The sequence below is a fragment of the Leucopleurus acutus genome (genome assembly GCF_964270905.1).
Source record: "Leucopleurus acutus genome assembly, chromosome: 1".
Classification (NCBI taxonomy): Eukaryota; Metazoa; Chordata; class Mammalia; order Artiodactyla; family Delphinidae; genus Leucopleurus; species Leucopleurus acutus.
The window spans coordinates 85,398,090-85,542,268 of NC_139142.1; the positions used below are offsets into that span (position 1 = coordinate 85,398,090).

The following is a 144,179-nucleotide window of genomic DNA, read 5'->3' on the forward strand; positions in this document are numbered from 1 at the left end:
AAATGAGAGTTCATTTAGCCAGTTTCACCCCCTTGGATTTTGCTGGCTTGCCCCTTCCTATGCAAAGACATTGATTCCTGATCTGCTTGCTGCCTATCTTAGGTAATTTCTTATCATATATCTTCTTATAAATATTTTATCATGTTACTTTCTTTTGCAAGACAAGATCAACACTGATTTTTTTAAATAGACAGTACAGGGACACACATGTATCAGATTTAGGAGGAAGATCTTACACCTTTCACAGAGATGCAGCCCAGCTCCTATCTGCTGAGTTTACTGGCTGACTTACTCTTCCCTGGGGGGGCTTTAGTGCTGGCCGAGTGGTGGTGGAGGCTGCTGGATCCTTTCAGGCCATTCTTACTGGGTTTGCAGTGCTCCTGTTGGCAGGACCTCCTGGACGAGGAAGATCCTGAGTGGCTGGGAGGTGACTTGCTTCTCCCCAGATGCGGGGATGAACTCCTCTGGTCATGATGGGGCCGTCCAGCCCTAGATGGTGAGGAACTGGATGTGCGAGGCAAGGAAGAGCTTCGAGGAGAGGCACTGGGACTCCTGCGAGGGACAACTGGACTCTTGGGTGGTGTTTTTGGGTTGTGAGGGGATCCTGGACTCTTGCACTGAGTAGTGCTCCGGGGTTTCTGAGATCCATTTTGAAGAATTTGGGCCAGGCGGGAGAAAAGGTCTGAGTCGGAACTGCTACTCCCTAGGACTCTATATCTGCGGAGCCTGAAAGAAAACAGAGAATAATTACTTTCATTTTAATTCACTTTAAGTGTGCCTAGAAAGTCACAATGTCCCAAATCATAATATGTATGATGTGAGTCAAAATCAGGAAACAGAGGATGTGGAGTTACTCTTTCATATACCAGCTGTATAACCCTGGACAAATTATTTAACCTCTTCCAGCTTTGAAGGGGAATATTATCTATCTCACAGGGTTACTGAGCAGTCAAGTGCAGTAAAGTACTTAATTGGATGTCTGCCATCCAGAAGCACTTACATGTTGTTAAGCCCCTTCCTCCTATAGCATGTTTGCTCTTCCCATTTTAGAATTAACTTAATTAAATGTCTCTAGCATGTTAGCACATGAGGGAGAGTAAACAATTTTGTTTAAGGCTTTTAGGACAGGAATTCTATATATACTTAGGCAAACATTAAACTCCACAATGTAAGTCTTCAACAGTACTCACCAACAGCAGGAACTACAGATAAAAATATATTTCAACCTCATTTAATAATTTCCAAAAGAAAAGAGTAGTCACTGGTTTCTCTGGGCCTCAGTTTCTGCCCCTGACGATACCCTGAGATTCAGGAGAGCCGATGCCTCTCTTACTGGCAACCAAGCCATCTAGAAAGCATTCATATAAATAGCAATGTCTCCTCTGCTCTACATGTCTTTCTGTCTTGGCCTAAAATCCATTCAGTTTAAGAATTTAAACCTCAAACTGCTGACATGCCACTCCTTACAGAAGGAAATGGGAGAAGAACTTCCAAGTTGTACTGGCACTTGCAGGATGCAGGGGACATATACAGCCACCATCACCATCATGGATCAGCAACAATTTACTGATTTTTTCTCTAAATTTTCTCTCTTCTTCCTTCCCCACCATCTACTTATACTGACAAATGACATAAAACTCATTTTGGTTAAGCCTAATTTCATGGATCTTATTGTAAAAATTGAAGAAAGGAATAAGATAATTCCTCTGTGCCAGGACCTATGTGGGAAAGTTGAGCTCCCACTGAATTCCCAGATGAGTTTCAGGCTGGTCAGCCCTGTAATATCTGGCACAATGCCACACATCTGGCTTTGTTATCAAGTTACCAAGTTCTACTTTGAGGGGACATGTAAAGTTGTAAATAGTAAATAGTAATTAAGATTTGTTTGTTGCAGTCCAACGCAGCTCAAGCCACAGCTATACTATCTCTATTAAGCACAGATGCCAAGCAAAAGGGGGGACGGGTGAATATTGTCCATGGAATCATCTTTTTAAAATGTCTCAGCTAAATGACTGCTGTTCACTCATCACCATTTTTCCCGTTGAAGTCTAGTTCCATGGTCATTTCAAATCCAGTGTTTAGTTACCTTTGAACCTGAAAGAAACCCTAGGGCAAGTCAAAACTAAACTTAACTTTAGGTAAGGGTAGCAAGTTCTGCTGGGTAATGATGCAGATAGAACCTCACTTTAATATACTTCAGAAATCCTTATAACAGGTGGAGGCCTATTATCTAGAACAAGCTATAATTTTCAGGTAAATTTATTTTGATGTCCACTTTGTTTTTGTTAAAAGACTATCCTTTTGCTTCTTCTCCAAGGGTTTAGACCATTCTACTCTGAAAAGTGAGTAATGGCTCCAAGGAAAGCACTCTTAATTGGTTCATTACTTCCCAATATTTTCCTCTCTTCAAAATATAATCACTCCATGGTCAACTACACATAAGAATATTTCAATAAACAAGCATACCACACAGTAAATATTAAGGCAATATCTTTATTATGTATGGTCCTGTATATCATCAGATGTAGGGAAACTCCCTAAAGGATTTTTTTGTTTGTCTAATTCATTATAATCAGATAAATTGAACTGTTACTAGGGTCCATTCATCATATTACAGACACAGTATCTTTCCCCAGAATTTGACATCATAATGACATCTGTTATAACGGGATTCTGACTGGACAAAACTAGAAAATTACCGAGTATCTAGTTAAAATGGACTGGGAAAGAGACATAACCTTTGTTGCATGCTAAAAAGCACTAAACAAAGCTCTAGACATATTCTACCTGATTTCCTCTTCCCAAAACCATGAGGCAATGTTTTACCCATATTATAGATAAGGAAATTGAGGTTCACACTGCTAGAAAGTGCGAGAGCTAAGAATTAACCTGGATCAAACTGACCCTTTCAACTACACTATGCTATAAGGCTTGGGAAAGGCAGGGAAGGAAGTAGATGATCAGAAGCAGGCAACAAAAAATTGAAACCAATGACATAATCAAGCAGACACAGAAATAATGCTACACACTTAACATAGGGAGAAGAGCACACAGCATTACCTGGCTTCTACTCCAGGCCTCATGGGTGGCTTTCCTGGTGGTGGCCGAGGCAAGAACTGAGATGAAGTTGAGCTGTTGATTTGATCTGTGTTGATCCATGAAACTGGCCTTGGAATTTTGCTCTTTCTGGACTGGGAGATGATGGGTGTCAGAAAGCTGTCTTCGGCTGACCTGCTCAGGTGTGAGTCTACAGCCAGTCTTGAAAAGGGAGTGAAGACTTCCTCCTCAGAAAAAGGAGCAGGAATAGTGGATAATCTCTCCTCTAGCAATTTATCAGAGGCACTTGAGAGGTCCCCAAGGAAAGACTTGAGTTGCCTTTTTTCCACCAGAAGCTTGACTAGATCTGGCTGATAAGCTTTCTTTTGGAGGAGCTTCTCTTTTGCAGAGACTGGACAGGATGATTCAAAAGTTGACTCTATCTCTTGTGCTAAAACAGGGATTCGGCTGTGTCTAGTTACAAAGGATGACCTAACCACATCCTTCCGAGATGGAGGACAATGTTCACTCTCTGAAACAGAATGAAATAGTTCTCCATTTCTAGGGGCAATTTTCTCTCTCTTACCCTCTTGGTGCAAAAAAGTAGAGAGGTCTCCTTGATGACTCAGCAAGTCTTCACTCTTGATGTCATCCTCCTTAGATATCTTACCTTTTTGCATTGCTGCCACCTGGCCTATCTGTCCTTCAACATGTTGGTCAATAACTCGTGGAGATATCGCTGAAGTTCCAACTGCCAAAAGCTTCACTATCTCGTGAGTTTTGTCTTGATTTGGCACCACACTAAAAGTCTGTGTCTTTGTCACATCAAGAGGTTCAGTAGTAGCTGAGTGATCCCTTTCCACTGTCACCAAGTCTCCTGGGAGAGGGGAGATCTCAATATAAGGCTGCCCTTTACTCAACTTCTCATCTTCATTATCTGACCCCACAAGCATGCTTTTCTCTTCCGTTTCCCTAGGGAGACCCTCAAATTCTCTCACAGCCAGTCTGTTATGGTCTGGAAGGTCTTTTGGTCCCAGGTCTTGGGAGCTGTCACACTCTCTAATGCTGGGTAACATGTCATGACCAATATGATCTATCTGAAGCCCAAAGTCTGTTCTGTTTCCTCCACTAGGAGGTTCGCGCTCTGTCACAACCAAGCCAGAGAAGCTCTCCCTTGGAGAGTAAAGTTCCACAGTGGGCTCCATGGGATGAAGGTCTTTCTTTTCTGGCAGCTGACCATAATGAAAGCTACCTGAAGTCGACTGTGTAGATGCCACAGAACGTCTAGGAATTGTAATCTGGAGAGAGAAGAGAAAAAAAGTTAAATGCAATAATGTGGAATTATAAAATGAAGATGTATGAGTTGAGAGTTAACACCTCAAATTCTAATTTATAAGAGGAACGCAGATCCCAACCAGCTTTGCCCAACTCATACTTAAAATGAACAATTCTGAATAAAAATGCATGATACTCAAGCTCCCCTACTCAGAAACTGTACAGAACAGTCCCCCTCTAGGTTCATCCCTGCCTTTTCTTTAGCTTGCTCTGTACTCTGGAAGACTGATTTCTACTGACTGCACTATCCAGGCTCCCTTGCCTTCTGATTTCTGGTTGTGTTTGCCCAATGGGCAGCACCAACAGAGAATCAGGGAGTTGGAGGCGAAAAAGATCTGGGTATTACTTCTCTCTGCTTCCTCCCGAGGGACTGCAGCTTTGGCGGTACACTCTACCACTCCTGGCCACAGCTTCTGTCACATGGCCCCCTCTCCTATAGATATGACTCTTACCAGGTTCTGCTAACTGCCCCTCTTCCTTCTCTTTCAGGACTCAGAATAGGAATAGCTCCCTCTATTTCTGTTCCTGTTGGCTCTCTTAAACCCTACCCACACGTCTGTAAAAAGTTCCCTTCATTAGATTTTCTCCAAGTCCCTGTGAGTGTGCCAGTTATTTCCTGCCAGAATCCAGATACAGAATCTTAGGGAAAAATTGTCGGTAAATTATTCTAAGTTGAAAAACTCCAAATTTACACGCATTTGTTGTTTCCCATAAATTCTGTAAATCAATGTTATTAATATTTTCCTATAAGCAAACACAAAGATGTTTACTAATGTTTTATATCTTCTTTAATTTTTTAAGGTCCAGCCTATTATAAATGAAATTCTACCATCCTTTCACAGAGGTCATTTCAATTCTATGTGAATAAGATTCAATGTTTAATAAGAATGTCCTTTCTTTAAGACACCTACAGGACTTCCCTGGTGGCACAGTGGTTAAGAATCTGCCTGCCAATGCAGGGGACACGGGTTCGATCCCTGGTCCGGGTAGATCCCACATGCCACGGAGCAACTAAGACCAATGTGCCACAACTACTGAGCCCGCACACCACAACTACTGAAGCCTGCATGCTCTAGGGCCCATGCTCTGCAACAAGAGAAGCCACTGAAATGAGAAGCCCGCACACCACAATGAAGAGTAGCTGCCACTCGCCGCAACTAGAGAAAGCCTGTGCGCAGCAACAAAGACCCAACACAGTGAAAAACAAATAAAATTAAATTTAAAAAATACATTAAAGACACCTACATCTTCTCATCTGTTAAGTGACATGTAAGGAGGCAGAAAATGTCAACCACATAAACTGGTAAGGAAAAAAGCCTTTTTGAGAAATTAAATAACTCGAAATCATTTAATGAAGCCCATTAAGCTCTAATAAAACTATGGAAATTGGTCTGAATTCGAAGCCAAATGAATTTGGAGCTGTCATGGGAGATTTCACTTAGACCCCATCTCTAGTCCAATGACACCAAGAAAACCATTTGGTTCTAGAGTCAGATAAGTTGCTTAAATCTGTTTCTCTGTGTGTCAGGAGAACAATTAGGTTTAAGAACACGCAAAGCTTACCCTAAGCCCAGCCCAGGGAGAAAACACCTAACTAATGTCCTGGAATAGCTCCTGAATGGAATCAGTGTACTGAGGCTCTGTTAATCCAAGACAGGCTAGGTTCAGACATGAATTCTCACAATAAGCCCAGACCTACAATGACCTTGGGGAAAAGGCAGTAAGTTCTACTGGTGCTGTCACCCTTCAGGAAGTCACCTCATACCTGTACCTCTCTTTCATTATACTAAATATAGGCAGATGGCAATTTTCTAGTATTTGTAAAAATGATATTGAAACTTAAAATTTATAGTTATTTACTCTTCAGAATTTACTTTTTAAGACCTGAGAGTGATGGTGATAAGAAAAGCAGTTATGAAATTATATTAAATACCAAATAACTAGGGAGATGACTATATTTACATTCAAAATAAACCAACAGTCATTTCATCATTATACGTAATTCCAAGTACATCAGCCAAAATGAAATCAGCATTATTTACAAAAATAACACTCCACTGGTCTTCTGAGATTGAAGCTAGAGAATCAATGCACTTCTGAGCCTAACTCATCTGGATTCAGGATATAAATGTCTGTGTATGTATGGTATGAAAAAAGAGATGATAATCTTGTATATAGAAAAGATATATGAACCACTGGAGAGAAGAATTAATTTTCTTGAAAAGATTCTGAGCAATTATGAGAAACTGCATAAATTACTGTAATATCTATATAGCACTTTAATTTATAAAATATTCCTAAAATCATTTTTACTGATTCCATTTCATACCTACCCGGTATTTTAATTGAGTACTTTTATTAACACAAATTTCACAAATGAAGAAAAACACAGTCAAAAAAAGTTAGGGACAGGATTCTAGGATTTTGAGATTCCCTCACAGCAAAGCCTACTTACTGACATGTACTACACACTCTCAAATGAAGTCTGGGAAACTGAGTCTGCAAAAAAAAAATTAAAAAAAAAAAAAACATTATCTATCAAGGTGAACAAAACCAAAGATCAATAGCTGCATACAGAGAAAAGAAAGCTAATTCTAAGTGTAGCTAAAAACAGCTTCCTTAACATTAGACTATAAAGACACAAAAGCAATTCCCATACTTGGGACACTCTATAGACTGAATTAATGATCTGCCAGTAAGCCATATACATCCCTTTATATGTTTAATTTCTCTAATTCACAAACATTTCATCAAGGCATGAATTCAATCATTTCCTTTCTTCTGTTCTCTAATTGTATCAGGTACACCTTTCTATAGAATTAGAAAATCACCTCAATGTCTTCCATTTCTTTCAAATTTTCTTACTTTTTTTCTAGTACTGAATTTGACTAACATCAGTCTCATTACTTTTTAGTTCAGATAAAGCAGCCTCATTATTTTATAGTTACCCCATGTTCAGAACTGGCCACACAGGCAAGAGACAATAAACTGCAAACCAACTATTCACATTTTAACTTACAAATTATCCTTTCACTTTCCTCTCATTCAAAGATAGTAATGCTATTAAGATAATAAAAACCTTGGTAAATTCAACATTCATACCAAATAGTCTCTCTTCCAAATGAAAGGAATATGGTATATGAAATATCTATATTTCATTTTGTTTTTCTGGCAAACAATTTAGAAGAGATATAGGTAGTAGAATAATTTATTGGTTCCTACTATAGCCAAGAGTAACTGAGTTATTCTTGGCCTAATTCCAGGCCTATTAAAAAAATTAAATTTTAACCATTCAAACTTCTTTGGGCTATTTAAATTCCACTGCAGACTTTTGTTTAAAGCATCTTTATAGTGTCGAAAACTATGAATGAAACTAAGCTACTATTATTGAACCATGTTTTTATGTACCAAATTTTTATTTCTATAAAGACAGTACACAGTTGCGGTAACATGTACATATTAAGAGGCCATACATCCTAAAAGAATGTCTCACTCTTTACCCCTGTCGCTTACCCTGACCTCATTTATGTTGGTTACTTTTGCCGAAGATATTGTTATTTTGTGGTTTGGCTTATGTGGATAGATATGAGGGCTGATGCGGTGGTAAGGAATGGAGAGGGCAGAAGTCTTTGTTTACAGAGGTGGGTAAAACGGAAAACCTGAAGCCTCAAGACCTAAGTAAATGAGAAGTAAAAGTTGTTTTTTCCCTTCCCCTGTTATCCCACTCCTCAGAGACAGTCACTCATTATTAATAGTTGAATGTATATTTAAGGGAATCTGAAGTTATAAAAATTTTGTAGAGGTACTAGGAATCATAAATAAGTCACAACTCACACCCAAAGAATAGAAGTCCCAGAAAAGACAGATTGAAATAATATTTCTTGGCTGGTCTGTAATTATATATCACATACATGGCTACAGGATTTAATAGTCACTTTTCAAGCCCCTTCATACAATCTTGGAAGACACTTTGGGGATAAATCTAGTCCAACTATCCCCAACTTCCACAACCTATAGATTTCTATCACAGCATCTACAGCACTTAAATAGTGAGGAGAGTCACTGGGCTTTGATGCCTAGCACAGTACCTGACATACAGTAGACGCTCAATAAATGTTGAACATATGAGTAAATCAACCATTGGACACTTGGGTTCCTTCTATGAAGCCTCTCCCAAGTGACAGTCCAGTCTTTTATTTGAACACTTCACAAATGAGCTTTTTTTTTTACTTCCCAAGTCGGTCCATCCAGTCTCTCATCCTTTCTGACCGTTCATGGATTGAATTATACCATCATATGTAATTCCAGAGATGTAATCTCATCTATAGATACAAAACTTTTCTATAATTATAATGACCCAAATTTCCAGATCAAAAATAGAAATCCATGGGGCTTCCCTGGTGGCACAGTGGTTGAGAGTCTGCCTGCTGATGCAGGGGACATGGGTTCGTGCCCCGGTCAGGGAAGATCCCACATGCCGCGGAGCGGCTGGGCCTGTGAGCCATGGCCGCTGAGCCTGCACATCCGGAGCCTGTGCTCCGCAATGGGAGAGGCCACAACAGTGAGAGGCCCGCATACCGAAAAAAAAAAACAACAGAAATCCATGGTCAGACAGAGGACATTTAGCCACTCCCTAGTCAATGTACATGCATTCAACTCTCCTACAAAATCCATTTCAAGAAGTTAACCACAGTAGCAATCAATCCAAAAAGTCCTTACCTTTCCATACTATTAAAACACTCATCTGTTAATTACATGGATCATTCATTTTTCAATAGAGACTCTGAGAGACTCTGAGCTTTCATATAGTCACTCCAGGTGTACAAGGGCTCCAAATATTCAGTGGGACACTGGAAAAGTCACACGAAGCTACTATTTCAGGTAAGCTGCACTACTGAAATGCCTCAAGTCTTCATTGAGATTTTCATGATTCACAGTTCAAGCCCTCATATTTGCTTGAACTAATGCCAAAGCTTCCTCACTGGCTGCTGCCCCAGCCATTCTCCCTCCATGGCTCCCAAAGAGTACATTACTCCCCACCCTCAACCCTGGCAGTTTCTTGTCCTCCATCCCATATACCTCAGCATGGCAGGTCAAGGCCTTTATCACCTCACTTGTGCAGCTCATTTTCAGCCTCCTTCCTTCACCCTAACATTCTGGATTACTTATTTAAATACTCTGAATTTTGGTGTTTCAAGCCTCTCTGCCTTCATACATGCTGTGGTTTTTGCTTGACACCCCTGCATCTCCTTCCAGCAAACTTATTCATCCTTCAAAGTCCTCTTATTTTTGAAAGTAATATATCTTCACCATGGTAAGTAAAATTAGAAAATAAGAGTTGAGAAAATTAAAACACCCAACATTGCACTCCCCTGTCCTAGGCAGATTTATCTGTATTCTCATTTGTGTACACAGCTCAACCACAAAAATCACTTCATGTGGTTTAAGGTAAATGTTTAGACATAGGCCTTCAATGTCAACCTAACAGGTTGGTGCCAACTGTTTATCCCTGAGGTACAGCAGAAAGCCTGGAACTTAGCAGACACCTCACGGAACTGAAGGGCTGAAAGAACAGAATTAAGGCAATGCAATCAACTGCTGATCTGACTCTCATAGTACTGGTATTAGTAATTCCTGTAAATACAGCCAGAGGAATCCCCTTAATAGATGCTGACAGATTACAAAAAAAGTACATGTGACTCTCTTTTTGTCCTGCTCTTTCTCTGTGCATTACTTTACACCCCCCACTCCTGCTTTTCTTCTTCTCAATGTCTGAAAAACAAGTCAATGAGGAAAGTCTTTCAGTATGTTGACAATCCGCTGGTATGAGGAAGGCTGCTCTGTGTGACCAATAGAATATGGCAGAAATGATGATATGCCCCTTTTGAGATCAGGTTATAAAAGACAGTGTGGCTTCCACCTTGGTGGAGGGTGTTCTCTCCACCACCACCCCCGCCCCCTTCTCTGTCTTTCTCTCCTCACTCCCTGAAAAAGCCAGCTGCCATGTCAAGTATGGAGAGCCTACGTGGTGAGGAACTGAAGCCTCTGGCCAACATCCAGTGAAGAACTGAGGCCTGCCAACAACCATGTGAGTGGGCTTGGAAGTGGATCTTCCCATCCAGTCCAATCCTATGATGATTTCCCTGGCCTACAGCTTGGGAGCAACCTCATGAGAAACCCTGAGCCAGAACGATCAGACTAACCCACTCCTGCATTCCTAACCCTTAGAAAAAGTGTGAAATAATAACTGTTGTTTAAAGCTGTTAAGTTTGGGGTAATTTGTTGCACAGCAAAAGGTAACATATAGGTGGTATTATTATTCTCCAGTCACATTTATAGTGTTTCCAAAGGTGATACTAAAATGAAGCACTGCCTTTCTAAAGGACTGTCTAGAACCAAGAGATCATGTGGTACAATCTGCCACAATATCTGTAAGGAATAACCAGTCCGACCTTCTCCCTACCAACAGTGATTACTCAACACCACACAAAACTGGTCACATTCTTTCCTACAGTTACTGTCATTCTGGACCAATAGTTAGACCTGTTTCAGAAGCAGTTCAAGTTACTTTAGTTTCCTTCTCTATCCTTGTTCGTTTATGCCAGCTTAATTTTGCCTCTCCATTTGCTAATCAAAACATAATTTAATATCTCCCCTATAAGCCAAAGTTTAGTCTTATTTTGCTCCCTATAAATCTATGTTGTTCAGCCTCTTTTTAGAAATGATTAGTAGTGGGCTAACTTCATAACTGTTTACCCCATGGGAAAAAAAAATCTAATTTCCAAAAATAACCCCAATTTCTTTTGAATCTAGCAAATTTATCCATCTTTCAAAATATATCATCTAAAAAATTTATACATGCTATTTGATAACCAGTGGTTTCATGTATATGGATAAGGAAAGCCCTAAACAAAGTTCACAAATCTATGCTAAGAAATAAAGAGAATTAATGCTGAAGTTCTCATCAGTTGATTTAATATGCCAACTATACCTGTAATACAGATAAACTTTTGCTTTGCCTATTTTTATAGTTCTTACATATTTTAAGGTACCAGGACAATTTCTTTCATATCATCATAAAGAGGAAACAAGCCTGAATGCAAAAGATATAAACTAACAAACTGTTTCTCATCAGAATATATATGTCCTAATTTAAAATATTCAGATAGAATGGTAATATGTTTTATCATACTGTCTAAGCTAGAGCACGTGCTCAGAGCTGCAAGAGACCTAAAGAGACTATTTGGTGGTACTCCCTACTTAATGTGTCTGTAGTTAAGTTAGGGAAGTAACAACATCTGCTTGCAAAAGTAAACTCTGAATGTAGGCCTCAAGAAGAGGCCTACAAAAGAGATATATTTTTATCCCAAGCTCCCCAAAATGAAGGAGATGGTAAGTTCAATACCTTAGACACAAGTGCACAAGTGATGAGGCTGCTATTTAAGAGACCTTCAGTTAAGAAAAAGATTTTTTATTTAATGATACCTGAAAATAAGGTCAAACTTATAATATCAAATATAATATACAAGTCTTTCAAAAATTTGATAGAGAAAATGTTGCAGATAGTGTAAGAGAACCATGAGAACAATTTTTGTGGACAGGACAGTATTGATGGGAGAGAGTAAAAAATACCAGGAGAAATGGAGCCGAGGGTTTAGAACCCTTTATGCAGGGAAGCACACCAGAATGCTGTTGGAAAACTGCATGAGCCAACAGTGAGTATACAGCATACTAGAGTCAAAGAAAAGAAGAAACTGAATATGGGAAGGTGGAAAGAGGGAATGAATGGAAAGAGGAAGGTGAGGTGGAAAAAGAAATGCAGACAAGGGAGGGAGGCATTAGGATCTGCCTCTAGCCCACAGGGGACCTCTGTACAGTTTGGAAAAGGATGCCCCTCAAAGAGGAAACAGCCCTACACAAAGATGCACAGTTTGGCTAGCAAAGTTTGGGTTAGATTTCAACCCCAACTTGTTCCCTTGGCTAGGTCTCTTTATTCAGTGAATGACTTGTATAACTACACAAAACAGTCCTAGGAAAGAAGGAAAGACCAACTAACTATGATGAAGAAAGAGGCAAGCATTTATTTCTCTATTTCGAAGTGCAGGTAAATTCCTACAGAGCTGTCCACAAAATCAAATTTTGTTACCTTTTCTTACTGTTTTACACCTGTGTGTGCAATTCTGTTCTAATTGAAAACATTTCAGCTCGCGGAACAATGCTGTTACTGGTGAGCTGGAAAAGACGGCCTCTAGCTGATGATGGCATTTAGGGAAACCTGGTACTCCCACGCATGTAAGGACAGATGGACCTGCTCGCGCCTGAGACGTTGCCTTCATATCTGGCTTTTGTGAAACTCTCACAGTCACAGAGGGCACCAATGCTTACTGATAAGAACAGGGTAACAGGTGTCTCCAGCTAAATGCCCAAACTGAGAATAAAGAGTGAGTTTCCTCAAAATGTTCCTTTGCAGAAGGCCTGTATCACAATTGCCTTCAGCTGCTTGTTAAAATGCGGATTCCTGGGCTCTCACTCTCCCAAACCTACTGAAGCAGAAGTTCTGGAAGTGAGACTGGGACTCTAATTTATAAACAACAGACATTAAGCTTGGAAAACTACTATCAAAATAAAAATTAAATGCGAAAAAAATAGTTGGAAAACTACTGTTTAAAAGGAACATAAAATATGACAAATTTCTGGGTGAAGGTTATGAAGGAGAAAGGAAACAAAAAGAATGATACTAGCAATGGTGTACAGTATAAAGTACAAACCATGAATGGTTAAATACATGCCATCCTCACTGTATTTATAATGTAGAGTTCAAAAATCTCTAGAATTACAAATTTTTAAAAATATTATATATACACACGCAGATAGATAGCTCTTGTGGTCTAATTATAAATGTTATTATGAAATTAGGTCATAATGACATTTCATGTATTAGGTTGCTATCCTGATAAAAAATCTCACTTCTTGAGAAATTTCACATTGGAAGACGGACTATAGAACTTAGTCCAGACATCATTCCCTACACACATGTGCCAAACTTAGGCCTCTGCAGAAGAATCTTAGTTGATCAACTATTAGTCCTTTCTTAATAGCACCTTGAGTGGATGACAGAAAAATGACAGGAGCAAATCACTTACTGCTGTAAGGGGTCCTTCTGCTTGTGCCTCCATTGGACTTGTGGGTGTCACTGCAATAAATTGACTAGCAGCTCCAGCCTGGAGTTCCAGCCTATCTGCATATTGTTCTGAAGCAGCAGTGCCAGGGCACTTCCCAGAAACTGCTAAGATCACACCTGAGGTTTCCTTCTTTAAATGATCATTTTCTGCCCAAGGACCCAATCGGAGCTTTTCATCTTGAGGCGATTCCTCTAGGACTTGAAGGACTTCGGGTTCCTCATCGGAAGGGCTTCCAGTTGTTTTATGGCCTAAAGCCTCATTTGTCCTAAAATCCCGAAGGTCCTGTTCCTTATCCACAATCACCCATTCTTTGGAGTCAACCTCCTGCTTGCAGGAGCTCAGGTTAACGGCTACAAATCCATTGCTGCCACCACCATCTGCCTGCTCAGGGGTGTTGGCAGAGGCAGGCTTGGAAGCATCTGGAAGATACTCTTCATCATAGTGCCAGATGTGGTCAGTACGGGACACAGCAGGAACACAAGGCTTATGAAGCAGAGCAGGGAGAACAGATTCCTTTCCTTCACTGGAATCTTTCTGCATTTTCTCCAAGCTTAAGAAAATGAACACAAGTTACTTAATTGTCCTAGGGAGAATACTTATTATATAGCCTATAAGTTCTATACAGAACTAATATTTACCCACAGATGAGAAAAAAACAATATGGATAAAGCATAAGGAACATTTCACAGGTGGATAACGCTCTGCTCCACCTGTCGTAATCCTGTTTTGGAAGACGGAGCCCGTAGGAGGAAGATGTCTCTCCTGCTGCTGGGCAGGAAAGAAGCCTAACCAGGTTAACCAGGGTGACTTGTGTGATCCAGTTCACCTTTGCTTTGCCAATTCAATCACACTGCCCTCTGCTCTCTGCTCTGAGGGACTGAGGGACAACTTACCCAAGGGGCTTTTGCCTCAGCAGAGGCCCTACAAAAGGAAATAAGGAAGCTAATACACATCAGGCAAATACTTTCTGCATTTGTTTTGTCTTCAGAGAGGTATATAAATGTATACTCATTCAAGTAAACTCCAAAGACAGGGCTAAGCAATAGTGTGACTGGTGGTATTTGGCTGCACTGGCTTCTGAGAACTGCTCTCACCTGCAGGGAAGCAGTTTAAGCAATACACTTGTTCCTCTCCTTAAGTTTGTAATTAGGTGCTTCACTTCCTTCAACTGTTCCCTATTCATTCTAGGCTCTGGCTTGAGTTCATTTTCTTGGAGTACTTCTGTTCTCTGTCTTATCTCTCAGCTCTTCCCTCAGCATGGACTCTCCTTCTAGTTACGTTCTTTTGTTAGACTAATTTTTTCCCAAACTAAGCTTTTATCCCTATCACACTTTTATTTTTATTCACAATCTCATGCACAACTGAAAATGTTTAAACACTGCCCCAGTCCATCCTTTTGATCATATCAACGTGTAGACACAAGCTTACATCACATAGCTGTGAGACTGAATGAAGAATATGAAGAATACACAGCTATGAAGTACTGTTTAAAATGGAAGCTAGATTGGACAAGGCCAGAAGTGGCTGAATTATCTTCAGACACAGTAACTATTATGTTAGTTAAATACATGGTCCTTCTAACTTCGTATTTCTTTGCCAATAGTAGCCACTGGGAATGTACAATTGAAGGATGTGACTATTATTAAAGACCCTCAGGTCTTAATATTACTAAAGCCTTCTATAATTCATAAATATATCCCAAGTTCTTTTTAAAGTTTCAGTCTTTTGTTATCAAAATTGGAGATAAGGGGCCTTAGAACTGTGAACTACAAACAGTCGTTACCTATCTATAGCTCTCTAAAGTTCCACCTTTCCTTCTTTCTAGGTAGAATGATAAATATTCATGTCTCTTTTTCCTACAGCATTTACTCATAGAAAGCCTTCATTAAATTGAATTCAACTGCCTATCACTTGTATATAAATTACTTTTTCCCCTACTTCATGTACTCTTCCTTCTTCTTGCCTAATACCATATTTTTCATGCCCTCTCTTACAATGCATCTTCTCCATTCCAATAAAAGAGATCATCTTCCAAACAAAATCACTTCAAAATGTTCATTTAATTCATACCTAGTCTTATGAAGTTTCCAGCTCCCACAGCCAAAGGCTATATGTTATAGAACTTGTAATAATATCAGAAGGCAAGTCACATTAAGAATGAGGATGTTAACTAAAAACATGGATAAAGATGATGACAACTTAATCAAATCAGTGCTACAAAAATGCAAAAACTCCTTATCTGAAAAACTTTACATAATAGAAAGTAATAATATCAATAGTGTTTTAGTTGCTTTAAAAAAAAAAAAAGAAAAAGAAAAAGTATTTTATACCAAGTCTCAAGAAACTTGTCAGTATCTGGCTTTGGCTCCAGCACCAAACGTTTTTCCAGCTCAAAGCTGTGGATGGAACGTAACTTTCGCACCAATGGAACATCTCTGTCTGGCTGAGTAATCTCTGAGCGGACACGAATTGGTGAACCGAGGCTTGGAGCATTCAGAATACCATTTGCTTGACCATGGCTGTTCTCCTCTTCAGTAGCAGCCTAGCAAAACATAAAAGGAAACCATGAAAAACATTCTAGTCACTATAAACGATAGGAATCATTGAAGTCTTTCAAAATAATATAAGCAAATGATTGGGATTTTGTTTCAGAAGATTAGGATATTTTGGCTAGTGTAATTCATTACATACTTGTCTATTAACCCTTTATTAAATAAGTTTTCTAAATTTATTCTCAGTTTCAGTATTTTTAGTGTTTTATATTTTGGTGCAAAGATAAACAGACTGAAAACGTTTAACAACCTTGGCTTTTTGTATTATGTCTAACTAAATGCTTGCAGGACCTTATTCCACTAAACCAAAATTAAACCTGGAGAGGACATTCTCTTTGAGACATAAGTGGTCTCACAAGAGGTAGGAGAGGTCGCCAAGCCTGAATACTCCCTGTCTCAGTTCCTCTCTAAAAACCAACCAAACAACAACAACAAGAAAACTAGAGCTAGAACAATAAGCAGCTGGGTAGAGCAGAAGGAGGCTGAGAATGAGGCAGCCCAGAGGGGTGGAGGTGCCTAAGGACAGAGAATACAGTAGCACGATTACCAGGGAAATTAAGCTTTACACCAGCAGTAGGGAGAGAGAGGAAGTCTGAATGTCTATTCCGATTAAAGACCCTCAAGAATGCCCAGTTGGTCTTAAACTGGGGGTGCTCTCTGGCTACCAGGAGAAGCAGAAGACAATCTTCTCTGAAGAAAGGTTTCCCCAACCCCCAAGTTAGGCCTACAGGACTCCCACGAATTATTAATTAATGAGTAAAACACTAAAGGTAGTCAAACATATAAGAAGGCATGCCACCATGACCAAGAGTCAGCAGAAATGATAATAATAATTTAAAAAAATGTTTGTAACTCCCAAAGACTTCAGGTATCAAACTTGTTCAGATACAGCATATAGAACAGCTATGCATAAAATGTTTAAATATATAAAGGTCAACAAAGGATTACTTGGAATTAACTGATGAATTTAATATAACTATTCAATTAAGTTGTTAAACAGCAAATTAGCCATAAAAGGCCAAAGTTATTAATTCATGAATAAGAAGACATGGCAAAAGAAATTACCTAGAATGAAGCACAGCAAGATAAGAAGAAAAATATAAAAAATGATATTAAGAGATGACAGAATAAAAAGATCTAATATATGTTTACTTAACTGGTGTCCCTGAGAGAACAGAAAGAATGAAGAGGTGACAATATTTAGGTAGAGAACAGCTGTGCATTTCCCAGAACTGATTAAAAAAAGAGATATGTGTATGCCTAGACATGTCATAATTAAAGTGCAGAACACCAAAGACAAGGAGAAAAGCTAAAAAGTAGCTGGGGGAATGGTCATCTACCAAAAGAAAGAAAGAAAAAACAGTAGACTTCTGAACACTAATAACTGAAGACAGAAGAAAAATAACTGTCAATCAAAAACTTTGAAGGCAGCAGAAACTATTTTTAAAGAATAAGGCTGGGGGCTTCCCTGGTGGCGCAGTGGTTGAGAGTCCTCCTGCCGATGCAGGGGACACGGGTTCGTGCCCCGGTCTGGGAAGATCCCACATGCCGCGGAGCAGCTGGGCCTGTGAGCCATGGCCACTGAGCCTGCGCGTCCGGAGCCTGTGCTCCGTAACGGGAGAGGCCACAACAGTGAGAGGCCCGCGTACCGCAAAAAAAAAAAAAAAAGAATAAGGCTGAAATAAATACATTTACAGCTAGGTAAAAATTGAAAGAGTCCTCTATCAGAAGACCTCAACCAAAGAAACTTCTAAAGGGAATATTTCAGGAAGAAAAACGATTGAGTCGGGGACTTCCAAAATTGCAAGGAAATGGTAAACATCTATGAAAATTCCATATAAACATTACTTGTATAAAAGAATACCACTAATAATCTAATTAACATAATTTTTTAAAAGGAAGAAATTAAAAAATAGAAAAGAATTAAATGTAGATTAAATAATGATAACGTGAAAGAAAACTAAAGTAATTAAGACCTATGTCAAGTGCCACTTCACTCTGTCACATACACAAACACCCATATGGGCTGACAACTGAGAATGTCACTAGAGAATTTTTACTAAGAACAGTTTGCTCCTGGTGTTTACTATAAAGGCAGCCAGAGGTGACATTACAAAAATCTGACACTGACTTCCTGACTACTTTTCACTACTTATTCCTGATTACTACTAGTCCAGATAGTGCTAACCAACAACCAGACCACAGGGCAGCATATCACATCTATGCAGAGAATGTTCCTGCAAATGACTCCCATTACTGAAAGTATATACTGTTAATTTTTAAAAATTATATAGTTTAAAAATATAGTATATATTGTCCAAAGATAGGCCAAGCTCCTCAGACGTTGTCACAGAAGATTCTTTTCAAGATACATTTCCCATTCACAAAGCAGGACTAGCCAAGTTTCTACCAATCATGTTAACACATATGAGCCGGGAGTCTCATTTGACACCTATACATTTAACCTCCTTCCCAACTAAATAATTATAAAAACACAGGAAGTACCAAAAACTAACTGATTTGTAATTCATTGCCCCTCCATCCCATTAATCATCATCTTCCATGAAAATGGAAATGACAGGAAACAGTAAGATCAAGGAGAAATTTGGGGATAATCTACCCAAAGACTAATGAAATCATTTAATTCAGAAGTCTGTATTTCTCCCCATACTTACAAGTGGACCTGTTTACAATCCTAATGAAGAAAAAATCATGTTATTCAACATCCACTTTGTCAGCTCATGACCAGTTTGATGCTTTCCACTTCTAACCCTCGTTTCCCTGCCTCCATTTGAGATAGTTTTCAGAATGAACACTCAGCTCCATTGGTCTACACTATGGAAGGAAGGTCCTTCTACTTGGAAGGACCATTAACTTCTGTTCTATAGATGTCTCTTCTTTTAGACTCCGTGTCTGATTATTTTTTTAAAACTACCTTCATCTTTTCCACAAAATACAAGATGAAGATTAATTTTTGGTGTCCATACCTGAGCATTACGAGCAAAATTAGACAAAAATATTGCAATTACAAATATATAAATAACTAGCGATACAATGTTCTACTTCTCATTCAAAATTGAGAATCATGATACTTTGCTACACCAGTAGGAGAAAAATAATAAGACATTGAGAGATATCACTTCCTATGCAAGAAATACACACCTTACAAATCCCAAGCTTTATCTTATTCCTGTTGGTATCCATCTCTTCCCAGACATCCTTCTCCTGGGGACGAGGGTGTCCCAGAGATCCAGGCAATTTATCTGGCGACACACCAACAGGGATGCCATTCTCTCCATCACTAAGCTGTTCATCTGGAAACACCTCATCTGTATTTTCTCGAAGCAAGTCTCCTGGGATGGGAGTGGCATTGGCAATTCTGAAAATGAGGAATGAAAATAAGGCAGAACTTAAAAACACCAGAATCAAAAATTACTACGGGGGCTTCCCTGGTGGCACAGTGGTTGAGAGTCCGCCTGCTAATGCAGGGTACACGGGTTCGTGCCCCAGTCCAGGAAGATCCCACATGCTGCGGAGCGGCTCGGCCCATGAGCCATGGCCGCTAAGCCTGTGCGTCTGGAGCCTGTGCTCCGCAACGGGGAGAGGCCACAACAGCGGGAGGCCCGCGTATCGCAAAAAAACAAACAAACAAACAAATTACTATGGGACTATCCTACATTTTGTTTCTGGATTTAAATGATGAAGTCTATACATAATTAAGAAAGTAAAACAAAACAAAAAACCTCAGAAACTTAGGGCATGCCAATTCTACAAACTAAAAATGCATTTTTTGGGGGCCGCACTGTGTGGCATGCGGGATCTTAGTTCCCCAGCCTGGGACTGAACCCGTGCCCCCTGCACTGGGAGCACAGTCTTAACCACTAGACCACCAGGGAAGTCCCTAAAACTGCATTTTTGTTTTGTTTTTTATTTTATTTTTTTAACATCTTTATTGGAGTATAATTGCTTTACAATGGTGTGTTAGTTTCTGCTTTATAACAAGGTGAATCAGTTATACATATACATATATCCCCATATCTCCTCTCTCTTGCGTCTCCCTCCCACCCTCCCTATCCCACCTCTCTAGGTGGTCACAAAGCACCGAGCTGATCTCTCTGTGCTATGTGGCTGCTTCCCACTAGCTATCTAGTTTTAAAACTGCATTTTGATCAACAGAATTTTCAAGCTGATTTAAAAATACAAATTCTGATATAACTCCCTAATTTAACAATCACTTTAAAAGTTAGAAACCTTTCATTTATTTTGCAAGGATTCTTTGTGAATTTTAATATTTTCTATTCTTTACCCATTTTTCTTAGAGAATAACAAAAACTATAAACAGAAAAATGTTAAGTGTCATAATGATATAAGCAGGTATCAGATCAATCAGTTTTATTTTTTAACTAGTGTGCAATATGCATTTGCTTTTTCATTTACAGACTTTTTACTAAGTACCTACTACATGTAAGGCCCTAGGGACATAAAAAGAAGAAAGGAAATTCTTGCCCTCTAGGGGAAACTAGAAATTCTGCAGTTATACAGTTCATATGGTCCTGTATGAACTGATTATCAACAAATAGAAAATATTAATTGGCACTTGTCTATATGTTCTTTCAAAGCAATTTCATGTCCTATTTACATAGTTGGTCACCTCTCCCTTAGACTTCTGGCCCATGAGGGGCTTTTCTAGTTCTCAGCTATCGCTCACTAAGTGATCAGGCCCCTGCTGGCTCTAATGTTCTGTAACTAGTATGTTCTACTCTACATACTAGTTGTTGGTATTTTTTAAAAAAATATTGCTGACTGAACACAACATTCAGCACACAGTGAAACCTTTTCTTAGTGTTATCTGCACTGTCTAAAAGCAGAAAAAAACGCCTTCAGTAGATTATACTGACACATACAATTATTATGAGTGGGAAAATAGACAACTTCTCAGTGTACCACTCTAAGGGCAATGGTTACACCCTGGCCCAGGTGTCATAAATATGTCATGATTTAGAACCTGCTGCATAAAAAAATTAAATTTAATTAAATTTAAAAAAAAAAGAACATGATTTTTCAGGGACTTGTTCTACCTGATGTGATGACCTTCACTACCACCACTCTCAATGTTAAACTGGAAAAGCACTGATAATGGCTCCCAGGGAAAAACCGTACAGCCTTGTAAAGTACTCCCTGTAGTTCTGACACTGGGATACAGTGGAAAGGTAGTTTGACCCAAAATAGTTCAAATGAAAGGATTTATTATAAAAGTAATTAAAGTTCAGAAATAGACTACTTAAAAGATATATTTTTCAGATATAAGTTCAATATAATTTGTTTATTGACATAAGGAATTATAATGGACACTAACCTACATGTGCTATGTGGTAATCCAAATGTTTACTGAAAGAATTCCCTCTATTCCTGAGAAAAGGGAATGGCAAAGGAGGAATATTTGAATTCAGGAAGCTCAACCTACTAGCTCCACATTTTTTCCCCCATTTTAATCACTCAATGTTCTTCCAAATCCTTTTTTCCCTAGCCTAGCTACAATTCTGCTTCTTTCCAACTACCCCAATTCCTTGGCATTTCCTCCTTCCACCTCTCAGGAAACAAACCACACCTCCACCTATGAAACTGCCTCTATTTTTACTCTATCCTAGTTTTCCCCTTATATCGTGTGCTTCAGTGTAAGAGCACACACTTCAAGGAATGTTTCCATCTTCTCCACACAGGCTACCTCCCACATGACTCAGGTTCCTCTCAGCATTTATTCCACCAGTTTTATTCCTTGCTTAATTATTATTTTCTTCCTTCTCCTGTAACTCTGATCCAAATCTGGAGTTTGAGATATGGAAAGAAAGCATTCTTGCCCAAGACAATTATATTATGTTCAGGAATAAGTATGATAAGAAAGATATATGTGAGAGTATTATTAGCACATGGCCTGTGTTTGTAGGCAAGGTATAAATTACAGAAGCAGACTAAGGGAAAAAATTAAAAGATATATGGAAGAACTGGACAGATGTCAAGAGAAGTAATAAGATTGGACACCCTTTTCATATGCCCGTCCCCATAATCTAAGGTAGGGGTCAGCAAGTTAGGGCCTGTGAGCCAAATCTGGCCTGTTCACCTATTTTTGTAAATACTGTGTATGACACACAGGCATGCTCATTCATTTACATACTGCCTATGTCTGCTTTAGCACTACAGTGGCAGCAGTAGTGGTGACAGACAGCAGAGCCCACAAATATTTATCTGGCTCTTAGTGAACGATAAGGCTTGCTGACTCCCGATCTAAAGCATCCTCTTACCTTTTCCTGAACTTACTTTCTCCCTCTATTAAGAACTAAGAGTTGTAGGACATAAATTATCATTTTTTCTCTTTAACACTGATTCTCTAGGGCTTTCCAGGTATTCTACCATATCATCTGCAAAAAGAGATAACTCAGAGGTCGGCAAACTTTTTCTAAAGGCTCAGATAGTAAATGGTAGGCTTGTGGGCCTAATACTTTGCAGGCAAGATGGATGCTAAAATTAGTAGGCAAATGTATGAAAAAACAAGTTCATTCGAATAGTCTCAAAGTATCTTCTCACAAGATAATTATTACTTACAAAGGGAAAAATAGTAACTTTATATAAAGTGGAAAACCTAACACCACCTTAACCAGATTACCAACATTAATATAATCGGTAATAAGACATCTTGACATTATATATCTCCTTATTCAATGCCATCGATTTTCCTCTTATCTTGGCTTTAAATGTATACCACAGATTCTTTTTTTTTTTTAAGAACTTTTTAAAATAATTAATTATTTATTTTTGGCTGTGTTGGGTGTTCGTTGCTGTGCGTGGTGCAATGGGGGTTACTAGTTGTGGCGAGTGGGGGCTACTCTTTGTAGCAGTGCACGGGCTTCTCACTGCGGTGGCTTCTTTTGTTGCTGAGCACCGGCTCTAGGTGCATGGGCTTCAGTAGTTGTGGCACATGGGCTCAGTAGTTGTGGCTCGCGGGCTCTAGAGTGCAGGCTCGGGAGTTGCGGCGCACGGGCTTAGTTGCTCCGTGACATGTGGGATCTACCCGGACCAGGGATCAAGCCCATATCCCCTGCAATGGCAGGTGGATTCTTAACCACTGCGCCACCAGGGAAGTCCCTATACCACAGATTCTGATATGTAGTGTTTTAATTATCATTATTTTTCCTATAGCTTCACTTTGTATTTTCCCTTTCACCCAAGAGTAGTTTAATTGGAGGTTTCCAGGTGGAAGGGCCTTTGACATTTTTGTTTTTGTTAGCAATTTCTAGTTCTATTACAGTGTGATCAGACAGTGTAATATTTCTGCTTTACGAAACAACTTATATGTTTTCTTGGTGACCTGATAACTGATCAATTTTTGTGAATGTCCCAGGGGTACTTGAGCAGAAGGTGTAACCTCTATCATCAGGGTGTAGATATTGAAAAATATGCCTAAGATCTACCTTATTGATTGTGTTGTTTGTCTTCTATTTCTTATTCTTTGTTCACTTGAATTCAGTCTTGAACTGAGTTGTATATTAAAATCTCCAATTACTAGTGTGTTTCTTTGTCTCCTTTAATCTCTCATAGTTGTTGCTTCCTAAAGATGACTGTTGTGATTCTGGTGACTAAATATTAATAAATACTATGTCCCACTTGTGAACTGTGACACTTAACATTAAAAAGTACCCTTCCACCTCTATAACTTTTAAAGCTTTATTTTGGCTTGAATTCTACCTTGTCTGATATCAGGATTGTTATTCTCTTCTGACTGTTTCCATTTTTCTGGTTTATCTTTCTGGTCCATCCCTTTCTGAAACATGTTTTTTTAGGTATATCTCTTGTATACAGCATATGTATACAGCTATATAAACCAAACTAAAAATCTTTTTCTTTTAATAGATGTCCCCATTCATATTTATTGCTATGACTGATATGTTTGGTATTAACTCTGTCATAGTATAATTATGGGTATTTTGTCATATTTGCTACATTTCTTTCTCTACAAGATGAGTATTCTTTGTACTTTAATTTATAAACTTTTAAGAATATATATTTTAGAAGGTTTGCCTTTTTGTTCTAATGGTCACCTTTGGGCATTTACCTTTTTAAATGCTCTTAGTCCCCTGTTTCCTTATTTAACCTTTTGCTATTGAGTTTCTCAGTTTTAATTGGTATTGTTTTGTTTTTCTTCTTCAGGGACTCTAACAATATGAATGCTATTCCTTCTCGGCCTTCCATTGGCACTACTTTCTCTCTAGCCCTTTTAAATGATTTCTTTATTTTCATTCTCTTGGGGCTTTTTTCCCCCTGACCTTATTTAATGCCCTTTATTAAACTTTCATTTGCGTCTACTGTCCTTTGCGCACCTTGTGATTTATTCAATTGTGAGATATCTTTTTCTTCCATTTCTTTCCTGAGTTCAACGAACTATCATTTCATTGTTTCCTCCATCTTTTCCTTTTCTTTCTTCTCTCCCTCCCCACACCACACTCACTCTATTTCTTAGTTTTCAAATTTCTGATCCAAGGTGGTTATCCATATCTTCAATGCATGAACATATTCAGTTCCATTTGGGGTTCTGTCTTATAATTTTCTTCTTCATAGTTGTTTATTCCTGACAGGAAATTTCCTTAGTAAATATGTATTAGATTTTCTTGAGTTTTTGAAATAACACTTTATGGATATTTAAAATATTTTTCTTGTTCATTTTTGTGGCATTGGAATGTTTTACAGGATTCACAGATTAACTGGTGCCCTCCTCTGTCAGTATAGCAAAGTCCAAACACTTTAGTGGATTTTTATTTGGTCAGAGGAGATATTGTGCATCTTCTGATTTTATAGTTCTCTTTTCTTATAGGTAATTAAATTTTATTTCTCCTTTTTCCCTTCTGTAATTATTCATTTATTGCCTTTCAGCTCCAAATTCATCCTTATTGCCTATTCTGTGAAAGTGGATCTGTGCCCTTTAACTCTTTTCCTTTGCCAGCTGGCATGGGAGTTTTGTCAGTAGAGGGCACTGGAGAGACCCTGCGGGAGGAAAGGGGTTTGCTTTGGGTTCCACTGTGCAGCTTGTCAAGCTTCTCCAGCATGTGTGGCTTTCCCCGTGCCTGTCTCCTGCAGTACACAGACAGCAGCAACCAATATCTTCCCAGAGCAATGCCTACTACCCATAAGTTTTGTAGCAGAGTGTCTCTAGTAAGACACTTCCAGTAAATCGTTTTCTTTGGCACTCCGGAGGGCAGATTTCCATCAGGTTCCAGAGGGCAGATATTTCAGCAAATTCTACCAGTATGGCATTAGAGCAACTTCCCTGCCATCCAATGAGTAAGGACATACACTCACCAACAAGGTCAGTACTCAGCCCTGGGGTGGGGACTGAGGGAGCTTTTCCTTGGATGCTTAATTCAGCCCTAGGAGTAGGAGCTGCACTTTATATTTGCTATTCTTGTATTCTTTACAGTTCTCTCTACTTTTTCAATCCCACATTATTCCAATTTTGTGTTATAGGTAATAATTCTTTGTATCATCTTTCCCTGTTCAAATTACTATGTAGTTTCTCTCTCCTGATTGGACCCAAACAGATATGTGCTTTTTTCCTTCACCATTCAACTGACAAAGGGTATTTCTCCCTTTTTGTCTTTTTTCTTCCTCAGAAGCTACATGTTTTGAATCATGAATATTTTTATCTCCCTGTAGTTTATTATCTGATCTACCTGGATACTTTTTAGTATTTTCATTCTTCGGATGGATTTAGTCTTTCTGATGTTCGTTTTAAATCAACCTTAAGTCCCAGGGCTAACTTTCCTCTTCCCACAGTTTTTATTGATCTGCCTTCAGTAAGCTTCGTGGCAGGGCTGGGTGAGGCAGGAGCATAAGAGATATTACATAAGGCCTTGGGGTTTTGTTTTTTTCTCTTTTTACTTACAGTTAGTTTGATTGGGGCATCCTTTGTCTTCAAATTATGCTGAGGACATAGCTTTTATGTAGTTTTATTTTTCCTTTCTTATTATTCTATCTTATTTTAGGAAAAAACTTTGGGATATGGGAACTTAAAATCTATTCATTGACTTCAGCTACCCTGAAGTGCTATCACCTGGATTTTTGCAAATGTGAGATTTATTTCTAACAACAATCAAAGGAGAAGGAGGACAAAAGCATTTAAGCAAGAATCAAAATTTCTACATAGGCTCCAGCTCTGTCACTAATCTTTATCTAAAGTTGGATGATTCACTCAGAGTTAGAATTATTTCCTCATTTGTAAAATGGGGTGGCTGGAATAGTGCAGCGAGTCCCAAACTAAGATAAGCACGAGAAACATCTGATGCATATGGACTTCTGTGCCATACCCCTAGACATTCTGATTCAGTAGGTCTGGGGTGAGTCCTACAAATGGGTATTTTAAACAAACATCTGTGGTGATTCTACTATAGCTAGTCAAGGTCTCACATTTAAGAATTCTTAGACTAACTAATCAGGGATATCATCTCCAGTTATATGAGTCCATGTAAGCTTTTCTGATTCAATAAGCTCTAGTGATCTCATCTCAATGTAAAAACAAAGCAATGGATTAGTGGTAAAGTGTTCCAATTAGCTCATTGTATGATGATTTTTCCCTATTTACTTTTTCTTTTAAACCAACCAGAGCAGGTAAAAAAAGGGGGGGGGTCAGAAAAAAAGACAACACCCCCCGAAATAGAAAAACAACAAAAAAAAAGCAACTGTATTTAATGTATATACAGGAAAAAAAAAATCAAAAAACAAACAAAAAACCCCCCAAGAAGATGGAAATACACTAACCTCTTCCTAATACACCTCGAAAATTAATCACTTTCATAAGAGGAGTAGCTACACGTTTTGTTCCCACTAAACTTAAGCACAGTGTAGTGAGAAATAATTGTGGCTTGTTCTTGTTCCGGGGTCCCATCTATTCTTTACTAGTAAATGCAACAAATGCCCCTTCTCATTTTGGAGAAAATCTACTGTACATCTGACATTAACGAGTAACACAAGCTCTAAGCTGCCATTTCACAGTATAATCTTTAAGTGCTTTCTAAGAAAAGTAAATCCAAACAAAGGCATATATAAGAGCAATGTTAATTCAAGGAAACCCATAGGCATCCCTATGTCTTAGCATTTGGTCATCTGAGGGAACCTGGATGGCATAAAAGACATTTCTGCTAATATTGATACAACACATCTAGGAAAGACACTGATGAACCACCTGTTTAGGACATACCCGATTGCCGCAGGGGTCAAGCGGGTGTGCAGCTGAGGAGTGGTAGAAGTAGTGGTGGTGGTGAGGGAGCCATCAGTTCCAGTCTTCTCCCAGTCGAAAGGGTCACTCTCAATTACTCCAAAGGTCTTGATGCTGTTGTCAAACACGGATGCAAGAAGCTAAACCACGAAAGGAAAAAACTAGAGTAAGCCAACAGTAAACATAATCACTTATTCTATAAGAGACAGCACCTCAGACTCTTAAATTAGTTTAGTAGTATGACTTTTTTAAAAAGCCTGATGATACAAATAGGGGAATTTGAATAAGGATTATATATGGATGATGATATTCAATTAATATTGATTTTTCTCAGTTGAGATACTGGTTTTTAGTTATGTAGGATAATGTATTTTTTCTTGGAATATAAATAATGAAGCGTCATACTTAAAACCTACTTTCTGATGGTCTGGCAAAAGGAAATGTGTATTGTATGTGTATGTGTGCATTCAGTTTCAACCATGTGATCACTTTTTTGTGTGTGTCAAAAAGGGGCATATATGGTTCAACTTAAATAAGTGACCGGGTTAACAGGTGGTATATCTAGGTTAAGAGGCATATAAAAGTTCATTGTGCTGCCTTAGAATTTTTTTGTGGGTTTGAAAAATTCTTAAACTGTGTGTGTGTGTGCACATGAATTATCAAAAAGAAATCTGCTCTATTATTTTATTTATATTATATATTATTCCATTTTTGTCTTTAAATTCCAAAAGTCTAATGTAATATTGAGAAAAATCTCATAAAGACCTTCCTTTATGTTTGACAGTATGCAACATTTTCAATTTTATGATTAAAATTGGATTAATATCTCATCATTTCTCTTACTCTGTTAGTATCCTATCCTCAGAGATTCATCTTGTACATTTCCTGCCCCAGACCTGAAATCAGCACTTCTTTACTGGAGGATTTTTTACAAAGGTCTGTTTTAAGCTTTAAAGAGATTACTCTGGCTAAGAAGTGGAGAACAGATGCCATAAATAGGAGGGGGATGAGGGTGCTAGGAAGAGATGACCATTTAGCAGGCTACTGTCAACTGAGCCAGCATGGTAACAGTGGAGGTGATAAGAAGTGGTAGGATTTGGACATAATTTGTAGAGCCAACAGAACTTACTGAGAGATTAGATGAAAGCTGTGAAAGTAAAGAAAGAATAAAAGAGTAATTTATATTTCTGTCCCAAGCCACTGGGTAAATGGTGGTGCCATTTACTGAGATGGAAAGCAGTGAATGTGAGGATTGGGATATTGAAAGTTTTATGGTGTTTAGGGAGGAATAGCGAATATAGATACAAATTTGAGAGTCATCAGCATATTGATATTAATGGGTATTATTTAAAGCCATATGACTAGATGATATCATCTAAGGAGAGTGGGTAACAAGGGCTAAGGCTTAGGGCACTCCAACATTTAGATGGAAAGGAGAGATGGACTCAGCAGAAAAACAAAACAAAACAAGGAGTGGCCAGTGAGGTAGGAAACAGGTGTGTGGTGTTCTAGATACCAAGTGAAGAAACCACCTCAACAAGGAGATGGTCAAATGCTATCAATTATAAACTTATAGTTATTTTTGATTATTTGATTTCACCCAGACTGTAAGCTCCACGAGGCTGGTATGTGTCTGATCTTGCTCATCACTGTATCTAACCAATGCCTTATGTCTAAGAATGCCATATTGTGATTTATATGAAATAAATATTTGGTCATTTAGAGGATCAGAAATACATTTCTCATATATATTTGGTCTTTGTCCACAGTTCCTGACTCACAGCTCCCAAAACCCTTTAAATTTTCTGAGAGATAAGAGCAGTGGGAGCATTTTTTGTTATAGTATTTGATCTCTACTCCTCCGTTCCTGAAATCACTTCAGAGCCATAAAGGTGAAATGGGTGTCTTGTTATTCATAACATTCATATTCATTCAAACCCCTTTCTACCACAACTGGGTTTATGTTAATAAGGTGACTTTTGGAAAGCACCTAAGGATGGAGGCTGGTCACCAGAGGAACCAACCATGTGATTAGAGGGTTGGAACTTTCAGTCCCACACCCCTGGCCTCCAGGGGAGGGAAGAGGGGTTGGAGGTTGAATCAATTACCAGTGGTCAATGATTTAATCAATCATTCCTATATAATGAAGCCTCCATAAAAACCCAAAAGGATGGGCTTCAGAGACCTTCCAGGTTAGTGAACATGTGGAGGTACTGAGAGTGGTGTCCTTGGAGAGGGCATGGAAGCTCCACACCCTTTCCTCATACCTTGTTACATGCAGTTCTTCCATCTGGCTGCTTGAGTTATATCCTTTGTAATTAACTGGTAATCTAGGGGGAAAACTGGCTTCCCAAGGCCTATGAGCCACTCTAGCAAGTTAATCAAACCCAAGGACGGGGTCATGGCAACCTCCAATTTATAGCCAGTCAGTCAGAAGTACACATGACAACTAGGACTTGTAATTGGTATCTAAAGTGGAAGGTAGTCTTGTGGGAATGAGTCCTTAACCTGTGAAATCTGATGCTATTTATCTCTGGGTAGATGGTGTCAGAATTGAGTTAAATTTTAGGAATCCAGCTGGCGTCAGAGAACTGCTTGGTGGTGTGGGAAAAAAATATTGGAATTGTGGGTGCAGAACCCTTAAATAGTACTCTAAAAAGTTCGAGAATAAATGTTTATTTGTACTAATACTTGCTGAAAGATTCACATGAACCTACCTTTTGTTTAAGCTCCCCCCCCCAAAAAAAATAATAGATGTAGAAAAGGAAACTAAAAAGCTGAAAGGAATTGGGAAAGGCATAGTTATAAAACCTTGGAATTTTTATTTTGGTCCTATTTTTGTTGACATAAGTTATCGATGTTACAGCTTAGATCTTCCCAAATTGTCAGAGGTAGCGGGCTTTAGAAAACACAAAGGATGAAAGGAAGATGGACTGAAACCCTGCACATGAGGATTGAAACCCTGCACCTGAGAACTGAAACAGCAGAACTTGGACCTCTTTCTAACTCTGGAAATTGAGGTTCTCATAGGTTCCCACAGAGTGACATGTTTCTTTCCTGAAAGGTGGAGTCCCTATCCACGAGGCAGCATCTGCTCTGTTGTGTGAGTACTCAGACAGCTACTGCTAAATGCTCTGCCTGTACTGCGTGGCAATAGGCATGGTCCTAAACAGTTTTTATTGTCAGATGATGGAATTCTTTTCTTACATTTATCGTACTATTGTATGTCTTAGAAAATGTAGCATATGCCATTGGTCCAAAAATAAGAAACAGTTTGTTACTATGATGCTGATAACTTGAGACCAGCAGCAGGAGGCAGAAGGATGGAGGGCACATAACAAAAGAAATAGAAGGAAAGCTTAAAGCACTGAAGCACTGAAGGCACCCTACTGGGAACAAATGGTCAGATGATTAGAGCTCTGCAGATACCTTAAAGAGCAAAACATTTCTAATGTAGCAGAATAATTTTCTAATTCAGGACCACGGTTGCTCTAAATCCTAAACTTCAACAGACTGGGATAGCAGAAATAAGACAACTCAAGGCCTTTTTTTTTTGGTAACTGAATTCATCATATCGCATTTGGCTAAAATAAATAATAAGACCGGAAAACTCAATTCAGTTACTCATTCAAATTGATTTCAGAATATAAATCATTAACCTTATAAATCAAATATACATATACACATATATGTATGTATGTGTAAATAAATAAATAAAACTTGTGGTCCTCATCCTTTTTTATAGCCCAATACTACTGAGGATTAAAACACTTTCACTTTCCAATCAGAACAGGAGCTCACTGTGCAGTAATTCTCAAACTGAAAAGGAAGCAGAGCAAAATCTGAAAAAAGCTTCCAGATGATTCTGACACTTCCCTCTAGGAAGACATGATCCATATCTCTCCACTGAGAATCACTGGAAATCTAGTATATATATGACTCCTTTAATTCTTCTATTTAATAATGTATTCTTAGAAAATACAAACTTATCTAAAGAGTCCAGGTTTCTCAAATTAGGGTAACGTGCACCCTCAGGGGATGCAGCCATATGCCAGAGAAAGTTTAAAGTCATTTGATAAATGTGGCACAGCTTCCTGGAGAATTTTACTCAGAGTTAGACATTTAATATAATATTTTATAATACAATGAACACAAAGAAGTTAGAAAGCAAAATTCACAGGAACCTTTACGATAAATCAAGAGAATACAAAGAAATTGGGGACTTATGGCTGACACTTTAAGACTGTTCCCAGACCTCTTGAGAACATGCTCATATTTTGCTGCAATAGGAGAAATTGCTGAAATAGTGTGAGAAACACTAGAAGCATAACATCATCAGGAAGGTGAATCTTCCTTGAACGGAAGTAGAGAAAGGGAGGAGGTTGGGGGAAGGAGACTGGTGGGGGGGATGTCGCGGGGGGCGGGGGGGAAGAAAAGAGGAGGGAGGACCTGAGGAAGATCTGGACAGATAACAATGCAATATTACTTTTTATGTGGCTACTGTTGTTGATTATTTGTGTCAATTTCCCTTCTGATTGCACTTACGAATAAGAGGTAGTTGTTTTTCTTAATCTTAATTCTAATGGGATATATAATAAAATGCTTTTTCTAAAACATTCAAGACACAAAAACGTACATAAAAATCAGGTACTATGTCTGGGTAATGAGATTCTGAATTATTCAGACTTTCTATTTTCTGTAATTTCCAAACTTGTATTATGATATGTATTACTTTTAATAACAAGAAAAAAATTAACAAAAATGCGTTATCTAAAATAAATTAATTGTATACATAAGCATGTGTAGTCCCAAAAATGTGTGATGCAATAATCCCACCACCTGGAACATCCTTATTCTTTTTTTTAAAAATACATCTTTATTAGAGTACAATTGCTTCACAATGCTGTTAGTTTGTTGTACAACAAAGCGAATCAGCTACATGCATACATATATCCCCATATCCCCTCCCTCGAGCCTCCCTCCCACCCTCCCTATCCCACCCCTCTAGGTCATTGCAAAGCCCCAAGCTGATCTCCCTGTGCTATGCGGCTGCTTCCCACTAGCTATCTATTTTACATTTGGTAGTGTATATATGTCAATGCTACTCTCACTTCACCCCAGCTTCCCCCTCACCCCTGTGTCCTCAAGTCCATTCTCTATGTCTACACCTTTATTCCTGCTCTGCCACTGGGTTCATTAGTACCTTTTTTTTTTTTAGATTCCATGCATATGCGTTAGCATACGGTATTTTTTTTTCTTTTTCTGACTCACCTCACTCTGTATGACAGGTCCATCCACACCACTACAAATAGCTCAATTTTGTTTCTTTTTATGGCTGAGTAATACTCCATTGTATATATGTGCCACATCTTCTTTATCCATTCATCTGTCAATGGGACATTTAGGTTGCTTCCATGTCCTGGTTATTGTAAACAGTGCCACAATGAACACTGTGGTACACATCTCTTTTTGAATTATGGTTTTCTCAGGGTATATGCCCAGTAGTGGGATTGCTGGGTCATATGGTAGTTCTATTTTTAGTTTTTTAAGGAACCTCCATACTGTTCTCCATAGTGGTTGTATCAATTTACATTCCCACCAACAGTGCAGGAGGGTTCCCTTTTCACCACATCCTCTCCAGCATTTATCGTTTCTAGATTTTTTGATAATGGCCATTCTGACCGGTGTGAGGTGATATCTCATTGTAGTTTTGATTTGTATTTCTCTAATAATTAGTGATGTTGAGCATCTTTTCATGTGCCTCTTGGCCATCTGTATGTCTTCTTTGGTGAAATGTCTATTTAGGTCTTCCGCCCATTTTTTTTTTTTTTTTTTTTTTGATACTGCTCTCCTACACTGACTGGGCTTGGCCATGTGACCTACTTTGGCCAACGCCGCCCATATTTTAATAGTTTGTTTTTTTGATATTGAGCTCTATGAGCTGTTCGTATATTTTGGAGATTAATTCTTTGTCCCTTGATTTGTTTGCAAATATTTTCTCCAATTCTGAGGGTTGTCTTTTCGTCTTGTTTATGGTTCCCTTTGCTGTGCAAAAGCTTTTAAATTTAATTAGGTCCATCTGTTTATTTTTGTTTTTAGTTTTATTACTCTAGGAGGTGGATCAAAAAAGATCTTGCTGTGGTTTATGTCAAAGAGTGTTTTTCCTGTGTTTTCCTCTAAGAGTTTTATAGTGTCTGGTCTTACATTTAGGTCTTTAGTCCATTTGGAGTTTATTTTTGTGTATGGTGTTAGGTAGTGTTCTAAGTTCATTCTTCTACAGGTAGCTGTCCAGTTTTCCCAGAACCACTTATTGAAGAGGCTGTCTTTTCTCCACTGTATGTTCGTGCCTCCTTTGTTATAGATTAGTTGACCATAGGTGTGTGGGTTTATCTCTGGGCTTTCTATCCTGTACCATTGATCTATATTTCTGTTTTTGTGCCAGTACCATACTGTCTTGATTACTGTAGCTTTGCAGTATAGTTTGAATTTGGGAGCCTGATTACTCCAGCTCTGTTTTTCTTTCTCAAGATTGCTTTGGCTATTTGGGGGCTTTTGTGTTTCCATACGAATTGTAAAACTTTTTGTTCTTGTTCTGTGAAGAATGCCATTCATAGTTTGATAGAGGTTGCACTGAATCTGTAGATTGCTTTGGGTAGCATAGTCATTTTCACAGTATTGATTCTTCCAATCCAAGAACATGGTCTGTTTCTCCATCTGTTTATGTCATCTTTGATTTCTTTCATCAGTGTTTTATAGTTTTCTGAGTACAAGTCTTCACCTCCTTAGGTAGGTTTATTCCTAGGTATTTTATTCTTTTTGTTGCAATGGTAAATGGGATTGTTTCCTTAATTTCTCTTTCTGATCTTTCATTATTAGTGTATAGAAATGCCACAGATTTCCATGTATTAATTTTGTATCCTTACCAAATTCATTGATTTGGTTCTACTAGTTTTAGTAGTTCTAGGAGTTTTCTGGTGGCATCTTTAGGATTTTCTATGTATAGTATCATGTCATCTGCAAACAGTGACAGTTTTACTTCTTCTTTTCTAATTTGTATTCCTTTTATTTCTTTTTCTTCTCTGATTGCCATGGCTAAGACTTCCAAAACTGTGTTAAGTAAGAGTGGCAAGAGTGGACATCCTTGTCCTGTTCCTGATCTTAGTGGAAATACTTTCAGTTTTTCACCATGTAGTATGATGTTTGATGTGGGTTTGTCATATATGGCCTTTATTATGTTGAGGTAGGTTCCCTCTATGCCCACTTTCTGGAGAGTTTTTATCATAAATCAGCGTTGAATTTTGTTAAAAGCTTTTTCTGCATCTTTGAGATGATCATATGGTTTCTATTCCTTAATCTGTTAATATGGTGTATCACATTAATAATTTGTGTATATTGAAGAATCTGTGCCATCCCTGGGATAAATCCCACTTGGTCATGGTGTATGATCCTTTTATTATGTTTTTTGCTAGTATTTTGTTCAGGATTTTTGCATCTATGTTCATTGGTGATATTGGTCTATAATTTTCTTTTTTTGTGATATCTTTTTCTGATTTTGGTACCAGGGTGATGGTGCACTCGTAGAATGAATTTGGGAGTGGTCCTCCCTTTGCAATTTTTTGTAAGAGTCTGAAAAGGATTGGTTTTAGCTCTTCTCTAAATATTTGATAGAATTCGCCTGTGAAGCCATCTGGTCCTGGACTTTTGTTTGTTGGAAGATTTCTAACTACAGTTTCAATTTCATTACTTGTGATAGGTCTGTTTATATTTTCTAATTCTTCCTGGTTCAGTCTTAGAAAATTGCACCTTTCCCAAATTTGTCCATATTTTCCAGGTTGTCCATTTTATTGGCATCGAGTTGCTTGTAGTAGTCTCCTAGGATATTTTGTATTTCTGCAGTGTCTGTTGTAACTTCTCCTTTTTCATTTCTAATTCTACTGACTTGAGTCCTCTCCCTCTTTTTCTTGATAAGTCTGGCTAATGGTTTATCAATTTTGTTTATCTTCTCAAAGAACCAGCTTTAGTTTTATTGATATTTACTATTGTTTTCTTTGTTTCTATTTCATTTATTTCTGCTCTGATCTTTATGATTTCTTTCCTTCTACTGACTCTGGGTTTTCTTTGTTCTTCTTTCTCTAGTTGCTTTAGGTGTAGGGTTAGATTGTTTATTTGAGATTTTTCTTGTTTCTTGAGGTGAGATTGAATTGCTATAAACTTCCTGCTTAGAACTGCTTTTGCTGCATCCCATAGGTTTTGGGTCATTGTGTTTTCATTGTCATTTGTTTCTATGTATTTTTTAATTTCTTCTTTGATTTCTTCAGTGATTTCTTGGTTATTCAGTAGTGCACTGTTTAGCCTCCATGTATTCAGGTCTTTTACAGTTTTTTTCCTGTAATTGATTTCCAATCTCATAGTGTTGTGGTCAGAAAAGATGCTTGATACAATTTCAGTTTTCTTAAATGTTCCAAGGCTTGATTTGTGACCCAAGATGTGATCTATCCTGGAGAATGATCCGTGTGCACTTGAGAAGAAACTGTATTCTGCCACTTTCGGGTAGAATGTTCTATAAATATCAATTAAATCTATCTGGTCTGTTGTGTCATTTAAAGCTTTGTTTCCTTATTTATTTTCTGTTTGGATGATCTGTCCATTGGTTTAAGTGGGGTGTTAAAAGTCCCCTACTATTATTGTGCTACTGTCGATTTCCCCTTTCATGGTTGTTAGCATTTGCCTTATGTACTGAAGTGCTCCTATGTTGGATGCATAAACATTTATAATTGTTATATCTTCTTATTGGATTGATCCCTTGATCATTATGTAGTGTCCTTCCTTATCTCTTATAACAGTCTTTATTTTAAAGTTTATTTTATCTGATATGAGTATTGCTACTCCAGCTTTCTTTTGATTTCCATTTGCATGCAGTATCTTTTTCCATCCCTTCACTTTCAGTCTGTATGTGTCCCTAGGTTTGAAGTGGGTCTCCTGTAGACTGCATATATATGGGTCTTGTTTTTGTATCCATTCAGCCAGTCTGTGTGTTTTGGTTGGGGCATTTAATCCATTTACATTCAAGGTTATTATCAATACGTATGCTCCTTTACCATTTTCTTAATTGTTTTGGTGTGTTTCTGTGGGTCTTTTTCTTCCCTTGTGTTTCCTGCCTAGAGAAGTTTCTTTAGCATTTGCTGTAAAGCTCGTTTGGTGGTGGTGAATTCTCTTAGCTTTTGCTTGTATGAAAAGCTTTTGATCTCTCTGTCGAATCTGAATGAGATCCTTTCTGGGTAGAGTAATCTTTTTTTTTTTGCGGTACGCGGGCCTCTCACTGTTGTGGCCTCTCCCGTTGCAGAGCACAGGCTCCGGATGTGCAGGCTCAGCGGCCATGGCTCATAGGCCCAGCCGCTCCATGGCATTTGGGATCTTCCCGGACCGGGGCACGAACCCATGTCCCCTGCATCGGCAGGCAGACTCTCAACAACTGTGCCACTACGGAAGCCCCTAGAGTAATCTTGATTGTAGGTTTTTCTCTTTCATGATTTTAAGTATATCCTGCCACTCCCTCCTGGCCTGCAGAGTTTCTGCTGAAAAATCAGCTGATAACCTTACGGGGATTCCTTTATATGTTACTTTTTATTTTTCCCTTTGCTGCTTTTAATATTTTTTCTTTGAATTTAATTTTTGTTATTTTGATTAATATCTATCTTGGTGTGTTTCTCCTGGGGTTTATTCTCTGTGTTTCCTGGACTTGGGTGACTATTTCCTTTCCCATGTTAGGGAAATTTTCCACTATAATCTCTTCAAACATTTTCTCAGACCCTTTCTTTTTCTGTTCTTCTGGGACCCCTATAATTTGACTGTTGGTGTGTTTTAGTGTTCTCCCAGAGGTCTCTGTGATTGTCTTCAATTCTTTTCATTCTTTTTTCTTTATTCTGTTCCTCAGCAGTTATTTCCACCACTTTGTCTTCCAGCTCACTTATTCTTTCTTCTGCCACAGTTATTCTGTTATTGACTCCTTCTAGTGTATTTTTCATCTCAAGTTATTGTGCTGTTCATCACTGTTTGTTTGTTCTTTAGTTCTTCTAGATCTTTGTTAAGCATTTCTTGTATTTTCTCAGTCCATGCCTCCATTCTATTTCCAAGATTCTGGATCATCTTTACTATCATTACTCCGAATTGTTTTTCAGGTAGATTGCCTATTTCCTCTTCATTTATTTGGTCTTGTAGGTTTTTACCTGCTCCTTCATCTGTGATATGTTTTTTTGCTGTCTTTTTTTTTTTTTTTTTTTTTTGATGGTTGGGATTGTGTTCCTCTCCTACTGGTTGTTTGGCCTGAGGCTTCCAACAGTGGAGTTTGTAGGCTGTTGGGTAGACCTGGGTCTCGGTGCCGAAATGAGGACCACCAGGAGACCTCCGATGAACAGTCCTCGGGGTTTGAGGTTCTCTGTTAGTCCAGTGGTTTGGACTTGGAGCTCCCACCACAGGAGCTTTGGCTTGATGGCCCCCAGCTCATGAACCAAGATCCCACAAGCCACATGGGGTGGCAAAAAAAAAAAAAAAAAAAAAAAAAAACAGAGTAAAAAGTAAAATTAGACTAGGAAACTAACAGATATGTTAGAAAGACTATAAAAAAATAAAAATATAGATGAAACAACAACCGGAAGGTAAAACAGAACCACAATAACTTAAAAAAAAAGGTGGAAAAAGCCTTAGCTGTGGTGGGCAGGGCCTAGGGAGGGGTGGGGTTTGGTCAGTGGGTGGGGCCTATGCTTAGGACCCACAGGGCTGGAAAAGGCCCTGGGGGGTGTGGGGCTTAGGCTCAATGGAACAGAAGGGGTCCAGGCGTGCCTCTGGTCTCAGAGGGTGTGAGACCTGGCCTGGGAGCCCAGCAGGCTTTGTGGGCCCTAGTGGGCGAGGCAAACACCCTCTGCTCCTCTCCCACTCCTGCTCCTCCGGTCCTGGAGGGCCCTTCCCGGCTGCCTCTCCTGTTCTCCCCCAGGAGGGCCTCCCTCCTATGCCCCCAGGACCCACGTGGCCTGGAGGGTTCTTTGGAGGGCAGGGGACCTGACCTGGGAGCTCAGCAGGTTTCCCAGGCTTGAGTGGGCAGGGCAATACCCTTATTCTTTATAGCAACCATTCATCTGACATAGACATAATGCCTTAGGGAAGCACCCCTCCTCTTATCCTTAGCACAAATGCAATCAATAGCTTTATCATATTTATCTCCACATGAAATCCCAGTTTGCCCTTTCAAAGAAAATGCAGGCAAAGTCCAGTCTTTGAAAAACAAGAACTATTTGCAATGTGATATTGAGGACTGAGAAGCCTGATTCCTTCTCAGTTAATAAATGGTAAATTAATGGATCAATAAAGCACTTAACCAGCAGAGCACAATGACAATGCTGGCTTTGCTGATCCAAAGATAGACTATTTACAGCAAAAGAAACTGCCTCACTTCAGTGATAAGTAGATGCAATAGAGGAAAAGAAATGCACAGGCTCTAGATTTCTCTCCCCTTCTGGGGGTTTTTTAGCAGCATTGGTAGAGGGAAAAAAAAATTACATTGCACGCATCCTTTGGAGAACAGAACCAAAAAAAGAAAGATCAAATAAAGAGAATCAGTTGAAGAAACTTCAGAGTTTTAGGCTGTTTTCACCACTTATAAGATACTAGGATGACTCAGGAGTGCCCCTTGGTCGGCTACCCCAGGGGACCTGAGGCAGCGTGAGGCAGCATGGTTGCTCAGCCACTGTGCTGCCTGATACCAATGTCATTTCTTCCAGGTGCTCATCAGCCCACAAGGTAAACTGGCAATGTCTAAGCTTCTCGATGCCTCCTAAAAAGCTCAATGAAAAAGGTAAGCAACATTTCCTTTTTGCCATAACAGGACAAAGCATCATAAAGGAAACAGAAGTTCTATTAACATAGAAGTAACGCTGAGTACAATACAAGAATGAAGAAAAATGCGATAATTATAAGCAAACGCAGTGTGTCACTGAGGTACATGTAAAACCACTTTCATTTACATGATGCTTTACAATTTACAAAACATTCTCACAATTACCTCATTAAAATCTTAACAACACTGTGGGGTAGGCATTTTCACCATTTCACAGAAAAGAAAACAGGTTTAGAAAGGCCATACAAATGGTGTGTAGCAAAGCACCAACTGAAACAGCTCTTTTAAGTGCCATTTCCACCATGTTAGAGTTACAGCCAGTCAGCAGGTGTTGAGCTGCACCCCACAGGCCTGCAAGCCCTGTATTTGCCAAGCCTCAAGACTGAAGAAAGAGCCAAGAGACAGTGACAGAGACATCAGTGGTTTATTGGAAAGGGAACCTTACATGTCCGCAGCAAAAGGGTCCTGGAGCAACACCCACCGGTGCATGGCAGACAGCAGGCAGGTCATGGCAGCAATCTTCACTACTAGGGGAAGAAGGAGGCTACCACTGATAGGGGAAATTGATGTCAGCTTGGCTCATCAGTTACCAGAGAAACCAGCAAATGGGGCACGTCCCTCACAGCCCCTCAGATTAATGACCATCACAAGGGCTGATGTTTGCCTTTAATAAACTAGCAGGTGGAGCTGTTCTGGCCTAAGAACTAGAATCACAAGCTGGGCCAGGGGGCAAGGCCATCCATGTGAGCAGGGTGTAGATGAAGCAGGGACTGGTCGAGCAGGGGATGTACAGAGAGCAAGAGAACAGCCATCTTGAGTGGTCTGACCATATACCAGGCAAGGCAAAAACAGTATAAAGTTGAAATTATCCTTGAAAGCTTCTTAAGATGCCCATAAATAAAGTACAGGATAGTAGTTGTACTAGATGCAAAATAGCTAGATTTTTTTCTCCAGCATTGGGAGAGACTTCTATTTCTTCAGATTAATGTGAATGAAGCTACCTACATTTAGGGGTTATATTGTACCCCCAAAATTACTGTCCTTTTAAACATTAGAATCATAGTCAGTGCAGCCTGATTGCTGTGAATGAGAAAAAGACTGAGGGAACAACAGATTCACAAAGGCACACAGGGCATGGCTGAGCCAAAGGGCAAGCAGAATCACAGACACATTAAAATTGTTCCATCTCCTGCATATGCAGTTGAATTTAAGTGAGTCAAGTAAACATGGATGTTCTGTGACTCTACTGTATTCTATATAGTTATATCAAATACCCATTCATTGACTCAGACATACACTGAATGCCTACTACGCTGAGTGCTAGGAGTGCAAGAGTGAACAAAACAGTTTTGTCTTCAGAGAGTTTGCATTTAACAGAAGCAATAATCAGATTAAGCAGATTTCATTCAATTTGGCAAACTTTTATTAAATGCCTATCATTGTGCTAACTTCTTGAGAAAACTGAGATAAATGTGCAAGGTACTGGCTCTAATGGAATTTATCTAGTAAAGAGAGAAAACAAAGTACCGCTATAAAAGTTTAGCATAAGAAATCACTCCTGTCTGAAAGGAATCAGAGGAGACTGTGGCATCTGAGTCGGGCCTTCAATTTCATAAGACAAGCAGCGTTATGAAACACAGGCATACCAGGCAGGACAAGCTGGAAGAAGTGCTAGGAGTCCAATTTGACTGCACTGAGGGGTACTTATGGAACACATAAGTACAACTGAGAATGAAAGGAGATAATTAAAAGAGGGGAAGCAAGAATTCATCCACTTCTCTCCATCTCCACTGCTTATATCCAAGTCAAGACGATCATCATTCCTTGCCTAGGAAGATGCTATCTCCCAGCCTCCCTTGCAGTTAGAATTGAGCCAATGTGAATGGGTTCTGGTCACAGGGGTATATGCCCAAGTGTTTAGATCACTTCCAGGCCTGGTCTGAAACCCCTAAACCATCATCCATACTTGCTCTTCCCTTTCCTGATGACTGTAAAGGCCATGGATTAAAGACAGCAGTGTCAGAATATGGGTGGAGCCTAGATGTTCAAGATACCACTTGAGAGTTGCCCAGGAGAGAGCCCAACTTAACTACACTGTTTTGTGAGCAAAAAATAAACCTTTGTGGTGTTAAGACACTGGTTTTTAAAACATTTCTCTCTTTCTAAGGCATAGCTCAGCCTCTCTCAATACCTTCCTAAGTAGTCTCTAATTCTCTGCCTCATCTGAACACACACAACTACAAAAGCAATCCTCTTCAAACACAAATTGGATCACCATGCTCCTGTTTATTAGACTCCAAGGCTTCCTGTTGCACTAGAATAAAATCAAACTCCTTAACAAGGCTGACAAGGCCCTGTATCACCTTGGCCTCTGCCTTACTTTCCAATCTTGTCTCAAACCACTTTCTCCCCTCATTTGCTACATTCTAGCCACTTGTCTTCTTTCCGTTCCTTTCTCACATCAGAGCCTATGCTCATGTTCTTCCTTTTGCTTGTAACCTTCTTTCTCTTGTCTTTGCTCTCCACATGGCCAATACAGTCCCATTTTTTAGGGCTCAGCTGAAAGGGCAGCTTAAGCGAGAGAGACCTTCCCTCACATTTTATTTTATGGGATGTTCCCCCTTGTTACTCTAGCTCAACCTCTTGTTTGTTTGCTTCACAAGCAGCCCATCTGTGCCTTCCGAAAATTTTAACTTTGTCATTATTAGAGTCAGGGGATCCTAAAACGGCTCTAAGTCCCCCAAAGCAAGAGGCAAGCCTGCTAAATTTTGATGTAATCTCTGTATAAATAGTCCCATTCCTAAACCTGGAAAGTATATTAACAAGATTAATGACATTTAGTTGGCTTTGGATTTCCTCACTCATATCCTGTGATTTTAGCAATGCTGTGTCAGTGTGTGAACTGGCTGATATACACATTTTAGTTTCAGGCTCACCAATGGTGTGTATATTTATGGGTTTCATTAGTCTTCTCAATTTGCTAAATGATGCTTAACATAATCTGACACTCTAATAAAGATATCTTTTTTTGTTCTTATGTCAGGATCATGTGATCCTATTAGTTACTGACAATAATTTCTGATAATTTTTCATATAACTTTTTAGTTCTTTCCCTGAAATTTTATTAGCCACTCATGTTAGTATTTACTTAACAGTGCCTGCTGTGTTTGTGGCCACCTCTCTAAGGAAGCATGTTGGTAAACTAGAAAGAGCTTGGGCCTTTTTGAATGAGTCAGAAATGGGTTCAGATACCTCCTCTAGCACCACTAGTTTTCCCAGGCAACATGTCTAAATTAAGTTTTTGTAAGAGAGGGATAATACTACTACTCAGGTGTTATTGTGACAACGCTGTGTATCATTACTGTGATAATAATGTGTAAAGGTACCAAGGGTTCTTCTTTATCTAATCTGATGCTGCTATCTTAGTTTCCCATTAACTAGTAACAGTGTCACCTACAGGAGGAGTCCTGTGGTGGAATTCAAGGTTGATAAGATTTTCCTAGGCACCCCTCAGAAATATCTCCCTTTCTCAAAACACTTTAAGAGGATTTATTTAAATTATAAGGTGGCAACAATAAGATCGAATGTTTTAATCACTATCTACATTTCTGAAAATGTTGACCCAGCACTTTTTTAAACTTTTAATTTGAAATAATTATAGATTCATAGGAAGTTGTAAAAATAGTGCAAAGAAGTCTCCTTTACCTAGTTTGCCTCAACAGTAACATCTTAAATAACTAGAGTACAATGTCAAAAACAGGAAAATGACCTTGCTACAACCCAGACAGTTTATCAAATTTCACCAGTTTTACATGTACTTGTGTGTGTATAGTTCTATACAATTTTATCACCAGAGAAGATTCATGGCCCAGCACTCGTCTCTTATAGTTGATATACTCTTTCAAAATTTAATAACAAAAACAATCCACAGGTTCTATATCTGAGGATTCAACCAACTAGATCAAAAATATTAAAAAATCCAGGAAGTTCCAAAAAGCAAAACTTACCAGCAACTATTTACATAGCATTTACACTATATTAGGTATTATAAGTAATGTAGAGATTACTTAAAGTATGCGAGAGAATGTGCATAAGTTATATACAAATATTATGTCATTTTATATAAGGGACTTGAGAACCCATGGTCCCCAGGGGTCCTGGAACCAATCCCCTGCAGATATTGAGGGCTGACTGTATTCATAATAAGATATCTGCTTTAATCTTGACTATAATTCTAACATCTTCACCTTTAGTTTAACAGACAGAATTTATGCACTCATGAGAGCTGATTTTTCTTATATTTCCTGAGTAGGAGATTATTAGGCAAAGTAAGATGCAATTCAATCTTCCTAACATTTGTTGAAAATTTAGGTGCCAGGCACAGTGCCAGGGTAGTATGGAATAAAAAAAACAAAGTAAGACATGTCTGTACCCCCAGGATTTAAAAGCCAGTAGGTAAGACAGACATACATAAATACTAAGTATAAACTTGGATGTAATTTCCCAAAACACCATAAAGCTTTCCAAAAGCAAGTGTCAGCCTTTATTCAACCTGAGACATGCATAAAAGATTCCCGGTAGAGAGCAAACAGCTCTCCTCTCTAGGTCTGCACATGCTGTCAGAGTGAGCACTAGCAGGTTACTGGTAATGTGCTGGCCATATGCAACTTGTTAAGATAATGTTCTCTGGCAAGAAACTATGATGTTTAAGGATTCACAAACACAGACATTCACAGTGAAAGCGGCTTTGGAAAACAGCATCATTTAACACTTTGATTATAAAATATATTTACTTTGGTCTTGCCTCAGAATATATAAAGTTGGAGACATACTGTTATTTGACCTTTGACAACACTAGGGAAGCAGTCACACTAAGTACTGGTATGCTTGCTGTTGGAGGAGGTTTGTTGTTGTTGTTAACTACACTGGTTGTTCCATAAAGAATTTAAAATTCTAAAAGAACAGTAATTAAAGTCATATTCAGAATTCCAAACTGTAAAATTAACCATCAGTTCACAAGAACATTCAGATTCAAAGTAGAGGGGACTTCCCTGGTGGCGCAGCGGTTAAGACTATGCTCCCAATGCAGAGGGTCCAGGTTTGATCCCTGGTCAGGGAACTAGATCCCACATGAATGCTACAACTAAGAGTTCACATGCCGCAACTAAGGAGACCGCATGCCACAACTAAGACCCGACGCAACCACATAAATAAATAAAATAAAAATTATAACAAACAACGTAGAATAATTTTTCTCAAAATGAAGACTGCAGCAGAGCATTGTGAGGAAAGCAAGAGACAGAAACTGCAAAGGTCAGACTTTTTGGAACCTGACATCACATTGATACTAGTCATCAGAATACACTCGTCACTTACGCCAACATCTTTTTCCCAATTATCATTCTCCCATCTACCTGTCCTCTGCTCCCACTCACTGCTTACGGAAAATCAGAGAGCAAAAAAGAAGCAGATTATTTATAGAATCTGTGAAACAATGAAAATGTTATGCCTGCTCTCTCTCTTCCTAAAATAGGGGAATTACTATATTTTGTTTTGTTATCAGGTGACAGAAACACAGAGATTCCCCTTAGAGAATGTTCAACTGAAAAACCTGAGAACAATACTTTGTTAATTTAAATTAAATTAATTATAGGTCTAAGTTTCAAACTTTAGCTGGTGAACATTAGTCTTCTTTAGATTGTAGGCATAACTAAGCAGAGAATGTAATTAAAATATTTTTTGCTATGTAAACTTTAATATTCACATGCAAACTTTGTCAACCAAAAAATTATTAGCAACCAAGATGAGAAAGTTGTAACAATTCCTAGCTCCTCCTGAATCTAGGCTTACAAGTAAAATTTCATTATTTTATTGCAAGTAACATGAACTCCTGCATTTTAGAAAACCCATATAAAATATAAATGAGAACATATTCCAAAGTGACTCATATACAATGTATTTCCTCCATTTGTTAGCCTATACAGTTTATAACTCAAATAGTCATATAGAAAAGAATAACACAGGCTCACCTACTTAAGGTCTCTAAGGACCCAAGGCTGTATGTTGCCTCTCTGCTTTATATTCTGTATATATTATACAAAAGCTACATTTTCACAAAGAACTAGTTATTATATGCAAAAAAGTTCACTGTGCTGTAGACAATCTTTTAGCCTTTTGACAGTGACAACACTTTAGAATATGAAACTTTCATTAACAGGCAGTAAAGCCTATATGTTGTCCTTTGTAGATAAAAATGATATACTAATATATATTTTATTATTATTAATCAATGTGTGCTTTGCATTTATATTTTCAGTGGTAGTGATTATCTCGCATTAAGCTCTGACCAAGTTCCCCCTGAGAGCAACAGAATCTTCTGAAATCTAGCTGGTTGGGGTTAGGGATGCAATTTGTGGTAATCCTAGTCACCCTTGTAAGGCCTTATTAACTGATGCTCTGAGGAAATGTTTCACTCACCACAGACAAAACGGAGCCAGTAATCTTCACTGACTGCTGTCCCATAGCATATTAACATACAATATGCAGCCCTCAAGCCCTTGACAGACACATTACCTAGCTGGACATTTCCTTCTGGTCAATAAATTAGCTATAGGATTTTCATAATTTGAACTATCAGCAATTCTATACACCAGAAGAACCACAGCAGGAACAGTTAAAATGTTACATGATGAACAAACCTAAAACTCTAATGAAGTATGTTCGTCCAGAAGGGAGGAAACACACACACGTGCGCTCACGTGCGGACGTGGACCCTGTCATCATCAGTCAATTTAACCACATTTCTCAGGATGTATTAAAATAGTATTATTCTAGGGACTTCCCATACTCATTTATAGCACCCTCAACAGTACAATGAGTGAAGAAAGACTAAATGAGAGAGAATTAACCCACAGAACTCACAAAGATGATTACCTGGTAGTCTGGTTTTGTAAAATAATCCAAAGAGGAGATGTGGTCCAGAAAGATGCTGAATTCTGGAGGGAGATGTTTCAACATAAGCCTGTGGTCATACCTCTCCTTAATAGAGCCCACTTGTTCCTGGGAAGTAAAGAGAAAAGGAACCGAAGTCAATTTCTCTTGGCAGCTACACATTAAGAGCCTCTCAGTAACAGTCTCAAGGGTATGTACTACAGAATGAGACAGTGGGTAATTAAGCATAAAGCAAGAACTGAGCTCTTACTAATAGCTAACAGCCTAATGCACACTGCTTTAAGGCAGCAGGGGGAGGGGACTGTAGTGCAGAACCAAAGGGGTAACACAGTTCTGCATCAGTGAACACACAGCTCCCCAAAAGAAAGAGCTGACCTTAAATCTGGTCTACTTTTCTTTATCAACACATGCATTTATAGTTTTCAAATTGAACAATATGTGACAATTAAAAACTAAAAGCCTAACTGACTTATAAAAAAGAAAAAAAGAGAACTAGTAAAAATAAAACCTAAGAGGGAGGGCTAGAAGTCAAATCAGAAATGACAATTGTACTTAAATTTGTATCTATTCTCCATGTACATAAAAAAAGTCATAACATTAATTACATCTCTAATATCAGCACATAGAAAGAAAAATATACATATTGGGATACAGTGAAAATGTTTGTAACTTTTAATTCTTATGCATAAGTATAATCTCAACAAAAACGCCTACCCAGAAATTTTTACTCCTTCCCCTACCAAAACTAACATTTCCATTTCTTTTTTAAAGGCTTTATTTTTTTTTTTAATATTTATTTATTTGGCTGTGCCGGGTCTTAGTTGTGGCATGCGGGATCTTTAGTTGCAGCATGCAGGCTCTTAGCTGTGGCATGTGGGATCTAGTTCCCTGACCAGGGATCGAACCCGGGCCCCCTGAATTGGGAGCATGGAGTCTCTTTGTTTTTTGTTTTTTTTTTTTCCGGTACGCAGGCCTCTCACTGTTGTGGCCTCTACCGTTGCGGAGCACAGGCTCCGGACACGCAGGCTCAGTGGCCACGGCTCACAGGCCTAGCCGCTCCGCGGCATGTGGGATCTTCCTGGACCAGGGCACGAACCCACGTCCCCTGCATTGGCAGGCGGACTCTCAACCACTGCGCCACCAGGGAAGCCCCGGGAGCATGGAGTCTTAACCACTGAACCACCAGGGAAGTCCTAACATTTCCATTTCCAAAATTACCTTGTCCTTTATTTTTCTCCAAGGCAGCTGACCAACCACAAATTCCACCAACATGTAGAATAAGGACCAAAGGTCATCATGTCTTCCCATTTCCTTCATAAGCAAAAGAGAATTCAGTCACATTACATTACCACTCCTTGTGAGTACATTACATTGTCTAAGGCCTAACTATTGTGTTTCATTTTCCTATAAAACTATCTAGTAGGTATATCTATGTACCTGTATAGCTATACAGCAATCTACATGACACAACAGATATACTGAAAAACTTTTGATACAAAGAACATCCCCAAACCCAGAAATGCTGGAAATAATTAAGAGCCCATTAATTAATAAATGAGTTCACTAATTAGTAAAGGAAGATGGTTGCCAAGGGCTTTGAGGAAAGGGGAAAGGGGAATTAGTGTTTAGTGGGTGCAGAGTTTCAGTGTTGCAAAATGAAAAAGTTCTAGAAATCTGTTGCACAGTAATATGAATATACTTAACACTACTGAATTGTATACCTAAAAATGGTTAAGGTGGTAAATTTAATGTTATGTGGGTGTTTTTTTTTTTTTTTTTTTTTTTGCGGTACGCGGGCCTCTCACTGTTGTGGCCTCTCCCATTGTGGAGCACAGGCTCGGGACGCGCAGGCCCAGCGGCCGTGGCTCACGGGCCCAGCCGCTCCGCGGCACGTGGGATCTTCCCCGACCGGGGCACAAACCTGTGTCCCCTGCATCAGCAGGCGGACTCTCAACGACTGCGCCACCAGGGAAGCCCTGTTATGTGTTTTTTACTACAATAATTAAAAAAAAAAAAAAAAGCAAAGGAAATCTTAAGAGCCAAAATTAAAAGAAACCTGGAAACATGAGAAGCAACCTAATACTGAAGCTCTGGCTTTGGCTATTTTGGGGGCATTTGTCATAGGTTTACCAACATGGGTTTTATCAATCATGAAGGGGACAGGTGTAAAAGCATTGAGCCTACACAAGACAGGATTTGTAACTTCCCCACCTCTACCCCCAACATATAGCTAGGACCCTCAAAGGACTATCTTTAGTGCAGTATTTGGTACGTATGTTCTACTACAATAATTTTTTCTGTAAAATTTGACCACTATCAAAAAGATAAAGTGAGTGGTTAAAAAAAATTTGCCCTGAGAATCTGTTACCATAGGACTACCCCTCACTCAGATCTGGGGTTTAAATTTATATTGTTTGTGTGGTCCAGGAAACCAGGCCCAGAAATTAAGTGTTTTCTGGGTGATCCTGTCCTACAGCAATGACAGATGCAAATGAAAATCCTCTCAAGACACCCTTAAATTCAGACCTCATTGAATTCCTAGAGATAAAGCTCCACCAAATATAAGTTCATTACTTGAAATTATAAAATATATTAGAAAGCAAGCTACCATAAACTAACGGCAAGAAAAACTATAAAGAGCAGAATTAGATATCCGAGAATTTCAGAATGGAATTATAAGATATAGAATATGAAATAAGATATTTAAAATGTTTAAAAAATAGAATCAAAGTCACAAAAAAGGAAGCATATTCTCTCCCCCCAAATAAAAAGACCAATTAGATTTATAAAAGGACTAAAAAGAACATTTAGGAATAAAAAGCACAAATATGTAATTAGAAACTAAATGGTTAGGGAATTCCCTGGCAGTCCAGAGGTTAGGTGCTTTCACTGCCAAGGGCCTGGGTTCAATCCCCGGTCGGGGAACTGAGATCCCACAAGCTGCGTGGCATGGCCAATACACCACCACCACCACCACCACCAACAAAAACCCACACTCAATGGACAAGGTTAAAAGCTGATCAAGCACACCAGAAAAAAAGAATTAATGAACTGGAAGACAGATCTGAAGAAATTATCTAGAATGCAAAAAAGAGACCAAAAGAGAAAACCTGAGAGTGAACTTAAAAGGCATGGAAGACGTAACAAGAAAGTTTAATATGCATCAATTTGGAGATATGAAAATAAAGGTACAGAGAGAAAGGAAAAGAGGCAACATTTAAACAAGCAATGTCTGAGAATCTTCCAGAATAGATGAAAGATGTGAATGTTCAGGAAGCAAAACAAATCTCAAAACAAAGTAAATATAAAGAAATCCACACCAAGGCTCATGCAGGACACCAAAGACAGAGAAGATATCAAAAGCAGTCAAGAAAAAAAGGACAAATTAAATACAAAGTAACAACAATACATGGACAAAGATCTCAGTAGCAACCATAGAACCAGAAGAAAGTAAAATAATTTCTTCAAAGTATTGACATAAAACAAATATTAACAAAGGATTAAAATGAAGGAAAACAATGAGATGAAGTAAACAGAGTTCATCAAGTATTTTGAAAAGTCCTTGTATTGTTTGGGAATTATTTACATTAAAAGTTTAAGATTCTCTAAATAAACTTGCTTTTACTTAAAAAAAAAAGTTTAAGATTTAGGTACCCAAAAAATAGAAATGCAGTGTATTAAGTTTAGAAATTATCCAATCATGGTCACAGAGTACGGAAGAAAGAAGTATATTTTAGAATTACCTGGGAATTCTTTTTAAATTAGACAAGACACTCTCAAGGTTCCACTAGCTGCACTCCTGTGTCACCACATACACTGACAATCACTGCTGTGAAGCTGTGTTACTGTGTAAAGCATTCTACTCCTCAGGTGTGTTGGGAGCAGAAATGAAGGGTAAGAACCACTGCTATACACTATCAAATTTCTCTACCAAGAATAATAAGCAGGTTAACAGAGCAACTGATAGAGCACTCTATGCTGGAGAGGCTTTTAGAAGAAATCTCTACTCTTCAAATTAAAAAAAAAAAAAAATATATATATATATATATATATATATATATATATATATAAAATCTCTTTCTAGCAGCTATTTTGAAAATGTTTATATAGCTATTATGATCTCTGAAAATGTTTATGCTTATCTCAAAAAGAATGTCCTATTCCAAAGATTCCAATGTGGACATATTCTTTAATAGAATTAATTAGAAAGCACAGTACTTCTAAACTTTCGCAAGAATCTATCTGGAGGATGCGTACCTCTTTTCAAGGTAGAATAATTAACTAAATACCATAAAATAAAACAACACTGAATCAAACCAAATGAGTTAAAATGCTCAGCAGAGTGCTACACACTGATAAAAATACTTTTCCTATTTCAATTTATAATCACATCCTAAGAAACCAAATTAACTGAAGCATAGCATATAAAACCACAGCATTCTCTTCCTATTACATTTAGCATTGGTCAAGTTATTATTATTTTTTAAATTTATTTATTTTTGGCTGCGTTGGGTCTTCGTTGCTGTGTGTGGGCTTTCTCTAGTTGCGGTGAGCGGCGGCTACTCTTCGTTTAGGTGCGCAGGCTTCTCACTGCAGTGGCTTCTCCTGTTGCGGAGCACAGGCTCTAGGCACGTGGGTTTCAGTAGTTGTGGTGCATGGGCTCAGTAGTTGTGGCGCGCAGGCTCTAGAGCGCAGGCTCAGTAGTTGTGGCACACAGGCTTAGTTGCTCCGCGGCATGTGGGATCTTCCCAGACCAGGGCTCAAACCCATGACCCCTGCATTGGCAGTAGGATTCTTAACCACTGTGCCACCAGGGAAGTTCTGGTCAAGTTTTCATTAAAGCAGTTTTGGCTTCACAGAACAAGAATAAGGTAACAAAGGACCAAGAAAAGATTTCTATTTATTTAATCAAGGAATCACTTGTTATATTTCTCAACTCTGTCCAAACAAGTTCAACAGTTGAGAATCCATAAAGTACCCACCTTTCCTATTCATAACTAAGGTTCAGGATGAGGAAAAAAAATTTTAGAGCAAAACAAAAGGATCAAAGTTAAAAAAAGAGAGAGAGAAATTTTTTTAATTTAACTCAAGAGGAGAGGTATAATGTACTAAGATGAAAAAAAAATTTTAAGTTGCTATATTTTAGATCTTCATGAAAACAAGTTTGATGGAGAGGGGAATATCACAGATTAGATGTATATTACAGATAAAATGACCTCCTTCATTAGGTATTGATGGTATGAATTCCCAAATAACTTCTTGAAATAGAACACAGATATTTTCTTTCTTCAAAATTCTATAGTAAATTTAATACTTATATCTAATTAAGGACACAAGATTCTCCATAGACATATATATAATTAGCCATTATATTTTCTGCCAAATTAAATTTTATTTTCTATGCAGCTGCACACATCTATTATCTATCCACTATGCATCATACCATGCATTAGTATTTCTAACACCTTTACTTCTGCTCCCAAGCACTTTCCACACCTCTGTACTCTAATGTAAAGAAGTCAATCTGATTCAAGCATCAGCATGCTTATACAGCCATGACTCTAGTTCAGATACCTACCCTGTTCCGATGAGCATTGATTGATGCGTAACGAACTGTCCCTCGAAAGCCTGCCACAGCTCGAGGCTACAAAACCAAGCAAAGAATAGTAACTGAGCTTTAAATAGCATACGATTCAGCACACTTAAGCCCATGAAGTAGAAGGGAGAAACGTGTATTACTGTGAAGAAAACACTACTTAAATTTCTAACACTTTTAATAATTGTGAAATTATAAAAATTAGAGAGAATATCTCTAAATCATATGTTTAAAACATATTAGTTATCAATGAGTCCCATTTTAGTTATCGATGAATCCCATTTTTTCCTACCATTTTAAAATAAAGTAGGATTTATGACAAATAAACTCTGTACATTAGAAAACATAAAAGCTTTCATGACAAGCATCATAGTATATACATTAATATTCAGGCTCTGGTTACAAATAAGTACATTAAGACCATGAGGTCTAAGTAAAATAAGATGCCAACATCTTTGTGTCTTGGCTATATCATTCAAACTCAATTCAAAGATGGTGGCAACTTGTACCTCTCCCTGCACATGTAATTCACATATTCATAAACTTAAATTATTGGGTACTATTACCCCAAGAGTTCCCTTAATGCCCTTTATAGTCAATCCCCTTGACTCCCAGTTTCTGGCTGGCAACCTCTGATTTCTGTCCCTCCTTAGAACTTAGAATTGTCTAGTGTTTTAGGTTTAACTATTCTAATTACTGTGTAATGGTATCTCACTGTGGTTTTAATTTGCATTTCGCTAATAACTAAAGATGTTCAGAATTTGTTCATGTACTTATTTGCCATCTGTAGTATCTATTCTTTAATGAAATGCCTATCCAAATCTTTTGCTTATTTTTATAGGTTTGTTTTTTTATTACTGAGTTTTGAGAATTGCTTATAGATTCTGGATATAAAGTCCTCTGTAAGATGTGTGTTTTGCAAATATTTTATTCCAGTCTGTGATTTGACTTTTCATTTGCTTAACAGTGTGTTTTCAAAATGCGGAAGTGTTTACTTTTGATGAATTTTTAATTCTTTTATTTTTGTACCACATGAATATATTTCCAAAACTTATGTTTAAAAACATCTTTAAAGAAAAAGAAAGTAAAAAGTGAGAGTGGTTAGTAACCTAAGAGCATGTTTTATTAAAATAAATACCTAGAAGCCAAAGCAATCTTGAGAAAAAAGAACAAAGCTGAAGGTATCATATTCCCTGACTTAAGACTATACTACAAAGCTACAGTAATCAAAACAGCATGGTACTGGCACAAAAAATAGACACATAGATCAATCGAACAGTATAGAGAGCCCAGAAATAAACCCACACAATTACAGTCAATTAATCTATGACAAAGGAGGCAAGAATATAAATGGAGAAAAGATAGTCTCTTCAATAAGTGGTCTGGGAAAACTGGACAGCTACACGTAAAAGAATGAAAGTAGAACATTGTCTCACACCATATATAAAAATAAACTCAATATGGATTAAAGACTTAAATATAAGACCAGAAATCATAAATTACTTAGAAGAAAACATAGGCAGACACTGATATATATCGTAGCAATTTCTTAGATCTGTCAGGCAAAGGAAACAAAAGCAAAAGTAAACAAATTGGACCTAATTAAACTTAAAAGCTTTTGCACAGCAAAGGAAACCACTGAAAAAATGAAAAGACAACCTACTGAATGGGAGAAAATATTCACAGATGATATGACCAATAGGGGTTAATATCCAAAATATATAAACAGCTCATTCAACTCAGTATCAAAAAAAAAACCCAATTAAAAAATAGGCAGAAAATCTGAATAGGTATTTTTCCAGAGAAGACATATAGATGGCCAAGAAGCACATGAAAAGACACTCAACACTGCTAATCATCAGGGAAATCCAAATCAAAACCACACCTGTTAGAATGGCTATCATCAAAAAGAACACATATAATAAATGTTGGTGAGGACAGGGAAGAAAGGGAACCCTCATACACTGTTAGTGGGAATGTAAATTGATGCAGCCACTATGAAAAATAGTCTGGAGATTCCAAAAAAAACTAAAAATAGCTCATAGACAATATGATCTAGAAATTCCACTCCTGGGTATATATCCAAAGAAAATGAAAACACTAATTCAAAAAGATACATGCACCTCAATGTTCATAGCAGCATTATTTACAATAGCCAAGATATAGAAGCACTCTAAGTGTCCATCAACTTATGAATAGATAAGGAAGATGTCACACACACACACACACACACACACACACACTGGAATATTACTCAGCCTTAAAAAGAATAAAATTTTACCACTTGCAACAACATGATGAACCTGAAGGGTATTATGCTTAGTGAAATAAATCATATAGAGAACGACAAATACTGTATGTTATCACTTATATGTGGAATCTAAAAAATGAAACAAACAAATGAATATAAAAAAACTGAAACAGGGGGCTTCCCTGGTGGCACAGTGGTTGAGAGTCCACCTGCCGATGCAGGGGACACGGGTTTGTGCCCCAGTCCAGGAAGATCCCACATGCTGTGGAGCGGCTAGGCCCGTGAGCCATGGTCTCTGAGCTTGCGCGTCCGGAGCCTGTGCTCCGCAACGGGAGAGGCCACAACAGTGAGAGGCCCGCGTACCGAAAAAAAAAAAAAGAAAAAAAAAAAAGAAACTGAAACAGACTTACAGACAAAGAGAATAAACTGTGGTTACCACTGGGGAGAAAAATGGGGAGGGGGTAAGACAGGGGTAGGTGATTAAGAGATACAAATTACTATATATAAAATAAATAAGCTAAAAGGAAGTATCATATAGCGCAGGGAATAGAGCCAATATTTTATAATAACTATGTAATAAAGAACTATGTAATAAAACCCTCAATGGAAATAAGAAAATAGATGAAATTCTGGAATGGTAACATTTAAAATTTTTTCTTAAGTAGGACACTATAGCCCTAGGCACTGGAAGTTTCAGCTGAATGGTTAAGGAGGAAGCAGCAAGAGAAAACATGGCATTCCAAGAGCTTAGACACAAAGGGCCAATGTAAGATGCCAGCTCAAGGGCTAAAGAAACTGAGGCATCCTCTAAACCAGGAGGGAAAACATGAACATGCAGATTCAAATCACTAAGTAAATAGAAGTTCAACTCCAAAACCGTATGGACCAAAGCACTGCAAATATATATACAGAGACACACACTACTCCTTTTTTTTTTTTTTGCAGTACGCAGGCCTCTCACTGTTGTGGCCTCTCCCATTGCGGAGCACAGGCTCCGGACGCGCAGGCTCAGCGGCCATGGCTCACAGGCCCAGCTGCTCTGCGGCATGTGGGATCTTCCCGGACCTGGGCACGAACCCGTGTCCCCTGCATTGGCAGGCGGACTCTCAACCACTGCGCCACCAGGGAAGCCCACAAGTCCTTTTTATCTCACATCCCTATTTGATACAACTAATACATCTTAAAGGTTATAGACAGTAGAGGCTCTCCCACGTGCCACAACTACTGATGCCTCCATGCCTAGAGCCCGTGCTCCGCAACAAGAGAAACCACCACAACGAGAAGCCCGCGCACTGCAACAAAGAGTAGCCCCCACTCACCGCAACTAGAGAAAGCCCGCACGCAGCAACGAAGACCCAACACAGCCAAAAATAAGTTAATAAATAAATAAATTCATAAAAAACAAACAAACAAAAAACAGTAGAGGCTCTCAAAACCAACCACATAAACAACTTGCTAGTATCGCTAGTGTAACAGATGGGATCCATCATTCCCTTTGTAATGCATTCTGACTGACAATCCTATATCATAAGTTTGGAAAAATAAATACACATTTATGTTTTGAGGGAGTTTCTCTGTGGTGATGGAATAGTTTTATATCCTGATTGGGCTGTTGGTTATATGAATCTACATGTGTGATAAAATTTCATATACCAACCCTCCCCTGAAAGGAAAAGTGTATGTAAAAAATAGTGAAATCTGACTCAGGTTTGTACTTGAGTTAATAATAGTATACCAATAACAGTTTCTTAGTTTTGACAACGTATTATGATTATGTAAGATATCATCATCGGGGGAAGCTAGGTGAAGGGTACATGATAACTGTACTATTTTACAACAGCTCCCTGAATCTGCTCCATACTCCAAAACAAGTACCCTCGGGCCTATAGAAGAAAGAAGAAAGCAAAGTAAGGGACTGGTTAATGCAAAATATAGAATGTAGGTTATGGCTGCAATGGCCACTATAATAGCAACTTAAAACTAAATGAAATTTAAAATTCAGTTCCTCACTTGCTCTGGCCACAATTCAAGTGCTCAATAGCCACATGTAGCCAGTGGCTACCATATAAGACAGTACACATACAGACACTTCCATCTTTGTGGTAAGCTCCATTGAAGGAGCTCGAAGAAGGAAAAGGGATGTGATCAGGAAGTGATCGACCCACAGAACACTTCTAAGGTGGTAATGAACTATTTCTTAACCTAGATGGAGGCCATGGATGTTTTGACATTCTTCCTTAAAATTTTTATATATGTTTTTTACACTCTTCTAGAATACACATAGCAAGGCAAAAAAAAAAAAAAGGAAATATTGGTTTTTGCAGATAACATGATGGCATACCTAGAGAATCCAAGCAACTCAATTCAAGTTTCTTAAAAGCAATAAATAAACAAAATTGTACTATATAAAAGAAATCTACCCAAGCAACTTTTGATTTTATATTAGTGGAACAATATAAGAAAATGATTTCAATCATAATTATGATCCAAAAAGTAAGAACGTAATTTTACTTGAGATTTAAGAGTTTTAAAGAAAATTATGAAATCCTACTGGCATAAAAACTCTAAAAGGAACTAGCTATTAACACATAAATAAAGGGAAAGTTAACTCCTTACACAGCCTGGGCTACATTCGACCACAATGATATTCCCTCTTTCTTCCATAGTGCTAACCTGACCCCAACCCTGGTTAAACTCAATTCATAGACGAAACTGTACCTGTAAACAAGCAGTTAAAAGTATATGGAGAAAAAGGATTGTACTGACAATCTTACCTTAAATTACCATCATACTCAAATGAGCTTTCAGCACAGCCCAGCAATCTATTATATTTTCCCAGTCAGTTTGCTCTCTCCCCTTCCATGATAACTATTTCACACGTGCTCTTCTCTCCTCAACCTCCAACACCATTTTGCACTCTCGGCAAAAGGCCTTGTCTCTTTCTTCACTGAGAAAATAAAAGCCATGAGAGAACTTCAACTTCCACCACCAAATCTAAATGCCTACCTGTATCTGTGTCCATTTATTCTACCTTTTCTCAGTTACAGTGGAAGAAGTGTTCTTGCTCTAATAATGGGCTACCCTCACCATTGTGCCAGGATTCCTTCCCCTAACAGCTTGCAAGAACTTGGCTCCTATGATTGTTCCTGCTCTGTCCTACATCATCAATTTTTTTCATGTCTCCTGGAGCACTACTAATATTAGAACACGAGCATGCTACAATAGCTGACGTTAAAAAAAAATAAACTAGGAAAGGAGGGAAGGATTTTACTTCCCTTACAACTACTGCCTTGTTTTACTTATATTCCCTTTCTCCACATCCTCTCCCCAACACTTTCTTTAACCTACTCCAATTAAGTTTTCATTGCTCTACAGAACCACTTTTATAAAAGTCACCAGTCACTTCCATCTTGCCAAATCCAGATGATCAGTTCTCAGTTCTCCTACCTTCCTTGACCTATCAGTAGCATCAGTAGCACCCCACACATTTGAAGCATTTTCTTCACTTGGCTCTCAAGATACCACACTCTCCTGATTTTCCTCCTACCTCACTAGCCAATCCTCCTCCCCACTGTTCTTTGCTAATTCATAGTTCTTTTCTATCCATTATCGAGTTGCTAAAGTGTCTCAACGGCTCAGACTCAGACCTCTCCTCTTTTCTAGCTATACCTTTTCCCTAGCTGATCTAACCTAGTTCCATTTTTTAAATTACCATTTATTTTTAAACATTGGGAGCAAATGATTCTTAAATTTATATTATCTCCATCCCTGATAATCTCCTTTGAGCTACAGATTACTATATCAAGTCAACTTCTTATTATTTCCATCTAGAATCTAAGAGCCATTTTAAACTTAACTTTTAGAAAACAGAACTTCCGGGGACTTCCCTAGTGGTGCAGTGGTTAAGAATCCGCCTGTCATTGCAGGGGACACGAGTTCGATCCCTGGTCTGGAAGGATCCCACATGCTGCAGAGCAACTAAGGCCATGCGCCACAACTACTGAGCCTGCACTCTAGGGCCCTCGAGCCACAATTACTGAAGCCCACGTGCCTAGAGCCTGTGCTCCGCAACAAGAGAAGCCACCACAATGAGAAGCCCGTGTACCGCAACGAAGTGTGGCCCGCGCTTACCGCAATTAGAGAAAGCCCATGCGCAGCAATGAAGACCCAATGCAGCCAAAAATTTAAAAATTTTTAAAATTAAAAAAAAAAAAACTGAGCTTTAAAAAAAAAAAGAGAACTTCCGTTTTTCCCTCATAAAACTTCCGTTTTCCCACACTTCAGCCTTCATCTCTATCATGGTTTCAGGACAAAAACTTAGAAGTCATTCTTGACTCTTCTTTTCCCTTCACATTTCAGTATCAAATCCAGAAGGAAGTCCTGTTAAATACGTCTTTAAAACATATCCTAAACATAAGCATTTTCCACATGTTCATTGTACCACCCTAATGCCCTAAGTCCCAGCCACCAGCAATGACCACTGGACCATGGCATTAGCCTTTTAACTTGTCTTTCTGATTCTACTCTTGCTCTCAATAGTCTCTTCTTCACAGAGTGATAAAAAAAAAAAAGTCCTAAGAATTGAAAAACTGCTATTCAGAATAGAAGTGGGATTCCAGAAATATATTCAAATCCAATACACTACATAGAAACTAATTTCTTTACCTGCCCAAATACCAATTAATACAAGAACATTGATAGAACTGAAGATAGTCTTCCACAATTTCAAGGCACTTAAATTCTCATGTGGCTAAGTTTTAAATATAACCTACTTCTGTATATAACTCTATAGTTAGCTTATTGACAGAGCATGTAACATATTATGCAACAACCCTGCTTCCTATCACACTTAGAATAAAATCCATCTCTTGGCAAAATCATTCACATTCTGGGGCCTACCAACCTCCTAAACTCGTCTCTCTCCACTTACCCACCACACTATGCTATGCCATGCTACAGCCACAGTGGCCTCCCCACTTTTCCTTGAATATACCAAACTTACTCTGCCTCAGTCTCTGCACTTGCTGCTCCCTTTGCCTGGAGCACTCTCTTTCCAGAAAATCACACAGCCTGCTCTCATACTTCATTCAACTCTCAACTAAATACCTCCTTAGAGAAGTCTTTTCTAACTAATACCTCTAAAATAGTCTCCTAGCCTCACTGCCCATCACTCTCTATGTCAATACCCTGCTTTCTGCTGTTTTTTTTTGTAGAATTTATCACAATCTAAAATTATGTATTTATTTGTATATTATCTGTCTTCACCACTAAAATATAACCTCCATAAGAACCTCATTTTGGTCTGCTGTTCACTGCTGCAGTCCCAGCACCTAGATCCATGCCTCACACATAATCTGTGCTCATTTAATAAGTGTTTTATAAGTGAATAAATAATAACCTCATAATATTCTAAAAACTAAAAAAAAAAAGATACTTGGAATAGAAATGAGACTCCAGAAATATATTCAAGTCTAATAAGCTGCACTGGACCCAAATTCATCACCTGCCTTGCTATCTATTAATGCAAGACCTTCACTGGAACCAAAAAGATTGTCTTATAATTTCTAGGTGCTTAAATTTTCATGTGCCTATATTTTAAATATAATTTACATTTATTGTATACAGTCTGTTATTATATAGTTATTAGCTCATTCAAAACCAGTGTTTCAACTTCTGTGCAACTAATCTGCTAGAAATGAAAATCATAGTCAGTACCAAGTTGAAACAAAAAGTATAAAAGTAGACATTATAACACAACATTGTATCAACTATACTTCAATTAAAAAATAAATTTTAAAAAAAAGTAGACATTAAAGAACTGTAGGGGGAGATCAACTGCCAGTATGACAATATGAGGAGCTCTAACGACCTTCTCCCCAGTAAAACTGGTAAAAACAATTTAAAAAAATAACCATAGCCTCTGGAAATGGTCCTTCAAGCAAGCAACAAATGATGAAACAGCTATTTCATATTCATGAAAAGTCAGTAAGAAAAGCTAGAGTCTACGGTATTTGAACCAAAACCGCTCCCCCTCCTTCCTCTCTTCCAGATCAGCAGGGGTGGCTCCACTCCAGGATGCTGCAGCCGAGAACACAGGGCTCCTTCCTTCCCCAGTTCCGAGCCAGAGGGCTTTCTTCGTGTAGGAGCAGGACTTCAGCATTTCTCATCTTCTCCCAGCTGCCTGTTGCTGACGAGGCTGTCATGGGCAAGCGTGGTACAGAGGTGGAAGCCCCTTTCTTGCACCCAGCTTCCACTCATGGAATGAAGGCTCTACCGTGGGCATGATGTGCTGAAAATACTGGGGCCCCAAAAGCCCTTCACCTGGCTCATGAAGCAGTGGTTCCATGCCAGGAGAGTCAAGCCAAGAGACCTCAGGCTACTGTCCTGATCTCAACCAGAGGGCCCTGCTCCCAAGAGAGGATGTCACTCAGAGAGAAGTCTGCCATAGTCCTCACCCCCAACTCCAGAGCCCTCGGTCAGAGATTTTGTCTGCGGACAGAAGAACGCCGTAAAAAAGTTTATCTCCCAATCTCTTCCCAAAGGAACTTATTTCATTTGCAACAGTGAAGTTAATTAAACTTAAGACCCTCTCATTAATAGTGGAGGTTATAGTACAGAGAATTGGGAGGATTTGTGGATCTGAGGATACAGCCTAGACCACAGGCTGGCCAGGTGAGAACCAGGGGAACAAGACAGGTGGGGAGCCCGTCTGGGGTCAGAACAAACATCAAACTATAACCTCAGAAGGAAATTCCCTGCCAGTCCAGTGGTTAGGACTCTGTGGTCTCAGTGCTGAGGGCCCAGGTTCAATTCCTGGTCAGGGAACTAACCCTGCAGCAGCGGCCAAAAAACCCCCAAACTATTCCATTTTAGGAGCCACAATTTGATTGGATTAGTCTGTCAAGGAATGTACGTCTTGGGGCACTGTTTTAAGCAACACAGCAATCAGCCAGCAATCAGCAGGTTTAATAACTGGATGTGGTCAGAAAAAGTGTGGAGGAGAGCCCTACCAGTACCACTGTCATTCCAGGGTGACGATGGGCAGACCTAAAGCTGCACCTCCCTGAGGGGCAACAAGAGAGACTTAACAGGGCTTCCCTGGTGGCGCAGTGATTGAGAGTCTGCCTGCCAATGCGGGGGATGTGGGTTCGAGGCCTGGTCTGGGAGGATCCCACGTGCCGCGGAGCAACTGGGCCCGTGAGCCACAGCTACTGAGCCTGCGCGTCTGGAGCCTGTGCTCCGCAACAAGAGAGGCCGCGACAGTGAGAGGCCCGTGCACCGCGATGAAGAGTGGCCCCTGCTCGCCGCAACTAGAGAAAGCCCTTGCACAGAAATGAAGACCCAACACAGCCAAATAAATAAATAAATTTATTTTTAAAAAAAAGAGAGAGAGACTTAACACTATGTGCTGGGATGGGGGGAAGGATAAAATAATCTAGTCAGTCACTAAACATATAAATAAGCAAATAACACTAACAAGTCCTGGAAGGGAGGACCAGTACCCAGAATTGCTATAATATATTATCTAAAATGTCCAGTTTCCAACAACAAAAAAATATAAGACATGCAAAGAAACAGGAAAGTGTGACCCATACATGTAAAAAAAAAAAGTAGGCAACAGAAACTGACTATAAGAATGACTACATTCTTCTCCTGTTGGATATAACAGGAGAAGATTTCAAAGTAGGCATTATAAATATGTTCAAAGAAATAAAGGAAAGCTTTCCTTACTTAAAGAAGTAAGGAAAGTGTAATTACAATGCCATACCAAATAGAGAATATCACTAAAGAGAAATTTTTAAAAAGAACCAAATGGAAATTCTGGGTATGAAAAATATGGTAACTGAAATAGAAGTACAGGATGTACAGAGACTCAGACTGCAAAAAAGACCCTTGATGCTAAAGTGGTAATGTGTGTCCTTATAAGACCACTCTAAATCTGCATCTAATGTACATGTTTTTAAAAGCCACAACTCTCAATAATAAAATTAATTAACACCATCTATAAAGTAATCATAAAATCTATATGATACTTCTTGGATGACATCCGTTCTGATACACAATTAGCATTTCTTTAAAAAGCGTGACACTATAAATAATAAGTTAATTCCCAAATATTTAATAATAACATGAAAAATCTTACTGGTCTGACGTCACCACAGGAATTGGTAAATTGTCGAGCCAAGCCAAAATCAAGCATGTAACATTTCCTACAAGTACTAGGAAAGCGACCCATGGCAAAGTTTGACTAGAAAAATAAAGAAGGAAAATATACATATTATTATTATACTTAGCCCTTATACCTTATCCTTCCTCTATTTTAATTCTTCTATTTAAACTCTATATAATACACATGTCCCAAATATACTATTCTAGCCAATGACGTTTACTGGATATTAATACATAATTTTGCTGTTGGTTCTATTAATGCCTAGAATTAGGTGAACTTTGAGCAACAAAAAATTTATGTGACTATAAATTTACATAAAACACAACACTGACTTAACTGGAATCAGTACTCTAAGTTCCTTGAAATTCTAGTCTAAGTCACTACTTACTTTTTAAAATGGGAGGAACGAGGAGTGAGCAAAATAGAATACATAGTTCAGAAATTGAAATGAATTTCCTATAAGCATCATGAACCTGAATTTCACTACATGTAAAAATTAAAATACAATTCAAGGACACATTTCAAAACAGACTTAAGGAAAATACACTCTGCATTCTTCCCTTAATAAAAATAAATGTAACATTAAATGACCACAAACTTGCAAAGGTAGGTATATAAGGGAATTTTTCTTTTTAAAGTCAAAAGTCAAATTGTTATAGAATTGTTAGCTTTTATTTTAAAATACTGTTTTATTTTAAAATACTGTTCTACTTAGGGAGCTTTCTAATCAAAATGGAAACTCTTCAATCACCATGGTTCTCAAATAATGACGTTTAACTTGACATAAAAATAAAAGCAGGAGAAATCTATGTTACATTAAGTCTGACTCAACTATGTTAATTTTAGTTGGCATTTTCATGTAAACTGTTTAATTTTATAAATCATGTAGCAACAGATAGAAATAATTTTCAACTGCAACAACCAACATATGATAAATTTATAGTAAATACAGCATATCAGAAATGGGTCATTTCTCCTTGTAATACAAAAACCAAGAAAGAGAAAATAAAGACATATTTCACAGTTACAGAAATGACAATTTCTAAGAAAAGACAGAATAGAAAAAAATACTATATATTGGCACTGTAGCACTCAGGAGAAAAATCAAGCTCCTTCATAATTGATGGTTTCTTATAAGTATAATTTGTCACTTGAGAAATAGTTCAAAGAACACAATGCCAACATCTAAAAGCAACATATGTATATATTTTTAACCAATATCAGGAAAAAGAAATCCAAAGAATAACTATTAATTTAGGTGTAAGGCTAAGTAACTGCCAATGTTAACACATATATTAATAACAGTGAACCATTAATAATTTTTAATTTGGCTGCTGAGCAACATTTTCATTGTATGAGAAAAGCTCTTTATTATAAGTTATAGTTTGTAATTATCATTTTTTTTCATTAAAAGGCAAGTTACATGTACTTTAAGTTTACATCTTTGCCACAGAAATTAAAATACTACCTTGTATTTAATATAGAAAGCTACATTTGTAATTTACTGTGTCCCATCATAAGATTAAGAGTACCAAGCAAACTCATTCTGTGATCTGGAGGAAAAGGCTCCCTACCGGTTTGATGTCTCGGTGCAAGAATCCCACAGAATGGATGCTCTCAATAGACTCCAGAATCTGTCTACCCAACCGAAGAGTAGTGCTAATGGTGAATGTGCCCCGCGACTGGCTACGGCGTAGATCCGCCAGATTCCGACCCTGTGGAAACCAAATAAACACTTTCAAGTACTGTACTAAATGTATAAGAGAAGAGTAGAGAATTGCTCATTTACCATTAAAAAATATTTTGACTGAAATAGCAAGGATTTTACCTGAATCATGAGCCTCTCACTCAAGAGAAGAGATTCTCTTAAGATAATGCATGAACATTTCGGAGAAATTTAAGAATAACCAAAGTTTTTTTTTTAACATATTATGTTTCTTTTTAACTTTTTTTTTCTGAATGAAGAATTCTTTAAATTCTATAGAACTTCACAATTTTCTAAAGTTTCATACATGATTTCATATAATGCCATAATAACCCTTTTTAAAAATCTCCTATCCCTACACTGCCCCTACCCCCTCTCTCCCCGCTCCCCACTGGTAACCACTAGTTTGTTCTCTATATCTGTGAGTCTGCTTCTTTTTGGTTTTATTCACTAGTTTATTGTATTTTTTAGATTCCACATATAAGTGATATCATACAGTATTTGTCTTTGTCTATTCTACGTCTATAATATGTTTCTGAGTCATCACGTTTCCTTTGTCACTGATGTTATAACAAAATATAGTCTTGATTACTTAAAAAAGATATATACGGGCTTCCTTGGTGGCGCAGTGGTTGGGAGTCTGCCTGCCGATGCAGGGGACACGGGTTCGAGCCCTGGTCTGGGAAGATCCCACATGCCACGGAGCAACTGGGCCCGTGAGCCACGACTACTGAGCCTGCGCGTCTGGAGCCTGTGCTCCGCAACAAGAGAGGCTGCAACAGTGAGAGGCCCGCGCACCGCGATGAAGAGTGGCCCCTGCTTGCCGCAACTAGAGAAAGCCCTTGCACAGAAATGAAGACCCAACACAGACAAAAAATAAATTAATTAATTAAAAAAAAAAAGCTTTAAGAAAAAAGATATATACACAGGGAAGTAATTCCTCATTATTGCCTAACATATTCCTATACAAACTACTTAATTTTTCTGTGTCACAGTTTCCTTATAAAATGGGGCCCATAATACCTACCTTACACTGTTTTGTAAGGATTAAACAAGATCCATGTAGTGTTTAGAATACTGTCTGGCACACACTAGGTACTCAATAAATGCTAATTACTGTTATTATAAATAAAAATGATATGAAACAAACACTCGATTACTTATAGCAGTAGATAAAAGCAATGATTTTATCTAGCTTGTGCCAGATGTATTACATTCATGACTGTATTTAGTCCTTAGCACCCTAAACAGAAGTTATTCCTGTTTTACAGATGAGGAAACTGAGGCTCAGAGACTTTAAATAATTCTGACCTGTTAAGGTAAAACTGTTCTTCAAATCTAAGTCTGTTTGACTGGAAAGTGTTCTTTTTCCACTGCACAGTGCTGCTCTACCCAGAAGATTCCTCATTGCATAGGTTTCAAACAAGCAATCTGATGAGAAGAGCAGGCTAGGATGCTGCAGTTCCACCTCCCAAAGAATGGAAACTGGCTCCTATATCACAAGGGAATTTTAAACATCCTAATCTTTCTATACCCAAAATTTTATAGTGTATGTTTGGGATTAATACCACTAATACCATTACCTCAACTAAAGACAGTTAATTCACTTCTGAAAAAGTAATAAATTCTTAAGTGACTTAAATACCATTTAAAATAAAATATTAAATAGTAATCAAGTAATACAAAAGTTGAAAAGTTACAGAAAAGTCAGGAGCCTTTAATACTTCATATCCTCTTTAAAAATGAGGTTTTCCCACAGCATTAATTGGTAGTTAACTTTTTTATTATTTTTTAATGTTAGTGGAATTTATTTTATTGTTCTCTACATCCTCAGCAAATGTAAAATGACTGATAATCTAGGGCAATGAGTTTTATAATCCCATGAGGTCATGTACCTAATAACTTTTATTAGCATTTCAATAATTTTTTCCTTGAAAAATCAGTATTTTGACTGCCAAATATATACCTAAGGTAATACTGGAACTTTATTTGTAAACAAATTCTGCCATCATAAAAGTTTTTGAAAGGAAATCATTTAAAGTGTATTTATGATATTAGTAATGCTTTTTAAATTTTAACATCTTTTAAAACATAAATCTAAGGTATCAATTAACAAAATCTGAGAAGATAAAAACAAAGCTGGCAAGGGTATGGGGAAAAGAATTATTAACATGGTACATACATGCAGGTTGATCCACCAAATTATACTTCAGGCTATATATTACAGGTGATTATTATTTGTTATAGATAAAAACTTAAAACAATCTATACATCCATCAATAAATGAAATGGTTAAATAAATTATGGTTCAGTCATCTTACTGACTGTTATGCAGCCACTAAAAAAAGAATGAACTCTCATATACCTATCCATCACCCAGAATTAACAATTATCAATTAACAGCCAATCTTGTTTCATCTGTTATCCACTCCTCCCCTCCCCCTATGCAACACACAACATCTCCCTTCCTACACACATATACTGGATTATTCTCATGTAAATTCTAACCATATCATTTCATCCACATATATTAGGCAAAGAGATGAAAATATAAAATCAAAGAAGTTACATGCCAGCAATTCTATCGCCACAAAATCAAAGAAGTTACATGCCAGCAATTCTATCGCCACAAATTTGAACTGGAAATATCAGTATGAACTATGATATATTTTTTCTTTAAAAAAAAAAATCCTGAACCTATCCACTTGAAAAGAATTTAAAACAATGACCAACCCAACTGCAGCAGGCACCCATAGCATCTAGACTGTCATCTCTAAATACCATTTATCATTAAGAGGAATCAGAAAGTAAGTATGCTATCAAGGTTCCCTACTGAGGAACCAACTCATTATTCTGAAAACTTTTAAATAAAAGAATCAAACATTAGTCCTTCCCTTCTGTGTGAAATGTACCTTAGGATAACCTGATAGTTGGTGGAGTGCTTTTTAAAGAATTCCAGCTAATAAAGAAGAAATTATAAAATTACAACAGTGTTATTTGCAACCCCACTGAAGTAATGAATCTAGGCAGTGGTTACTAATGGGTTGATAAAACCTAAAAGAAAAATCACTGGGAACTTTAAAATGGATGGAGAGGCTGATGGCCCTGAAACCTCACTGATCAATCTTAACATAACTAAAAGAGAGACCACCAGACACTGCCTACTGGTGTGATATAAATAGGAAGCACACAACCCACCTCTGAAGTATTCTAGCCAAATAAAACAAAAGTGGAATCTGATCTAATCACAAGTTTATAGAAAATACAGGGGACAGAAGAACATGTTAAATATCACCACATGGAGACAATCAGCAAAATCCAGAATATGGAAACTTCTGCATGATGAATGACTCTGTTTTTATCAATGACAATACAAACAACAAAAAGAAAACTGTAAGAAAAAAATGAGAGGGAACCTAAAGATTAAAAGAGGCTTAAGAGATATGTATGCACAAAATACAATGTGTGAACCTTGTCTGGAACCAGATTCAAGTAAAACAAATATAAAAAATAATAATAAGGGAGAGAAACAATCAAGAAAATCTAAAGATTGACTTGATAATTGATGTTATTAAGATACTATTGTGCATTATGGTTAACAGTGGGAAAAAAAGAATCCTTGACTCTTAGAAATATATATTGATATACTTACAGATAAAATATGCCTTGGATTTTCTTTGAAATTATCTGGGGAAGGAGAGGAAAGGGAGACTACACCTCAGATAAGACTGGCCATTTTTTTTTTTTTTTCAGTACGCGGGCCTCTCACTGCTGTGGCCTCTCCCGTTGCGGAGCACAGGCTCCGGACGCGCAGGCTCAGCGGCCACGGCTCACGGGCCCAGCCGCTCCACGGCATGTGGGATCTTCCCGGACCGGAGCACGAACCCGTGTCCCCTGCATCGGCAGGCGGACTCCCAACCACTGCGCCACCAGGGAAGCCCAAGATTGGCCATATATTGATGATGACTGAAGCTGGGTGGTGAGTACATAGATATTCATTATACTATTCGCTCTACTTTTATGTTTAATTTTTCCACAACAATAAAAAGTTTCAAAATATATAGCAGTTGGGCTTCCCTGGTGGCACAGTGGTTGGGAGTCCACCTGCCGATGCAGGGGAGACGGGTTCGTGCCCCGGTCCGGGAAGATCCCACATGCCGCAGAGCAGCTGGGCCTGTGAGCCATGGCCGCTGAGCCTGCGCGTCCGGAGCCTGTGCTCCGCAATGGGAGAAGCCACAACAGTGAGAGGCCCGTGTACCCCCCCCCCCCCCACACACACACAAATATATATATATATATATACACATATATATATATGTATATATAATATATATAGCAGTCCTGATGTTAGGCAATCTAGATCCACATCTGTACTGGTTACAGGCATTTTTTGCCCCTTCCTAGGTGATATGCCTATCACAAAATATCACCCTTTGGCTATACTAAGGATGATCATGTAAAGCCTCAATAGTGACAGGATATGAAATGAGACCTGGCCAAGGTCTTCCTAGTAGAAATGAGAAAAGAAACATGTGTGACTGCTTGAACCCTATTAGATTTCAGACCCATTTTAATGGTAAATAGCTAGAATTTCTACAAGAGAAACAGGATTATTCCTTAAAAATTTTAACAGCAGATATTATATAATTGAATTGCCAGGAGGAAAAGACTGAAGTTAACTTCAGAACAATGAGGGTTTTTAGAAAAAATTAGAAATGTCAGTGAGGAGCTGGGTCTGAGCATATATATTTTATTAAAATATATGTGGGAAACCCCAGCAGCCATCTTCAGTATGTCAAATAAGAGAAAGAACCCTTGAACAGTTATAACAGCTTTAGTCTTGCCTCAAATCAAGTCAACCATAACTGTAGGGATGGGAGGTTAATGGTGGGTTAATTTCCGCATGACAGGAAAGAATACAGCATGCAAGTCAAATTGAAAGGTTCTTGTATGGGTCCATAGGCGCTTGCCAAAGGTCACAAAAGCCATCGTTATCTGATATACACCAGCCTCCTTAGTTCTCCCAGACTAAGAGCCTTCCCATTTCCAGAAAGTGAGATTAAGGTTAAGTGCAAATAGAATAAAACCAAGTATATGCTAGGACTGAGAGAGAGACTGCAGACTAAAAAAGACTGTCCATGTTCTCCAGTCAGTAGTAGCCTAAAGACAAAAATAGTTTTATTGTGCCAAGAATATTGGCCTCAGGCTTCCATCAAGTCCTAACACCCATCAAGTTAGTCAGTCTCAGGCAAACCACAAACCTCCTTGAGCTTAAGTCTCTTCATTTGCAAAATGGGGATAAAATCTGTCCTATCCTCTTCAGGGGATATGAAAAGGATCAAATAAGATGCATGATAAATCCAGAAGAAAACTATAAAATAGCATACAAAAAGTTATATTATTATTGGTCAAAGTGAAAGACAGAATGGTCCATACTAATGACCTAAAAAGATACAGGGATAGCTACTTCAAGAAACAAAACTATGCTGGCTCAAGAGTAGTGAATCACACGATTCAAAGACTTTAAGGCTACAGTCTGCAGGGAGATTAATATCTATAGATCTAAATCAAATGCTGAAGGATAGCTGAGGGAAACAAAAAAAGAAGAGGAAGAAGTTAGGCCAGGATCTATGTCTCTGAAATCACTACTATGTAGCTAAGTTGAAAAAATAAATAAATAAAAGAACCAAATGCCTAAAACAAACTTTGCTAAAGATGAAGTGAGGACCCTAAACTAGGCAGCAAAGTGAACCATGGCCTTTATTTTATTTTATTTTTTTATTATTTATTTTGGCTGTGTTGGGTCTTTGTGGCTGCAAGTGGGCTTTCTCAAGTTGGAGCGAGCGCAGGCTATTCTTCATTGTGGTGCGCGGGCTTTCTCATTGTGGTGGCTTCTCTTGTTGCAGAGCATGGGCTCTATGGCGCACAGGCTTCAGTAGTTGCAGCACGCAGGCTCAGTAGTTGTGGCACACGGGCTTAGTTGCTCTGTGGCATATGGGATCTTCCTGGACCAGGGATCGAACCAGTGTCCCCTGCATTGGCAGGCAGATTCTTAACCACTGCACCACCAGGGAAGTCCCTGAACCATGGGTTTTACACATAGTCACACAAAGTCACCTGATGGTGACTACAGGTTCAGAGCTGTGTGTGTGTGTGTGTGTGTGTGTGTGTGTGTGTGTGTTCATTCAGGGGCAGAGGCAGTGTCAGAGAGAATGGGGTGATTTCTCTCTTCTCCTTGTTGTAGTCATTACTTCAATGCTCCCTTTCTGAATTTCTTGCATCTGCTACCCAACCCAACTCCACTTTCCATCTAAAGGATAGGGGAACAGAGCTATGTTAATGATAAAGAGAAAGAGGAATGGCATTTCTCCTCTATCTCATCTTATTTTTAAATTTTCAAGCAGTCAAGGTTGATACTTGTGAAAATGGAAAACTAGAGCCCTTAAGGTAGTGAAAGGTGGAGAAGGAAGGGACAGGGACAGGACAAAACTCATATTATATCCAGCAATCCATGTGGGGATCAAAAACTTTGCAATGATGACAATCAATGAAGATATGCATCAACTAAATAGTTGACAGAGACAACCCTTCCACCTTTGGAAAAATCTGTTATCAGGTCTGTTTAAAGTTCCATCTGCGTAGTATAAAACATTCTGAGATGATACCAAGAATGTTGTTAATTTTATTCATATCTACTATAATTAGGTATTTTGATCAAAACTGGACAGTTTTAAGATACATTTTCAAAGTAACCTACCTGCAACTGCATGACCACGTAGTTGAATCGATCATTCCTCCCACAGCCAATAAATCTACAAACATGGTCTTTCCCTGGATAAAAGAAAGAAAGAAAGAAGATAGTAGAAAAGGTTATACTATAGTTTCTCTTCTTAAAAATTAGTAATTTGTTTTTCTGTATAGTATTTTATGATCGAATGTAAAGGACCTATCTTAAGAACCTTAAGGACAGGAAATTAGTATTATTCAAATTTTCTACCCATCTCTCTCCATATCCTACACTGCTCTTTCTGTAGTCAAATAAATGTTTACTAAATGAATAAATAAACAAGTAAATGAGGGAACAAATGAATGATAATTTATTTAGGAAGGAAAGAATTAAGAGGTCATTTCAGATCAACTTGCCCAGACATGATACATCTGAAAGCACGGAAGAGCGATAAATAAGAACTATGTTAGGAATATAAACCCTGAATTTTAGATATGGTCTGCCATTCACCATTATAGACTCAGTGAGTCCCTTCATCTTTCTGGGCCTTATTGATTTGGATTTGCTCAGCGGTTTTCAACCTGAGTTCCACATGTGAAATCCAAGGAGCTGCTAGTGGCTAGAATGCAGAGGGAAGCAGAGATGGAGCAGACAGAGGCTAGGGTCCTGCCCCTGATTCAGCAAAAGCAAACAAAGGTGCTAAAAGAGGATCAGGACTGGTGGATTCCAGGGCCAGAAGAGGGAATCAGGCTGGAGAACAGTTAATGAAGGGAGGGAGAATAGAATGAGATGATGCTGGAGAAACAGGCAGGCACCAAATCCAGAAGGGTCTTGGACTCCACGATAAGGAATCTGAACCATATGTATAAGTCAATATTTTCCAACCCTGGCTGCTTATCAAAATCATCTGGAAAACTTTTTGAAAACTCCCAAACTTTATACTGATTCAGAATCTGTGGCGGAAGATACAGGATATGAGCTTTCAAAAGTTCTCTAAATGACCCAAAAGCAGACAGGCCATGGATGATTTTGAAACATCCAGGTATTTGGAAACTACTGCTGTGTAGTGAGAAGCATCTAAAAGATAAACACTTAAAACATTCCATTTTAGAACATCACTATGGTAGCAATGAGGAAGATCGACTACAGAGAGCTCAAATATGGAGGCAGAATGGTCACTCTGCTGACAGTTACATCTCAAATACAGTAATATCTCAAGAGAAAAAATAAGGGTTTGAACCTTTTTTTTGAATCTTATGTATTATAGATAGATTAAAAAATAGGATAAATCTGAGAGATACTAAAGATATAGTTTTTGACTAGAAATTGGCACAAGTAAAAGTTGTACCAAAATAAGAGAATATAGTAGGTTGCATAGATTTTAAGGGATATCAGAATGTTGAGTTTGAGGACAACCAGTTGAATTCAGTAGACAACTGTAATTTCAAGCCTGGCGCTGAGACAAAAAGCTGAACTCCAGAAATACATTGGGGAAGGATTGGTTCATGGAAGGCAGATGGAACTACAAACATAAATGGAAGATTTCCAAGTTGAAAGAATAAATAATGAGAAGAAAAGAAACCGAAGAACAGAATTCTACAAAATGAACCATTTAAAGCATGAGCAGAAATAAAAGAGCCCATGAAGGAAACAGTAACAGCCTGAGAGCAAACTATAAGAAATGGATATAGATCACAGAATCCAAAGGAGAAGAGCATTTTAAGGTGGAGGTGGCCAGTGACAAATACTATAGAAAGGCTGAGAAGTGCTCATTAATATAAAAAATTAGGAAGTCACTGGTGAGTGGAAAGGGCAGAATCTAGTCTATAATGGGTTAAAGAGTAAATGGAACATGAGACAATGAGGGCAATCTTTGAATAAGCTTGCCTAAAAAGAGAGGAAGTCACAGACCAAGAGCTAGAATGACAAATTTTGATAGACTGTTAAGAAATACATCCCAACAATCAAAAAGAATTAGTCCACTGACTGATTTAAAATATAAATACAGTCCAGATTTAATTTAGTTTATAATTCCACACTTCTCTTTTGCATCTAGGTTGTCACATTGTTCTCTTATTCTCTGTGCTTTTGTTGAAAAGGGCCATAACTAGCAAGAACAGGTGCAATGGGAACAATAATTCACAATGTGTACAATGTATGTACATCACCTTACATATGTTTTACATATGTTTGCAAAACTAAGTCATCTAATGAACTGTAGTAAGAATGAAAGGATTAAAATGACCACCAATTGGTAACTTACTCTTTTCCTCAGCTTCATAGAAACAATTAAAAAATCATTTTAAAGTATTTTCTTATTATCCATTCCTCAAGATTCCACCTTCCTATCATGTAACATTTAAACGCAGCATCTCTATTACAAAGACGTTTAACTCATCTAATAACAAAAGGCCATGTGAAATTTAACTCCTCTAGGAATGCCCTTTTAAAAATATCTTTATGATAAGTCACGTCAGAATACTATTTATCTCTTGATACTAAAACCATCCTACTTTTAAAACGATAAAAATCAAATAAACTAGACCCTTTACTGGGTAACCAAAACACAAAGTCAGTAGCAAATTTTCTACGATTCCCTGGTACATCTTCACTGCTTTAGGCAAGAGCTTAATGAGTTCTTATCTCATACATTATAACATAGTACACTACTGATCTTATATTTTAGATATATGCAATTAATGAAACTACTTAATAAAGTTAGTTCAGTAAATATGTACAAATCTTTGGAAGTACGGAGAAACTACAATTTAACTGAAACAGTAACTCTTCACCACCACTTAGAGCAATTCTTAAAATAACTTTTATAATAACTAGTACAAACTGAGGTATCACTCCATGAGTACAGGGACCATGTCTGTCTGTTCTGTTACCTACCCCACAGTACCTGGCAAAGAGTGAAACACCTGACTGATATTTGTGAATGAACAAATTAATAGAAATAACAATAACTAATAAAGCATGCGTAATAGGAAGCATACTATGCTAGGCATTATATTAATGCTTTATATGTATTTAATCCTCACAACTTAATAGCATAAGTATTATTATTTTCCCTATTTTTCCAATGTGAAAATGGCGGCTTAGTGAGGTTAAGTACTTTGTTCAAGACCCCACAGCTAGAAAATGATGGAGCAGTTTGATTTTAGAGCCTTTGTTCTTATCCATTACGCCAGAAACAATTGAAACAGATTTTAAAGTCAAGTAACACCTTGTAAATAAATATTAAAACTAAAAGATAAATAAAGACTATGACAAAACACAGACAAGAGGACCTACTATGTGCCAAAAATTAAAGTAGGCACTAGGAATACAAGATAAATTAAGACCCATGCCCTCAAGGAATTCGCAGCCCAGATATATAAACAAAAAATTGTAATACAGTATGATGAGCTCTACATTATAGACAAATTGCTGTGAACACACAGAAGATGTGAAAATTTTGTTTATGAGGCTTTTCATGAGAGTTAAATCACTAAATTTTAAATATATGAGAAGAGTATTCTAAGAGGACACAAAGTGTGAAGGATCCACGCATATGTGAAAGATAATTAATAGAGTTAACAAGGCTAGAGGGCTGGATAATAGTTAAAAGGTAGGCTCAGGTGGGGGGCATGCTGAGGCAAGAAAAGTACACTGAAGTCTTATATGCCACATAAAGGAATTCAGATTTGACTCATTATTAGATAATGGGTGACAGTTGGGGATGGGAGGAGGCAGTTCAAAGGTTTTCAAGCATGAGAGCTACATGATTTGGCCTGTGTTTTGGAAAGGTAATGCTGTTCACCATTAGATGCTGAGTTATGTAAGAGATTAAGGCAGGGAGATCAATTAGGAGGTTAAAACGACAGACGAGGTAATAGAAGGTTAAAACCAAAGACGAGGTAAAAGATAAGGAAGGTTCAAATTAAAGCACTGGGAGTGAGAATTAAGCTTTAAGAGACAGAAAAGACAGATTATGGAAGAGAAGAAAGTGAAGGAAGACTTTTAGCTTAAGCTAAGTGGACAAGGTAAACTGCATTAATATAAACCAAGACAAAAGTATGAGAGGGTCTAGGGCTTCCCTGATGGCGCAGTGGTTGAGAGTCCGCCTGCCGATGCAGGGGACATGGGTTCATGCCCCGGTCCGGGAAGATCCCACATGCCGCAGAGCGGCTGGGCCCGTGAGCCATGGCCGCTGAGCCTGCGCGTCCGGAGCCTGTGCTCCGCAACGGAGAGGCCACAACAGTGAGAGGCCCGCGTACCTCAAAAAAAAAAAAAAAAAAAAAAAGTATGAGAGAGGATAATGATTTCTGGTTTGGGGATTTTGCACCGATTTATCTATAGGACATGCAAGTTGTGTTAGAAATTTAAGGGTAGAGTTTAACAGAGGTCAACTATATAAAGTAATAGATCTGTGTATTGTCAACGGAGTTGACTACCCAAAGAAGATGGATAGTTTGAGAGAACTGGGTCAACGCCAGAACACCAACACGTCAGGGAAGGAAAAAGGAAATGGTGAAGGAGATTGAGAAGGAAATCTATTCAGATTTTCTATTTCTTCATGAGTCAGTTTCAACAGTTTAGGTCTTTCTAGGAATTTGTCCATTTCATGTAAATTATTTTTTTGTCATGTAGTCCATAGCATTCCCTTGTTATAATCCATTTTATGTTTCTGTAAGGTCAGCAGAAATGTCCCCTCTTCCATTCCTGATTTTAGTAATTTGTCTTCTTTTTTTTCTTGGTCTGTCTAGCTAAAGGTCTGTCAATTTTGTTCATTTTTTTAAAGAACCAATTTTTGGTTTTGTGAATTTTTCCCCATTATTTTTCTGTTTTCTTCTATTAATTTCCACTGTAATCTTTATTATTTCCTTCCTTCTGCTTGCTTTAGGTTTAATTTGCTCTTCTTTTTCTAGTGTCATAAGGTGGTAGGTTAGGTTATTTACTGAAGATCTTTCTGGCCTCACAATGTAGGTGTCTACTGCTATAAATTTCCTTCTAAGTACTGTTAAGCGGTACCCCGTAACTTTTGGTACCTTGTGATGATTAAGTTTTAAATAAGGAATCTGTAGAAAATCACTTTTGAATCTTAGAAGGTAGGGTCATTAATGCCATATATGATGCAGGACAACCTATTATTTTTCTTTGAAGGAGACACAATACTGCTGTAAAGAAAAAATGTTGGCTTTGAGTTAGATTTCAGCTCTGCCACTTAGTAATTGTGGGACCTTGAACAAGTCTCGGTTTCCTCAGCAGAGCTATTGAAAAAAATTAAATGAGATAATATATTTATAAATCATTTTCTTGATTAACTATTCAGTGTTCATTCCTCCATACTAACAGCACCCAAATTTCCCTTGGGGAACGATCTTCCTCAATTGTATATCCACTATCTCAATGAGTCTGATTCACTCTCCGGCAAGGCTGGGCATTAATTGCTCTAAGCCAATCAGAATAATCTAGAAATTGAGATCACTTTGATGATGGAAAGAAAACTAGATATTCAAGACTTAAGATAATCAATGCATGATATTACTCTAACAAGTATAATTGTTTCAGGGATGTTCTAATCAGAGCAAAACTCAATACCTTCATATAATTATGAGAAGCAATGTTACACTTAAAGAGAAAGAATATAGCCCCCTTCCAGTTGCTATGGGCAATCGTCTCTCAACTGTGAAAGAAACCAACATGAAGATAAAGTTCACAATATGGAAAAGATAATCGCAGGAAAAAAGAGCATCGAATGGACAGCCACATACAAAAGAATGAAAAGTAGACCCTATCTTATACCATATACAAAAATCAACTATCAACAATCCATCAAAATGGATTAAAGACTTGACCATAAGACCTGAAACCATAAAACTCATGGAAGAAAACACAAGGGGTAAGTTCCTTGACATCAGCCTTGGCAATGATTTTTTTGGACTTGACAACAAGGGCAAAGATGACAAATGCAAAAATAAACAAGTGGGATTACACTAAATCAAAAAGTTTCTGCACAGCAAAGGAAACCATCAAAATATAACTAAAGCATATCCCACCTCTAAATCTTTCAGCTTGGTGTGTAGGAAAAGTGCATGTGCTCAAGACTGCTTGAGCTAAATATCAGCTTTTTCACTTGCTAGTTTGTTACTTAACCTCTACAAGCCACATGAAGAGTAAGATAGCACTTACCTCAAAGAGTTACTGCACAAGTGAAATCAGCTAAAGTATGTCTAATCCTTAATATACTGCCTGGTACCTAATAAATGCTCAATATATGCTCCCTATTACTATCATTAAAGCTTAGTGATTATGAGCACTAATTTTGGAAGGAGACAGACATAAGTTCAAATCTTGGCTCTACTGACCAGGCTCACCTAGCATGTGCCTCTCTTTGGCACCATCCATTCTGTCAAATCTGACTGTACTTCAGTGGACCAGGCCAAACATGTCCCATAATGTCACTACCCACACACTATTCATAGGATATCTCCCCCAAATAACTGTTTTTATCATTTGCCTGCTCAAGAGACCATAAACAATAATGCCTGAAGAAATAAGATTAAAATGGTGAGCCTGGAATTCAAGATTCATTCTACATTACTTATCAAACCTCATTTCCTTCAGTTTAACAAGAATTATACACTCTGAAGTCTGTTTCTTTTTTATTGTCCCTCACAAATGTTCCAACCTTATTTTTTGTTCACATTTATTTCCCTCAACCTTGCCTCCTCAAATCAAATACAGCTCTTAAAAATCTAAATATCCCTGTAGGAGGTAATATTAACGAATTAATACTCAGGATTAGATTTTCAGATATTTAGCAAGTTAGTCACCGAGCCAGGCACTGAGGGGGAAAAAATAAACAAGACAATTAAAATAAGAGTTCCCTAGAGACAAATAAGAGCAGCAGAGTCTGGTGCACAGATGGAACTAGAGAAAGAAGAGAAGTCAGCAAGGCAGCACTGATCACTAGGAATCATAGGTTGTTGACCACAAGAAAACACAGCATGGAAATATATCAACAAACGAATTTTAACTTTCTGTTTATGTGTCTACTCTTAGAAATCTGCTAAAAGACAAAAGGAATCCTGAACATACAAACCAGATCTTTACCAACCACTCAAAGTATCACCCATAACCTAAACAATCTTTTTGTTCTTACAATTTCAGATGATCATCTACTATTCTTGCTTTCAAGAGCTTAAAACTATGGCAGGTGGTGGTTTGGTGGTCAACATCCCAGTGTTAAATATTAATAAGAGTAAAATGTCATGCAAAAGGCAAGTAATTTTACATAACTTGCTGCTAGAGGAAAGTAAATCAATCAAAATGGGCATCAGTTATTTTTCTTTTTAAATAAAAGAAGCCATTTAGTAATGAAGTGAAAACCTGAACTAAAAGTATCCCTAACCCATTAAATGGGGATGTTCTGGAATTCAAAGAACAAATTCCAGGTCAATTACAAATTAGCAAATAAGGGGATTCTGCAAAGCTGGACAATTAGACTACTAAAGATACAACAAAAGTAGCTTCCTTATCTATCTATCATTTACTCCTCCTATTTACCCACTCCTCACCAAAAACAAACAAACCGTATCTACCCTAATAATAACTCATGAAATATCCACACCAATGGGAGATAGAAAAGTATAAGGCTAGCTCCCTTCCTCAAAGAATTTACAATCGTGTTAGAAGCAATAAATGTATTACAAGACCAATATAGGCAGTACAAGATCAAATTATAGCTTATAAAAATGAAGAATAAGCATTACAGAGAAAGCAAGAGATTAGATTAGAATACATCATAGAGCTCGGAGCTTGATTGAGTTAACTTGACAGTGATACCAAAAGAAGGAAGGGTGTCTTCTAAGCTAAATCCCTAGGAAAAATAATTCAGCCAAGGAGCCTAAGGAATAAAGGCTTCTATCAGCATTCATGAGAATGCCCATCTAACAATCCTTTAGGTTCTAAGTAGCTCACCAGGAGCTAAAGGCAGAAGAAAGTTTCCAAACTCTTCAGTCTAGATAACCATTACAGGGAAGTTCATCATTTAAACAAGACTATCCTATCACAATGGCCAATTTAAAACTAGCAGGCTTTTATGATTAGAATGAAAAAAAAAAGAGCATGATTTCCTCACCCTATTTTTAAAATGTACTAAACTATTACAAAAATGTATAAACAAATATATGTTTAAAAAAAGAAAAGATAAAGAATTAGGAGACCACTACAAGAGGCCCGATATCTGCATAATAGGTAGGTGTTCCAGAAGAGAAGATAGATAAAATAAACAGGTGGAAACCACCAACAAAATAATTCAAGAAAATTTCCCAAGAAAAACTTTCAGATTGCAAGTTTCAATAAAGGACACAGCCTGGCCTACTAAATGAAAATACACAAATGGCACAACACTGGAGAAAAAGAAAAAAACAAGTTGCCAAAGTAATAAGAATCACAATGGGAATTACCTTTCTCAACCACTACAGTGAGTCTGAAGACAAATTTCTGAAGTAAAATTATTTTCAATCCATAATTCTATATCCAGCCAGTGTTTTTTAACATCAGGGCAGACATGCAAGAGAGGTCTCAAAAATATATCTCCTATGCACCCTTTACTCAAGAAGTTAGTAGAGAGGTGCTTCACTAAAATGAGAATAAACGAAAAAGAGAAAGGGATTCAACAAGGCATACAATACAAAAAAGAAGCAAGGGGAGTCCCCAGGAAGAAACTGCGGGGTGATCCAAGGACAATAGCTGTGAATGTAGAAAATAACCAGGCCTAACTGGAGCAGACTAGGAGGTTCCTGAAGTGATTTCCCTAAGAAGAAGAAATTAAGAATTGTTGTGTTTATCAGTAATTCATTCTTTTTTATTACAGAATAGTATTCCATTGTATGGATATATCACAGCTGATTTAGCCATTCACTCTCTGAAGGACATATTTTTGGTAATTAAGAATAAAGCTGATATAAATATTTATGTATATGTTTCTGTATGAATGTAAGTTTTCATTTCTTTAGGTTAAATGCCTATGAGTGGGACTGCTGGGTCACAGAGTGAATCCATATTGAACATATGGTAAGTATATGTTCAATTGTTTTCCAGAGGAGCTGTATCAATTTGCATCCCCTCCAGCAAGGTATGAGGGTTCCAGTTGCTCTAAGTCCTTGTCAGCACTTGGTATTGTTAAAAGTTTTATACTATTTCAATAGATGTGCAGCAGGAATTCACCATGACTTTAATTTGCATTCCCCTAATGGTTAGTTATGTTAAACATCTTTTGCTGAGCTGATATTCCACTCTATATCCTCTCTGCCAAAGCCCATTAAAGATTTTTAATTAGATTGTTTTCTTACTGTTGAGTTTTCAGAGTTTTTACATATTCTGAATATAAGTCCTTTGAAGGTATGTGATTTGCAAATATTTTCTCCCAGTTTATAATCTGTCTTTTCATTCTCTTAACAGTGTCTTTCACAAGCAAAGCTTTTAATTTGATTCAGTCCAATTCATCAGTTTCTTCTTTTATCAATCATGATTTTGGTATCATGTGAAATGACTTCTTGCTTATACCAGCTCACAAAGATTTTCCATGTTTGCTTCTAAAAGCTGTGTAGCTTTATATTTCACATTTAAATGTGGTACATTTTATTTATTTATTTTTGAGATATAATAGCTGATATTTATTTAGTGCTCAGGACATGTAACATCTCATTTAATCCTCATGGTGGTTCTGAGGTTGTTAAGACAATGTCAAATTCCAGTTCAAAATTCCAGTTCAGAAGCAATAATCAGGACAAATATTGTATTATTATCAGAGACAATTTCAAATGAAAATATAACTTTCACAGATCAATATGCATCAAATAGTACTGAATCAAAATATAAAGTAAAAATTATAAGTACAAGAAGAAATGAGAGGGCTTCCCTGGTGGCACAGTGGTTAAGAATCTGCCTGCCAATGCAGGGGACATGAGTTCGAGCCCTGGTCTGGGAAGATGATGTGCAGTACATTTTAAGTTTATTTTTGTATAATGTGTGTGGTTTAGGTCAAGGTTCACTATTTTTGTATTTGGATGTCCAATTGTTCCAACACCACTTATCAAAAGTGCTATTCTTTTTCCATTTTGCAACTTTGGCCATATTTGTGTGAGTCTATTTCTAGAATCTATTTAATTGATCTATATGTCTCCCTTTGCCAATATCACAGTCTTGATTGTGGTAGCTTTGTACTAAGTTTTAAAATCATGTAGTTTGATTTTTCCAACATTTTTCTTTTTTTAAAATTTATATCTATTTATTTATTTAACATCTTTATTGGAGTATAATTGCTTTACAATGGTGTGTTAGTTTCTGCTTTATAACAAAGTGAATCAGTTATACATATACATATGTTCCCATATCTCTTCCCTCTTGCGTCTCCCTCCCTCCCACCCTCCCCCAACATTTTTCTTTTTCAAAATTGTTTTGGTTGTTTTAGGTCCTTTGCCTTTCTATACAAATTCTAAAATTGGTTTCTCTATAACTACAAACAGTGCTGCTGGGATTTTTGTTGTTGTTGCTGTTGTTATTGCTTTAAATCTATAAATCAACTTGAGGAGAAATCAACATCTTAACTATAGTGAATCTTCCAATTCATGAATACATGTCTCTCCATTTATTTAAATTGTCTTACTTTTTTTTAAAATCAGGGTTTTACAGTTTTCAGCATAGAGATCTCATACATATTTTGCTACATTTATACCTAATTCTTTCATTTTGGGAGAGCTACTATAAATGGATTTTTTAAAATTCAGTTTTCAATTGTTTATTGCTAGTATACAGAAATATGATTGCTTTTTGTGGGCTGACATTGAACCACTTGCTAAACTCATTTATTGTAGGAATTTTTTTGTGGATTCCTTGGGATTTTCTACATATACAATCATGCCATCTGCAAATAGAGACAGTTTTATTTCTTCCTTTCCAATCAGTATGCCATTATTTCTTCAAATATTTTTGCCACACCACAACCGTTCTCTTCACATTCTGGGTCTCTGATGACACAAATGTTAGGTCTTATGATAGTCTCAAGGTTTCTGAAGCTGCTTATTTATTTTTAACTTTTTTTCTCTATTCTTCAAATTGGATTTTTACTTATCTATTTTTAAGTTCACTGACTTATTCATCTGTTATATCCTCTCTGCTACCGAGCCCATCCAATGAGTTTTTCACTTCCATTATTGTATTCCTCTGTTCTAAAATTTCCGTTTAGTTCTTCTTTATATCTTCTATTTCTTTGCTGAGACTTTCTATCTTCCCACTCATTCCTGGAATATGGTCATAATAGCTGATTTTAAAAGTCTTTTTGAGATAATTTTAACATCTGTGATCCTGGCACTGGCATCTGTTTTCTGTCTTTTCCCATGTGAGTTCAGATTTCACTGCTTCTTTTTAAGCTGAGTAATTCAAGATTGTATTCTGGACGTTTTGAATATTATCTTATGAGAATCTGAGTCTTATTTAAGTCCCACCAAGAATGTTGGTGTTTTTGTTTTAGCCAGTAACTGACCCAGTTGGGTTCACACTTCAAGTTCTGACCATCCTTCTGCAGGCTGCATTTTCAATTTCAGTTCAGTTTGCAAAGCCTTTGTAGTCATACTGAATGTGTTCCATAATCATTCCACGCAGTGTCCAGTTTGGGACTTGGGGGTGGTCTATCCCATAATTCAGTCCTCAATGTTTTGTATGCTGTTTAGGATCACACCCATGCACGCACAGCTTGGAAGTCAGCGCAGAAGTCGGTGAGCAACTTTAAGTGATCAGTCTCCCAAGCTCCTCATTCTCCTGCAATCTTTTGGTTTCCTGGGGCTTCGCTTTTTCAGCCTTCCAGCAGAAAGCTGGGGCTTCATTAACCCCATTCTGCCACGTACTTCCTGTAACTGTGCCCACATAAGGGCCAAGCAACAGAAGAGCAGAGGGAGAAGAAAAGCAATGGGATTTGGAAGGTTTCCTTCCCTCTGAGATTTAGGCTCCTGCCTGCCCCACTGACGCCACTGCAGCTACTGCCCAGGATTGCTTGAGGCCTTGGGGGCAAGAGAATGAAGAAAAGGGGGGAAAAAAAGAAAAAAGAGAAAATGTGGGATTGCCACATTTTCTCTGAATATTAGGAGACCCCTTTCCTGATCCTTGAGTCAGAACTAGAGGGCTTCTCGTGGTGCTTTTTCTGTCCACGTTAATAATGCTCACGTCCAAGTTTCAGGATACATTAAGTTCAGGCTGGGGCGTACTGGAAGAAAAAAAAAATGGTAAACTCACCGCCGGTTCAGTAGTACTTTGAATTCTGGTCTTCTTCCCCAATCTGCCTCCTACTATTTATTTTTCAGAGTCCTCAAATAGCCACTCCAAGCATTCTGTCCAGGTCTTATAGCTGCATTCAGTGGGAGAGACAGGGTGAAGCGTGCTTACTGCATCTTATCTGGAACCAGAACCTGGACTACTGCTTTTCATAACAAATTTTGTAGAACTGATTGACTAAACTATTTGTTAAATTTGGTTATAAGAAATTAAAATTTAAAAATAAATAAATCCTGTAATAACCTTATTGAGGAAAAGGGAACAAGCAAGCTAATAGGATCACATTTTTTTAAGCACATATACTTTTGGAAATTAAATGCTTAGGAAAAAAGTGAAGTTCTTAATTGTACTTTGCTTTACTTCTTTAAATCTTATTCTACCTGTGGATTTTTATAAATGCTGAGACTAAGTACTTATCCAAAGTATGAGACAGAGGAAGCCAACTGCAGATGAGAAGCTATAAACTGTTTAAGAAATTGAAAAAAGTTCAGGATGACCAACACTCTGAGTGTAAGCCCAACAGTTTCAAGAAATGAGGCTAGAGAAGCAGGCAGGCATCAGTTCAAGGTTTTGTATGCCATGTTAATCTAAGGTGGGTGGATTTACCTGAGTAAAGGAAGGCCCTGAAGTGTTTTAGCAATGGTCGGGGGTGACATGATCCTATTGGTATTTTTGAAGGATCACTCCTCTGTAGAACATAAAGGAGCATAGAAAATGAGTCTTACTGTCTGAATCTAAAGGGTCACATCAAGTTGCAGGACAGTATATACTAGTATGATTCCACACGTGGTTGGGGGTTATGGGTAGGGAGGGAGATTTTATACACACACATACACACAGGCACACACATAATATTATTATATACATCTTATATAATCACATGATTATATATCCAAATATATCCATAAATCATATGATTATATGAATTTATATCTGATTATGATTCTATATAATTATATATATATATGTATGTATATATGTGGATAAATAGATTAAAATATGTATTGAACGTTTCTGGAAAAAAACACAAGAAACCAGTAAGAGTGGTTAGAGAAGGAGAGTGAAGGGCTAAGAGAAAAAATCTTTTACTTTTCACATTATTCTTCTGTTTGATTTTTAAATTCTTTTACCATGAACATTTACACTCTTAAAAAGGGTTGTAAAAAAAATGGAAGATCTTATGCATAAATTAGATATGAGAGATATAAGATATTAAAGCAGGATATGTATGAATGAGCCTAGCGTTCAGTAACGCTGTTTCTAGCATATAGTAAGCACTCAAACACTGTTACAGATCATCCCACAAATAAGATATTACCAATCATTTATAAAGTAATTTCACAACACAAAACAGCTTTCTAATTACCTTACACTACACTATACTGCACTAATTTACCAGGTATTTTCAAGCATTCAGAAATGTGAGGAAAGATAAAGAGTAAGAATGGATTTTAAAGATATTTATTATTATCATTTAATTAGATTTTTACTGTAAAAGAAATGCTTGCATATTTGTCTCAATTTCTTAAGCACTGAAGGGTACAAAGGGAAACAGCAAAAGAGCCTTTCCTGGCCTGGTCCTTCTAATTCCAATAGCCAAATATAACCATTCCAAATGGCCTCTTGAGTTCTATACAATTCCAGACTTTCTTTGAGCATATAAAGCACATATAAATATATATACTTATATACATTATATTCTCTTTCAAGGAAATAAACCTCTGCTCCTTAAAATAATCTAGACCTATTCTATTATGTTGGCTAAAAAGTTCGATCAGGTCTTTCCACATGAGCTTATGGAAAAACCCAGACAAAATTTCTGGCCAACCCGATATTTCTTACATGTCATTTTTCTAAACCCAAATAGAGTAATGAATAGATAAATCACTAAACTGGCAGATAAAGTTAAATCTTTCAAGTCAGGAAATGCTAAAATGGACATACTAACAGATAAAGTTCTCAATGATCGCCTAACACCCTTTGATAGAAAAGATAAACCTTAACCAGGGCAAGCAAAAGTTACTTTAAGGGGAAAAAATGCACAGGCTGAAATGAACAAAAGGACAGATGATAGGTTTTTAAAAGGTTAAAATATATAATGAGGGGTAAGGGTTTATCCCAAACCTTTAGGTCCCAGAGTCTGACTATTATGCTCTTCCATAAAAGGAGTCATCAGAGATCTTCTAACACACCCTTTGATTAAACAGAAACTTAACGAGGGCAAGCAAATTTGGAATAACTTTCATAGACATTCTATACTGAACAGACCAGAGGTCTAATCCAGAATTTACATATTTCTTATATTCTTATGACTGGGGTAAGAAAGTGGTCACATATTACAGCAGTAGCTGGAGACGTCAAGCAGGGAAGGCAGAAGAGGTGCAGTTGATCTTCTGTAATAGTTTTCCTTCATCTCAACTTTCAGCTTGTGTTCTGCAGTTTCTAGGGCAAAAATAAAATCCAGGACCAATATTTCAGGGTTTAAAAAAAAAGTCTCCAGAAGTCAGAATAAAAATCACAATCTCTTTATGGGCTGTTAGGAAAAAGGTAGTTTTTCCCTGCATTTATATGGGGCAAGAAAAATTAATTCCTAACTATTTTAACTGAGAATAATAAAATTATTTGGTTATCAAACAGTGGAATTTACTCTCTTATTTCTTAATATTAATAGGATCTTCACTTACTTTTAGAGGATGTAGAGGAGAAAAACTTTAAAGTAATTCAACAAGCTTTTAATTAATTACTTTTTCACCCAAGGTAATGAATAAAGAAAAAAACCTCAGTTTTACTCAAGTTGGTGCTTTGAAAGAACACAAGAGATAAGATGAGTTGCTCATTTACAGCATGAAGTAAAGAGCTAAAATGGGACAGACAGGCTGGGCAAGGTTCTAGTCACTCATTGATTTAAGTAGTGATTTTTAAGTACAAAATAATTCATTAGATTGAATACACTATGGAGGGAAGACACATAAGAATTAGTGAAAAACCTGATCTACAGAATATTTTTAAAGAAAAACTATTTATAAGCTTAGGTATATATTTATATTTCAATTGGAAGCAAGTAAACAAAATATAAACTTTTAAAGATCCTAGGAAGACTTCCTTTGATGAAAAGATATAAGGATAAATTTTAGTCACAATATTCTGAATTCCCAAAATATTACACCACCTATATGCAAAGGTTAAAAAAAACTTCCAAACCAAACAGAAACCATTTTCTGGAACACCCAAGTGACTGGCTTTTGTAACAATGAAGAATTGAACATCTATATAATATGGTTTTGAGAATCTAAGCCATAGTCATCAAAAGGTGACTTTATCAACTAGTATTTATAACACTCTTTAACAAATTATTCCAGAATCTTTACAATTCTTTTTCTTACCAAAAAACTAAATTTTATTAACAAAATGACAAAACAGAAGAGTTAATGTTATCCTATTCTCCACATCTCCATTTACAAATGTATCAGCAAATACAAAGTCACAGTCTGCTATCATTTTAACACTAAGCATAATATGTCAACTTTAAAAGTACATAATTCCAGGGCTTCCCTTGTGGTGCAGTGATTAAGAATCCCCCTGTCAATGCAGGGAACACAGGTTTCAGCCCTGGTCTGGGCATATGCCACATGCCGCGAAGCAACTAAGCCCATACGCCACAACTACTGAGCCTGCGCTCTAGAATCCGTGAGCCACAACTACTAAAGCCTGTGCACCTAGAGCCTGTGCTCCGCAACAAGAGAAGCCACCGCAATGAGAGCCTGCGCACCGCAATGAAGAGTAGCCCCCACTCACCACAACTAGAGAAAGCCCACACACAGCAACGAAGACCCAATGCAGCCAAAACTAAAATAAACAAACTTAAAAAATTAAAAAATAAAAGTACATAATTCCTGCCCTTTTAGAGCCTGAAATTTAAAAGAGAACACAAATATGTTTTTAAAAATAAAATAAACAATGTAAACAAATTGAAAAGTGCACATAGAAAAAAACAGGCAAATCTAGTATTTATGAAAACCTATTGAGAGAAATGTGTTGGTCTAATAGCGATTAGTGTCCTAGTCCCCACACCGTGATCTCAATTGTTTTCCAAAACAAGGAAGTAGGGATCTTGGAGTAAAAGGGTTCCTGATTCCAACTCTGCTGAAGGGAAAGTTCAAGGAGAGCCTGAAACATGTACTGGGCCAGAAAGCTAGAATGATATCAAAGAACACTGAAGTTACATCAGAAGGACAAGCAGCCAATATAAAAGGGCTTCCGCTAGCGAAAAAAAGTGAAAATTTTAGTCTGAGAAGAATAATGACTGCAGTGGGTTAAAATAAAATATATAAAACTCCATGATCTCATAGTGATACTCAAAACGAAAAACAGATCAGAGGGCAGACAGCAGAAGCAAGAAGAACTACAATCCTGCAGCCTGTGGAACAAAAAACACATTCACAGAAAGACAGACAAGATGAAAGGGCAGAGGGCTATGTACCAGATGAAGGAACAAGATAAAACCCCAGAAAAACAACTAAATGAAACGGAGATAGGCAATCTTCCAGAAAGAGAATTCAGAATAATGACAGTGAAGATGATCCAGGACCTCAGAAAAAGAATGGAGGCAGAGATCGAGAAGATGCAAGAAATGATTAACAAAGACCTGGAAGAATTAAAGAACAAACACACAGAGATGAACAATACAATAACTGAAATGAAAACTACACTAGAAGGAATCAAGAGCAGAATAACTGACGCAGAAGAACGGATAAGTGACCTGGAACACAGAATGGTGGAATTCACTGCTGCGGAACAGAATAAAGAAAAAAGAATGAAAAGAAATGAAGACAGCCTAAGAGACCTCTGGGACAACATTAAACACAACAACATTCACATTATAGAGGTCCCAGAAGTAGAAGAGAGAGAGAAAGGACCCGAGAAATATTTGAAGAGATTATAGTTGAAAACTTCCCTAACATGGGAAAGGAAAGAGCCACCCAAGTCCAGGAAGTGCAGAGAGTCCCATACAGGATAAACCCAAGAAGAAACACACCGAGACACAAGTAATCAAATTGGCAAAAATTAAAAACAAAGAAAAATTATTGAAAGCAGCAAGGGAAAAATGACAAATAACATACAAGGGAACTCCCATAAGGTTAACAGCTGATTTCTCAGCAGAAACTGTACAAGCCAGAAGGGAGTGGCATGATATACTTAAAGTGATGAAAGGGAAGAAGCTACAACCAAGATTACTCTACCCAGCAAGGATCTCATTCAGATTCGATGGAGAAATCAAAAGCTTTACAGACAAGCAAAAGCTAAGAGAATTCAGCACCACCAAATCAGCTCTACAACAAATGCTAAAGGAACTTCTCTGAGTGGGAAACACAAGAGAAAAAAACGACCTACAAAAACAAACCCGAAACAATTAAGAAAATGGTCATAGGAACATACATATCAATAATTACCTTAAACGTGAATGGATTAAGTGCTCCAACCAAAAGAGACAGGCTTGCTGAATGGATACAAAAACAAGACCCATATATATGCTGTCTACAAGAGACCCACTTCAGACATAGGGACACATACAGATTGAAAGTGAGGGGATGGAAAAAGATATTCCGTGCAAATGGAAATCAAAAGAAAGCTGGAGTAGCAATACTTATATCAGATAAAATAGACTTCAGAGTAAAGAATGTTACAAGAGACAAGGAAGGACACTACATAATGATCAAGGGATCAATCCAAGAAAAAGAAATAACAATTATAAATATATATGCACCCAATATAGGAGCACTTGAATACATAAGGCAACTGCTAACAGCTCTAAAAGAGGAAATCGACAGAAACACAATAATAGTGGGAGACTTTAACACCTCACTTACACCAATGGATAGATCATCCAAACAGAAAATTAATAAGGAAACACAAACTTTAAATGACAAAATAGACCAGATTTAATTGATAAATTAAATAGATTTAATTGATATTTATAGGACATTCCATCCAAAAACAGCAGATTAGACTTTCTTCTCAAGTGCACACGGAACATTCTCCAGGATAGATCATACCTTGGGTCACAAATCAAGCCTCAGTAAATGTAAGAAAACTGAAATCATATCAAGCATCTTTTCTGACCACAATGCTATGAGATTAGAAATCAATTACAGGGGAAAAAACATAAAAAACACAAACACATGGAGGCTAAACAATACATTACTAAAGAAACAAGAGAGCACTGAAGAAATCAAAAAGGAAATTAAAAAACACCTAGAGACAAATGACAATGAAAACATGAAGATCCAAAACCTATGGGATGCCCCAAAAGTAGTTCTAAGAGGGAAGTTTATACCTATACAAGCCTACCTCGAGAAACAAGAAACACCTCAAGTAAACAATCTAACGTTACAACTAAAGGAACTACAGAAAGAAGAACAAACAAAACCCAAAGTTAGCAGAAGAAAAGAAATCACAAAGATCAGAGCAGAAATAAATGAAGTAGAAACAAAGAAAACAATAGCAAAGATCAATAAAACTAAAACGTGGTTCTTTGAGAAGATAAGCAAAATTGATAAACCATTAGCCAGACTCATCAAGAAAAAGAGGGAGAGGACTCAAATCAATAAAATTAGAAATGAAAAAGGAGAAGGTGCAACAGACACCACAGAAATACAAAGCATCCTAAAAGACTACTACAAGCAACTCTATGCCAATAAAATGGATAACCTAGAAGAAATGGACAAATTCTTAGAAAGGTATAACCTTCCAAGACTGAACCAGGAAGAAACAGAAAATATGAACAGACAAATCACAAGTTATGAAATTGAAACTGTGACTAAAAATCTTCCAACAAACAAAAATCCAGGACCAGATGGCTTCACAGGTGAATTCTATCAAACATTTAGAGACGACCTAACACCCATCCTTCTCAAACTCTTCCAAAAAATTGCAGAGGAAGGAACACTCCCAACCTCATTCTATGAGGCCATCATCACCATGATACCAAAAGATAGCAGATACCAAAAGATAGCAGATAGTAAACATACTACAAAAAAAAAAAATTACAGACCAATATCACTGATGAATATAGATGCAAAAATCCTCAACAAAATACTAGCAAACAGAATCCAACAACACGTTAAAAGTATCATACACCATGATCAAGTGGGATTTATCCCAGGGATTCAAGGATTCTTCAATATATGCAAATCAATCAATGTGATACACCATATTAACAAACTGAAGAATAAAAACCATATGATCATCTCAATAGATGCAGAAAAAGCTTTGGCAAAATTCAACACCCATTTATGATAAAAACTCTCCAGAAAGTGGGCATAGAGGGAACCTACCTCAACATAATAAAGGCCATATATGACAAACCCACAGCAAACATCATTCTCAATGGTGAAAAACTGAAAGCATTTCCTCTAAGATCAGGGAGAAGACAAGGATGTCCACTCTCACCACTATTATTTAACATAGTTTTGGAAGTCCTAGCCACAGCAATCAGAGAAGAAAAAGAAATAAAAGGAATCCAAATTGGAAAAGAAGAAGTAAAACTGGCACTGTTTGCAGATGACATGATACGACACATAGAGAATCCTACAGATGCCACCAGAAAACTACTAGAGCTAATCAATGAATGTGGAAAAGTTGCAGGATACAAAATTAATGCACAGAAATCTCTTGCATTCCTATACACTAATGATGAAAAGTCTGAAAGAGAAATTAAAGGAACACTCCCATTTATCACTGCAACAAAAAGAATAAAATACCTAGGAATAAACGTACCTAGGGAGACAAAAGACCTGTATGCAGAAAACTATAAGACACTGATGAAAGAAATTAAAGATGATACCAACAGATGGAGAGATATACCATGTTCTTCGACTGGAAGAATCAATATTGTGAAAATGACTATACTACCCAAAGCAATCTACAGATTCAACGCAATCCCAATCAAATTACCAATGGCATTTTTTACAGAACTAGAACAAAAAATCTAAAATTTGTATGGAGACACAAAAGACCCCAAATAGCCAAAGCATTCTTGAGGGAAAAAAACAGAGCTGGAGGAATCAGACTCTGACTTCAGACTAGACTACAAAGCTACAGTGATCAAGACAATATGGTACTGGCACAAAAACAGAAATATTGATCAATGGAACAGGATAGAAAGCCCGGAGAAAAACCCACGCACCTATGGTCAACTAACCTATGACAAAGGAGGCAAGGATATACAATGGAGAAAAGACAGTCTCTTCAATAAGTGGTGCTGGGAAAACTGGACAGCTACATGTAAAAGAATGAAATTAGAACACTCCCTAACACCATACACAAAAATAAACTCAAAATGGATTCAAGACCTAAATGTAACACTGGGCACTGTAAAATTCTTAGAGGAAAACATAGGAAGAACACTCTTTGCCATAAGCCACAGCAAGATATTTTTTGATCCATCTCCTAGAGTAATGGAAATAAAAACAAAAATAAACAAATGGGACCTAATGAAACTTCAAAGCTTTTGCACAGCAAAGGAAATCATAAACAAGATGAAAAGACAACCCTCAGAATGGGAGAAAATATTTGCAAATGAGTCAACAGACAAAGGATTAATCTCCAAAATATATGAACAGCTCATGCAGCCCCATATTAAAAAAACAAACAACTCAATCCAAAATGGGCAGAACAGCTAAATAAACATTTCTCCAAAGAACATGTACAGATGGCCAAGAAGCACATGAAAAGCTGCTCAACATCACTAATTGTTAGAGAAATGCAAATCAAAACTACAATGAGGTATCACCTCACACCAGTTAGAATGGGCATCATTAGAACATCTACAAACAACAAATGCTGGAGAGGGTGTGGAGAAAAGGGAACCCTCTTGCACTGTTGGTGGGAATGTAAATTGATACAGCCACTATGGAGAACAGTATGGAGGTTCCTTAAAAACCTAAAAATAGAATTACCATATGACCCAGCAATCCCACTACTGGGCATATCCCAGAGAAAACCATAATTCAAAAAGACATATGCAGGGACTTCCCTGGTGGTGCAGTGCTTAAGAATCCACCTGCCAATGCAGGGGACACGGGTTCGCGCCCTGGTCTGGGAAGATCCCACATGCCACGGAGCAACTAAGCCCGTGCGCTACAACTACGGAGCCTGCGCTCTAAAGCCCGTGAGCCACAACTACTCAGCTCGCGTGCCACAACTATTGAAGCCCACCTGCGTATAGCCCAGGCTCTGCTACAAGAGAAGCCACCTCAGTGAGAAGCTCGCGCACCACATCGAAGAGTAGCCCCTACTTGCCGCAACTAGAGAAAGCCTGTGCACAGCAATGAAGACCAATGCAGCCAAAAATAAAGAAAAAAAAAGACACATGCACCCCAATGTTCACTGCAGCACTATTTACAACAGCCAGGTCATGGAAGCTACCTAAATGCCCATCTACAGATGAATAGATAAAGATGTGGTACATGTATACAATGGAATATTACTCACCCATAAAAAGGAACGAAATTGGGTCATTTGTAGAGACATGGGTGCATCTAAAGACTGTCATACAGAGTGAAGTAAGTCAGAAAGAGAAAAACAAATATCATATATTAACACATATATGTGGAACCTAGAAAATGGTACAAATGAACTGGTTTGCAGAGCAGAAACTGAGACACAGAAGTAGAGAAAAAACGTATGGACACCAAGGGGGGAAAGCAGCAGGGGGAGGGGGTGGGGGTGTGATGAATTGGGAGATTGGTATTGACATGTATACCCTAATGTGTATAAAATGGATGACTAATAAGAACCTGCTGTATAAAAAAAATAAATAAAATAAAATTTTAAAACAAATGAAAAACACTTCACTATTCACAAAAGGGCACAACTTGGTATTCTAAAAATTGGTAAATAAGAAGGAAAAAATTCAAGCCTTTATCCTACCCTTCTTGTAATAACTATTATTTCAGGGGAAACAAACAGCTAATGAAATAAAGTTCTACTCTGTAGAATAATTCCAATTCAGAAATTTGGAAGGAATAAGAAAATTAGAAAAATCACCATTTTGCAACCCCTGTAGAAACAATGGATCAAGACAATGTACTGAGGACTTTCCTGGTGGCACAGTGATTAAGAATCCACCTGCCAAAGCAGGGGACACAGGTTCGATCCCTGGTCCAGGAAGATCCTACATGCTGCGGAGCAACTAAGCCCATGTGCCACAACTACTGAGCCTGAGCTCTAAAGCCTGCGAGCCGCAACCACTGAAGCCCGTGCACCTAGAGCCCGTGCTCCACAGCGAGAGAAGCCACCGTAATGAGAAGCCCGCACACCGCAACAAAGAGTAGCCCCCAGTCTCCGCAACTAGAGAAAGCCCGCACGCAGCAATGAAGACCCAACGCAGCCAAAAATAAATAAATAAATAAATTTATTTTTTAAAAAAGCCTCTGGGTCTAACTACAAGTTCACAGAAAATGTGGAGGATAGAGGAACACATTAAACAACACTGCAAGGATGTGATCAATGAAATCCAGAATGTGAACTATTCTATCAAACTAAGAACTTCATTTCTCAACAAATAAATGGCAAGGCCAAAATTTAAAAGAAAAAAAAAGTAGGAGAGGGGGAATTCTTACATATTAAGAGAGACTTAAGAGAGATGTCAACCAAATGCAATGTCCCTACCATGTGACGTGAAACTTGACTTGAACAACTCAATGGTAAAAGGATATTTTTGAGATAGCGGGAGAAATTAAACACTGGCTGCTAGATTTTATATGGTACTGAGAAATAACTTAATTTCCTTAGGTGTTTTAGACTATAGTGTTTATGTTATTAATAAAGGGGTCCCCTAATGTAAATTATGGACTTTAGTTAATAATAATGTATCAATACTGGTTCACCAATTGTAACAAATGTACTACACTAATGCAAGATGTTATTAATAGAGAAAACTGTAGATGGGGTTTATTAATAGAGGAAACTGTAGAAACTACTCATTTTTTCTGTAAACCTAAACCAGTTCCAAAAAGTAAAGTCTATTAATTAAAAAAAAAGAAACACTGGAACATGGGCTTCCTCTCCAATGAGATTCTCCAATCCATTCTTAAAACTGGTCACCTGAAGAGTTTCCATAGTAATTTCACTTTCTCAATAATGCAGATTTCCCCAAACTTTCCTAATGTTTAACATAAGCTACTTCTCATATCATTTTTTTTTCTTGGTAGGGAATAAGTGACTAAGACTTTCTATATTCCAATAGATATAATTTAATGGATTCACAAAATCATCAACCATCAACAAAGCTCTTACAGGCAAAGTAATGTCTGTCAATTTTTGATATGTTTCCAAACACCCCTGCCCCAACCTCAACCCAACAGATTTCCTACTGGCCTGTAATTCATAACTCTGAAATAAAGACTATTTTCATTAAAAAATAAAAATGGAGACCTTATCTATTAGATAAAGACCCATACTGAAGTATTTACAGATGATATGATGCCTAGGATTTCTTTTGAAATACTTCAGCAAGCTGGGAAAAAATGTAGGATATAGATGCAACAAGCCTGGCCAAACACTGATACTTACCGAAGCTGAGTAACGGGTCCATGAATGCTCATTATACAATTCTATTTTTATGTATATTTAAGATTTTTCATAATAAAAATTTAGGGGAGAAAAACAAATTTAAGATTTGCCTGTCTCACTGCAGGATTCTAGACATGTATAAAATTTTGTTAAGATTGGAAAGGAAATCTATCTTTTTAAAAAGTATTGATGGGGCTTCCCTGGTGGCGCAGTGGTTGAGAGTCCGCCTGCCAATGCAGGGGACATGGGTTCGTGCCCCGGTCCGGGAAGACCCCACATGCCGCGGGGCGGCTGGGCCCGTGAGCCATGACCACTGAGCCTGCGCGTCCGGAGCCTGTGCTCCACAACGGGAGAGGCCACAAGTGAGAGGCCTGTGTACCGCAAAAAAAAAAAAAAAAGTATTTATGGTAGGTACTGCAGAATTACTAGCGATCAGATTTGGAATCACAGGACAAAAGGGTTTTTTTTCCCTCTTTTACCAGCACTGCAAATAAAACTTATTTATTAAAATGAAAAAAAAAAAGAGTGGTGCGGTGAGATAGAGTTCAAGAGACCATAAAAATGGAGAAGTAAAGATCGGTAGAATGTCCCTATAAAATATTTATTAAGATGGGAGAGAAGAGAGAAAAAAGAATCTAACAGAGTAGGGAGGCAATAACGCTTTGCACAGCGTCAAAGCAAATAAATTGAAAACAAAGATTTGAAGATAGTATAGTCATAAACTGAGCGAAGAAACACAAATAAATGGTTATATAGAGATGTAGCTCTGAACAATGATATTAATAAAAGGAAAAGCTTAATAAGTTTTACAGTTCTATTTAATAAGGAAACTTCAGAGAATAACTGAGTATAGAAGTACTACCTAAGAGGCCTATAGACAAGTGGTCTAGTTGAGCAGTGACTAAAACATTCAAACTCATTTGTAAAACCCACGTATAATTCAGGAGTTTAGCTTGATTCAATAGAGAATTGTAGGATATACATCCAGAATATTTCAGAGAGCTTTGAAAAGAGAGTTATCTCCTATAGTAGCGCGGGGAAGGTCATTCAGAAGGAAAGATAAAAAAAAAAAGAAGGAAAGATGAGGTAAAATGCTAAGGCCTTCGCACTTTAGGGCCAATGAGAAAGGAACATACTACTATGAGAGTTATGCACGAGCCGAGGAAATCTAGGATTGTTAAGTACAGGAAAGACTGGGAGAAAACTCAGAACTGAAGGAATCCAGGAAAAGACATTATGAGAATTTTGAATAGGGGGATTGATTTTTAAAAGAAACAAAACTTAGGGTTCAGGCTAAATTCATCATAAAAAAACAAAGAAACAGGGCTTCCCTGGTGGCGCAGTGGTTGAGAGTCCGCCTGCTGATGCAGGGGACACGGGTTCGTGTCCCGGTCCGGGAAGACCCCACAGGCCGCGGAACAGCTGGGCCCGTGAGCCATGGCCGCTGAGCCTGTGTGTCCGGAGCCTGTGCTCCGCAACAGGAGAGGCCACAACAGTGAGAGGCCCGCGTACCGCAAAAAAAAAAAAAAAAAAAAAAAAAAAAAAGAAACAAATCCTATACCAGTTATCAAAAATTGAACATCAACTTTAAACCAACCAATCCTATAAAGGGCTAGCCTCTGGTTATATACCTTTTCCTTGCACATTTAGTCTTTTTATTGGGGTCACTGAGTAAGAAAATCATTATGCCAACAGGCAGGCAGAAACAAGCAGCTCAGCCCCATAAAAATGTTCTCAAAGTGTACAGATTCCAAAGCACCTTCAACAAAAAGAAATTGTGAGGCATAAGTATGCAGAAGGCACAGTCAGAAAGCCAAGAAAAGAAAGTCAAGGGCTGTCCATTGAAATACAGACCAAAAGATTAAAAATCTACTTATTTTGGAAAGTGAAGGGTCCTGAGGAATAGGACGTCACGTGGTAATAAGCAAGAAAGAAAAACATTTTAGGTAAGAGTACGAAAGATAAAATAAGAAGGAAAGGACAGACTCAACATCCAAGGATCTCTAATTCACCCATTAAAAGGTACTAAACTGTTCTTCAAGCTTTATCACATACAATGCTAAGTAAACCATGGCCAAAATAGGCAGGAGAACTTACTGAAAGGGCTACAAAGCTATATCCTGCCTCATCTGGAAGCATCTCCTCAGGACCAAGTAGGAGAAAGACAGGTGAAGCAGCACTGTCCAAGCCAAGCTGATGTTGACATACCCTTTATGGACTTAGCTGAAAGTAAAACAGATCTCTTGGGATCCGTGCAAACCACAAAGAGGTAGCTCCAGCTGCACCTGTTTGTGGTCCCTATGTCGCTGAGCTGGAAACAGCTCGAAAGAAATAGGGAAAAAGCAGAAAAGGTGAGAAAAAGAGAACACCATCCTTTTCTCTATCCTTTCTTCTCCAGTCATCCATTTTTTCTAGTAGTGACAATGGGTGCTGATCTATCCACTGTCTTCCTGATTTCCCATGTTTTAGGAAAGCTAAGTTTAGGCTAAAAGTAACTATTAAACAGAACTATAATTTTATTAGCATCATGCTCTAATGAAATGAGCCAACTAGTAGAGAAACTCGGACAATGAGAAAGCTTAAGGCAAAGAGCAATGATTAAAAGAATAGATGTTGCCACAATACATAATACACATTTCACTAACTTATCAGAAACTTATTTACTAGAATTCCAGACATCATCACATCAGCGATTCACAAAGATAGCACATTCACCCTAGAGACTACACAGCCGTGAATTTGAGAGTCCTAAGCTACATAGCATTTTTTTTTTTAGTAAAAGGCGCAAGATTTATTCAATCTGAAGAGAAACCAGAGTATACACAGCATTTTGTCCTTGCTATTTCTACCAACTACAGTTCTTTCTACCAATTATAGCAACTTCCTTTGCTCTCTATGTTAGTACTAAATTCCTTTAGATGCTAATGAATGTCCCATAGCAATATCAAACCTTCTAGAGCTTAACAAGATCATTTAATGTGCTAATCACCACTATTTAATTTTGATTCAGATAAAACAGTTAAATATCAGTAATACCAGATTATGTCATAAACTGAAAATACAAAGATGAATCAAACTAGCCATGTATTCAGGGTTTTAATCACTTGATTGATGTCGGAAAAAAAGTTATTTATGCTTGTGGTAAAACAATAGGGATCCAAGTCATAAAATGGACCTCAAAAATGGTGACAGGGCCAGAAAGAGTTATTCGATTAAACTGAAGCTAATGAAATCAACATATAACAAATACTATTATTTTTAATCCATCCTTCAGTGTGATTTGAAGGCAGCTTCCTTAATGGGATTAAAGCATGTTTAACATCCAAAAACATAAGTAGAAACAACTCAGAGATATTCATGTTTGACTATTTTTTTTAAAAAGGCAAGTTTTACCATAACAGACATTATGAAAACACTTTCTAAAGCAGAATGTTTCAGGTTATTCACTCTCTCTCATCCTTGCTCACCATGAAAAGGAATTCCCAAAGTCCAATTACTCTAAGCAATCAGTATTTCTACAACTACTAGTGATAAAATTTCCATAAGAAAAACGTTCAGCATGTTTAAACCAAGCTGACACCAGAATATTCAATTGATAGTTAGAGAATGTAATTGAGGTTCACAAAGGTAACAATAAATTATAAACTGTTTGGTATATCATACAAGAAGCTTACCTTGTAGTTTTTTCAATACAGCAACTTCCATTTTCAGAACTTGTTTTGGTTGTTGAGCTGATTCCACCTTCAGTGCAACATTTTCCCTGGTAAGCATGTCCAAGGCATCGTAAATTTCTCCAAAGCCCCCACCCCCAATCTTCCTCAACTGCATGGGAAATAAAATAAGAACACACACACACAAAATTACTAGAAGATTCTAATTAGAAACTAATTCATCTCTTATATTTAGAAAATAATATATAATTTGCCTATCCCTATTTTATGATAAAAGATCTCAACATTGTTAACTAGGCATATGCCAAGAACAAATACCTAGAAATAATATCAAAATCTTTTCTCACAGTTTTTTGTTTGTTTGTTTCTTCCTTTGTTTTGTGGTACACGGGCCTCTCACTGTTGTGGCCTCTCCCGTTGCGGAGCATAGGCTCCGGACGCGCAGGCTCAGCTGCCATGGCTCACGGGCCCAGCCACTCTGCGGCATGTGGGATCTTCCCGGACCGGGACATGAATCCGTGTCCCCTGCATTGGCAGGCGGACTCTCAACCACTGTGCCACCAGGGAAGCCCTTCTCACAGTTTTGTCCACAAAAAGTACTCAATTTATTTCAGCCACAAACAATTTTAAAATCTGGCCTACAGCCAGCATCAGAAGTATCATAAAAGACTCAATATCTGAAAGCTTCACTTCCCACAAATACCCCTCAACAACCCTATTTATTCTAATTCTAAGGCAATCATTTGAAGACTTTTTAAATCCATAAAATCTTTCTGCCAACTGAAATCTTATCTGGAACCTGATTGAGATACGTATGTGGGGAGGTTGGAGAAGGGATAGGGGCAGCCAGAGCCCAGCTCTCTCAGCACCATTTACTCTCCTTTCTGAGGCACTGAACAGGCTCCACAGAACAGCTCCTGTTCTAAACTATCCCAGTGTTCACTATATATCCATACACTCAAATAATAGTAAACTCTAATCAAATTAAATATTTTCATCAGGGAATTCCCTGGCAGTCCAGTGGTTGGGGGCTGGTGCTTTCATTGCCGTGGCCTGGGGTTCAATCCCTGGTTGGGGAACTAAGACCCTGCAAGCCACGTGGGACAGATAGATAGATAGATAGATAGATAGATAGATAGATAGATAGATAGATAAATAAATACTTTCATCAAACACTTAATATTCTCCCTAATAAAATGTGTTAGCTTAACTGGGGAATATCGGGATCTTTGAGTATTAAAAGCAAGTTCTATGTTAATTAACTACACTCCAATATAAAATAAAAAGTTTAAAAAAAATAGTAAAATAGGGCTTCCCTGGTGGCGTAGTGGTTGAGAGTCCGCCTGCCGATGCAGGGAATACGGGTTCGTGCCCCGGTCCGGGAGGATCCCACATGCCGCGGAGCGGCTGGGCCTGTGAGCCATGGCCGCTGAGCCTGTGCGTCCGGAGCCTGTGCTCCGCAGCGGGAGAGGCCACAACAGTGAGAGGCCCGCGTACCACAAAAGAAAAAACTAATAATAATAATAAAATAAAATAAAAGCAAGTTCTGAAGAGCTAGTGACACTGGAACTGTAGAGCTGTGAGAAACTGGGGTGGGAGGGGGGGAGGTGATATACTTCAACCTAGATACAGCATGACATTAGCCTTCTTCCATTTCCTAAAACTCAGTCTTCTCCTTAGCACGTTATCAAGCAGCCAGGATGTGATATAATGTAGGAAGTCATCACTGGAGGCACAGGGTCCTAAATCTTAACCACCCCAGAGGCCTCACCTCAAGTCCTACTTCTTTCCCCACACGGTCTGTACTGATTTCTGCATCTAGGTTGATTCCTTTATCTCTTCCAAATTTCTATAGGAATTATGTGCTTAATCATTTAATTAATCATTTTACTATAAATACCTCAGGTATGACCTGTATTAATACACTATACAGTGTTTCAACTCATACTGTTTAACTGTCCATTGTCAATGCCCTATCCCCCTACAATGAAACTAATCTTCTTCAAAGAGAGGGCTACTCCTTCTATTTTTTACTTCCCCCATAGCATTTGGCAAAGTGGTAAGTATATAATTATTGCTAAATAACTATTTACTGCTTTGTATACATGAGCCATAATCCCTCCTTATTCTGGTTTGGTGATGGGAAGAGATACCACGAGAAACTCTGATATGAGTTTGGGACTAAAAAAAGTTCCAGAACTTAATTTCAGTTAAATAAATTCTCTTTTTTGACCCCTGACTGGGGCCCAATCATAATAATCTTATGATTATTTATATTTTGTCCATTAAACAAAGACTGTGTAACTCTAAAAAGTCATAAACAGTACTAAAGAGACATCTTTCTAATTATGGACTCTGATGCGAGTTGGCTTCATGTTTTTACCTCACAAAGAACCTTACCAAACAACAGAAGAAAAATTCTAACCTGAAATAAATGATTTTGCTCCTTGGTCTATTCATATAAAATAATTTGAACAATAATAGAGCATGAATTTTTTTTTTTTATTGAGCTTAACAAAACCCTAAGACATCACCAATGTTTATACGGCAAAGAGACAGAGGTAATTTAGTACGATGGTGATATGCAGACTAGGGAAAGAATAGAGGTAAGACTGTGGCAGACTGTATTTCCTAAAGATGGCCACAAAATAGTGCCCATCCTTTTTGCTCTTCTGTGACTCCGCCACTCCCCCATCAAGAGGCACAGTCCATTTCCCCACCCTCTTAAACCTGGGTGGATCTTGTGACTACTTTAACCAACACTCTCAAGAGCCAGCCACCATGTAAAAAGTGTGTCCATCCTGAGAAGCCATAGCGCTGTAGAGAGGTCCTAGAAAATGGGCCACCAGTTTGGGGGTAAGGGAACTAAGGACCCCAGGCACCAAAGAAGCCATCTGGAAGTGGACCTTCCAATCCCCAAACCTGCTAGTGCCACATGGCTATGAGACAAACCACCCAGGCAAATTCTTCTTAAATTCCCAATCCACAAGACTGTGAGCAAAATAAATGACTGTTTTAAGCCTCTAAGTTTTGATGCATTTGTTATATAACAGTAGATAACCAAAACACCATCCTTAACAATGAGCCTGTGATATTTTACTAAAAATGCCACTATGACTCTCAAATTTGGGGGACATGCTCCATACATTTATTAGCTCTCATTACCAGGACAAAGCAACTATGCCAGACGTAGCTTCATTTGTCACCTTTTGATATGTCTACTGAAGAAAGCCAACCTTCACCACAGCACTTAACACAAAGCTCCCACCAAAGAAACACTCATGCCTGACTTACATTAAAGATTACCAATTGCTGGAATCTCCCTGCACCAGTCCATGATGATGAAAAGGTTCTTTTCTTATATTTACTCAAGTAAAATTTCAAAGCCTACTGATTTGCCTAATCAGTAAAACACTGTACCACAGAAACAAAATTTTTATTTCTAAAAGAAGAATCTTCTTTTTCCAATCTGTTGATAGACTAAGGAAACTATTAAATAGCTTTGCTAAACCTGCTAATGGAAAAAAACTTTGGTTACCAAAGACTGGATAGCCATAAAATATATTTAAATATATCCAAAACAAAAATAGCTTCTTTCATAGGAGGAAAGATGGCAGATTCCAAGTCTAGGGCAAGGAAGCCATCAAAAGACTATTAGGATCGTGTTAAAAGCACTCAGGAGACAACCTGAAGAATGTCCCCTTAGTCAAATGAGACAATTTGCGCATCAATAAGAATGATAACTGGAATCAATAAAAATGATAACTAATGTGGACTGAAACACATTAAATATGCTTAAATCCATGAATTCTTAATTATATTTTTAAAAATTTCATTGGTCACTTTTATTTATTTATTTTTTTTTTTTTTTATTTTTTTGCGGTACACAGGCCTCTCTCACTGTTGTGGCCTCTCCCGTTGCGGAGCACAGACTCTGGATGCGCAGGCTCAGCGGCCATGGCTCACGGGCCCAGCCGCTCCGCAGCATGTGGGATCTTCCCGGACCGGGGCACGAACCCACGTCCCCTGCATCGGCAGGTGGACTCTCAACCACTGCACCACCAGGGAAGCCCTCATTGGTCACTTTTAGAAGATGCTAGGGAACCAATTCATTATTTTGAAAACTGGTGAATTAAGAAAAGAATCAAGCATTTATCCTGTATTCCTATTCAAATTGTATCTCAGGGTAGTCAGATAGTTAATGATAGGAAATTTCTCTTCATAGATGTACTTCAACTAATAAATGAAGGAATGATAGACTATCACCAGTCTGCAATCCCTAATGAATTAACAGACCTAGACAATGATGATCAATAGTGCTAACATCACAAAAAATGATGGGCAATAAGACATTATATGCCTCCCATCCAAAGTTCACAATACCCTTTATGAAAAAAGAAATGCCCCTACTTCAATAAACAAACCTGAGGTCAGATCCATCAAGCCTCTCTAAATAACTAACTGTTTACATAAAATACATGGGACAGAGAAACATGTTAACACCACATGGAAGCAATAGAAAAAATCCAAACTGTGGAAAATTCTACAGGCAAATAACTAGTTTCGTCAATAAATAAACTGTAAGGAAATAAAGAGAGATGAAAAGGAACCTAGAAATTAAACGAAACTTAAGTGATGTAAACCAACTGCAATATCCAGACTTTACTTGGATTTGGTTGATTCAACTGTTAAAAATAATTTACAAAACAATTAGGAAAATGTGAAAGTTGGAAGGATACCTAATGATATTAAGAAATTATTGCTTTTCTAGAAGTGATAATGATATTATGATTATATTTTAAGAAGTCATCTATCTTTTAGAGATATATACTGAAGTGCATAGAGAGAAATGCTAAGGTAAAATATTTGCTTCAAAATATTCTGGGAGAGAGGTTAAAGAGATGAAACAAGATTGACCATCAGTCTATAACTGTTTAAGCTGGGGCATGGGTACCTGGAGGTTCTTTATAACAGTCTCACTATTTTAATGTATACTTACAATTTTCCTTAATAAAATGTGAAAAAATAAAAAAGGGCAGTTCACTGTACTGTATTTTTTTTTCAACTGTTCTTTCCCTAAGTATACTTTTATTTACCTTACTCAATAGTAGCTATCAGAGGACTTCCCTGGTGGTGCAGTGGTTAAGAATCCACCTGCCAGTGCAGGGGACACGGGTTTGACCCCTGGTCCGGGAAGATCCCACAAGCTGTGGAGCAACTAAGCCCATGCGCCACAACTACTGAGCCAGCACTCTATAGCCTGCGATCCACGTCTACTGAGCCCGTGTGCCACAACTACTGAAGCCCGCGCACCTAGAGCCCATGCTCTGCAACAAGACAAGCCACCGCAATGAGAAGCCCGTGCAGCGCAACGAAGAGTAGCTCCCACTCGCCGCAACTAGAGAAAGCCCTCCTGCGGCAACAAAGACCCAACACAGCCAAAAATAAATAAATGAATAAATAAATTTTTAAAAAAATAGTAGCTATCAGAGTTTAGGAAAATTTACTCCTATAAGCAGCAAGAGTAAGAATTAGGGCATAAACAGAACCTAATCATAGGAAAAGAACCAAAAATAACTGCTTTAGGCATATAAGCAATATATGTATTATTTCCTAATAAAATGGTTTTATCAAGATACCAAAAGTTACCCGCTCATATGTATGCAGCCTCTCCCCCCCCCACCCCTCTCTCTCCCTGATGTATACTCACTACTTTCCATCTTTCTTTGACCAGGATTCCAACACTGAGGATATCCGGCTGCTCGCCTCCTCCACTCATTGCAATTCACTGATGTGATAGAATGGCTACACAGGCATCCAGCTCCCAAGGATGGTTTCCATTTAACCTGAAACAAAAGAAACACAGCAGCATATCAGGACTAACTAATTAACATAAACATTCCAGCACCAAGTAACACTACTAATCCTATACATTAATTAGGTTGCTTTGCTGGAAAGAGGGGAAAACCCCCACAAACTCAGTTCTAAAATCCGTTTAGTACATGTAAAAAAAAAGTACTTATCTTTCCATTACAGATGTCCAGTGAAATAGCCACACATTAAAGAAGCATTATATTATAACACAAATATAATTTACAATAACTGAGATTGCTAGACCTCAGGACAAGCATGGTGTCAATGGCAGTTGACACAGACTACTATCCTTAGTCCAACACACTGCTAAGAAAAAAAAAATCGTACCTAATTTACAACAGCTTACAGTTTAATAGGTTGCAACTTAGAGCTTAACATCACCAGAGCTAATATAATTTTAATGTTACAAAATGCATTTAAAGTGCATAGGAAATAAACATGAGCCACAGAAAAGGTCTGTTGATCAAACCCAATACAATGATATTGTAAGAAAAAAGGATAACAACATGAACAACATACCTGTAGAAAATGAAGATACTGCAGAAAAATATGGCCTAAAGGAGATAATGCTGTAACCTAATTACAGAACAAACTAAAGGAAAGTAAGAAAAAGAAGCTTTAAAAGAACATAAATCATAATTAGAAAACCTTATAAATGAGAGAGCTAGGCAACAGAAAGACATAAAAAGAAATCTGAGCAAATTCAGAAAAGGAACAGAAATTAAAGGAAAAGAAATGAAGATTCAAGTAGAAGAGACATGAGTGAAAACAACATAAAATTAAGGGAGAAAAAATAAAGGGAAAAATGAAAAAAATTAAAAAGAAATTTAGAAATTAAAAGTGATAAAAGACAAAGTAAATATAAAATACATATTATAAAAGGCTGCCAATAAAAACCCCAAAGCTATGAGATGGAACAAATATTAGCCACTATAATTCAAGAAAATAATTTCTGGAAATTAAAAAAGGACTAAACCTGCAGGTTGAAATGGTATACTACATATCTGGGAAAACAACTCAGAAGAAGGTTAATGCCAAAACACAGTCTAGTAAAGCTACTGAATTTTAAAGGGAAAAAAATTTCACTGGACGTATGTGCAGAAAAGTCCAAATTATACATAAGGGGAAAAAAAATCAGACTGGGAACAGACATTGGCACAAACAGCTTACTGCATATTTAAGTATCCAGGGAAATGTGAGCCAAGTGTGTTCTATCAAGCCAAAGTAACCTTCAAGGCTAAAGGAAACAGTTATGAACACACACAACTCAAAGAATATTGTTCCCAAGAAATGCCCCTAGGAATCAACTACGTAACAAGTATCAGACAATCAAATTATGATAGAAAATTTGGCATGAGGATTGGCCTGAAAAGGCTTAAAAGCAATGATAACTCAGTAGCAATGAGAACCCCTGCCTCCAGATTGTGAAGTCTAAACATCATATGCCACTAAAAGAAATAAGAGCTCCTTGAAGAAATGGCTTATTCCTGGTCTGGCACAGGAAATTATGCACAATGAACTTGGGGCATCTTGTCAAATCAGAAAGCAAAAATGTTAACAGTACTACTACTAACATGCCAAAAGGAATTCAGAGATAAGTGAAAGAATTCTCATTTGCCAAAGATGAAACAATTTGAGCAGATACAAGAATGGTGACTGCAGTGATTGAAAAACATCAAAAACATAAACGGACTTCCCTGGTGGTGCAGTGGTTAAGAATCCACCTGCCAAAGAAGGGGACACGGGTTCAAGCCCTGGCCTGGGAAGATCCCACATGCCATGGAGCAACTAAGCCCATGCGCCACAACTACTGAGCCTGCACTCTAGAGCCCACAAGACACAACTACTGAGCCCGCGTGCCACAACTACTGAAGCCTGTGCACCTAGAGCCTGTGCTCCGCAACAAGAGAGCCCGTGCTCCACAACAAGAGAGTCCACTGCACTGAGAAGCCCATGCACTGCAATGAAGAGTAGCCCCCGCTCGCCGCAACTAGACAAAGCCCACGCACAGCAATGAAGACCCAACGCAGCCAAAAATAAATAAATAAAAATAAATTTATAAAAAATAAATTAATTTAAAAAATAAACACTCATGAGTTCATAATGACACTCAAAAAAGAAAAAAGAATTTTGGAGGTTGCTAAGGCACAACTCATTATTCTGAAAATTGTCAAATAAATAGAAAGAATCAAGCATTTATCCTGCCCTTCTGACATGAACAGTATTTCGGGGAAACCAAAGAGATGATGAAGGCAACTTTTTCCTTAGAGAATAGTCACAGCTAATAAGTGCAGAAGAAATTATAGAATTAGAAAATCAGCATTTTCCAATCCCTGGTTAAATAATGAATCTAGGCAATGACCATCAATAGCTGCTAAAACCATAAGGTAAAAAGTAGATGGAGAACTTTAATATGGAAGGATCAAGTTGAACTCAATGATCAACGTTAACATCACTAAAAGGTAGAACAATGAAACATGAAGTGCTTCCTGACAGATGCAACAAAATTTTCTCAGTACCACCTATGAAGTCTCTTGCCTTAAAACAAACAAAACACCTCTAAATCTAATCAAGCTTCTAGATTTAATTATATGTTTATAAAAATAAGGGGGATCAAAGTACATGTTAAATGACAACATGAAGATACAATGAGCTAAATCCATGATTATGGAGATCCTAAAGAACAAAATGACCCATATAAATGACAAAATGACCCAAGACAAATGGCATGTAAAATAAAAAAGCTTTACACTGCACATTATAAGAAACAAGATATGTATCAACCTAAGGCAGCAACTAGCAATCAGATAAAATTAAGCAAGTACTGGGTAAGGCATAATTGGTAATTTTGTAGGGTGTAATAATAGTAGTGTAGTTATGTTTATAAAGTCTTTCTCTGTAAGAGATACATAAACTACTAATGTACAAAGTGATAAAAGGTCTTAGATTTGCCTTAAAGCACTCTAAGGGGAAAAAGAGTTATTGTTTTGGGGGTAGAAGATCAAATGAGGTAAGAATGACAGAATTTTTATAATTTTTGTATGATGGGTATATGTAAATCCATTATACTGTTTCTAGGCATAACTGCAATATTCTACATTAAAAGTAAAAAACAAGAGGTGCATAGATTAAAAAGATCTAGAGTTTGTTTTAACAAATGGGGCTGGGACAAGTAAATATCCACATGCAAAAGAACGAATTTGTACCCCTACCTAACATCATACACAAAAATTAACTCAAAATGGATCAAAGACCTAAATGTAAAAGCTAAAACTATAAAAGTCTTAAAAGAAATCACAGTCATAAATCTTCACTGACCTTGGATTAAGCAATGATTTCTTAGGTATGACACCTAAAGCACAGCAAACCAAAGAAAATGATAAATTGGACTCTGTCAAAATTTTTTAAATTTTATATGCTAAAAGACAACCTATGAAATTGGGGGAAATAACTGCAAACTATATATCTGATACGTGGTTAATACCCAGAATAGATAAAGAATAATTCAACAAAACAAAAATCAAATAATTCAATTTAAAAATGGGCAAACAGCCTCAATAAACAGTCCTCCAAAGAAGATGTACAAATAGCCAAAAAGCACATGAAAAAAATGCTCAAAATCTAGAGAACAACAAATCAAAACCATATGAAAAATCACCTCATACCCACTAGGATGGCTACTATTAAAAGAAGAAAATAATAAGTGCTGACAAGGATGTGGAGAAACTGGAACTCTTGTACACTGTGCATGGGGATATAAAATGATGCAGTCACTATGAAAAACAGTATGGCAGTTGCTAAAAAAATTAAACCATCAATTCCCATATGATTCAGCAATTCCACTTCTGGGTATATACCCTCAAAAACTGAAAGCAAGAACTCAGACAAATATATTTGTACACTCAAGCCCACAGCAGCGTTCTTCACAATAGCCAAAAGGTGGAAGCAGCCCACACGTCCATCTGCAGTTGAACAGATAAAGAAAATGTGGAATATACACACAATGGAATATTATTCAGCCTTTAAAAAGGAAATCCCATCACGTGCTACAACATGAATGAAACTGGCTGAGTGATAAAGCCAGTCACAAAATGACAAATACTCTTTATGATTCTATTTATATGAGCTATCCAGAGCAGTCAAAATCATGGAAACAGAAAGAATTGTGGTTACTAGAGGCAGGAGGGGGGAAGGGGAAGGGGGCATTATTTTTCAATTGGTATAGAATTTTAGTTTTGCAAGATGAAAAAGTTCTAGAAATCTGTTTTGAAACAATGTGAATATACTTAACACTACTGACTGTATACTTAAAAATGATTAAGATGGTAAATTTTATGTTATGTGTTCTTTATCACAGTAAAAAAAAAAAAAAGTATGGGCCCCATGGAGGAGAATATGGTAATATTCAGCATAATAAAATAATTTATATTTAAACTCTAATCCAGCAATTCCACTTCAAGGAACCTATTCCAAAGGTACAATGGCAAAAACGTGAAATGACTTCTTCACAAGCCTTTTCACTATAACATTATTTATAATTACAAAAGGCTAGGGAAAAAACTAACAGTCACTCAATAGGGGATTGGTTGAACATAAAATGATTCACTTATGTAACGGAGTACTAGTCCAGGAATTAGAGATATATTGACACAGAGTGATTTTCAGGATATATTGTTAAGTGAAAAAAAATAAGATGCAGTGACGTGTTTAAAGTATACTACTTTTCTGTAAAAGGAAGGTAAATGTTAAGTATATTAACATATTTGCTTTTATTATTTTAAAAAAAGGAAAAGCCAAAAAGTGATGAAAACGATAGCAGAGATCAATAAATTTTTTTCAGTAAAGGGCCAAATAATAAATATTTCAGTCTTTATAAGCTATATAATCTGTCATGGCTACTCAGCTCTGCCATTTTAAAATAAAAGAAGACATAGACAATACATAAACAAAAGAGTATGTGTTCCAACAAAAATTTACTTACAAAAAGAGATGGGTGGCCAAATTTGGCCTGCAGACTATTGCTTGCCAACCTTTGCCCAAAAGAAAGGAGAAAACAGGATGGAGGGGATAAGGATAAAAGTCAGACTTCTAAGAATATATCTTGTGATATAGTTTTCATTTTGGAACAAAAATCATTGTTTTACATACAAGAAAGAAAACTCCTAGGGCTTCCCTGGTGGCGCAGTGGTTGAGAGTCCGCCTGTCGATGCAGGGGATGCAGGTTCGTGCCCCAGTCCGGGAAGATCCCACATGCCGCGGAGCTGCTAGGCCCGTGAGCCATGGCCGCTGAGCCTGCGCATCCGGAGCCTGTGCTCCGCAACGGGAGAGGCCACAACAGTGAGAGGCTTGCGTACCGCAAAAAAAAAAAAAAAAAAAAAAAACCAAACCAAAACAAAACAAAAAATTCCTATACTCCAAATTCAGGAAAGGACCATAGAAACAAAGTAATCATCAGAACTAGCTTCAAACTCATCCCAGTCTATCAATGACAGCTTCATATTAGCGACCACACTTCAGAAAGTCAACCAGTCAGTAACAGCCACAGTCCATAGCCACATCTGTTTATCAAAAATTCAACCACTTCCTAAACACTCCCACTTCACCAATCCCTGAACTCTAAGCTTCACAACTCTCCCCTGAATGGAGACCAATAAATTTAGCGTTTTGTTGACACTGAGTGGTGACCTCTTCCTTCAAGACAATTAAAAGACAAAATAAATTTTAAAAAAGATACTAAAAATGAAAGGAGTACAATCTCTAAAAATCTAAAACACACTGAAACCAAGAACCCACTGCATACCAAGTATGTGACATTATCACACAGAAAATAATTCAAGTGGCTTTAAAATACAGTATTTTGATTGTATACCCCTAGTGGGATATAGCTTAAGGAATAAAAGAACAAAGAAATCTTAAAACTTCATTTAGTAGTTTTGTCATTAGAAATAATATCAATTCTGTTATTTAAAAACTATTATAGGTATACTGCAAGACACAGCAAATAAGTGATTATATTAAATCACTAAGAGTCAACATTTTCAGTATAAAGAGATACAAATATAAAAGTCAAAGAGGTCAAGTAAAAATCCTGAAATCTGACATTGAAGAAAACATGAAAAAAATATGATCTTTATTTAAACACGTATTTCACAAGCCTAACCATCGAGAAGTCCTAGAAGCAATGCAGCCCAATAGATTAAGCATCTCTAGTATCCAAACTGAAAGTTCCAAATACCATTTCCCTCAAAAAAAGAACAAAAGCTCCTTGGAAAAATGGCTATTTCTAAAACTGGGGCAGGAAATATAAAAGATGAGCCTAGAATCTTGCTGTGCTTGAAAGCAGGGAATATACCAAAGACTTGGGACAGATCCAGGATTTATGGGGCCTGGAATTTATATTAAGTGAGGCCCCTATCTTAAAAATCTTACTTTTGCAAATTTTACATATGACCAATTACTAAAACTTTGCTCCCAAAGCTTTGAAAGAAGCCAATGGAAATAAAGAACCCTGAAGTTTAAGCTTCATTATCCTCATGGTGAATCCAACTTTGTTCAAGATAATGGAGTCAAGTCAAAAGGACACAGAGCTAAGTGGAACGGGCTCACAATGGTTTGAAGTGAGAAAATTGACATCTAAAGAATAATGAGGGAGTTCCCAGGTGGTCTAGTGGTTAGGATTCGGCACTTTCACTGCCGTGGCCCAGGTTCAATCCCTGGTCAGGGAACTGAGATCTGGTAAGCCACGAGTCATGGCCAAAATTAAAAATAAATAAATAAGGAAATTAAAATAAAAGGATAATGACTGCAATAACTGAAACACATGAAATATATAATAACCCATAAATTCATAATGATATCCAAAAACAATTCAGTAGACACTACAAACAATTGCTAGTGTACTAATTCATTATTCTGAATATAAATAAAAGGAAAATTAAGTCAAGCATTTACCCTGCCTTTCCTGTAGTATTAACTGTATTTCAAAGAAACCAAATAGTTGATAGTCACAGAATTAAAAATTCACCATTCTGCAACACCTAATGAAATAATGTAGGCAGTGGTTATGAATGGCTGCCAAAACTCTTAGGTGAAAGGTTGGTTGATTTAGAACTTAATAATGAATGAATGAAACCGGTAATACTTACACTTACAGATTACATTTAGCATCACTAAAAGATATGACATTGAACAGCATACCACTAACTTTGAGAACTGAACTAAGGCTTAGACTCACTGTCCAGGTGCCAGACTTACCACCACTGGTATACATCTGGGACAGATCTGAGTATTATTTCAAAGGCTTTAAAAACCGAACTAATATTAAAAACAAAATACCTGGAAGGCTAGTTAGAATGTGCAACCTTAACACAACTAGGTGGTCAAATTTTTAAAATATCAACATTCTCTGCAGAATTTAAATAAGACTCAAGTCTCATAATTTTTTAAATAACAAGGACACAATCCAAAACTACCAAATATACAAAGAACCAGGAAAATCTCAACTTACATGTGAAAGGGCAAATCAGCAGATGTAAATGCCAAGATGACAGAGATCTGGGACTTATCAAAGACATTAAAGCAGCTACGATAAAAATGCTCCAAGAAGTGAAGGAATACATAGAAAGATATATAAAGTCCTAGAAATGAACAGAAAGATAAAGTCTCAGTAAAGATATAGAAGACATAAATAACAATTTTAGAAGGGAAAAATACAATAACAGAAAATTTTAAATGTTACTAGAGTCAACAGAAGAATGGAAGTGTCAGAAGAGTCAGTAAACTTGAAGATAAATATATAGAAATTAAAAAAACAGAAAATAATTTTATAAATGAACACAGACCCCAGGGACCAGCAGGACAATATCAAAAATTCTAACATTCAACTCATCACAGTCATGTCAAGAGAGGAAAAAGTGTAGGGCAGGAAAAATATTTTTAAAATAATGGCTAAAACATCTCAAGTTTTGCAAAAGACATAAAACAATTGATTGAAGAACCTTAATTAACAGGACATGCACAAAAAAAATCCATTCACAAACACATCATAACCAAACTGTTGAAAATTAAACACAAAGAAAAACTCTTAAAAACAGCCAGAGAAAAATGATACATTACTTACTGGGGACAATAATTCAATTGACTGTGACTTTCTCATTATAAACCATGGAGGTCAGCAAGAAACAGAAAAACATTTTTAAAGTACTGAAAGTAAAGCACTGTCAACCAGAATTCTGTACCCAGAGAAAACATCCTTCAGGGATAAGGACAATCTCAGAGAAAAGAAAATTATGTATTGTAAGCAGAGCTGCTGTATGGTAAATTACCAAAGAAATTTCTTCTGAGAAAAAGGAAATTATAACAGAGGGAAACTTGGAATAACAGGAATGAATGAAGAACAACAGAAATCTAGGTAAACATAATAGACTAACCTCCTTTTGACTTTTTCAAAATATGCTTGCAAGTTAAGAGCAAAAATTATAACACTATCTGAAAGGATTTCCAATGTATATAGATATAACTCATAAGATAACTACAAAAAAAAGCTATAATGGTAAAGAGGCCTATATGATGGTTATTAGGCTTTTGCATTCTACCTGAAGTGGTGATATAATAATTCTAGTAGACTGTGAAAAATTAAGTAGGTATATTGTAAACACTAGAGCAACCATTCAAAAAAAACTATACAGGAACTTCCCTGGTGGTCCACTGGTTAAGACTCCGCACTCCCAATGCAGGGGGCCCAGGTTCAATCCCTCGTCAGGGAACTAGATCTCACATGCCCCAACTAAAGATCCCGCTTGCCACAACGAAGAACCAGCATGACACAATGAAGATCCTACGGCTGCAACTAAGACCGAACACAGCCAAATAAATAAATAAATAAATAATTCTTTAAAAAACTATACAAAAAAGATATAATAAAAAGCAAAAAACAGGAAATAAAGTGGAATACCAAGACATGTTAAGATAATCCAAAAGAAGCTAAGAAAGGAGAAACAGGAGAACAAAAACAGAGCGCAACAACATAAAACAAATAATAAAATGGTTGGCCTAAATCCAAATATATCTGTAATCACTTTAAATATAAATGGCCTAAACACACCACTGAAAAGAGAGCGATCATGAAGATGAGTTATGCTTTCTATAAGAAATTCACTTCAAAAATAATGGGATACGTAGGTTAAAAGCAAAGGTATGCTCACTTCTGCTCCAGTTCTCTTTACGCTCCTAAACAGTTCAATCCTAACACATGAGCATGCATCACCAAAATGTTGGTGACATTTTTGTAGCCTGGCAGAATAGATTAATTTACAGCTATTTCATTTCAAAGCATACTGAATGTGACTTCATATTAAGGCAGCATTAGGTACAACATGGTAATACATCATTAACTTTATTTTTTTAATATTTTTAAAACATTTTTATTGGAGTATAATTGCTTTACAATGGTGTGTTAGTTTCTGCTTTATAACAAAGTGAATCAGCTATACATATACATATATCCCCATATCTCCTCCTTCTTGTGTCTCCCTCCCACCCTCCCTATCCCACCCCTCTAGGTGGTTACAAAGCACCAAGCTTATCTCCCTGTGCTACGCGGCTGCTTCCCACTACCTATCTATTTTACATTTGGTAGTGTATATATGTCCATGCCACTCTCTCACTTCGCACCAGCTTACCCTTCCAACTCCCTGTGTCCTCAAGTCCATTCGCTACATCTGTGTCTTTATTCCTTTCCTGCCCCTAGGTTCTTCAGAACCCTTCTTTTTTTTTTTTTAGGTACCATATATATGTGTTAGCACATGGTATTTGTTTTTCTTTCTGATTTACTTCACTCTGTATGACAGACACTAGGTTCATCCACCTCACTACAAATAACTCAATTTTGTTTCTTTATATACATCATTAACTTTAAACTCTTATTAAAAAGTAATTTACCAGTTTCCAGAATTTCCAGTACAGTACCTCCTGAACAGACAGCCGTTGTTCAAATATAATTCAGTGTGAGTGACAAAGTAGAATTTAGAAGTAAGGATGTCTATTTCATATTCAACTGTTTATTAAATCTTTAAATTCTTGCCTGTCAGTCTACATTGCTTTTTATTATTATTATTATACTTCAGTTTCTTTGAGAACTTCTGAGTTTCATGTGTTTTGCTTTTATTATATAAATATCATTATAAATAAACTTATTCATGAATTTAAAAAGCAAAGGAATAGGAAAAGATATACCACATAAAGCTGGAGTACCTATACAAATCTTCCTCGATTTCTGATGGATGGGGTTACACCTCATCATTAAGTTGAAAATATCTAAGCTGAAAATGCATTTAAAACACCTGATGTACCACTGGAACCAAGATGGCGGAGTAGAAGAACATGCTCTCACTCCCTCTTGTGAGAACATCAGAATCACAACTAGCTGCTGGACAATCATCGACAGGAAGACACTGGAACTAACCAAAAAGATACCCCACATCCAAAGACAAAGGAGAAGCCACAATGAGACGGTAGGAGGGGCACAATCACACCAAAATCAAATCCCATAACTGCTGGGTGAGTGACTCACAGACTGGAAAACACTTATACCACAGAAGTCCACCCACTGGAGTGAAGGTTCTGAGCCCCACGTCAGGCTTCCCAACCTGGGGGTCTGGCAATGAGAGAAGGAATTCCTAGAGAATCAGACTTTGAAGGATAGTGGGATTTGATTGCAGGACTTCGACAGGACTAGGGTAAACATACTCCAGTCTTGGAGGGCACCCACAAAGTAGTGTGCGCACTGGGACCCAGGGGAAGGAGCAGTGACCCCATAGGAGACCGAACCAGACCTACCTGCTAGTGTTGGGGGGTCTCCTGCAGAGGCGGGGGGTGGCTGTGGCTCACCATGGGGACAAGAACACTGGCAGCAAAGTTCTAGTGAGTACTCCTTGGCGTGAGCCCTACCAGAGTCTGCCATTAGCCCCACCAAAGAGCCCAGGTAGGCTCCAGTGTTGGGTTGCCTCAGGGCAAACAACCAAGAGGGAGGGAACCCAGCCCCACCCATCGACAGTCAAGCGGATTAAAGTTTTACTGAGTTCTGCCCACCAGAGCAACAGCCAGCTCTACCCACCACCAGTCCCTCCCATCAGGAAACCTGCACAAGCCTCTTAGATAGCCTCATCCACCAGAGGGCAGACAGAAGAAGCAAGAAGAACTACAATCCTGCAGCCTGTGGAACAAAAACCACATTCACAGAAAGATACACAAGATGAAAAGGCAGAGGGCTATGTACCAGATGAAGGAACAAGATAAAACCCCAGAAAAACAACTAAATGAAGTGGAGATAGGCAACCTTCCAGAAAAAGAATTCAGAATAATGATAGTGAAGAGGATCCAGGACCTTGGAAAAAGAATGGAGGCAAAGATCAAGAAGATGCAAGAAATGTTTAACAAAGACCTGGAAGAAATAAAGAACAAACAAACAGAGATGAACAAATACAATAACTGAAACGAAAACTACACTAGAAGAAATCAATAGCAGAATAACTGAGGCAGAAGAACGGATAAGTGACCTGGAACACAGAGTGGTGGAATTCACTGCTGCAGAACAGAATAAGAAAAAAGAATGAAAAGAAATGAAGACAGCCTAAGAGACCTCTGGGACAACATTAAATGCAACAACATTCGAATTATAGGGGTCCCAGAAGAAGAAGAGAGAGAGAAAGGACCAGAGAAAATATCTGAAGAGATTATAGTCGAAAATGTCCCTAACATGGGAAAGGAAATAGCCACCCAAGTCCAGGAAGAGCAGCGAGTCCCATACAGGATAAACCCAAGGAGAAACACGCCAAGACACATAGTAATCAAATTGGCAAAAATTAAAAACAAAGAAAAATTATTGAAAGCAGCAAGGGAAAAACAACAAATAACATACAAGGGAACTCCCATAAGGTTAACAGCTGATTTCTCAGCAGAAACTGTACAAGCCAGAAGGGAGTGGCATGATATACTTAAAGTGATGAAAGGGAAGAAGCTACAACCAAGATTACTCTACCTGACTCAAAAAAAGATGTTAAAAAAAAAAGAAAAAGAAAAAGATTACTTTACCCGGCAAGGATCTCATTCAGATTCAATGGAGAAATCAAAAGCTTTACAGACAAGCAAAAGCTAAGAGAATTAAAAACCACCAAACCAGCTCTACAACAAATGCTAAAGGAACTTCTCTAAGTGGGAAACGCAAGAGAAGAAAACGACCTACAAAAACAAACCCAAAACAATTAAGAAAATGTTCACAGGAATATACATATCAATAATTACCTTACATGTGAATGGATTAAATGCTCCAACCAATAGACACAGGCTTGCTGAATGGATACAAAAACAAGACCCATATATATGCTGTCTACAAGAGACCCACTTCAGACCTAGGGACACATACAGACTGAAAGTGAAGGGATGGAAAAAGATATTACATGCAAATGGAAATCAAAAGAAAGCTGGAGGAGCAATACTCGTATCAGATAAAATAGATTTTAAAATAAAGAATGTTACAAGAGACAACGAAGGACACTATATAATGATCAAGGGATCTATCTATATATATATAAATATATATGCACCCAACATAGGAGCACTTGAATACATAAGGCAACTGCTAACAGCTCTAAAAGAGGAAATCGACAGTAACACAATAATAGCGGGGGACTCTTAACACCTCACTTACACAAAGGACAGACCATCCAAAATGAAAATAAATAAGGAAACAGAAGCTTTAAATGTCACAATAGACCAGATAGATCTAATTGATATTTATAGGACATTCCATCCAAAAACAGCAGATTACACTTTCTTCTCAAGTGCGCACGGAACATTCTCCAGGATAGATCACATCTTGGGGCACAAATCAAGCCTCAGTAAATTTAAGAAAATTGAAATCATATCAAGCATCTTTTCTGACCACAACACTATGAGATTAGAAATGAATTACAGAGGAAACAAACGTAAAAAACACAAACACATGGAGGCTAAACACTACGTTACTAAATAACCAAGAGATCATTGAATAAATCAAAGAGGAAATCAAAAAATACCTAGAGACAAATGACAACAGACACCGCAGAAACACAAAGCATCCTAAGAGACTACTACAAGCAACTCTATGCCAATAAAATGGACAACCTGGAAGAAATGGACAAATTCTTAGAAAGGTATAACCTTCCAAGACTGAACCAGGAAGAAATAGAAAATAGGAACAGACCAATCACAAGTAATTAAATTGAAACTGTGATTAAAAATCTTCCAACAAACAAAAGTCCAGGGCTCTGGTGGCGCAGTGGTTGATAGTCCGCCTGCTGATGCAGGGGACACGGGTTCGTGCCCCGGTCCGGGAAGATCCCACATGCCACGGAGCGGCTGGGCCCGTGAGCCATGGCCGCTGAGCCTGCGCGTCCGGAGCCTGTGCTCCGCAACGGCAGAGGCCACAGAAGTGAGAGGTCCGCGTACCGCAAAAAAAAAAAAAAATCAATTCATAAAATTCATCAGATTAACAGTCTAAAAAAGAAAACTGCATGACCTATCATTTGATGCAGGAGAAGCACTTGACAAAATTCAACAGTCATTCATGATATAAACTCTCAGCAAACTAAGAGTAGAAGGGCATTTTCTCAACCTGATAAAGGGCATATAAAAAACAAAAAAAGCTGCTCAAACTGATCAACAGATTTAACAACATTCCAAATGAAATTCAAGCAAAAGGCATTAAATAGACAAGCTGATTCTAAAATTTATGTGAAAAGGCAAAGGAACCAAAATACCTAAAACAGTTTTGAAAAATAGTAATAAAGTTGGAGGAATCACACTACATGATTTTAAGACTTACTACTATATAGTGACAGTAATCAAGCCCTTGTGCTATTGGCAAAGGCTTATTAGTCATACTACAGGTAAATGAAATAGAGTCCATAAATAGATCCACACAAATATGGCCAATTAAATTTTTAGCTTTTTAAAAATGTAAATATAATCCACATATCATCATTTTAAAGTATACAATTCAGTGGTTTGTAGTATATTCACAAGGCTGTGTATTCACCACCACTATCCAATTCCAGAACTTTTTCACCATCCAAAAAAGAAACCCCATACTTATTAGCTGTCACTCTCTATTCCCTCCTTTCCCTGGTCCCTGGCAACCACTAGTCTATTTTCTGTCTCTATAGCTTTGCCTATTCTAGGCCAAGTGATATTTGACAAAGACGCAAAGGCCATTCAACACAGAAGAGACAATTTCCAACAAAGTGCTGGAACAACTGTACATCTGTATGTAAAAAAATGAACCTCAATCTAAACCTCAAACCTTATATACAAAACTTAACTCACAATGCATCACAGATCTAAATGTAGAATACAAAACATTTAGAAATAAACTGGTAAGCAAATCTTTGTGCAAAGGATTTTGGACATGATACTTAAAGCACATTTTATAAAAGAAAAAAAAAACTGATAAACTGAACTTTACCAAAATTGAAAACTTTTACTCTGTGAAAGACACTGTTAAGAAAATGAAAAGACAAGCTACATACTGGAAGAAAATGTTTGCAAATCATAATATCCAACCAAGGGCTTGTATCAAAATATATAGAGAACACTTAAATTTCAACTGTAAGAAAACAAATGACCCAATTTAAAACTGGGCAAAAGACAGACACTTCACGAAAGAGGTTATACTGATTGCAAATAAATACATGAAAAGATGTTTGACATCACTTGCCGGTCTCCAAAAGTTACATAGTATATGATTATATTTATATGACATTCTCAAAAGGATAAAAGTAGAGTGACAGAGAATAGATGAGTTGTTGCGAAGAGTTAGAGGTGGGATGAAGGTATGATTATAAAGGGATAGTATGAAGGAGTTTTGGGGGACTGTAGAGCTATTATGAATACTTATGAATACTATTATGAACTATTACGATTATTATTATGATTATAGTGAAGGTTACATGAATCTACACACATGCTAGAACTCATAGAACTGTAGAACCCAAAAAAGTCATTTACCATCTTAATTTTTTTAATAAATAAAATTAATTTATAAAAAGAAAATCCACAATTATCTGAGAAGGTGGTAAAATATTCCTCCCTTTTCCAATAGTGTATCTGAATAAGGCCATATCCTCTTCATATGCTTCAACCAAAGCAATATATTGCAACAAACTGAACACAGAAGTATGAGAATCCAGCTGTCTTCTATGGGGTCAGACGTTAAAGAGACTTGAAAAAATGTAAAACAATGCCACTCATTTCACCACCTGTTTTTCTGTTTTGGAAAATAGTATTATTTATTTATTTATGGCTGCATCGGGTCTTCGTTGCTGCGCGCAGGCCTTCTCTAGTTGTGGTGAGCAGGGGCTACTCTTCGTTGTAGTGCGCGGGCTTCTCATTGCGGTGGCTTCTCTTGTTGTGGAACACGGGCTCTAGGTGCACAGGCTTCAGTAGTTGTGGCACATGGGCTCAGTAGTTGTGGCCCGTGGGCTCTAGAGCACAGGCTCAGTAGTTGTAAAGCGCATGGGCTTAGCTGCATGTGGGATCTTCCCGGACCAGGGCTCGAACCCATGCCCCCTGCACTGGCAGGTGGATTCTTAACCACTGTGCCACCAGGGAAGCCCAGCTTTATTATTTTAAAATAAATAAACTTAAAATATGTTTTAATTTTAATACAGGAAATATCATTAGCTATAAATCCATGATAAAACAAATAAACAACTCTTTAGGGTCCTCAATAAATTTTAAGATTGATAAGAGGTCCTGAGACCAGAGAGTTTGAGAACGGCTAAATTATGTTATACAAATCTATATTTGAATCAATCTATTAATAATCCTGATTTATTATATACAAAGTTATTTGGGTAAATTTTAAAATATTCTACAATCTGAACTTTTACCAATCATTCTTTCAATAAACAAACATTTGATGAGTACCCTGCCAAAAACTGTGGGAATACTAAGATAAATAAATCATGGTCCCTAGCCTTTAGGACAATAGGTACTCCAGGAGAGATTTCTCATAGGTAATGCTATTGGTAGAATATTCACTTGAACCTAAATGCAATAAGAGAAGAGTTGTGCAACTGGTTTGGAATTGAATTAGGTTAGAAAACTAATCAAAGAAAAACACAATACAATTATTACTTCCAGGAAAAAAAAACCAGTGTAGAAAAGTTACTCATACTATATACCTACATCTATACCTATATAGATATAAATTTCGTGACTTAGATGTCAAAAGCATTTACAGAGTCATAATAACTTAAATTCTGAATACTGCCCTAACCAAAATTAAACTATAATATTAATGGAAAATCGGAGGACCTAGCTGAGATAGGCTGTGAAAAGCTAAATCCTCACCTTCCATAGTGGAAAGCCAATAAATAATGACTAAAATTTAAAAATTAATCAGCAGCAATACAAGCATGTTCATTTGAGATATGGAGGTAAATACCAAAAGAATCAGCAAAAAGGGCAGAGTGGGGAGGCCAGGAGACTCTTCTTTTCTATAAAGAAGTGTACAGAATCATTCAACTTTTTAAATTATGTGCATATTTAACTCTGATTAAAAATGAAAATTAAATTTAAAATGCAACTTGTAGAAGAACATTTAAACATGAAAAAATATTCTTTATATTTTAAGTGACTTATAAAACAATATATATGATCTCATTTCTATTTTTTTAAAAAGTATACATATAGGGGCTTCCCTGGTGGTGCAGCAGTTAAGAATCCACCTGCCAATGCAGGGGACACGGGTTCGAGCCCTGGTCTGGGAAGATCCCACACGCCGCGGAGCAACTAAGCCCGTGCGCCACAACTACTGAGCCAGAGCTCTAGAGCCGGCAAACCGCAACTACTGAACCCACATGCCACAACTACTGAAGCCTGAGCGCCTAGAGCCCGTGCTCCGCAACAAGAGAAGCCACGACAATGAGAAGCCCACGCACCGCAACAAGGAATAACCCCCGCTCACCGCAACTAGAGAAAGCAGGTGCACAGCAACGAAGACCCAACACAGCCAAAAATAAATTAATTTTTTTAAAAAAAAGCCTGAACTCATATTTACCAACTATGAACTATGGTTATTCCTATATAGTATGATTATTTTCTTGGGATAGACTCCTCTTCTGTAAATTTACTATAGTAAACATGTATTTTTACAATAAGTAGAAAAACACTATTTTTAAAAGTTATAATTTTTAAGCCTCACATATATGGTCAAAAAATTTTTAGAGAAGGGTGCCAAAACCATTCAACGGGGAAAGATCAATCTTTTCAACAAATGGCACTGGATAAACTGGATATCCACATGCTAAAGAATAAAGCTGGACCCTTACTTTATACCGTATATAAAAATTTACTGAAACTGGATCAAAGAACTAAATGTAAGATCCAAAACTATAAAACTCTTAGAACAATACATAGGGGAAAAGCTTCATGACATTGGATTTGGCAATGATTTCTTGGATATGACACCAAAAGAAAAGAAAAAAACAGACAAAGTGACTTCATCAAAATTAAAAACAAATAATTTTGATGAAGTGTCCATCAAAAGAGTAAAAAGGCAACCTATGGAATGGGAGAACATATCTGCAAATAATATATCTGATAAGGGGTTAACATTTAGAATATATAAAGAAATCCTACAACTCAACAACAAAATAACAAACAACCCAATTTTAAAAATGGGCAAAAAACCTGAATAGACATTTCTCCAAAGAAAATATACAAAGGATCATAAGAATGGAAAGATGCTCAACATCATTAATTAACTAGGAAAATACAAATCAAACCACTTTACAACCCATTTAGAATAACTATCAAAAAACATGAAAATAAGTGTTGGCAAAATTGTGGAGAAAGTGGAACCCATGTGCACTGCTGATGGAAATGAGGAATGAGGAAATGTGAAATGGTGCAGCCACTGCAGAAAACAGTACTGGAGGTTCCTCAAAAAAATTAAACATAGAATTATGATATAATTATGCAATTCCACCTTTGAGTATATACTCCAAAAAATTCAAAGGAGGGACTCAAAAAGATATTTTGTACACCAGTGTTCATGGCTGAATTATTCATTAGAGCCAAGAGGCAGAAGCACTCAAGTGTCCATCCCAAATGACAGATGAATGGATAAACAAAAATGTAGCACATATATACAAAGGAATATTATTCAATTTTAAAAAGGAAGGAAATTCTTACACATGGTACAACATGAATGAACCTTGAAGACCTTATGTTAAGTGAAAAAAGCCAATCACAAAAGGTCAAATATATGATTCTATTTATAATAGGTAGCTAGATTAGTCAAATTCATAGAGACAGAAGGTAGTTTCTGTCTAGTGGTTGCCAGGGGCTGCAAGGAGGAGGTAATAGGGATTTAGTGTGGGTACAAAGTTTCATTTTTGGGAAGATGAAAAAGTTCTGGAGATGAATTGTGGTGATGGTTGCAGAACAATGTTAATATACTTAATGCCACTGAGTTCTACACTTAAAAATAGTTAAAATGGAAAATCTAATGTATATTTTACCATGAAAAAAGTTTCTAACACTACTAGGTATCCCTCAGAAATATAATTACCAAATAATTTTCACCATATCTCACTTTAAATTACCAGTAGAAAGATCATGAAACAAAGTAGTATCCTGGATAGAGTCCTTCAAGATACTAATATAAAGCTAAAAATACACCTGTTCCAATTAGAAATTGAACCCTAAGGGAAAAGCCCAGAATCCTGTAAGCTACTGAGGTGTACTAGATTGCTTCTAAAATGGCTCCCAATAATCCCTATCTCATGTTATTGATCCCTTCCCCTTTAGTGTGGGTGGATCCAGTCACTTGACTCTAATGAACAGAATACAGCAAAAGTGACAGGATATCACTTCCCAGATATAAAAGATTGGTGACATCTACCTTGCTCATTGTCTCTCTCTGGCTCTTCCTACTTGCTTGCTCTGATGAGGAAAGCTGCCATGTTGCCCCAAGGAAAGACCCATGTGCTAGGACAACCTCTGCTAGCATATGATTCCACTTACAAAAGGTACCAACAGCCCTCAGTCCAACCACCCACAAGGAATGGAATCATGCCAACAACCACTGGAGTAAGCTTGGAAACAGATCCTTCCTCAGTTGTGCCTCTTGATGACTACAGCCTACCTTAATTGCAGTCTCTGACTCATCTTGAAACAGAGTACCCAGATGGCTGAGTCACACACAAAATCCTGACCCACAGATTCTGTGAAATAATGCTGTTGTTTTAAAACAGTAAGTTAGGGGTAATTTGTTATGCAGCCATAGATAACTAACACACCAGGCTTCACTGGTGTAAGACAATAGTTTCTCAAAGTTGTACACGAACCACAGGTTCTTTTTGATTCCACATCAAAAATTATATCTGAAAAAATTAATGTAATCTGGCTGCAGTATCAATGCTGTCAAATAACTGTTTGGGATTCATTTTTTCAGTAAGCTAATAGCTTTAAAATGATCTTGGTGCAAGAAAATGAGATACTGCAAGAAAGAACTTAAATAATTCCTCCTTGGCAATATCTTCAATGACCTAAAATAGAAAGTAAACAGCATGATAATGAATTCAGACAGTGATGCTAAATCTGGAGGTGTTGCCAAAACAGACCCAAAGATGATCAAAATACAGACAGAACATACTAAATGGAGATTCAACTTGTAAAATACCATGTGGTGAAAAATCATTTGAAACATTTGCTTGGTAGAAAAAGATTGAGAAGAAAAACAGCCAACAAATTAAAAAGTAAATACTGATAATCCCCTAGACAAACTAGGGGATGATGAAGACCATATCATAGTCACTATATTCTCTGCCATAATCAAAAATTATGAACTTTGCAGTTAATCAATAGATATTTGGTGAAGTAATTTAATTAACCAGATGCAAATGAGACATCAAACTGTATGTAATTTATAAGTCATACAGGTTCACATATACGAGTATAACAGAAAGATGAGAGGAAAAATGAGAACTAAAAGGAGAATGAAAATAAAAATGATAAGACACAAAGGCAAATGGATAAAAACTGTACTAATATAAGAATTCCAAAAACATAAACCAGACCAAACCATACTTAATGAAGATAACTCCCTACAAGAGTATTGTCTGAGAAATTAATAACACTGCAGTGTGTTTATTGTCTTTTAGCTCTAGGGACCTCACAGAATAGAGATTAAGACCAGACTATCTGGGGAATTCCCTGGCGGCCCAGTGGTTAGGACTCCGTGCTCTCACTGCCAAGGGGCTGGGTTCAATCCCTGGTCAGAGAACAAAGATCCCACAGCTGTGCGGGGAGGGGGAGACCAGACTACCTAGATTCAAATCCTGGCTGTATAACCTAGGACCCACTACTTAACTTCTCTATGCCTCAATTTCCTCAACTATAGAAAAGAGATAACAACTGTGGCTATTTAAGGATTAAAAGTGATAATACATGATATATGTAAAGTGCTTACTCATCACAGTGCCTGCTACACTGACTGTGCCCAATAAATGGTAATCATTACTTACTACATCATTTTGCATGCTTCTTAGCCAACAGAAGAAGAAACAGTCACATTCACAAACATAATGTTATCCAAAACAGTCCCTGAAGTGCTTGAATGTTGATGAAAGAAAATAATCATGTTTGCATGGAAGACTAGAATTTAAACCTAGTATGCAAGTATTACTTATCAAATTCATATAGAAATGTTTTTGTCAGCAAGAGAAATTATTACTCTACAACTATGATTACAAATTAAATTATAGCATTTGCATTGTTATAATTTTGCTCTTAAAGTTAACAGAAAACTTAGTTGACCAAAAAGGGAATAAAAATAAACCTACTATTTCTAGGTTGGAAAAAGTATAAATTAGTTCCCAAATGTGCTTTCACTTGAAGCAAATTTTGAGTACCCACCTACGTAAAAAAAGGAAGCACTGTCATAGTGAATATAAAAAAAGAAATTATTTAAATATAAAAAGTAAAGACTCTCACACACTGCTAGTAGGAATGTACTTTGGAAAATAGTTCTGTATTATAAAGTAAAGCTGAAAATATGCACATACTGTGACCCAGCAACCCTTTTCCTAGGTATATCCTAAAGACACTCTTCTCTCATGTGCACCAGGAAATATGTACAAGAATTTTCAGTCACACTGTCCATAAATGCCAAAAACTGAAACAACCCAAATGTCCAGCAAGAGAAGAATGGATAAATTATAATATACTCATACAGTGAAAAAATGTACTAGCTTCCTACTGCTGACGTAACAAATTACCACAAATTTAGCAGCAAAACAACATAAATTTATAGTCTTACAGTTCTGGAGATCAGAAGTCCAGGCTTCCACTGGGGCTAAAATCAAGGTATCAGCAAGGCTATGCTCCTTCTGGAGGCTCTAGAGGAGAATCCTCTTCCTTGCCTTTTCCAACTTCTAGAAGTTGCCTTCATTCTTTGGCTCATGGCCACATCCTCCACCTTCAAAGCTGGAGTAGTGTAGTCAGCATCTTCAAATCTCTCTGACCTCTGCTTCCATCATCACATCTCCTTACTTCTCTCTGACAAAATATACATGCCTCCCTCTTACAGGACCCTTGTGAGTACACTAAACCCACCTGGAAAATCAAGGATAATCTTCCCAACTCAGAGCTTTAAGTTAATCACACCTGCAAAGTCCATTCTGACTATAAGGTAACATATTCAGAAGTTTCAGGGATTAGAAAGTGAGTATCTTTGGGGGGACCATTATTCTACCTGCCACAAAAAATATGCTAAGAAAATGAAACTACTGCTACTTTGAACTACATGACTAAATCTCAGGATAGACATTGAAAAAAATCAAGCAAGACAAAAGTATACTTACAACATAAGTCCTTCTATGTAAGGTTCAAAATTAAGCAAAACTAAACTATGTTAAATAGGGATGCAAGTATAGGTAGTAAGTCTATAAAGAAAAAACAAGGACATGATTTTTCATAAAAAGCACAAGAATGAATTCCTTTGGGGGTAAGAAAAGGAGATAAGGAAAGGGCTTCTGAGATGCTGGCAATGTTCTATTTCTTGACCACTTGGCCTTATAATTATTCTTTAAACTGTACAGGGGGCTTCCCTGGTGGCACAGTGGGTAAGAAACCACCTACCAATGCAGGGGACACGGATTCGATCCTTGGTCTGGGGCAATCCCACACGTCACAGAGCAACTAAGCCCGTGCGCCACAACTACTGAGCCTGCGCTCTACAGCCTGTGTACTACAACTACTGAGCCTGCACTCTAGAGCCTGCGAGCCACGTCTACTGAGCCCGTGTGCTGCAACAACTGAGCCTGCACTCTAGAACCCGCGAGCCATGTCTAGTGAGTCCGTGCACTGCAACTACTGAGCCTGCGCTCTGCAACTACTGAAGCCCGAGCACCTAGAGCACGTGCTCCCCAACAAGAGAAGCCACCACAATCAGAAGACTGTGCACCTCAATGAAGAGTAGCTTCAGCTTGACACAACTAGAGAAAGCCCGCATGCAACAATGAAGACCCAACACAGCCAAAAATAAAGTAAATAAAATACATAAATTTAAACTGTACCTATAATTAATGTCTCTTATAAAAAGAACAGTAACAGATAATGGCCATATAAACCAGAGCAGGGAAATCCAGACACAAACTAGATAGGCAACAACCATCTAGCAGTATGACAGATAGCAGAAGACTGTCCCATCTATACAATGGTAAAAAGCCAGGTAATCTGTGAGTTGAGCATGAAGCAGAAATCTAGGTTCAGAGTAAAGAAAGAGGCTTAGAAGCACATGCACAATTACATGTCTTCTAAGACATATCTTCTAGGACAATTTACAATGTCTTCCTAAAAGACTATAAATTTCTTGAGGTCAAGAGCAGAATTCTACTCATCTTTGTATTCTCAGTACCTAGCATAACACCTACCACAGAACAATCGTTCAATAAATGTTTAATGAATGGAAGGATGAATGAAACATCTTTAACCTCCTAGACAGCTGAATGAAAAGAAGTAGTCCTCAAGTAAATAATTGAGAGCTGACTTTTAAATTTAACATATAGTCATTCAATAAATTGTTACAAATACATAGAAGAGTAGGAAGAAGTATAATGCATAGTTTTGCCCTCAATGAGTTTATAATCAAGGGAAGAAGTTAAACAATTATTTCCAAATTATTCTTTGAAGTAGAACACATCATACAAAAACAGAAATTAATAGTAATTATCTGGATTTAAAAGGCAAAATAAACTAATAAGAACCTGCTGTATAAAAAAATAGATAAAATTCAAAAAAATAAAATAAAATAAAAGGTAGGGCTTCCCTGGTGGCGCAGTGGTTCAGAGTCCGCCTGCCGATGCAGGGGACACGGGTTTGTGCTCCGGTCCAGGAGGATCCCACATGCCGCGGAGCGGCTGGGCCCATGAGCCATGACCGCTGAGCCTGCGCGTCCAGAGCCTGTGCTCCGCAACGGGAGAGGCCACAGCAGTGAGAGGCCCACGTACCACAAAAAAAAAAAAAAAAAAAAAAGGTAAAATATATAAGTTAACCAACATCAAATTGCAAGGGCCAGTGCATATGACAAATCAGAACTGGGAGAGACTAACATGGGTTAGGATGATCATACGATGTTTCTTAGAGGAGCTGGATAACATCTATAGCGGTTTGGCGATTGCAAAATAGCCAAAAGTTCCTCCCATTCCTGTATACACATCCCTTTACAATGTGACCTTGCTGCATCTGCCACTGAAAGGTAGATTTTCTTTCTCCATTCTGGAAACTGAGGTTGGCCCCATGACTTGCTTTAACCAATGGGACATCAGCAAACATGACCCAGAAGGTTGAAAAGCACTTATGCACTGGACTTGCCCTCTTTTGCTGGTTTTGGAACCCAGATAGTGAGGAAACCCAAGCTAGGTGACTGCTTCACATAAATGAGCCCAAACAAGACCAAAAGAACCATTCAGCTGAGCCTAGCCAAACTGCCAACCCACATAATAGTTAATAAATTATTGTTTTAGCTCCTGAACTTTGGGGTGGTTTGTTTAATGACAAGAACTAACTGAAGATGTAAGCAAAGGCACAGAAAAGGAAAGGAGCAAAACATACAAGTACATGAGAAAATGAATGCATACATTAGTCTAAATGGAAAAGAGTTCTGATTGTGGAGAAAGAATACATAAACCTGAAAGGTAAACTGAGTTCAGATTGTAAAAATCAGGCTAGGGGGCTTCCCTGGTGGTGCAGTGGTTAAGAATCCGCCTGCCAATGCAGGGGACATGGGTTCGAGCCCTCATCAAGGAAGATCCTACATGCTGCGGAGCAACTAAGCCCATGCGCCACAACTACTAATCCTGCATTCTAGAGCCCGCGAGCCACAACTACTTAGCCCATGTGCCACAACTACTGAAGCCCATGCGCCTAGAGCCCGTGCTCCACAACAAGAGAAGCCACCTCAAATGAGAAGCCCGCGCACTGCAACGAAGAGTAGCCCAGAGTAGCCCCCACTCGTCACAGCTAGAGAAAGCCCAGGCAGAGCAATGAAGACCCAATGCAGCCAAAAATAAATAAATAAATAAGTTTAAAAATCAGGCTAGGAAGAGGATGGACTTCATTCAGTTTCAATAGACAGGAAGAGCCACTGAAGCATTTCAGAGCAGGGGAGGATATAATGCAAGAGGAAAGGAAGTCCAGTTACAACTACTATTATCTAGAAAGGCTGAAGCAAAAAAATTCTCCTACATTTGGGGGAAGCTAGATAATTCACTAAACAGATAACAACAGGGTTCTATAAGTGTCATATATAGCTTATGTAAGATTCTGCTCTTTAACAGAAAAATAGGAAAATTATTTTTACCTACAATTTTAATTTCAATGGGAACAGTGCTAGAATTAATCATCAGAAGAGGTTATGACGTGTCTAAAGAGTAAGGAAAATATTTTTGAAGCTATTATTTGGGCATAAAGATAATACCCAGATTTCTAATGACAGCATAACTTTGAAATATGACTCCTCTTTGTTTGACATTTCAATATACCCACCAGACCACTTCGGCTTCTGACCACCGAAGTAACAGGGACTAGATTTAGCCTCCCAACTTAAATGGGAAAAATAGACAAAATATATGAAACAATGGACTTTAGACACTAGAACTAGACAATAGGCAGCACAGAACATGGATCCACGAGAGAAGGGAAATAAATGAGGTAAGCCTTAAGACTGCCCCCAGCTCACTGACTGGAGAGTTTCCAGGCTGCAGCACAGGAATGAGGAACCCAAACAGAGCCCAGCAGTCTCGCTGAGTTGAAGAGACAGAATTCACAGAGTTTTGAGGAGGCCAAGGCAGGGCAGAACACTGAAGAGCTGTACAGATAGAACTCTGGATATCTAGAGAGGGTTCCTCTTGAAACTTTGGCAAGTACTTATGAGTGCATGTGTGTACAGAAGCAATCAAGGCCAGGGTAAAGAACCCCTGGAAAGAGGCAGGCAGGAACAATCCTTAATGTTCACACAGGGCTGTGAATAGTCTGTATAATCACCAAACAGAGTGAAAAAAAAAAAAAAACTTTAAAAACATCCAGGGCCATGAATGCATCTAACTATTTTCAAATAGCTTAATTGTATCCCAGAACAAATCCCCATAATATTTACAGGAATTAAAAAAAAAAAAAAATCCAGCACATGACAGTGTAAAATTACAACGTCGAGCATCCAAACAGAAATTAGCAGGGACACAAACAAGGAGAAATAGCAATCAATAAAAACAGACTTAGAAATGGTGCAGATGACAGAATGGTAGACAAGGACTTTAAAACAGCTATTATAAATATATTCAAAGAAACAGAGAAAACCATTAAGCATGAGGAAAGAAATGGGAAATATTTTTTAAATGAACTTCCAGACATAAGAAGTATATACCTGAGATTTAAAAAATACACTAGATAGGATTAACACCAGATTAACCACTGTGGAATAAAGGATTAGTGAAGTTGAAGATACAGAAAAAGGAATCATCCAGGACTTCCCTGGTGGTCCAGTGGTTAAGAATCCGCCTTCCAATGGAGGGGATGCAGGTTTGATCCCTCTCGGGGAAATAAAATCCCGCATGCCACAGGGCCACTAAGCCTGAGCACTCTAGAGCCCGCGTGCCACAACTAGAGAACCCTGTGCACCACAACTACCGAGCCCACACACTCTAGAGCCTGCGCGACACAAGGAAGAGTCCACGTACTGCAACCAAGACCCAAAGCAGCCAAATAAATAAATATTTTTTTAAAAAAGAAAGAAAAAGGAATCATCCAAAATGAAACAGACAATAGAAAAAGACAGAAACCACACAGAGAATCAGTGAGCAATGGGATAACATCAAAAAGCCTAACATGGACTTCCCTCGTGGTGCAGTGGTTACGAATCAGCCTGCCAATGCAGGGGACACGGGTTGGAGCCCTGGTCCAGGAAGATCCCACATGCCGCGGAGCAACTAAGCCCGTGCGCCCAAACTACTGAGCCTGCACCCTAGAGCCCACAAGCCACAACTACTGAAGCCCACACACCTAGAGCCCGTGGTCCACAACAAGAGAAGCCACCGCAATGAGAAGCCCAGGCACCGCAACAGAGAGTAGCCCCCGCTCGCTGCAACTAGAGAAAGCCCACGCGCAGCAATGAAGACCCAACACAGCCAAAAATAAATAAATTTTTTTTAAAAGCCTAACATACATATAACTGGAGTCCCAGAAGGAGAGAATAGAGAGGTTGTTTATACTTTTATTTTGTTGTCAGTTATTGTAACCATACTATCTTATATAAAGTTTCTCTCCACTTTTAGTAGATATTTTAATTTCTGGATACATTTATTGGGCCCAAAGAGATTGCATGCTTAAAAAAAAAAAAACCTGAAGAAAAAATGTCTGAAATTTTTCCAAATTTGATGAAAACTATCAACACACTGAACATCTCCTATTAAAACAAAAAATCAGATGTTTTCAAAGTCATCATGATCTGTTAAGTAGATAATATTTAGGATACCTGATTAATATTCCAAAAATAGATTAAAATATAGTTAGATGCAGAGTGGCTATCTCTTCATCAAACATCTCAAAAGTCAAAATAATACATTTTTCACATTACAAGAAACTAAATTATGTCTCAAAATAAAACAAGCTGAGGTGCAGACACAAGTTTACAAAGACTACAAACCAGTTAAGCTTTTCAAAATATCTAATAACAGTTAAGCTTTTCAAAATATCTAATAACAGTAATGTAAACAACAGAAGGGTCAAGAATAGGATAAACCCCATGAGATTTTTTTTAACCCTGCAGGTTTTAGCAAGAGCCTCTCTATAAAGTGTTAGTAAAAAGAGATGAAGATGTACAAATAACCCTATTTGTTGATAGCAAAAGAGAAAGAAAATTTAGTCACCACTCACACTTCAACTGTTCCTTCTAAACTTTAACAGGAGATAAATTATACTTCCAGCAGCATGGAATCTCTCTGAGCTCATAAATATATTCAAGAAAGTAAAATATCTATTAAAAGTGAAGAGAAATTTTACAAGTCAGTTATGGTTACAATTACCTACAACAGAATAAAAGTGTAAACAACCTAGTTCACCTCTCCCTGGCTACTGATACTAACAACACATAAACAAATTCTTCCCTTACAGAAAGTACAGTGTAACTTACATGTCAAGATTGTAAGGAAAGGGCTTCCCTGGTGGCACAGTGGTTAAGAATCCACCTGCCAATGCAGGGGACACGGGTTTGAGCCCTGGTCCGGGAAGACCCCACATGCCACGGAGCAACTAAGCCCACGTGCCATAAATACTGAGCCTGCGCTCTAGAGCCCACAAGCCAAAACTATTGAGCCCGTGTGCCACAACTACTGAAGCCTGCATGCCTAGAGCCCATGCTCCACAACAAGAGAAGCCACTGCAACGAGAAGCCCACACACCGCAATGAAGAGTAGCCCTTGCTTGCCGCAACTAGAGAAAGCCCATGTGCAGCAACAAAGACCCAACATAGCCAAAAATAAATTAGTTAATTAAAATTAAAGAAAAAACAGATAGTAAGGAAAACATTAAACAAGACAATTCCTTGGGTAAAATCTACTGTAGCCACATCAACCAAACAAAGCATTGCCTATGATCCTCCAACTAAGACAAAGAAAAAAAAAAAATCAATGAAGAACCTTCTCTGTAGTGATCTTCATTGTAATTGGATTTTAAGTATATTAACTTCCCTTTTTAAAAATAGAAAAACTAGAAAAAAAAAAAAAAGGGGGCTTCCCTGGTGGCGCAGTGGTTGAGAGTCCGCCTGCCGATGCAGGGGACACGGGTTCGTGCCCCGGTCCGGGAAGATCCCTCATGCCGCGGAGCGGCTAGGCCCTTGAGCCATAGCCGCTGAGCCTGCATGTCCGGAGCCTGTGCTCCGCAACGTGAGAGGCCACAACAATGAGAGAGAGGCCTGCGTACCGCAAAAAAAAAAAAAAAAAAATCAAAACCGAAGCAAAGAGAGGTTAAGTAATCTAATGACCCATGATATGTTATCATAGAGATGAGAAAAGATTCAGATCTCACCTTGAAGCACAATTAACAGTTTTATTCATTTGTCTAGTAAGCATTTATTAATTTATGAGATTTGTGGCTATTCTAACCTTATTTTATAAACCAAAAATTAGGAGCCAGCATATGATAAGGGATATTTTTTTCTGATTTACAAATGAATTTATATAATTTTAAACTTACAAAGATGTTCAAACTATATCCTAGTTACTTGTACATTTAATAACTCACCTATAAGCTGCTGGACTCTGGCTACAAAGAGACTCTAACTATTTATCTGAAAGACCTCTTTCTTGTAACCATACATACCCTCCTACTGGAAATGCCTAGTCCTAACTTCTGAGGTTCAAAGAGTATGAAATATAACATAGGAATTCTGTCAGTACTTAAGCAATTGAGGCCTGGGAGAACCCAAAGTCGAAACCCATATTGGAGGGAGAGGGTGGCCTCTTTACAGCAAACGTTTTCAAAGTGTTCTGGTGTTTGGAAAGGATTTGTCTAAAGCTGTTTCAGGAATTGTATGAACATTTAATTTTTATTAAATATCTTTATTTTAAAACATTTATTTTTAATTTTTTAACTACTTACAGCTATAACATATCCACTAACCTCCAAAACTGGTAGAGTATGTAGAATAAACTGTGGTTGATAAAACGAAGACTTCCCTGAACCCATCCCCCGGACCGTTAGGTCCGTCAGTTAATATGTTTATGTGGTCGTCTGCATTTTCCCTTCATGATACTTGGAACACTTGTAATTCCTTGTTCTACAATTGTCTATTCCCACTGTATTGCAAGTTCCAAAAGTGAGATAATTTCTGTCTTGTTCCCTACTGAATCTCTAACCCCTACCACGGTAACACGGTAGATACTGAAATATTTAATGAGACTACTGCAGTAGTTCTAAGGAGAGATAATGAGGATCAGAGACGCTAAATTAAGATGGTAGCAGTAGAAATGAAAAGGAGAGGTTTTGTGCATGTAGAACCAGGGAAAAGAAGCAGCCTAAAAAATTAAATTAATGGGATTTTTGAATTTGGGTGACTGATTAAATCGTGACACCTTCATTTATAATTACAGAAGTTAAAAGTGGACTAACTTTGGCCTTGGACATGTTGAATTTTTTAAGTGCTACACAAGTCCCTAAGAAATGAAGTCCTAATCTAGCTTACTATCTACCATACTATTTAGCTTCCAGCTGATTTTTTTTTTTTTTTTTTTTTTTAATTTATGGCTGTGTTGGATCTTTGTTTCTGTGCGAGGGCTTTCTCTAGTTGCAGCAAGTGGGGGCCACTCTTCATTGCAGTGCGCGGGCCTCTCACTGTCGCGGCCTCTCTCGTTGCAGAGCACAGGCTCCAGACGCGCAGGCTCAGTAATTGTGGCTCACGGGCGTAGTCGCTCCGCGGCATGTGGGATCTTCCCAAACCAGGGCTCGAACCCGTGTCCCCTGCATTGGCAGGCAGACTCTCAACCACTGCGCCACCAGGGAAGCCCCCGGCTGATTTTTTCAAATCGAATTTCATAAAAAGCAAGGCTCACATTTTTCTCTTTAGTTATTCATTTTTCCCCCTATTTTCCTCCCCTCATCTCTGCATTACTGGTCATTGAAAAATGTTGATAAAACCTTTTCTGAGAGGGCTTCTCTGGTGGCGCAGTGGTTGAGAGTCTGCCTGCGGATGCTAGGGGACATGGGTTCGTGCCCCAGTCCGGGAGGATTCCACATGCCGCGGAGCGGCTGGGCCCGTGAAACATGGCCGCTGGGCCTGCGCGTCCGGAGTCTGTGCTCCGCAACATGAGAGGCCACAACAGTGAGAGGCCCATGTACCGCAAAAAAAAAAAAAAAAAAAAAGTTTCTGAGAAATTTTAGAAACCGAGGCACTCAGTAGATCAAGGAAAAAAGCAGGGGGCGGGGGTTTCCAAACTTAATCCATAAAACACAGCACACACGGAAAACTAAATGTTAGACCAATATTAGCAAAATACAGTATTGAGATGATCACATGGTTAGAACAAGCTCAGGGAAACAATGCAAAATCATTTTTTTTAAAAAGGTAATTACCTTGGAACGTCAGAAAGACCAAAAAAAAAAATCCAAGTATAAAAATAATGATAAAAGCATTTTAGTAAAAACAGACATAATGGCAAATAAGTTTTCTAATGCAAATATTAAAAAATACTGATTTTTATTTTCAATAAAGATGTAAATTCTCTAAAATATATATATAATATTGATTCTTAAACATGGTTAGGTTAAATCTTGACATTATCAAAGGGAGCTAAGAATCTATTACCTCCCATTCTTCAGAAAACACTACAACAAGCCAGGGTTTTTTTGTTTTGTTTTTTGTTTTTAAATTTTTATTGGAGTGTAGTTGATTTACAGTGTTGTGTTAGTTTCAGGTGTTCAGCAAAGTGAAGCAGTTATATATATGTCCACTCCTTTTTAGATTCTTTTCCCATATAGGCCATTTACAGAGTATTGAGGTGCTTTTCAAAGAACACTTAATTTTTTTACCTTGGGAAGCGCTACTCTAATTGAAGTGAAAGTAAATTGCTTAACACAATAAAAAGCAGCTATCAACATCCCAAAATATCAAGGATCGTATATACAAATGTCAAAAAAAAAAATCACAGAAAAAATCCAAAATGTTGACAAAAGTTGATAAGTATTATAGACTCAAGTATTAAGAACACATAAAATAATAACCACAAGGAATCATTATGCTTAACTTAAAGTCATATAACATAAATGAAAATATACCAAGAAGTCTGCTTAAAAATCACCTGTTTAAAAGACGAAACTTTCTGGCAAAACTGACATTGATGTTAGGTAAATAATATGTCAATCTATATTTTAAACTTACAACCAAGGATTACAAGATATTGAGGACAGAAACTTGTGAGCAGTAATATGTTGGAATTATGTTCAAAATTCAGCTCTAAAAACCCAACTTTTTTCATATAGACTTAAAGGGTCTTTTATCAAATATGGAAGTATGATATTTAACCTGAAAGCACTGAGTATTTACAGCACAAAAACTGTTAAAAAAAAAAAAGTATTTTTAACCCAAGGATTCTATCCACTGAAGCCTAGGGGAAAAAAATCTACCACCATAATCACTATTGTTCACAATATACTGAGTAACAAAAAATATGACAACGAAGTAAAACAGTACAAATGTTTAATTTCATATTTCAAAACCTATAAATATTGGATGTCCCGCCATATTTATTACTAATCAAATAAATTGACATAGCTCCAGCTATATTTTGAGTCTTTCTTAAGAGCCCCAAAAATAGCAAAGGAATACATGGCTAGAATAATTCTGTGTAACATGCACTCAAACTGTAAAGAATGCCACATATCTATAAAAGAATTTTTCTATCGGAGATTTTTTTTTTAAGTGGGAAAGGAAGCAAGCTATATTCTCCATTAGTTCTTAAAGGCTATTTTATTTTGCTAATCAATTCAGAAGTCACTAGTTTAATAATGCTCACTAAACATTTTCTCTTGTTTTATACTGTTTTTTGTTTTTTGTTTTTCCAGGCAACAAACATTTATTATGAGGATTAGGAATCTGAGAGTATCTAATTTGTGTGGTTCCAGCTCAAAGTCTCTCATGAATTGCAATTAAGTTGTCATTTCTATACATTAAGTTATAAAACTTATAAAGAATTGCCTGCCCCCCACCAAAGTTATATTCCATGATCATAGCATATTCAGCTCTGTAATATTTGTTTACAATGAAAAACCAACAATCTATCACTAACTCACATTTTAGTGTATTTTTTTAATTTAAAATACCCTCAAAAGTTGTCTGCATTATACAAACTTCACTTCTAACACTACATTAGAGATATTTGAAGCCCTGCATAAGTGAGTTCATTTTGCTAAAGCAAATAAGCCTACTCTCACGAAGATTTCCTGAGGCATTAAAATAATAAGTATTTAAAAGAAAGTCAAAAGAAGACACAAATATCTGAAGTCATACACAGTACAATAAAGAATTTGCTAAATTATGTATTAACCGTACTACAAGATAATGAGCAAGATATACCATTCTTAGACCACTATTGAAGACCAAATTTATTTCAATTTCATATTACAAATTAAATTAATGAAGCTAGGGACTTCAATTTCTTTTATGTGTCTAAAACTAAAAGAAGAAAAAGCATTTTTTAACATTCTATCATAAAGGAAAAGTGTTAGAAAAACTTTCCTTTATTACCATGCTTCAAACATCCCCTTTAGTGCCTTGATAAAAATGTATCATACAGGAAAACATAAGCTTCTAAATTAGAGAGATTCCTTTCAGTACATTTTCAATTTCAAAAGAGCACAATACATCATCCAAGTCCACACACTTGTTATCTGAAAAAAGTTTAGACTTAGGATGAATTCTTCAAGCTTAGTCATATAAGTAATATTTGCCATCATTACTGCTTTATTTAAATAAATAGAAAAGAAATACATAACATTCAGCTTTAAAATCCATCTCCCATCACCTCTTCCCCCTCAAATGAACGGTACTCTATTACATTTAGCCAAAAGAAAACAGCAAATACATCTTTATGGTCTATCCTAGCAAACCAGTATTTAGAAGCCAATGAAACTTTTACTAATGGCTCAGAACCAAACACTGTAACAAAACACAGAGTGGATCCTCCGGGTGTGTACATGTGCCCATTCATAATATTATGATCCTCATACACGCCTTAAAAAACTTAACTTCTATTTAAAACCAAAACATCTCTACATAATACACAAGTTATTATAAAATTGCCCTCTTTAATGTTCAAACATAGAACAATTTCTAAAGCGAGGGACGAAAAGAGTTAATACCGGATTGCTGCCACCTATCAACTTTAATTTAAAGCAAAGTACAACTCAATGTCATTTTTACCTCTAATGCAACCACGACTGAAACAAAATTAAGTTCACTGTGGATAAAGTATCCTGGCATCCCAATGTATTATTTACTTCTGATTTAACAGTAAATACGTGTGGAGTCTTTTGTCCCTCCCACAGCATCCCGGGCTGTCAACATCATCTTAGTCAAAGCAAATGACGAGCAAATCCCTCAGGTCTACTTCGCACCTTAAGTACCATAAAGTCATGGCCTCCACTGTCGTTACTACACAACAAACAGATTCTATAGTCCCATGCCCTCTTCTATTAGATTTGAGGAAGCGGGGTGGGAAAGAAGCGTTCAGTATATCCTGAGAATATATCCTGAGAATCATCTGTGTTCAGTCCTGGTACCTAAAGCAGCATGAATACAAGTGGTATGTGGGTCACCCACAGAGAGAGAAACAGAACGAAGCTTTATGACCCTCCAAGTTCAGCGAAGACACCAAAAGCCTCTGGGGATACGGGGCATAACCCTCCAGGGAAACGGGGGAGAAACAGTCTCCGACTTGGAGCTACTGGGTCTGGCACAAGCCCAGGGCGTGGGTAGCGACCGAGGAGTCTCCGGTACCCCTCCCCTCCGCACCAGTATCGGTCACTGGGCGAGGGGTGCGGCCGGAGGAAGGGGTCAGGACTGAGGGAGGGCGGGACGCTGGGCTCCCCCAGCGGCGTCCTGGGGGCTCGGGGGGTGTGTCCTACCTGGGCCGTGGCGGACGCAGGGATTTCGGGCGGAGGGCTCGGGTTCAGCTCAGGGCGGGGACCGGCAGAGGTCAACCCTCAGCAGGCGGGACGACCGCCGCCTGCCCATCCCCCGCCGCCCAGTGCGGCGGGACCCGAGCGCGGCTTCGAGGGCCGGCCGGCTGGGTAGTCCCCTCGGGTACCGTCCGCGTTTACTGGCGGCGGCGGCTGCTGCTGTTACTGCTGCTGCTGGCCGCCCCCAGCCGCTGCTCTTGTGCCAGCTCCTGCTCCTCCTCCTGCCGCCTCCGCCGCCGCCTGGTCCCCACCGCTCCCATCGCCGCTGCGGCGACTACTGCAGCGCCCGCTGACCCGACCCGACGTTATTCTCCCCCTTCGCAACCCGACACAGCCTAGCCCACCTACCCTGCCAGTGCGCACGCCCACCTCTCCGCCACAGGTGCTGATTGGAGAGCGCGTCCCAAGCCCGCCATGTTGGTTGGCTGGTCCCATTGCCTATCACGAAAGGGGAGGAGAGCCAGGCAAAGAGTGTCTCCGCCCCCCACCGGAGAATTGCCGCTATCTTCAGGTTTGCCTGAGAGGGCGAGTTACCGGGAAAGGAGCATCACAATGGCAGCGCGCGTGCGCGCGGGAATTCTGGTCCTCGTAGTTCCAGCCGCAGCGGCAACTACCCGCCAGTCTGGAGCAGAGAAGTAGGGCTTCTGAGACTAGTGGTTGGTACACAGTGGTTCCTCCTAGCTCAAGCAGTTACCTTGGTTATAGAGACACGGTTGTGACGCCAGGGTTGGTCCTTTCGGAAGAAAATCGTAAATGCTTTGTCACGATACGAATTTACACACACCGAGGAGTTCGGTCGCGAAAAAGGGCCCCAAATCATGAGGCCCTGCCATGCCACCTCCTCAGAAGCAGGGCTGCCTGGATCTGGCAAATTGGCGCTGTCCCCAGAACCGCCTAACACGAAGTTAATCATCGGTGGGTACTGGGGAAAGGCCTCAAAGTGTAAGAAAGAAAGAAGACCGAGACCTCCAGAAAGGAACGTCAGCCTGGAGCCCGGCGTATCCTTACGGTTTTCACATCAATGAAGAACAAGATTTCACTCCCTTTTTGAAACACCGCCAGTGAAGGGTTCAGTGAGCAGCCCCGGTGAGGTCCCGTATGGGATTCTGAGCAAGATAATGCGGGAGTCCCTCGAAGACTTTCAAAGAAAAGCGAGGAGGGCGGAGAAACGAGGCTATGTGGGATAATTTGTATTTGGTATATCAAACTCTTTGGTAAAGAGGAAACCTTATGATCAAACCCCTCTCCCATCCTTACCCACCAACTTACAGAAGAAAAAACTCACAGAGCTTAACAGCTTTCCTAGAGCTATAAAACTAATGAGTAGAAGAACCAAAACTCCGGTCTCTTAAACTCCCGTGTCCAATGCTTTTCCTACTTGATAATCTCAGGAGTCTGCCATGGACTGAAAGATTGCGATGAATTATGAGCTTCCTTTTACTTTAAATCTTTTTCTTCACTCAAGTGACATTATGATTAAAGCTGATTGAGAATATAGAATGGTTAAATACGAATCCTATATTCAATCTCATAACTATTATTGAATCTGTTTCTTCTTGTTCAGGAAATGCCACAGCCTCTTGACATTCTTTGAAAAACAGCAGGCACTTCTACTGTCTGTCATGTCTAGATCCTTGGATGAAAAGCAGGACAAAATGTACATTAAAGGCACTTGATGATGCAGCTCATCTTGTTCTATTCAAACTTAAAGAAGTTGCCAAATTGTTTTCTTTCCACTGATTAAAACCACAAGTTGCTTTTTCCATTACTTTGTCTAACAGAATATAGTTCACTTCAGAGTATTGGCAGGGCAAGTAATTTGAATTGGAAAGGGTTAGTGTTTCTGTAAATACTTTTCTTTAAAATTAAAAAAGTTTATAGGGGAAACAAAGTCCAGATTCATTGAAATAATGCCTAGCAGGATTTCAGATAGATAGTCTCTATTCAAAGAGAATATTTTTCACTCACTTAGCAAATATAATGTGTCTCTCCAAGCTACCCAGATATAATCTCTGCTATCATAGGTAAGCGTTTTAGTGAATTTATTCATAGAACTACTATTGTGTTTATTTTAAATGAGTCAGTAGATACAGCTGGATTCTCCAAATGATGGAAAGACGGATTATTCTTCTTACTGTTATCTTATGACCAACTCTCATTTGCAAATCCATGAAGGATAAGATAAATAGAAGAGTATGTGAGAAAGCAGTCCGGCAGCTGTATATCAAGAAAGAGTTGAAGGGGGAAAAAAGTGCAGTGCAAAGGGAAGTGTTGTATGATGAGTATCTTGAGAATAGTACAACAGTATATCTCAGAGTAGGAAGTATAAGAATGAAAACATAGTGAAAGTTAATGCCACAGGTATAGGAACCCTAGGATATTGGAGTGCCCAAGGAAAACAGTTTCTCAGGGCCCCTTTTCTTCTCTGGTCTTTCCCATTTAAGAATTATTGGTCCCGGGACTTCCCTGGTGGCACAGTGGTTAAGAATCCGCCTGCCAATGCAGGGGACATGGGTTCGATCCTGGTCCGGGAAGATCCCACATGCCGCGGAGCAACTAAGCCTGTGCGCCACAACTACTGAGGGTAAGCTGTGACAAAGTGAGAGAGTGGCATGGACATATGTACACTACCAAACGTAAAATAGATAGCTAGTGGGCAGCAGCCGCATAGCACAGGGAGATCAGCTCAGTGGTTTGTGACCACCTAGAGGGGTGGGATAGGGAGGGTGGGAGGCAGGGAGACACAAGAGGGAGGAGATATGAGAACATATGTATATGTATAACTGATTCACTTTGTAATACAGCAGAAACTAACACACCATTAAAAAAAAAAGAATTCTTCTGCCAGTACAGGGGACATGGGTTCGATCCCTGGTCCGGGAAGATCCCACATGCCGCGGAGCAACTAAGCCCGTGCGCCACAACTACTGAGGCTGCGCTCTAGAGCCCGCGAGCCACAGCAACTGAGCCTGCATGCTGCAACTACTGAAGCCCGCGAGCCTAGATCCCGTGCTCTGCAACAAGAGAAGCCACCGCAGTGAGAAGCCCATGCACTGCAACCAGAGAAAGCCCGCGTGCAGCAACGAAGACCCAACACAGCCAAAAATAAAATAAACAAACACATAAATAAATAAAAGAACCACACCCGAATCCTCTGGCCCCACTGGCTTCCTCTCTAAAAAAAAAAGGGGGCTTCCCTGGTGGCGCAGTGATTGAGAGTCCGCCTGCCGATGCAGGGGATACGGGTTCGTGCCCTGGTCCGGGAGGATCCCACATGCCGCGGAGCGGCTGGGCCTGTGAGCCATGGCCGCTGAGCCTGCGCGTCCGGAGCCTGTGCTCCGCAATGGGAGAGGCCACAACAGTGAGAGGCCCGCGTACCGCAGAAAAAAAAAAAAAAAAAAAAGAATTATTGGTCTGGGGACTTCCCTGGTGGCGCAGTGGTTAAAAAAATCTGCCTGCCAATGCAGGGGACACAGGTTCAAGCCCTGGTCCGGGAAGATCCCACATGCCATGGAGCAACTAAGCCCGTGCGCCACAACTACTGAGCCTACGCTCTAGAGCCCGCGAGCCACAACTACTGAGCCTGTGTGCCTAGAGCCCCTGCTCCCAACAAAAGAAGCCACCACAATAAGAAGCACGCGCACCACAACGAAGAGTTGCCCCTCTTGCTGCAACTAGAGAAAGTCTGTGCACGGCAACGGAGACCCAATGCAGCCAAAAATAAATTGATTAATTAATTTAAAAATAAATAAAGAATTATTGGTCTGTCCCAAGAGATACTTGTTCAGTTAGGATAAATGGCAAGGTAATATTCAAGAGCTGGTACCTGAATTTAGGAATCTCCTTTTGAGATATATGTATCTCAAATATATATATTAAAAAACAAATAAATTTGGTAGTCAGCCTCTAGGCACCCCGTGATCCCTGCCTCCTGGTAACTTCACCCTTGTATAGTCTAGTCCCTCCCATACTGAATTGGGCTGCCTCGTGTAACCAATAGGCTTTTTCAGAAATTGTGGTGTGTAAATTCCAAGTCTAGGTTATAAAATACTTTGCAGCTTCCACTTTATGCTCTCTTGGGTCACTCACTTAGAGGAAAGCCAGTGCCGTAATATGAGGACACTCAAGCAACCTCTTGGAGTGGCTATCTGGCAAAAAACTGAGGCATTACACCAATAATCAGCACCAATTTGCCAGCCATCTTAATGAACTGTTCTTGGAAATAGATCCTCCAGCCCCAGCCAAGCCGTCAGATGACGGCAGGCCTAGCTCGCGTTTTGACTGCCACTCTGTGAAATACCTCAAGCCAGAACCACCCAACTAAGCCACACCCAAAATCCAGACCCACAGACACTATGTGTTATAATAAATGTTTACTGTTGCTTTAAGCACTAAGTTTTTGGGGAAATTTGTCATGCAGCAATTGAGAACTAATACAGTAAGATTTGCAAAAATCTAGGATCAGCCTTAGAGCATATTCAAGGATAATGAGCAGAGGCTTCCCTTGCGCTGCAGTGGTTGAGAGTCCGCCTGCCGATGCAGGGGACACAGGTTCGTGCCCTGGTCAGGGAAGATGCCGCGGAGCGGCGGGCCCGTGAGCCACGGCCGCTGAGCCTGCGCGTGCGCGTCCGGAGCCGGCGCGTCCGCAACGGGAGAGGCCACAACAGTGAGAGGCCCGCGTACCACAAGGAAAAAAAAAAAAAAAAAAAGGATAATGAGCAAAGTTCAGATTTATACTGAGTTCCCCACAGAACATAATGCCTCTTTCAACACAGCTTCTTTTCTCCTGCCCAAAATAAATAACGTACTGGAGAATCCCTTTCTTCTTTCCCTTTTCCTCCATTTGTGGCGTCTATCCATATTTAGATACTCATTGATTTACTACTTTCTATTCTTCCCCTAAATCCAAACAGGAAATAATCTAGATGAGTTATTCACATCATTTTTACAATACCACAGTATGAACCAGTGTGCAACTCAAGGAAGAGAGACCTCCCTTTTCTTTTGCTTTCCCTCTCTCTCTTTAAAAAAAATCTCATGTCGTATATCTGAAACTAATATAATACGTGAATTATAACTCAATTTTTAAAAATCTCAGAATTGTACACTTTAAATGGGTGGATTGTATGGCAGGCGAATTATAGTCATCTGTTGGTATCTCTGGAGGATGGGTTCCAGACCCCCACCCCTCTTGCAGTTCCCCCCTGCAGATACCAAAACCCGAGGATGCTCAAGTCCCTTATATAAAATGGCATAGTAGGAACTACCGTAGTGTTGTAGATCAATTATACTTCAAAAGCAAGCAAACAAACAAACTCAAAGAAAAAGAGATCAGATTTGTGGTTACCAGAGGCAAGGTGTAGGGGGAAGGGAAAATGAAGGCAGTCAAAAGGTACAAACTTGCAGTTATATGAAAAATAATTACTAGGGATATAATGTACAACATGATAAATATAATTAACACTGCTTGTTTTGTTTTGTTTTTTGCTTTCTTGTCTTTTAGGTCTTTTTTTTTTTCTTTTGGCCGCGCCACTCCACTTGGGTGATCTTAGTTCCCGGACAAGGGATTGAACCCATGCCCCCTGCAGTGGAAGTGCAGAGCCCTAACCACTGGACCGCCAAGGAATTCCCTAATTAACACTGCTGTACGTTATGTATGAAAGTTGTTAAGACAGTAAACCCTAAGAGTTCTCATCACAAGGAAAAAAATTTTTCTATTTCTTTTTTTTTTTTTTTTTTTTGCGGTACGCGGGCCTCTCACTTTTGTGGCCTCTCACAGGCTCCGGACACGCAGGCTCAGCGGCCATGGCTC

At 38.0% G+C, this 144,179-nt stretch overlaps 1 protein-coding gene across 1 annotated transcript; it reads right to left on the reverse strand.

Moving 5' to 3' along the window:
* Positions 1-263: 263 nt before the first annotated feature.
* TTBK2 (tau tubulin kinase 2) lies at positions 264-104,015 on the reverse strand (the record flags this gene model as incomplete). The annotated part of the gene is made up of 14 exons (XM_082836032.1): positions 103,932-104,015; positions 98,225-98,372; positions 70,686-70,759; positions 63,798-63,938; positions 62,197-62,301; positions 51,785-51,850; positions 47,425-47,517; positions 46,189-46,314; positions 27,348-27,505; positions 19,268-19,484; positions 15,884-16,095; positions 13,515-14,103; positions 3,061-4,334; positions 264-726 (listed from the first exon to the last, which is right to left on the reverse strand). Exons 1-14 carry the CDS (start codon positions 103,998-104,000, stop codon positions 264-266), a joined length of 3,735 nt encoding a protein of 1,244 aa, XP_082692158.1. The 5' UTR covers positions 104,001-104,015.
* Positions 104,016-144,179: the final 40,164 nt, after the last annotated feature.